At 41.8% G+C, this 144,179-nt stretch overlaps 1 protein-coding gene across 2 annotated transcripts; it reads right to left on the bottom strand.

Moving 5' to 3' along the window:
* Positions 1–69,658: 69,658 nt before the first annotated feature.
* On the bottom strand, positions 69,659–131,228 carry KCNA3 (potassium voltage-gated channel subfamily A member 3). Of its 2 annotated transcripts, none has more exons than XM_063450470.1 (2): positions 128,158–131,228; positions 69,659–71,923 (listed from the first exon to the last, which is right to left on the bottom strand). In XM_063450470.1, exon 1 carries the CDS (start codon positions 131,157–131,159, stop codon positions 129,573–129,575), a length of 1,587 nt encoding a protein of 528 aa, XP_063306540.1. In that variant the 5' UTR covers positions 131,160–131,228; the 3' UTR covers positions 69,659–71,923; positions 128,158–129,572. The 2 variants fall into 2 exon arrangements, with proteins under 2 accessions (XP_063306540.1, XP_063306547.1); XM_063450477.1 differs by lacking the exon at positions 69,659–71,923 and adding an exon at positions 84,701–84,772.
* Between the last annotated feature and the right edge of the window lie 12,951 nt (positions 131,229–144,179).

The following is a 144,179-nucleotide window of genomic DNA, read 5'->3' as shown; positions in this document are numbered from 1 at the left end:
CATCTTGAACTCACATATTTACAAATGTACGAATACAGTAAATATTAAACAATTAATTTATTAGCAAGCAGGAAGTATGATGGTGCCCAGGCTTCATCTTTACTTTGAGGCTACATATTGACTTTCAGAGAGACCTCTCGTCTCCCTTGTAAAAACATCCTTGTGCAATCCATGTCCAAAATTAACAAGGTGTCTAAAGGCAGTGAGAAAGATAACAATTTCTTTGTATTATTTAATGATTATCAAGAGATAAATAGAGGCTTTTTAAATATGTAAAACTCACTGCAGAATATATTTAAATTCACCACTGGCATCTATTTAGCATGTGATTGTTGTTACCGTAGAGCTGACTAATCATTCAGTTGAAGACACTGTGGCTGAAATCAGTACCTTACGTTTTAAATTAACAGTCTGTCTGGCTACACTAATTAGCTTTAAGTGGTGTTCTTGCATAAAAGATTTGCTGTAAGTGACTGTACATTAAAGAAAAAGTTGCAGTTGAGTACTCTGAAAACATGTTGGACTAGAACTGATTTGTCACATGTTCTTTGTCTTTGCCAACGTATGCATTTCATTGTGGATGGCAGGCCATAGAGTATTACTGCTTGACAGTCGAAAAGCATTTGTTTAGAGACAGAATGCCAATAAATGTTTTGTTTTTTAAGTAATGGTTTGTAGTTTCCTTCTATAGGCTCAGCATATACAGTTTATACGGTTACTACAGAAAGCATTAAGGAAAATGTACATGTACGGCTAAGAATATATATAGGACTAATATGTGATCATGTACATGTACGGCTAAGAATATATATAGGACTAATATGTTATCGGTGGGAAAACTAAGGAATTGGTCAAAAGGTGGACAGTTAGTGTTTGTATATTACATTGTTAGTGTTTGTATATTTTAACATTGAACAGTTTCATTCATTTTTATAAGCATCTGTGGGATTTGGTGTGTAAACACACCTTTGGAGTTTTTGTAATTCTGCCCACTCCCCCATTTTAAAGTGTATTAACTGTTTTATTATTATTATTTTTTTATATGCCAATTTGGTCTACACTTTTATGACACCTTCTCCTCTTGGACACCTTGCTTGAACTTTGCCTATTTATTTATTTATTATTTAATTAATAAAGCCAATGTGCCCACACAGATCTTGTAGGATCCTCTTCTAGGCCTGTCTCACTGCTATTGGGTTCCAGCTCTGTGGTGGAATCTCGGTAAAAATAAATTTAGTAGGCCGAGATTACCACGTGGCATGTGTACGTGCATATGCTGACGTATCGATCAGTTAGTTGCACGTGGCAAGATACGATCAGTAGTGTACGGAGCATGTGCAAGAATACAGGATATAGTATTCCCCCTCCTCCATTGTGCTGGACAAGCCATGCGGTCAAACAGGAAGTTAATTCTTATTTGTGTTGATTGGTTAAGAGAATGTGCGGGTGGAGCTTAATATGGGAGGAGTTATATGCCTATATAAGGAGCCTGCACTATTGTCCGGGGCTCAGAACTTGCTGTATTTTGGTGACGCTAGTCCCTCTGAGTCCCGATCGGTGATCCAATAAAGAATCTCTTCCTTCCTGAAGAAACCTGTGTCCATCTCTCTGTGCTTGGCTTCCGTCAGTTTCTCCGGTATCAGCTCCTGCCTACCAGATAAGTGGCATTGCTCTAATAAAATACATCCTGTTTTAGCAGTGTCTGGCCCCAATCTGGCACATTCCATTTCCAACACCTAACATCAATCTGTATACCATTCTTTTAAGACTCTAAGTTTATGTCTGCATTACGGTAAACTCGCTGTAACCCTTCCTTCATGTACAGTAGATGCTCTGAATATAAGGTACAATGCCCAGAGCCCATTATGTCTTTCAAACCACCCCTGTAGCCTTATTTACTAATTACTCTTCTATTTGGCATTGGTTCAAGTGCTAACCCTGTTCAAAGTTTTGCTCTTTAAGCCTCCTACATTTAACCCCTTAAGGACACATGACATGAGTGACATGTCATGATTCCCTTTTATTCCAGAAGTTTGGTCCTTAAGGGGTTAAATACATTTTCTATAGCTTGACATTCTTCAGGTTTCACGTACATATATTATACACAGATTAACAGGAGTCTCAGAAAAGAAATGTTAACAGGATTATGATCCAACAGGATTTTAATATAGTTGTCACCACTGTTATAATAATTGTCATAAAATATGCCAGCCACCTTTGCTGTAACATGTTTTCAGTTAGTACATTGTGCAAAGCAATGTTCTATTAAAGTGACTCCTGCACCAACCAACACAATAGAATTTCATACTATCTCTACGTTGGCACAATCAGTCAGTGGCATTTTCACTGTGTTTGAGACAAACATCTCTAAAGTTATCTTTAAATTGTTGCTTGTTGGTGGAACAGGACAGTTTTGTAGAAAAGTGATGTTCTTCAGACAAAAATTCCTGAGGGGAGGCAAACACTTGAAGGTTTGGGGATGTACCCATCCTTTGGCAACATCAATTTAAAGGGACAATCTAAACACCATAACCACTGCAGATTATTGAAGTGGTTATAATGCTAGGATATCATCCCTGCTTCTTCAGTGTTCAACTATTAAAATTCATGTCAAGTCAAGAGACTCACAAATAGTATTTTCCATCTTTCACACTCATAACATGCTGACATAAGAGTCTTGGAGGTGAATGAACTTCGTGCTAATGACTGATGCTCCATGGGGTCCATGGGGTCCAGTGACAAAGTGACTTCTGGGAAGCAGTGTCTGCATGTCCCTCTCAGGCCATTTCTGATGTTCTAACTCATTGATGTCAGTTGGTATGAGCACCTGGGTGTGTTCCTTTAAGTACCAGAAGGGTAACTAAAACAGAGGGCATCTTACCATTGTCCTTTACTGTGTAAAATATAATACATTTATAATTGATGCAAATAAATAAATAATTGTAAATTCACTTATGGTTGCATAATACAGAATTAAAAAGAAGAATAACAATGTAATTAATTTACATGTAAAAAAATAAGGTATCATATTAAGAAATTCTATACTGGTTATGACATTGAGGATGGTGTCTGTGTGACCAGTTGATGTCCAGCAGATTACTGATAGGATTGTATTTTGCAGCTTCAGCAACTGAAGACAAATGGAACAGGAGGTTGCTTAGCAACATGGACATTGCATCCTGCATAAAACATCTTTAAGGTACTCACATATTTTACAGTAGTATAAACTACACTTACCAGGTTATGTAAGAAAAAAAAACTTTGGGTCATATACTAAGTTTGAAATGTGCCCTAGAATTGCTGAATTCCAGAATAATCTTCAAATGTGATTTTATACTATTTTCTATAATTGTTAAAGGTAATTTAGATGCACATTTGAAAATGGACCCTGGATATTCAAATTTAATTTAGAGTAACTTAATGCCACTAAACCCACTCCCACCCAAAACAAAACACAGCACCCCCTATCCCCAAAAAACAATAAAATGTCTCAAAGGAATGCCCAAAGACTAAAGCAATTCAGTCTGCTACAGTGCTTTAAGGTTAAAAGTATGTCCTATTTCTCTTCTTTTCTAAAAGTGCTGATTTTAAGACATATGAAGCTAATTTAATTTCCTTTACGTGGAACCTATGTGGGTGGAGGGTGGTCATGACACTTTATAGTGATTCCACCAATTATATTAGGTGTAGGAGGAGAATGATAACACACCTAAGGTGAAGATTCCCGGGACTCCCAACTAATCAAGAGTTTTTTTGCATCAATATTATTCTTTATATGATTGAGGTTTTCACTCCTAGTATTAACCTACCTCATGTGTAACAGTGCTAATGTAATAGAAACTGCAGACTTGAACATTGACTCTTCACATCTAAAAGGTTAATCAAAGCCAAGGCTTGAACCAAATTAGAGGATAAGAGGGTCAGGTAGAGGAGGTAAAATTTTGGTGTGGTGAAGGACATGGGAAAAAAATGAGGGGGTTTGGATGGCTTACGCCCCCGGTGACCACCCCAAGTAACCTGCACCCTTGGGGTCTTATCTCATCTCTATCCTTTCTGGTCCCGGCTGGTCCCGACATGCTTGCATTTAGGCTGGGTTTAGAAGGTGCGTGATGTCCCTGGAGATCATGTGTTGCAGCCAGTAAAACCATATCTGTGTGTATTTCTCTCTTTCTGTCATTGTTGTAGCCCTCAAATGATAAATTTTTCTTGTGTCTTCCACCCAAGGCAGGTGCAAGCATTGTTGCCGCCCTAGGTAAAAGTAAAGTTTGCCGCCCCCTCGCCCCATGTGACATCACAATGCCCCACCCATATGATCTGCCATTTTAACTAACGCCAGTGCTGCAGTGCCGCTATGTTTACATTAAAAGGCCTGCAGGGACAGGCTATAGACACCAGAACCACTACATTAAGCTGCAGTGGTTCTAGGGACTATAGTGTTTCTTTAATGTGAGGTAAATTAGAGATTAGTGCCACGAATAATATACTAGATTGCCTACTTACAACCAGATGAGGATGATGATGGGCTCTAGCTGCAGTCTGGCTCCACTGGTCTGGTGTAGAACAGGCTCGCTGGAGGCTGTATGTAACTGTGGTCACAAAAATCAATGTTCTGGGAGAACGGGAATCAGCTCCATTTTTTGGGGGCCCTTTACACAGCTCAAGGTCTGGGTCCCAGGGTCCACCTTCATGTTCCACCAATGAGTTTGTTCACAGGGGTTGGAGTGTGTAGGGGATGTCCTGATATGTGTGTAAGGAATGCATTGTGTGAATCTGTGTTTGTATGTGTAAGGGCTGCAAGGTGTGTTTTGTGTATGTACGCGATGCAGTGTGTGCATCTGTAAGGGGTGCATTGAGTGTGTGTAAGGGGTGCATTGAGTGTGTGTAAGGAATGCATTGTGTTTCTGTGTGTGTAAGGGATGCATGGCTTGTGTGTGTGTCTGTGTGTGTAATGCATTGTGTATTTTTCTGTGTGCAAGGGGTACATTGTCTTTGTGTGTAAGGGGTGCATTGTGTGTGATTGTGTGTGTGATGGATGGATGTCAATCTCTCCCCCCCTTGTCACTCTCTTCTCCCCCACTTCCCCCCTTGTCCCTCTCTTCTCCCCCCTCCCTTGTCACTCTCTTCTCCCCCCCTCCATTGTCACTCTCTTCTCCCCTTCACCTCCCCACTGTCATTCTCCCTCCCTACCCTGTCACTCTCACCCCCTGTCAATTTCTTTCTCTCCCCTGTCAATTTCTCTCTCCCCCCTCACTTGTCACTCTCTTCTCCCCTCTACCTCCCCACTCTCATTCACCCTCCCTACCCTGTCACTCTCACCCCCTGTCAATTTCTTTCTCTCCCCCTCTCCCTGTCAATTCTTCCCCCCCTTCACTGTCAAATAATCCCCCCACTGTCAATTCCTCCCCCCTCACTGTCAATTCCCCCCCACTGTCAAATCATCCCCCCTCACTGTCCATTCCTCTCCCCCCACTGTCAATTCCTCCCCCTCACTGTCAATTCCTCCCCCCTCACTGTCAATTCCTCTCCCCCACTGTCAATTCCTCCCCCCACTGTCAATTCCTCCCCCCTCACTGTCAATTCCCCCCCTCACTGTCAAATCATCCCCCCACTGTCAAATCATCCCCCCCTCACTGTCAATTCCTCCCCCCACTGTCAATTCCTCCCCCCCTCGCTGTCAATTCCTCCCCCCTCACTGTCAAATCATTCCCCCCTCACTGTCAAATCATGCCCCCCTCACTGTCAATTCCTCCCCCCCACTGTCAATTCCTCCCCCCTCACTGTCAATTCCCCCCCCCACTGTCAATTCCTCCCCCCCCTACCTCTATTGTAGCGTGGCCGAGCTCTGTATGGTCCGCGGGTACAGGTCTGTATGGTCCGCGGGTATTGTCACTCTCTTCTCCCCTTCACCTCCCCACTGTCATTCTCCCTCCCTACCCTGTCACTCTCACCCCCTGTCAATTTCTTTCTCTCCCCTGTCAATTTCTCTCTCCCCCCTCACTTGTCACTCTCTTCTCCCCTCTACCTCCCCACTCTCATTCACCCTCCCTACCCTGTCACTCTCACCCCCTGTCAATTTCTTTCTCTCCCCCTCTCCCTGTCAATTCTTCCCCCCCTTCACTGTCAAATAATCCCCCCACTGTCAATTCCTCCCCCCTCACTGTCAATTCCCCCCCACTGTCAAATCATCCCCCCTCACTGTCCATTCCTCTCCCCCCACTGTCAATTCCTCCCCCTCACTGTCAATTCCTCCCCCCTCACTGTCAATTCCTCTCCCCCACTGTCAATTCCTTCCCCCACTGTCAATTCCTCCCCCCTCACTGTCAATTCCCCCCCTCACTGTCAAATCATCCCCCCACTGTCAAATCATCCCCCCCTCACTGTCAATTCCTCCCCCCACTGTCAATTCCTCCCCCCCTCGCTGTCAATTCCTCCCCCCTCACTGTCAAATCATTCCCCCCTCACTGTCAAATCATGCCCCCCTCACTGTCAATTCCTCCCCCCCACTGTCAATTCCTCCCCCCTCACTGTCAATTCCCCCCCCCCCACTGTCAATTCCTCCCCCCCCTACCTCTATTGTAGCGTGGCCGAGCTCTGTATGGTCCGCGGGTACAGGGAGCTTTTGTTTCCTGTACCCGGCCGGACTAAAAGGAAGTGAACACTCAGTGTTCACTTCCTGTTAGTCCGGCCGGGTACAGGAGACAGATGCTCCCTGTACCCGCGGACCATACAGTGCTCGGCCACGCTACAGTGAGGGAGTGACAGGAGGGAGCGCTGAGCGCTTCCCTCCTGTCAGCCCCTCTCCTCATGCTGCGCCCGGGCGGTGCGCCCTCATGGACGCACCAGCCCGGGCAAAGCTGCAGCCGCCTGAGGCTCTCTGCAGAGCGCTCGGGCGGCTGCAGCATGAGGGGGGCCGGCGCTCCTGGGCGCCCAAGGGGCGCCCTAGGCGGCTGCCAAGTCCGCCTAACAGGGAGCGCCGGCCCTGCTTCCACCTCCCCACCCATCGCCTGAGTGGGGGCATGCATGACCAGAGCATGGGGATTACCATTTTTACCACATTAAATAGCCTGGGCACCACCAACCTATTATACGCAGGTGTATAAAATGCTGACAAAAGCCTCTGTGTAGGCTGAAACTTTACTTTTTCTGTTATAATAAAAATTGCTTTTCAGAGATCCTGAGTGCCTGGATTTACCAACCAGGGCCTGGAGTACCTGGATTCTCATGCGAGAGTGTGGATGCAAGGAACTACAATAGGGCAAGGAACAAGACAAAAGGCGCCCCTTTTATAAGGTAGCATCTTTTGCTTTAAGACCATGACCCCAAAACGTTCTGGTCAGGTATTGATGATGCGGGGTCAAGGTAAGAGATTGTGACAGTACTTCCCCTTCCAGAACTGCCCAGTCGATCAGGGAATCGAGAATGGAAGGAACGGACCGGCAATCGAGGGGCATGAACATCCAGAGCATCGTAACTGTAACCTCTCCAATCAATAAGATATTGGAGTTTACCACAAGATATCCTGAAATCCTGGGTATCCTCATACTCTTCTTGCCCATTCACATGTCTCACAGTAAGGCTGCTGAGATAGATTGAGAGGTGTGTCATGGTATTTTTTTACTAAGAGGCGATTTTATTAGAAACATAGATGTGATGGCAGGTAAGAATTATTCGGCCCATCTAATCTGCCTAATTTTATTATTCCCTGACCATATCTTATATCTAAGGTAGCCTTATGCCTATCCCATGCATGCTTAATCTCCCTCACTGTGTTAACCTCTACCCCTGCAACTGGAAGGCTATGCCATGCATCCACTACCCTCTCAGTAAAGTAATACTTTCTGAGATTATGTTAAAACCTTTGCCCCTCCAAGTTAAGACTATGTGCTCTTGTTGTGGTAGTTTTTCATCTTTTAAATATAGTCTCCTTCTTTACTGTGTTGATTCCCGTTATGTATTTAAATATTTCTATCATATCCCCCCTGTCTCGTCTTCCCTCCAAACTATACATGTTAAGATCCTTTAACCTTTCCTTGTAAGTTTTATCCTGCAATCCATGAACCAGTTTAGTCGCCCTTCTCTGAACTCTCTCTAAAGTATCAATATCCTTCTGGAGATACGGTCTCCAGTACTGCGTACAATACTCCAAGTGAGGTCTCACCAGTGTTCTGTACAATGGCTGGAGCACTTCCCTCTTTCTACTGATAATACCTCTCCCTGTACAACAAAGCATTCTGCTAGCATTTTCTGCTGCTCTATTATATTGTCTGCCCATCTGAAATAATTACCCCAAAATCTCTTTTCTCAGGTGTTGGAGTTAGGACTAAATCAAATATTCTATACTCTGTCCTTGGGTTTTTACACCCACAATGCATTATCCTGCACATATCCATATTAAATGTCAGTTGCCGCAGCTCTGACCATTTTTCAAGTTTACATAAATCATTTGCCATTTTACTTATCCCTCCTGGAACATTGACCATGTTGCAAATCTCTGTAATATAAACAAAACGATCTTCTGCAATATCACTAATAAAAAATATTAAATAGAATGGGTCCAAGTACAGATGCTTGAGAAACCCCACTGGTAACAAGACCTTGCTTCAAATATACTCAATTGACTACAACCCTCTGTTGCCTAATCCATTCAACAATGTTGGAATCCAAACTCAAAGATTATTTATTGATAAACCTTCTATGTGCTACAGTGTCAAAAGCCTTACTGAAATCTAGGTAAGCAATGTCTACTGCCCCACCTTTATCTATTATTATACATGTGCAATTCGTTTCATTCCAAATGTATATTTGGACGAATTTTGTGCAAATCAGACATTCGGATGCTTACAAATGTCCAAAGTTCGAATTGCCAAATTTCCAAATTGCCTAAGTGCCGAACCAAACCGCCAAAGTTCCAAATTGCAGATGTTGCAAAGTGTGGCATGATCTTCTTGAAGTAAGCCCAAATCTCTGATCTTGAAGTCCATGTGACTCTAGATGTTCAAAAATCCTATCCTTTAACATAGTTTCCATTAAGTTCCCCAGTACTGAAGTAAGGTTTACTAGCCTGCCTCCTCCCTATTACTTTTGGCACAACATTTGCTAATTTCCAATCTTAAGGAACTACTCCCATTTACAATGATTGGTTAAATAAATCAGTTACCAGCATTGCTAGTAGACCACTAAGTTATTTTATTAATTTTGGGTGTATCTCATGAGGCTCCATCAACTTATTTGTCCTTACTATAGACCCCTGAAATATAACCTCTTCCTCTGTAAATTCACATGTAACAATTGTAGTATTTTTTCTTAACTGAGGTTGCTTTCCTTCATTTTCATCTGTGATTACTGAACAAAAATATTCATTGAGGCAGTCAACTATACCATTATCCTTTTCTACATACATTCCTTCTTTAGTTTTTAGTATAACTAATTTTTGTTTTTTTTTCCTTTTCTCATTTATGTATCTAAAAGTAGAATTAAGTAGAATCAGCTTTTCCCAAATACTGTTTGAATCTGCTAGTTGAAACCAAATTTTGTTAAACTTTGTCAAATACTGCTTGTGAGCCATGAAACAACTGTATTGTTTCTGGGGAATCACCCCTCTTGTTCTTTATTTAGATAAGCTGTCAACTATACAATAAGCATAGTAAGTGCCCTAAGCTGTCATGAGTTATATCAGCTGTGCCATACGTAGTCAATGCATTTCAGATTTACCAGAAATAATTTGTCATGATCAATTTAAGGAAACATGGTACTGCACCTAATTAGAGATTACTCCTACTTCAACTAGCACACCTCAGTAGGTTTCCTACTTTAGTCATTAAGTATATTACAAAGCATAGTTACATACTTATATACAGGGAGTGCAGAATTATTAGGCAAGTTGTATTTTTGAGGATTAATTTTATTATTGAACAACAACCATGTTCTCAATGAACCCAAAAAACTAATTAATATCAAAGCTGAATATTTTTGCAAGTAGTTTTTAGTTTGTTTTTAGTTATAGCTATTTTAGGGGGATATCTGTGTGTGCAGGTGACTATTACTGTGCATAATTATTAGGCAACTTAACAAAAAACAAATATATACCCATTTCAATTATTTATTTTTACCAGTGAAACCAATATAACATCTCAACATTCACAAATATACATTTCTGACATTCAAAAACATAACAAAAACAAATCAGTGACCAACATAGCCACCTTTCTTTGCAAGGACACTCAAAAGCCTTCCATCCATGGATTCTGTCAGTGTTTTGATCTGTTCACCATCAACCTTGCGTGCAGCAGCAACCACAGCCTCCCAGACACTGTTCAGAGAGGTGTACTGTTTTCCCTCCTTGTAAATCTCACATTTGATGATGGACCACAGGTTCTCAATGGGGTTCAGATCAGGTGAACAAGGAGGCCATGTCATTAGATTTTTCCTTTTATACCCTTTCTTGCCAGCCACGCTGTGGAGTACTTGGACGCGTGTGATGGAGCATTGTCCTGCATGAAAATCATGTTTTTCTTGAAGGATGCAGACTTCTTCCTGTACCACTGCTTGAAGAAGGTGTCTTCCAGAAACTGGCAGTAGGACTGGGAGTTGAGCTTGACTCCATCCTCAACCCGAAAAGGCCCCACAAGCTCATCTTTGATGATACCAGCCCAAACCAGTATTCCACCTCCACCTTGCTGGCGTCTGAGTCGGACTGGAGCTCTCTGCCCTTTACCAATCTAGCCACGGGCCCATCCATCTGGCCCATCAAGATTCACTCTCATTTCATCAGTCCATAAAACCTTAGAAAAATCAGTCTTGAGATATTTCTTTGCCCAGTCTTGACGTTTCGGCTTGTGTGTCTTGTTCAGTGGTGGTCGTCTTTCAGCCTTTCTTACCTTGGCCATGTCTCTGAGTATTGCACACCTTGTGCTTTTGGGCACTCCAGTGATGTTGCAGCTCTGAAATATGGCCAAACTGGTGGCAAGTGGCATCTTGGCAGCTGCACGCTTGACTTTTCTCAGTTCATGGGCAGTTATTTTGTGCCTTGGTTTCTCCACACGCTTCTTGCGACCCTGTTGACTATTTTGAATGAAACGCTTGATTGTTCGATGATCACGCTTCAGAAGCTTTGCAATTTTAAGAGTGCTGCATCCCTCTGCAAGATATCTCACTATTTTTTACTTTTCTGAGCCTGTCAAGTCCTTCTTTTGACCCATTTTGCCAAAGGAAAGGAAGTTGCCTAATAATTATGCACACCTGATATAGGGTGTTGATGTCATTAGACCACACCCCTTCTCATTACAGAGATGCACATCACCTAATATGCTTAATTGGTAGTAGGCTTTCGAGCCTATACAGCTTGGAGTAAGACAACATGCATAAAGAGGATGATGTGGTCAAAATACTCATTTGCCTAATAATTCTGCACTCCCTGTAGGCTGGATAAAAAAAAATTCCATCTATCATATTCTGCATTTTTTTACATTGTTTTTTTTTTTGTTTTTTTTTTTTTAAACCATAGTTTGAGGCACTTTCCAAGGTTGCAACAAACTAGGAAAACAATCCTTCTTTACTACAGAATGGCAGTCAGATCTCATATTGGATCAAGAGGTGGTTATCCCACAATATTAAAAGTTATATCCATGAATTTTATGTTTTTGTAAGTATTCAACCAGTTGCTGTTTAAACCTCTGTACAGACTCTGATAAAACTACTCCATCAGGCAGATAATTCCACATCCTTATTGTTCTTACTAAAGAACCTTTTCCTTTGCCTTACACTAAATTTCCTCCTTTTCCAATCTAAATGGGTGACCTCGTGTCCTACATATAGTCCTGTTTATGAATAGATCTCCAGACAATAGCTTTTAAAATGCGGTTATTCTAAACTAAAGATATTTAAATGTGTTAACCTTTCTTCATAACTACGATCTTCCATTTCTCTTATTAATTTTACAGCTCACCTCTATACTTTTTCTAGAACAGGTTTAGAACCAAAAAACAAGAATTTTAAGCTAGACCACTTTATTTTAGTGTGTGGAATCTTATCAAACACCTTGGCTAAATCAAAGAAGATCACATCCACTGCAACATCCTGATCTATACTTCTACTCATTTGTTCATAGAATGCAATTAAACTAGTTTGACATGCATGAGTTATGTTTCATAAAACCATGCTAATTTTTGCCAATGACAATGTTCTTCCCTATTAACTTTTCAAATACTTTCCCAGCACAGAAGTTAAGCGCGTAGGTCTATATATCCAGGTAAAGATTGTAAACGCTTTTTGATTATATGAACCATATGTGCCTTTCTCCAAAGGTTTGCTTGTTTCTACACTTAACCTCTTAAGGGTGGATACAATTGTCCACATTCTGTACCAAATCAAAACTTTGAATTTAATCTACAGGTTTGTTCCAGCGTAATGTAAGGGTTTCTCTTAAAGGGCAGAAAGGACTTGTTGATAAGGACTGGTGCCACTCATTAGCAAGAGCCACGACTGGGCTGCAGGAGGAGAAATGTGAAGGAGCGCAATGCCATGCTGTTAACATGCTCTGCCCTCATGGTGTTCTGAGTAGAAGTGCTCTGACACTCTGTGCGGGTGTTGCCTGGAGTCCGGTTTTATTTTTTTGTTTAAAATAGTTTTTTTGTGTGCAGGGGTTGTAGAGGGAGGGAGGAGGGGGCAGGATTTTTTGTGAATGGGGGTGCAGGGGGCTTGTAGGGGGTGCAGGGACGTTTGTAGGATGTGCATGGCGTCTTGTAGATGGGATGGGCAGGGGTTATTATAGAGAGAGGGGCAGGGGTTTTCGTGAATGGAAGTTGTAGGGAGGTTGTAGGGGGGCAGGGGTCTTGTAGTGGGGGGGGAAGGGTCTTGAAGAGGTGGGGTGCATGAGTTTTTGTAGGGGGTGCATTGGTCTTGCAGAGGCAGTTAGGCAGGGGTCTTGAAGAGAGGGGGCAGATATTTTTTTAGAGGTTCAGGTGTCTTGTTTTGGGGATAGGCAGGGGTTTTTGTATGAGGGCAGGGGTTTTGTGAATTGGGGACAGAGTGTTTTGTAATTGAGGTGCAGGAGTTTGTAGGGGGGAGCAAGGGTTTTTGTAGAGGGTGCAGTTTTTTTAGAGGGGATAGGGTTTTTTATTTTAGAGGGGGCAGAGGTTTTTATACAGGGGGCTGCAGGGATTTTGTAGAGGTGGCAGGGGATTTGTAGAAGGGGGACTGGACAGGGGTTTTGTAGAAGGGGAAGTTTTTTAAAAGGGGAATTGGGCAGGTTTTTTTAGGAGGACTGGGCAGAGTTTTTGTGGGGGGTGCAGGGTTTTTGTAGAGGGGCAGGGGTTTTGTAGAAAGTGGGGTTTTGTAGAAGTGGGACTGGACAGGTGTTTTGAAGAGGGTAGGGTTTGTAGAAGAGGGAGCGGGCAGGGTTACGTAGAAGACAATTTTAAAAAAAATGCATTTTTGTGTCAAGCATAGGATCCGCCCTGGGTGCCAAATGCTGTAGCTACCCCCCTGCTCTGGGGTGAGCCGGAATCTAGCCAGCACACCAAATACGCAGGACATTATATGCTGCCATACAGGCATTGAAGCCCACTTTCTGTAGAATGATATAGAACGCCTAAACGGGGTTAAGCAGTTGTGCGTGAATATCTCTAGCTATAGATTCCCCCTTCATATATACTGATATATACTAAACAAAAATAATTATATTAAATGTATGCCTTTTCCTGATCTTGATTTACTAACAAAACCATCTCTGATTTCAGTGTATCTACATTTTTTTTTAGAATGTACTTAGAAAACCTATTGGGGTTAGTCTTGTCCTATTTGGCTATTACTTTCTCATTTTCTATTTTAGCCATCTAATTGCCTTTTTCTGAGCATTATTGGCTCTCCTATATTTTATATAGGATGCCTCTAACTTGTCTAATTTAAGGGAACACTATACTGTTAGAAATACAAACCTGTATTGCTAACATTATAGGAGTCTTCTGCCTCCTCCCTCGCAATGCATCTTTCGGCAATGTAAAGAGTAAAAATACCCTCAGTGATGAGTCAGGCTTCTCCTTCGTCAATGTCAGCCCACAGGGGGAACCTAATGCATATGCATGGTAGGCTCTGCATGCACATTAGGCTTTCCCTAAAGTGTTTCTTCAATGTTTTTCTATGGGGTTTTTAAACACGCTGGATGTCCTCATGTGAAGTGTGAGGACATCCAGCATCATTTTTGCAGAGTCAAACTCTGTGAAACTGAAGGTAGTACCTCTAATGATGGTCTTGTAGACAGCTACTAGTGGCAATCTTAACACTGCAATGTAAACAGGAAACAGGGAAAGCATTGGATTGGCTGAAATCGTCAATTCTGATTATCTCAGCCAAGGAGGCAGGGCGGGAGATGGGGCCAAAAGCCGCTCTAGCCTATCAGCATCTCCTTATAGCGATGCATTAATTCAATGCATCTCTATGGGGAGAGTTCAGCCTCTCCATGCAGAGGGTGGAGACGATGAATGGCAGTGCTGTACACTGTGCCACACTGACCAGGAAGCACCTCTAGCTGCCGTCTCAGGAGGTGTTCCTAGGCTGTAAAGGCACTATTTATGTTAAAAAGCATCCAGGAATTGACTATACTCACCAGAACAAGTACATTAGGCAGTTATTGTTCTGGTGACTGTAGTGTCCCTTTGAGGTGTTTTTTTTTTTAACACTTTTTTAACGCTTTTTGTTGTTGAAATTAGTTTACCCTATTGCCTATGTCTTTTGTAACATGACTATTATTATTTTTTTATTATTCCTTTTTTGCCCCTCAATGTACAATATTGGGTTTGTTTACCACTATGTACACCGCTCAAAAAAATAAAGGGAACACTTAAACAACACAATGTAACTCAAAGTCAATCACACATCTGTGAAATCAAACTGTCCACTTAGGAAGCAACACTGAGTGACAATCTGAAGTGCAAATGGGATAGACAACAGGTGGAAATTATAGGTAATTAGCAAGACACCCCCAATAAAGGAGTGGTTCTGCAGGTGGTGACCACAGACCACTTCTCAGTTCCTATGCTTCCTGGATGATGCTTTGGTCACTTTTGAATGCTGGTGGTGCTTTCACTCTAGTGGTAGCATGAGATGGAGTCTACAACCCACACAAGTGGCTCAGGTAGTGCAGCTCATCCAGGATGGCACATCAAGGCGAGCTGTGGCAAGAAGGTTTGCTGTGTCTGTCAGCGTAGTGTCCAGAGTATGGAGGTGCTACCAGGAGACAGGCCAGTACATCAGGAGACGTGGAGGAGGCAGTTGGAGGGCAACAACCCAGCAGAAGGACCGCTACCTCCACCTTTGTGCAAGGAGGAACAGGAGGAGCACTGCCAAAGCCCTGCAAAATGACCTCCAGCAGGCCACAAATGTGCATGTGTCTGCTCAAACAGTCAGAAACAGACTCCATGAGGGTGGTATGAGGGCCCGACGTCCACAGGTGGGGGTTATGCTTACAGCCCAACACCGTGCAGGACATTTGGCATTTGCCAGAGAACACCAAGATTTGCAAATTCGCCACTGGCACCCTGTGCTCTTCACAGATGAAAGCAGGTTCACAGTGAGCACATGTGACAGACGTGACAGAGTCTGGAGACGCCGTGGAGAACGTTCTGCTGCCTGCAACATCCTCCAGCATGACCAGTTTGGCAGTGGGTCAGTAATGGTGTGGGGTTGTATTTCTTTGGGGGGGCCGCACAGCCCTCCATGTACTCGCCAGAGGTAGCCTGACTGCCATTAGGTACCGAGATGAGCTCCTCAGATCCCTTGTGAGACCATATGCTGGTGCGGTTGGCCCTGGGTTCCTCGAAATGCAAGACAATGCTAGACCTCATGTGGCTGGAGTGTGTCAGCAGTTCCTGCAAGACGAAGGCATTGATGCTATGGACTGGCCCGCCTGTTCCCCAGACCTGAATCCAATTGAGCACATCTGGGACATCATGTCTCGCTCCATCCACCAACATCACGTTGCACCACAGACTGTCCAGAAGTTGGCAGATGCTTTAGTCCAGGTCTGGGAGAAGATCCCTCAGGAGACCATCCGCCACCTCATCAGGAGCATGCACAGGCACTGGAGGTCATACAGGCACGTGGAGGCCTAACACACTACTGAGCCTCATTTTGACTTGCTTTAAGGACATTACATCAAAGTTGGATCAGCCTGTAGTCAGTTTTTCCACTTTATTTTTTAGTGTGACTCCAAATCCAGAACTCCATGTGTTGAAAAATTAGATTTCCATTTTTACATTTTTGTGTGATTTTGTTGTCAGCACATTCAACAATGTAAAGAACAAAGTATTTCAGAAGAATATATCATTCATTCAGATCTAGGATGCGTTATTTTTGTGTTGCCTTTATTTTTTTGAGCAGTGTATTTCAAATCTACATTGTCTTTAACATATACCAATTTTTATTTAAAACATGTTTAACGTGGTTTGCATTCTCATGAAAATCCATAATAATAGGAATTTCCTTGTCTTTATAGTATTGACCACTAGAGCTTCTGTAGTCCTTTGTAGCAAGTCTTATTTATTACATTTTTTTTTAAAATATAAGATTTTTATTTTTTTCACAAAAGATACTTGGGGGATACAGAAAGGAAAAAGGGAGAGGGTATACAGTCAAGTCAGATTATTTGACAATGTTCTGACTATCTAGAAGCATACAAGTACACATACACGTATAAACACACCAACATGAATAAACACGAATCAATACACACGGGCCCATCTCAATATCTGCAATGTATTAAACACCTTACTATACGTTGTTATCCGGCTTTATTTATCATTATCCATTTAATCACTTTCCAAAAATTATTAATTAGCTTCCTACAACCTCTCATGTGCAAACAACTTCAATTATTAGAGCTATATCATATGTGATCTAAGTTGGTCATAAGCCGTGTCTTATAACAAACCGTGTCAACCCCCGTGTGTCTTTTGCTTCGCTTTTTCTACCCTTTTCTACCGTTTTATATATGTGGGGGGAAAAAGATATCTATCGGTTCTATCTGAGTTGTGAAATTCACTAGTGGCGGTTCGGTTGATAGACTTTGTAAGTTGGTTGGTGCCAGCTTTAAGCTGAGGTGTCGGTCAAGATAGCCAAGCCAATGCTATGTTTTAAAGGGCGAGGCAGGGGAACGTATAGAACTGGGAGGGGGGGAACAAGAATATTTGTACTAAACTGAACGGTAAGAGTGTCTTCCAACTGTATATGTATTGAATCAAGTCTGATCTATGTGTGTAAGCCATATATCTGTTCCATAAAGTATTTCTCTGAGCAAATTTGCGCTTTCAATGGTCCCTAATTATTCTGATGAAAGCGTGACATCTGGGAGGGTAGAATCGAACTGTAGTATAGGTAATTTCACTACGTATTGATCTCATTACTTATATTAGTCGGCTTCTCACCTCCAAGATATTTATTGGGGTAGTGTCTCTTCAACCATGGGGTCCAAAGGGCCCTTATCGTCTGTGACTGGTCGTGAGAGTCTGAAGAGAGAGCTTCATACCTATAATATTGGTATATTTTGTCAGTGAGATCTTTTTTAGACGGACAATATTTGGACTTCCAGTGTAATGTTAAAAGACTTCTGGCTGCCAATATAATCAGAGTAGCGATTTTCTTAAGATTCTTTCCCCACGAAAGAGGGAATAGCAGGAAGATGCCCATCATCAATGTTAAAGGGTGGGTTGATGCGGTTTCTTCTTGTAGTAACGTTTGCACTTGCAACCAAAGGGGTCTAATCCCTTCACATTCCCACCATATGTGGGTCATGTGTCCCTCCTCAGTACCACATCTCCAGCATTTGGGGTCTACATTTGGGTACATTTTATGTAACTTGTGTGGTGTGAGATAAGATCGGAAGATTACTTTCTTGTGGGCCTCCACATGGGAGAAGCAAGATGTGGTGCCTCGTAGCGCAGTTAATGCTGTGAGCCATTGTTCATCAGTGAGCTTGGGGATTCCTTCCTTCTCCCACTGTGTCACATAGTTAAAAGAGCTAGGTGGAGTTTTGTTTAAGAGGGTCTGGTAACAAAGGGATAAGGCCTTGGGTTTAGTTGGGGCCGAGAGGCACCTGTTGTGGAATAGTATGACTGGGTCCTTCCCTGGTGTATACTCGTCTGACGGGAACGTGACTTTGGTATGTATAATGCTCTTCAATTGAAGGTATGGAAACACAAATGAGTTGGGTAGGTTGTATTTCTGTTGTATTTCAGGGAAGGGTAGGATCTTTGATCGAGAGCAGAGGTCATTAATCTTTTGTACTCCCAAAGCAGTCCATGTTTTTAAAGAGAGCTATGGAGATATAATTTCTAAGGTGTCCAGAGGAGCCTGGGCACAAAAGTTGTTCTCCATTAATCGACTGGATCGGGTGGCATCCCATACTTTCAAGGTAAGCGCAGAAGTAGGGTATAGTATGTTTGTGTTTGGTCGATATACTTTTGGTGACCATAGAATATTCGTTAGACTATGTGGGTATGTAATGGTTTGCTCCATGTCCACCCATTGAAAGGTGTTTGTCGGAGCATGTAGTCTGATGGCTGACTCAAGGATAGCTGCTTTGTAATAAGACAGCACTTTCGGAAAACCTAATCCCCCTTCAGCCGTGGGCAAATGTAGGAGTGATACCGGCAATCTTGGTTTCATGCCACCCCATACGAATTTGTTTAGTGTGGATTGTATGGTTTTGAGCAATTGTAAAGGAACTTGTAAATGTAGCATCCTGAAGACATATAGAAGTTTTGGTAATACTACCATTTTGATTGTATTCAATCTCCCTAACCAAGACAAGCGCACCTCTCGACATTTCTGGAAGATGGAATTACATATGTTCGGCATGGTGGCATAGTTAAGAGTTATCATTCTTTGTTTGTGTAGAGCTAGCTTTACTCCCAGATATGTAATGTAGTGTTGCCTCCAGTCAAACTGATAAGAGGTTCGTAGTGTTTTAGCTCTGTGCGACGAAATGTTGAATGCAAGCGCTTGTGTTTTAGTTTTATTAAGTCTGTAATAAGATACTCGCCCATATGAGTCTAGGATGTTTAAAAGTTTCGGTAGTGACTTCTCCGGGTTGCTAAGAGATAACAAGATGTCATCTGCGAACATCGTTAGTCGGTATTCATTTCAGTGGATCTGTATACCTGTGATCAAGGGATCATGCCTTATTTTATGGGCTAGAGGTTCTAAGGAGAGTATGAATAAGATTGGAGATAACGGGCATCCTTGCCACGTTCCATTGGTAAGATTAAAAGGATGTGAGATAAAGCCTGAGTTAGAGACTTGCGCAACTGGAGTACCATATAGTGCAAAGATACCTTGTATTAGTTCAGGTGGAAAGCCGTACTTGGAGAGGACTGTCGACATGTAGGCCCAGTTAAGTCGATCAAAGGCCTTTTCAGCATCTAAGGCCAGAAACAGACTCTCTGAACCGTGTTTTTCTATATGGGATAGTATGTTTAGGATCTTTCTAGTGTTGTCACAGCCTTGTCTGCCTTGAACAAAACCTGACTGATCATTATGCACAATACGAGGTATTATCTTTGCTAGCCTATTCGCTATAAGTTTGGCATATAGCTTGGTATCGCAATTCAGGAGAGATATGGGCCGAAAATTAGGGCAGCGTGTGGGGGGTTTGCCCGGCTTCGGTAACGTAGAAATGTGAGCTTTCAACATGTCTTTGGGCATGTTGCCTGTAGTAAAGCAGTGATTGAATAAGTCTGTCAAATAAGGAGCTAATATATATCGGAACGTGTAATAATATAGGTTAGTGAACCCATCTGGACCGGATGATTTATGCTTCGGTAATTGTGTTATGGTTTGTAAAACCTCTGGAATCGTGAAGGGTTCAATCAGTTGTTGTCTTTCTGTCAGTGTAAGGGCCGGTAACTGAACATCTCGTAAAAAGTCATCAATGTCAGTTTGTTGTGGCATGTGGAGGTCCCTATCTTCAGCTAGGTTGTATAGTTTGCTATAATATGTGCCTAACTCTTCCACTATTTCCTGCGGGTTAGTAATCTTGTGTCCCTTTTCTGATTGGAGAAAGGCAATCTTAGACGTTGACGTCCGAGCTTTGAGTTGGGATGCCAAGATTTTGCCAGCTCTGTTCCCATCTTTGAAAAATGTATGTTTCATTCTGGTAAGGAAATATGTAGTCTTAGCTAGGTCCATATCCTTCAAACGTGACTGGAGTTGGAGTATTTTTGTTGTGGTGTCATATGAGGGAGATCTCTTGTTGGCGTGCGTGAGCGTGGCTAAGTCAGTCAGAATCTTTGTGTACTTGGCAAGGCATTGTTTTTTATTATAACTAGCGTGTTTGATGAGTTGGCCTCTAAGTACTGCCTTGTGTGCTTGCCATAGGGTTTCTATTCCCACCTCCCCTGTATTATTGAGAGAGAAATATGCTTCCAATTCTGCCGTGAGTTGTGGTATTAAAGTATAGTCTGTCAAAAGAGTATCATTAAGCCTCCAAGTGTGTTTGCCAGTTACCGGGTGTTGCATCTTGGTCGTCAGCGAAATTGGGGCATGATCCGACCACGTAATGTCTCCTATACCCACTTTCATTATTTGTAGAGTCTGTGATTTGGGGATTAAAAATCGGTCTATACGCGAGTATGATGTATGGCTAAGAGAGTGGTACGTATAGTCCTTGTCTAATGGGTTGAGTGCCCTCCATATGTCCAGGAAACCATGCTCTAAAAGCGTATCTCTTATAATTTTTGCAGAGCGTACCCTTTGTGTGGCTGTAGATTTTTTGACTTTGTCAGTAGAAGTGGTGTCTAAAGTTGGGTCAAGGAGAAAGTTTGTATCTCCTCCTATGATAAGCTCGCCAAACTTATGTGCAATGGATAAGGTGAGAATTTTCTCTAAGAAGACCCGTTGGTCTGTGTGAGGACCATATATATTAACCAGGGTGAATTGTGCATTATTAATTACACATTGCAATATGAGAAACCTCCCTTCCCTATCACCTATTTTCTTTACTAATTGGAAGGATAAGTCCTTGCTTATCAAGATTGTCACTCCTCTCTTCTTTGATTTGTAAGTACTGTGGAAACCTACTGAGAAAAATTTAGGTTGGTTGTTTCTTTGGAAGTGGGTTTCTTGATAAAACGCTATATGTGCGTTATGTTTTTTTGCTTCCAGGAGTGCCATTCTACGTTTGTGAGGCGAGTTTAAGCCTTTGGTGTTCAAGGAAAAAATGTTAATAGACATCAGAGTTATACAAAAGATTCCTAAGACGTTTACCAAATTGTAAAATACCTAGATTTATAAAATAAAGATAGAGGCTGCCTAGGTGTTGGCATCTTGTCAGACATTTGCATGGATGGTACTGTATTTTGCAGGAAATAGTTTGTGAATGCGGTACTGCGATGCGGTTAGTGTGAGCATTCGACTTCAGACCAGTATTAAAGCTAGAATAAGCACTCTTATTACGTTCCTTCAAAAGCACCAGGGGGGGATTAAATAACAGGGGGAAACAGAAATTAAACAACCAAATATATGCAAGAAAAGTGTCTCCAAATTGAGACTTAACCATGACTTGGTTAATAGGCAAAAAAAAAAGCCCATTTGGGGGGGAGAGAGCCCCTATTTTACCTCTAGGGAGTGATACTGAAAGGTTACATATACTTTGCTTTTATGGCATATGAAAGACATTTGCATTTGTCCACCCTATGAGGTTTGTGAGACTCGTGACTTGATGGTGGGGCCCGAGATTAGGAGCCCCCCCAGCAAGCCAACCTGTCTGTCCACCATAAGCATACCAATCCTGTCATCAATAGGAATAATTAGGTATTGGGTGGAGGTTGAAAATCGGCTTTATACGGGTTACCAGTATACCCTGACTATAGCCAGGTTAAAAGAAACCTAGAGAGGGTGAGCATTGCAGTCACTTAGCTGTGGCGACAGTTTGCCAGTTCTGGGTCAGTTTCATCGGTGATCTGGTAAAGTAGCGTTGGGAGGCCGGTTCGCTGTTATTCGCTTCCACGGGCAGACCCCATCCAGACAGTAGCTTGTCCCCGTCTTCTGGTGAGGGTAAGTGATGTTCTGTGCCGTTCCGTCGGATTATAAGCTTCGTGGGGAAACCCCACTTATACGGAATGTCCGCTGCTCGTAGTGCTTTAGTAATGCGACTGAAGGACCTCCGTGTAGCCAAAGTAGCCGCCGACAGATCAGTGAATATTTGAAGTTTGCTATATATCCCAGGCAGCGTTTGCATTTTCTTTGCTGTTTGCATGAGATTTTCCTTCGTCGTATAGTAATGAAGCCTAGTGATGACGTCTCGTGGGATGGATACTGGTAGATGCTTAGGCTTAGGCAGTCTATGAATCCTGTCCAGCAAGAGTTCAGATATCGGGACCTCCGGGAGTATTTCCTGAAAGAGTTCTGTCGCATATTTCCCCAGATCCGCAGGGGCGATCTCCTCAGGGATGCCGCGAATTCGAACATTATTCCGTCGGTCTCTGTCTTCGTGGTCAGCCAATTTCACAAGCACAGAGGTCAGTTTAGTTTCTAGCGTTTCACAGGCGGAGGCCACAGTATTATGTGCAGTAATTATCTCCTCTGTTTTTGATTCCAAACACTCTGTGCGTTCGCCGAGGGCTTTCACCTCCATTCTGATCTCTTTGGCCAAATTCGCAAAATCGGAACGCAGAGAAGCTTGTAATTCCGCAAGCATTTTCTTAATTGAGGAGTCGGTAGCCGGTGCTGTTGTGAGCGATATAGTGGTTTCATCACTTCTCCCAGAACTCGAGGCCGGTGATGTGGGCCTACCAGTGCCATCTTGTGCGCGGCGTGTCGGCGGTTATAAGGCCGTGACTTGTAATTCTGCTTGTTTCAGCTTTGTTTTTTTTGCCGTGCGTTGTGCCATCTTCCTCTCCGTGATATCCAGTAATGTATTTGTTGGTTAATTTTCGTTATGTGCTCGTCTAATAGCTATATTATGCGGGCTCTCTCCGGGAGCTGATCGCCTACACGTCCGTCTCCTCAAGCGGTCAGGCCACGCCCCCATTTATTACATTTTTTAACCTTCTGTTATCTATTTTAGTGGAATTATATTTATTTTCCTCAAAAAATGTGCTTTCAATTTACAGGCTTGTGTTTCAAATTGTTGAGGATCACTGCAAAATCTCAATAGTCTGATAAAGTGTTTTTTTGGCAAATTATCTAACCAAGGGCCGTGGCGGCAGCTAGTTGTGTCAATATAACTATTGACATCAACTTTTAAAAAATATGTTCTTGTTTACAGGAGGTGGTTCTAAGCATATATACCCAAATCCAGAAAGTGAACTTGGGAGTGACCATATTCAATCGTTATAACGATCCCTCTCTTGCTATTATTTAACTAAGTCAGAAATAGTTTTAGTGAGTCCTCTTCACCCCTCCAAATAAAGAAAATATCTATGTATTTGCAATAGAGAACCAGATTTGAATCCCAGCTAGTTTCTTGGAAAGGAATGATTTGTCCTAAGAAGAAATAAATAAGTTAGCATAGCTGGGTGCAAATCTGGTTCCCATTGCATTCCCTACTAGTTGAAGAAAGAAGGAGCCATCGACCCCCCCAAAAAAAGTTATTCAATATTAATTTGATGCTATCTAATAATTTGTATTTCTTTCATTTCCTTATTTTTCCTTAAAAAATATTCAACCACTTCATAACCTAAGTTGTGGGAAATAATAGTGTATAAACTACCTCCATCACAGGTCACCAGAAAAAAAAGTTATCTTTCCATTCTAAATCTTTTAAAATGTTAAGAAGTTGTGTTGAATCTTTTAGAAATTTATGGCTGGCTGTAATTGCGTATCTATATATTCTGATAACCGCCTGAGGAGAGACCCAGTACCCAACACTATGGGTCGAGGGGGGTTGACAGAGTCCTTATGAATTTTAGGAATAATATAGAAAACTGGAATTTTACAGGCTTGCACATCTAAATAATAGCACTAATCTTTAATAAGGATACCAAGAGGTTTTTCTTTTATCAATTAATTTGCCATATTCTTTCTTTATTGTTCCAGTTGGGTCTCTTTCCAAGAAGATGTGTAATTTCACTGTCCATAAATTTCTTGTCTATCTTAGTCTTTATTTAGAAGAACAATTCCTTCCCCTTTATCAGCAGGTTTTATAATATTAGTATAATTTTATAAACTCCTTTAGAACTTTCTGATGATGATACTTAGTTATGTTTATTTTTAGAAATTCGTTTTTCATTTGATTCAGAAACTTCCATAGCTCCACGTATATATTGTTTAGAGAAAAAAAGGGGATTTAGATCTTAAAAATGCATGTGTAAAAATATTGGCTTCTTTAATTTCCTTTTTGTTTATTGACATTGTTTTAACTTTAAGGATAATGTTTTAAAAAATGTTTTTTAATACTCATATTTCGAATTAATTTATGCATATCAATACAAATGTTAAGAGGTATATTGAAACAAGTGGGGGCTAATTTTAGAGCTTTGTTTAAAACTTCTCTTTGATGTTTTTTTTTTAAATGTATTTGTTAAATTTAGAAAATAGCTTTTGGTTTAATTTCTCTTTCTTCCTCTCTTTTAAAAATTTTTCCAGCTATAATTTCCCTTCTTCTCAAGACCAAATTTTTTTTTGTGATCTTGTATTCTTGATCCATAAGGATGAGTTTGGTTCTAAATAAGAGAAATTTTGTGAGATTGGGTTATGAGACAGCTTCTCTTTTGATGGAAAAACTATACCTTTTTCCTAATAAGGTCTCCAATTATAGTCTTTATTTTTATGTCATTTGAGTCACTACTGTCTCTTGTTCTGCTTGTTCAACATTCTGTTTACTAATTTTAGCAAATTTTTAACCTCACATCTTGGAGTTTGCTTTGTTGAGTTTGTGTCATAGTGCAATTAATGAACTTATTAAAATCCCATACTCAGAACTGATCTAAATAATTTTATAAAATACTGTAGATGTGGTCAGTAGTAATCAATATCCTTTGTGTGATAAAGCAGGGTATTTCTATAAAATAAAATCATCAGTGAAATTATACTCGCCTTCAGAGTTCATACTCATTTTCTGAGTTTAATCGTCCGTATTATGCACATAGAAACCATGTGATATTTATTTTTCACTGCTCCTAAAACTTTAACCAGATCAGCTTTGGTGTAATTAAATTAATTATACAAATTGAATCTAATACAATTTTTTTTTTTTTTTACATTTGTGAAACAAAATATTTTTTGTTGTTAATTTTACAGAAATCTTGTAGTAGCCAAGTATCGGAGTATTGATCTATATATTTAACTTTCTATTTTAAGTGGATCACTTGTCTAATCAAAGTAAATACTAATCAATGGCAAGACAAAACAACAAATTCCAAGCATTAAAAATCAGTATAATCAGCAAAAACATTCCACAGAAATCAATAGAATGTTCATGTAATTGCTCTGAATATAGCACTCTGCCCCGGAATTCTTTTCCAATTCTGTCTTAGGTTCATTATGTTAACAATTACTTTAAATTAATTTATCAATACATTTAACCTTAACTATTCTTACTTGTCTAAAGTAAAAAAAGCTGTGTATGCTTCTCTAGTCCATAATAAACAATAACATTTAAGTTCATCATGACAACTAACTCAAAAAAAATTGCCCATTTTGGATATTTTGATTGAGAAAGTAGGTAACACATTTGAAACTTATCTTTTCAGGAAACCTTTGGACAGGAATACAGTATTACATTATACTACCATCCATTATTCCTTGGTTTTAAGGCCTTTCCTAAGAGCCAATACAAGAGGGTGAAGACCTAGTTTTTCAAGTCAGGGGTAGGAGTGCCAAGGGCAGAGCTATTCCAAGAGGTAGGCAGTTGATCACCTAAATGTGTCCACCAAGAGGCCAGCTGGGAAATAATGGAACCATAATCTTTATGATCCCCTAGCACTGCTCCCATATGCTCCTTGCAGTAATGTTGGAAACGTGTTATGACGTCACTCCAACCCCGGCATCACTAAACAGTGCACAAGGGAACAATGCTTGAAAAGTACCAAGATTTCACTAGCCCCCACTGGACCACAATGAAAGGATCCCCAATGAACCCCAGGGAAAGAATTCACTCCAGCACTCTTAAAGGTAGGGAGGTTGGATGGACTTAAATAAAAACATTTATAATTTTTGAGTGTGTGAGAGAATGTGTGTGTGTGTCTGTCAGTGAATGTGTGTGTCGTCAGTGAGTTTGTGCCTGTCATTAAATGTGTGTGTGTATGTCAGTGTGTGTAAAAACAGGGAGGATGTGTGTCAGTGAGTGTGTCTATCGGTGTGTGTCAAATCAGTAAGAATGGATGTTAGTGTGTGTTAAATCAATGAGTGTTTGTGTCAGTGTCCACTGTATTTAAATGTGTGTGTATGTGCATCAATGTACTCTGTGAGTAAATGTGTGTGTCTGTGTCCATGTCTTCTGTGTGTGAGGGTGTGTCAGTGTCCTCTGTGTGAGTCTCAGTGCCCTCTATGTGTAACTAAGTGTGTCAGTGTCCTATGGTTGTAAAGGTGTGTGTGTCAGTGTCCTGTGTGTAAATGTGTGCATGTGTGTCGGTGTCCTCTGTGAGTAGCTGTGTGTATCTGTGTCCTCTGTTATTAAATGTGTCTGTGTCAGTATACTTTTTGTGTACGTATGTCAGTGTCCTCTGTGTAGAAGTGTGTGTGTCAGTATCCTCAGTGTAAAAGTGAGCCAGTGTCCTCTGGGTGTAAATGTTTGTGTGTTTGTCAGTGTCACTTGTGTGTAAATGTGTGTGAGTGTTAGTGTCCACTGTGTGTAACTTTGTGTGTCAGTGTACACTGGGTGTATGTGTGTCAGTCTCCTCTGTGTGTAAATGTGTGTGTGTGTCAGTATCCCCTGTGTAAATGTATGTGTGTGTGTCTGTTAGTGTCCTATGTGTAAATGTGTGTGTGTCAGTATCCTCTGTGTGTAAATGTATATGCGTCAATATCCTCTGTGTGTATCGGTGTCCTCTGTGTGTAAATGTGTTCTGTGTCAGTGTACCTTGAGTGTATGTGTGTCATTGTCCTCTGTGTGTAAATATGTGTTCGTCTGTGTCCGCTGTGTGTAAATGTGTGTGTGTCAGTGTCCTTTGTGCAGATGTGTGTGTCAGTGCTCTCTATGTGTGTCAGTGTAAATGTGTAAATATGTATATATAATATAAGAATTCAAACCAGTATATGTTGAGGTTTGCCTTCCCCCACAATATGGACACCATATTCAGTCACTGCAACCCATCTTTCCTCAGCCATGAGTAAAGTACCAGAGGTTTTTCATCTGGGACATGGTGGGTACATTAGTCATGCAGGTCTGGAAAGCTGTAGTTACCCTTTTCAAATCTGTTATGTCTGCCATCTCTCCTACTGTACTTATATCCACATCTTAGATCCAGATAGTAAAGAATTAACATTGGCTATAGGGTAATGACTGTTGTCACGTTTAAAAGTAGAGATAGTTTAGTGTTTTTAGCGTCACCATGTTTTACTGGACACATCTTATTTATACATGCTGTGGGCCAGCACATGGAAATGATTGCCCTGTGGTATGAACAATTCAATCGATGAGCAAAGTAACGGTACAAATAGCAGGGTAACAATTTCCGTGTATTACCTGCATAACATGGTGGATATGGCAATTCTGGCATGGTTATTTAATAAAGTGAAAATCCTAAAAGGATTTCAAATTTAAGGCCAGGGCAGCCAAATTACAATTTCCTGGACGGACCTTTCTATGCTTTTACTCCTCTCTTTCTCTATTAGTTGCTCTCTCTCTTTCACTGTGAAGGCTTGGTGATATAATAAATGTGGTTTGGTCTAATGACTGCAGTGTTACAAAGTGCATTAGAACAGATTATTTGAACATAAGTCTTTGCTGGCCAATGTAGGCTATAAAACATAGCTTGTTGCTGGTACTATATTACATTGAAAAATACTTTATAGAACAAGAATATAAGTCGGAAGTTTTAAGCAATATTGATTTACTGACAGTCAAGATTAACAGTTCTAATACCCACAAATTCTCAGTAAAACTATCAATTCACTCAAATTCAGGAATGCATTGGATTTATTTAAATATAAACAATTTTAATATAAAAAAAAATCAATACAACTAAGTGTTCATTATAATGCATTCATTTGTATAGATTTATGTTAAAACATTCATATAGAAACACACCAAATACATATAATTAATTAAAATAAAAAATATAGGTGAGAGTGCACAACATATGAATAAGATATTACCACCAATTAATATTTTGATATAGCCTGAAATAAATAAATATAAAAACAGACCAATGTTGTATGTTACATATTCATAATCAATATTGTGTAATCATATGATTATCCAACTCACACGTTGCTGAGCCAAATATAGTAGACTCAGACTTTTAAAGCTCCAATCAGATATCCTGAAGTTCTCTTGATTGTCCCCCAGCAGATATGTGCACAAAATCTCCTCAGTGTTTCATGTTTAAAAAAAAATTAACATAATGGGAATAAATAACACTGCTTTTATTGGCTAACAAAATGAAATCCAGGTCGAGCAAAGAAGCAGAATACTTTTGGACCAATAAAGGTCTTCAAAGTGCATAGTTTGTTAATCGGCAAGTTCCTCACATTTATAGAGAGGTTTGGTTGCTTTTCTGTGCCTGTTGTGTGCTTCTTTTGGACGTCTGTTTCCTCATATGCCACTTCCGGTATTTCCCATTGGCGTCTGGCTTTGATTCGCATTGACGTAATTTCACACTTAGGTATCTTTGCGTTCCAGTCCTGGCGCCATTTTTCTTTAGGTTCTTGCCATACCTTTCCTCACACTCGTGAACACATAATCTTTGTACAATATTTAGTCCTAACACAAGTATCTTTAGACAGTCTGGGACCAGGTAAGTATATATTAATCCTAAAATTCCAATAAACATTTCATAAAAAACTATATTTTTGCAATATTCAGTCAAAATCATCCGTACAGAAGCCTTTAAAAAAACAATTTAGGGGGCGGAGCTTGACCGCCATGCGGAGAAGTCGCATGCAAACGGAGCTCCCGCTAAATGGCTGATTAGAAGCCTCTCAGGTCGCAACCCAAACAAGCTAACTGGGTTCCCCACTTACCCACCCCCACGGAACCCTTGGTGGGACCAGACTGGGGCACCATGGACTCTCTGGACGCGCTAGCCGAGGCAGGTCCGACTTGCGGCCTAGCAGTTGATGCGGGGTGGGAGACGCAGCCGGTCACCCAGTCCCGAAGTCCTGCAGACGCAGACCCTCCCCCCCCCTTTGGACCGTCAGGGGTCATCACGGTCCACCACGGCACCTGTACAAGCTTGTTGCTGTACATGCAGGCCCCACTGGGTGAATGCAGGCAGGAGGAAGCAACAACACGTTGCATACCTAAAATGGCGGCAGTCCATACCACGAAGCCTCATGCAGACAATGCTGCCTCGCAAGCCAGAGCAGCAGGCAGCTAACGGGCCGGGACCGGCTCTGTGAAGCGACAGAATGGCGGAGGCTGAAAAGGACGGTGTCAACAAACTCACAGCGGCAAGCAGGGCGGAGTTCCTCAGGACAAGCGGCAGTAAGAAACATTACTCACCTCCTCCAGCACCAAGGCACCAGCACAAAGAACGCAGCGGCTGTTGCATAACAGTGAAGCATACTGCCCCGGTCCCTTCCCAGCCTCGACCCAGGACTAAAGATCCGGCCACGAGTAGTGGTGAGGGTTTGCATGGCATGGACTAACCATGGGACTAAACCTACCAGAAGAGCTCTAGTCGCTCCTTACCCAGTCGCAACCTTTCCGACACACATCCCCTCTGCTCACACCACCAGAGGTTACCTGCAGTGAAGCTAATCCTGCCTAACAACGCCGTGGCTTCACACAAAGCTAGCATTCCAGACTTGAACATTTCTGATTAAGATGCTGTACCATGTTTGTTGGTCAGTTTGGTTTAAGCTTGCGAAACACTTACACACTCAACCACAGTGCACTGCGATCTAACCTAATGAGTTGTGTATATTTTAATCCTTAGTTCTCCTAATCTTGAAAGCCTAGTATGCTCCGTATGCTCATGTATTAATATGAAGCATTGAAGAGATTTTGTGCACATATCTGCTGGGGAGAATCCAGAGAACTCCCAAAGGGATATTTGATTGGAGCCTTAAAAGTCTGAGTCTACTATACTATACTATTGGCTCAGTAACATATGATTACATGATTTTGATTATGAATATGTAATATACTACACTATAGTCTGGTTTTATATTTATTTTAGGCTACATGGAAATCTTAATTGGTGGTAATATTTTATCTATATGTTGTCGGCTCTCACGTATATTTTTTAAATTTAAGTTTAAATAGTTTTTGAGTTGTGTGGAGTGATGTAATATGTGATGGTAGTAGTAGCACTTTTTCTACAGTCAGCATTAGTCCTTGCACTTTCTTGTAATTATTTTGTACATATAATTAATTAAACAAATACCAGTAGAAATACTCACTGCCACAAAGATCCAGACACACCTTACATATATAACAAAACACAACACCTATTTAAAACGGCACTGTCATGCCGAACTTACCTTTCCCTAATTGATTCCTCTTCTCCCCCTCTCTTGGGATCTGTTCATTTCTTCTTGTCTGCTCTAGTTTTCTTTAAAACTTAAGACAAAGTAGAGACTATTTCTCTTCTAATGGTTTTCTACGCCTTGACCATCTATGATCACCGGAGGAGCAAAGTGTGCTTCGTCTCTGGTGGTCAGAGACATTTTCCCACAATCCTTAGCTTTCCTACCTGTTCCCGCGATGCTTCCTGTCAGTATTGCCGAACGTCCTGTCACTTAGAAAGAACGCCGGCAAAACTGCAGAATTGCGTCCTAACAGAATGAGAACAGTTTCTCCATTCGTGTTAGAACGCAATTCGGGACTTTGTTCATATGATTGAAACTCCGATCCTATTCGTGCTGTGGCTGCATCTTGCAGCCGCTATGTAGATAACTCCCTAATTCCCACGGTATTAGGGAGCAATCTACCAAAAGGCTGAAAGACCTAAATTGGTCTTTCAGACACATTTACTAGTACTAAGTAAAAATTCTATGAAAAGGCAGTGTTTACAATGGAATGCCTGCAGGAACAGCGAGCAGACACCAGAAAAACTACATTAAGCTGTAGTTGTTCTGGTAACTATGTCTGCCTATCACTAAGTTACATAGGTCAGTGTTATCCCCAGTTGATCCTCTTGAGTCTCCTCATTAATATAAGCTGATCCTGGTTCTTTGGATTCTTGTAATTGGCTCTTTCTTTGTCTTTAATATATCCAATATTTCTATCTTTTATCAACAAAATTGGAAAAAAGCACCCTGAAGATGATGGATAAGTTCCAGGGAAAATTATTCAGGTTGCAGTAAAACCATTCACTGTATTTAAAATGGCATCTGAAAAATATTGACATTGGAGAGACGTCAGATCATCATTATTGTTTTTAAGGAAGCATTTTAATTTTCCCCTAACTTATTTATTCATGAAGCATTTTACGGGAAGAATACATTGAAATGTCTTTTGCTATTAAGTATGTAATAGAGATGAATGCAATACAACAGTGGAGCTACAAGTTCTGCACTTAGATACAAAACTCTCCAGCAGTCGTACAATGCATTATGCCATAATAGGTTTAATAATTTTGAAGACTCTATGTCGGTTGAAGAGGTAATTTTTTTTTTAATGTGGCTTCTATCTAGACTGGGATTAGGAACACAGTTAAAGTCTCCTCCCATTATTACAATACCCGCCATCTGGTTTTAGGTCTTAGAGATTAAGTTGTTTAGAAATTTATCAGGAAAGGAGTTTGAGGCATAAACATTTATTAAGGTGTACAGGATGTCATTTATTTTAACTATTATAATTTGATACTGCCCATTAACATCCTTATCCTAAAAAATAAGATAGATTTTTAGTCTACTAGAAAACATTAGAGCAACACCACTTTTTTTTTTTTTTTTTAAAACAATAAGGGAAATCTTAGGAATTTCCAAAGTTTAGTAGGATCTTCTGACCAGTGTGATTCCTGTATAAACACTGCATCTGCATTTTGATCTTTGTAGATTATATATATAGCCTCCCTTTTGTTGCAAATTAAGGCCTTATTTAGATTATATAGATATCCTCTCTTTTGTGGTGAATTAAAGGACCACTATAGTGCCAGGAAAACATACTCGTTTTCCTGACACTATAGTGCCCTGAGGGTGCCCCCACCCTCAGGGTCCCCCGCCCGCAGGGCTCTAGGGGGACGAAGGGGTTAAACTTACCTCTTTCTCCAGCGCCGGGCGGGGAGCTCTCCGCTTTCCTATTTTCAAAGTGAGAAGCACGCAAGCGCCTCTAGCGGCTGTCAATGAGACAGCCAATAGAAGCTGGATTAACCCTATTATAAACATAGCAGTTTCTCTGAAACTGCCATGTTAATAGAAAAAAGGGTTAATCCTAGATGGGCCAGGCACCCAGACCACTTCATTAAGCTGAAGTGGTCTGGGTGCCTATAGTGGTCCTTTAAGGCCTTATATAGATTATATAGATATCCTCTCTTTTGTGGCGAATTAAGGCCTTTGAGAGAAATTTCAAAGACCTGAAAATCCAATTAGAAGTTTAAGATTAATCTTCCCTTGCTCCCAACTCAGCCCCTCCAAGTCACCCTTAGTCGAACGTTTCCCATCTTCCTCCCCTGCGACGTACTCCGTTTCATTCCGTATTCCACCTCCCAAACATATCTTTCTGGAACGTAAAGAATTCTCAACTTTCACACTACATATTCAGTACAGAAATCTTTATTATCCTGTATTGAGCCTCCCTGAGTGGAGATACCGGGATGGGGGGAAGCTAGCTTGTTTCTTTAAGTTCTAACACATTCAGAGCTTCTCCTTAATGTTAATGAAGAGGAAAAATTATACGGGATAAAGTATCTTTCTTTATATAGTATGTCTCGTTAATAGGGAGGGGAAGAAAACTTGTTTCTGTATTTCCATCACGACCAAAGCTTCTCCTTAATGTTAAAATTAATAAAGAGGAAAAACTTAAGTAAAAACTGTGAGGAAAGAAAGAGGAAAAGAAAAAAATAAATAATAATTCTTATAGAATGTGCTTTTTTTGTTGTTAGATACTATTATTTTATACTTTTATATTCTTAAGTTTATAGCTATATATTTTTAGTAAGGGACAATTTTTCCATTTCTCTTAGTGACACTAGGCAATATACTCCATATCTTCTCCCTGTGACCAAAAAAAAAATATACTACCCCTTTTATGTTTCCCCTTATTTACTTTTCGTCATTTCCTCAAGTGTACTTCTTCTTTAAATAGTGTATCTAATTACTATTTTCTTGAATATTCTTAATTTAATAAAATTCTAAATTTAGCCCAGCTTCTTATTTACTTACCAATTATGTATATAGTGTATATAGTGTCTCTATAGCCTCATTCATTAAGTGTTAATTTCTACCTCGTGTTGTGTTGTGTATTGTGTTACTTCTCCCTTCCCTTCCACATTTTCCCTCTCTTTTTTTTCTCTTTTCCTCTTCCCTTTTCCCCTCTCCCTCCCCTCTCTCTCTCTTTTTCTTCCCTATTCTTTTCACTTCTTCTCCTTCTATGATTGATCTTCAATTAGGTCGCGATTACCTTTGCTTAACCCCTTCAGGACACAACTTCTGGAATAAAAGGGAATCATGACGGAATATTTCCGTCATGTTCCTTGAGGGGTTAAACTCCAGATTTTTAATTTCTGGTACACCTGGGAGGGCTCTTTAAACATCAAAGAGGAGTTATCGTAGTGAATGATCAGAGATGCTGGAAAGCCCAGTTTGTATGGTATATGATTCACTCTCAAAACTTTTGTACATTCTTGAAAACTTCTTCTTGCTTGTCTGGTTGCATATGAGATGTTGGGAAATAATTTCAGCTCCCTATAGACTTCCAGTTTTTCTAGATCCTTCCTAGCAGCTTGCATAATTAGATTTTTAATGTAGTATGATGAGAAACGTACTATCCCTTCTCTGGGTAGGTGGTCTGGAACATTTTTGTTCTTTGGCAGGCAATGGCAACGTTCGAAAGTGTATTGGCCAAGCTTATGTGGGGGAATTAGTGAGGAATATAGATCTAACTTACATTTTTCTAATTTGTCTCCAGTAATTTCCCCTGATATCCCCCTGATTCTAATATTCATCCTTCTTGCTCTGTCTTCCATATCTGATGTTTTAGCCTCTAAATATTTTACTTTTTAGTTTTGAAGATTCTCTTGTTTAATTTGTAAAGGTCTATAGTTTTCTTGTAGATTTTTTATTGTGTCTGCCTGGTCATACAAGGTTTGAAGGATTAGAGGTGTATCCTCTTTAAAAGTATTCACAAGAGTCATCATATCTTGTTTAATTTTTATGTGTAAATTGTCCATTAATTCCATTACACATTCCTTAGTTAGAAGTGGTTGTTGTGGTTCCACCTAATCTTGTTCAAAATTATTTGGATTTAACTGATGTGTTTTCGTGTTCCCAAGTGAGCTTCTAGGTTCGCTTGTTCTTACTGGATTTTTGGGTGAGTAGTAGGTGTTCATAGATTTATTTTTATCAGTAATCTAAATCTTCTCTTCTCAAAAAAAAAAACATTTCTCTCTTTTTCTTCCTTATTTTAAAGGGGCAGGGAGGACTCTTATCGTTATCACTTATTTTCCCCTTTTCCTTTTTTTTCCCCTCCTTATCTTTTCCCTTTTCTCTGTTTCTTCTGTATTGTATAAAATTAAGTTTTTCTTTCCATTACACTTTTTTTTTTCATTTTGATTCTCCCCTACTTTTCCTTTTTCTTTTTTCTCCTTTACCTCTTCCCCTTTCCTCCCCCCTTCTTCCCTTCCCTTCCTTTTCTCTTTTAAAAAAAAAAAGGATTTTTCTTCCCTTTTTCGCTTTTATTATTTAATCCTTTTAGGAGGTGTATATTTTGCGCCTCCTTATCTGTTTATTATAAGTAAAACAGTTATAGTCTAGGGCACACTTTCCCCCAGCAACGCAATCTACCTGTACTCCAATAGTTTCTGAACTCCTCACTCATCAAGCGTCAAACACTAATCAACACTTATAGGTTTTCCAAATGCCATTTGCCGCTATTATTTCCTTATGGTTCAGTTTCAAATACATTTTCCCTTCTTAATTTTCCTACCTCTGTCCTTCCGAATCCCTAAGAGGGCTTATCTCCTTCCTCCTGCACTTACTGTGTGTCGTACTCCTTATGCTCCTTGGATGCTCTCTCGTCCATTGATTCGGTTCCTCTCTACAAGCTTCTCCATAACAGCGAGGTTCATGCCACAAGTCTCTTACGTTCCCCCCTCCAGATCTCCCGCTGCAACATTGTGCATAGTGTCCTACATCGTCAGGGTGTCTATTAGCCCCTCTCAGAGAACATGCAAAATATAATCCACACAAAGACTTAGACACAAACTACAATAGCACATTGGCCTGACCAGCATGGCAGCCAGACATGCTGAATGTGAGCTCCTCAAAAAAAGCCTGCAAAATCAACTTTTGAAGTGGGAATCACTTTTCAATCAACTCCTAAATACTTTCTAACCTATTCCTGTTTGCAAACGAGCTTTGATGTCCCTGTTTGGAACCTCACTTCCAGATATATATGGCTCGAAAATGACTGATCTCCCCACGAACGACTGGGTAGCCAGATTCCAAGCAAGGTTTGATGCGGTTTGCGCAGCTTTCTGAAACCGATTGGAGTCCCGTCGGGAAGCACAGTTACTCACCTTACCTTCATCAGAGAAGGCCGACGCCCCAGTGTAACCCATAGATCTTCTGGGCTTAGAGCCACAATGGATAAAACACCCACCAGCCGTCCACACTGGGGGAACTACCTGCAAAATGGAGAACCCTTGGGGAGCCAACCCTGCCACAGGAGCTGGAGGCTTCAGTGGCTAACAGGCGTTGGCTCATCAGTCGGCCTGTGCATGGGAAGCAGAGAGGCTGGAACACCGCTTTATAGATCTCCATGGTCTGACAGGTCTCTTAAATCCTCCTCTGGGAGAACTGCAGTACCGGTTCCCAGTTGAAGCATGCTTGTGGCAACAGATGAACGGTTGATGTTATTTACCATTAAGCATGTACCTGGCGTTGGTTCTATGCTAGAGTGATGCTAGTTTTCTTTTAACGTTTGCTATCAGTTGCCTACCTATTTGTTTTTATCACTTCGCTAACACACCAGATTTTTGTGGTCTCACAGTGGCCTGCCATTTAACACTGGCATATATTTTAGATGTCTACCTGGTGAATTCCGTCATGTTGTTTAGAGATGTCATATTTTATGTTGCACCTTTCTAATATATCGTTAACCAGCTTTGATAACACACTTGACAGTGCAGTGCTTATGTACTAACACATTGGGACTATAATATGCAGTACAACATCCATTTACCATTTTCTACAATTGTGCAGTATTCTACCCTGAATTTTAATGTTTCTTTAAAAAAAAAAATGGTGCTGTTATTTTAATGCCATGCTAATGTCTTGCTCTGTTGATCTTCTTGTGCTTGCTCCTGCTGTCGTGGCAACGCAAACATTTCTGTTATTTTATGCACAACAAAAATAAAAAAAATAATGAAAGAGAGAAAAAAAACTACAATAGTACATATACAATGTTCACATATAAATTGTATAATTTTCAACAGTTAAAAGGCCTGTCAAACTAAAAACTGTTCTGTAGATACCACCTGTTTCAATAGTGATGGTCGTCTATAGATACATAGCAATGATATTATTACATTTTGAGGAACCTCCAGGCCAGCTGGTATGTTTCACTGTATTAGTTTTTTTTTTTTTTTTGTATAATCCTGCAGTATTTTTTTCCCCTCTATCTCACTATCTACAAAAAGTGATATGAAACTGTCTTTCATGCCTCTGGAGAGGCCCGTCATGATGATGATCAGGATTCATTTGAGGGTTGCCGTTATCATTAAAGGGCTACAGATATGTGTAGGTGAGTGTGAATGGGTCAGCTTCTGTGAATATGTGTGCATGGGTCAGCATTTCTGTGTCTGTGTGTGTTTATGGATCTGTATCTTTGTGTAAAGGTCAATGTGAGTAAGTTTACATGGGTCAGTATCTGTGTGTGTGTGTTTTTGTGTGTATGCGTATGCATAGGTCAGTAGAGATGTTATGGATACCACACTCACCAAATAACCCAGGTGCTCTGAAACCAGGGCTGGCCAGACATCTCTTCCAAGATATGCAGAATAAATAACAGTTCAGGCACTCCGGGATAATAAGAATAGCAGCTTTATTGGGGCAAAAGCAGTAACGTTTTGACCCTACCGGGTCTTTATCAAAGTCCGTATAGGTCAAAGTCTCTATTGTGAGTGCGTGTGTGTGTGTATATGGGTGAGTGTAGGTCAGTGTCTCTACTGTGAGTGTGTGTATGGGTCAGTATATGTGTGTATAAGCCGGTTACTCTATTATGAGTGTGTGTGTGTGTGTGTGTGTCAGTGTATATGTGTGTGTGTGTGTGCCACAGTGAGTATTGATCAGAAAGAGCATTGCTCACCTATGACCAGTAGTAATAGTTTTCCCCTAAGATGGTGACTGTCGTGGAACCTTGACTTATCTTGACTACTCCCCTATCCCTAATTTTCCCTAAATTACCGAACACCACCTGTTTCCCCTTTGGTTCGGTACTTTCCAACTCCCCGGCTCGTTAACTTCACAGAAACACTTAACTCAAGTGCTCTCTCTGGGTGGACGCCATTTGTATAACCGAAAACACATGCTCTAGTAAATGGTGGCCATTTTGTCTTTCGAACGCAGGCAGCGGTACATGGTCGTCCAGTTTTGGGAATGCTTTGCCTCACGAATCGCGGGAAAATCATACCGTTGCATTCTCCATCCCCAGACAAGCCAGGAGAGCTCTTTTTGGGGAAAAGACCTTCCTGAACAGAAGACCATTTGCTCCCTACTAGCCAACGGCAGCCTTCGGTTATATTCATATAGGAACTCCCGAAAGTTGATCGCATGCTACCCCTTTTCTTATGAAAATATTTTGGGCAACAACCACGTGGGCGGTCAGTCAAAACTTTATCCGGGTGGCAATTTGGCTTTACTACATGGATATGAGCACTATTTGGACAACTTGGGTGCTCTGATCCAGGCTATCCGGGGATATAATAATTGTGGGGGTTCCTGTCTGTCTTGTATGTATCTTGGGGTGTTTTATGTTGCAATATACTGTACCTCTAGTGCCTGGGAGATAAGTGAGTTTGTCTTTGCTTAAACTAATTATCTCTTAGATACAGAGACACCTGGGTGGGGTTACTGTTGTATTGTATGGAGACCCCATGCTGCGGGTCATCTATATAAGCAGGAAACTTGGCCCTAATAAAATCGTTCATCTTTAACCCAATACGACTGGTTGTGTCCATTATATTGGGAAAACTCTACACTGAGCGAGAGAACTAGCACACTATTCAGCACATCTGGAACTCAAACTAGTGGAGGATTGAAGGAATGGCGACAATACCCTAGGGAACCCGTGACAGTGACAGTTCCATTAAAAAAGTAAGAATTGTTTATCCTTGACCTGTAGTATTAGATTTCTCCATAATAGGTTGCATTATATTGTAGTCTGGGAACCAGGTCCCAATCAGGTGAAATTAATCATGCACATTTTGGTGTCACATTCATGGCTTTGAGTGCTATGGAAAACTAAATTTTTAACTGCCAATGTGAATGGGTCTTACACTCCCCAGGCAGAGGAGAAGCATTGCACGTGATAGCAATGTTTTGTCAAGCCTAATAAAAAAGTTGTCACTTTAGAGGCAGGAGTGTGTGGTGTGAGTGAATTGAGTGCATACCAAGAGTAAAGGGGGAATCTAAAATGGTAATCTGTCTAGAGCCCCATGGGATCTTAATCAGGCTCTGCATACGGATAATCAGCAGGTGTGTGATGAAAATTATGTAGGTCCTTAAGGCACTATATAATAAATTTTACCTGACACGGCAAACCTCCTCTTGTAACATAACCGCTGTGAACAGATAGGGAAGAAGCACACTCAGCCACCCTGTCCTAAACAAAAGAAGTATCTGATATTTCCTAGCATGTGATAATTTCTTGCATGTGATAATTTTTTAGCACTCTAGGAGTTGTAGGATACCAATGGTTGAGACTCTGTTACAATAAGCTGCATCTTTCAGACAGCACCGAGTGTTCTCCATTCGTCAGGGTTCAATATTCACCTGCCAATAGTGGGTGGGCAATTGAAAATTTAGAACTCTGCAAAATATAATGGTATACTAACTGCGGAGGGTGATTCTCTCCAGGAGATGACACCTTTTTGATGGTATGGTTTACACATGTATTATTTAGGAGCAACTGATATATTTAGTACTGTAATTAGGCTTGAAGCAGATACCTCACCTCATGAACTATGTGTCATATTTTTTTATTATTTTTTATTTTTTACAACCATATTTTAGTAGAGTGGACAAGAGAGATCTAAACGTGTGTAATAGTAAAAAAAAAAAAAAAGACATCATTAAGCTTTTTCCTTTTTATTTCTCTATGTTCCTTTATAATTATTCTCAAGTGACAGTCTCCTCTGAATAAAAGTTTGAATATTGGATATATAATTGAGTATTTTTTTATAATTTGTTGAACATTATTTTAGAAGGGAAAAAGCATTAGGGATAATGTTAGTGTTAGGACTAGTGTGTTAAGTGAAGATGTTTGCTGTTACGGAGCCCCAGTTTCTGCAGGATCTGTGTATGGATAATGAACAAAACGCTGTTTTGTCCTTCCTCTGATAATGTATACTTTTGAGAAAGAAAATCTTTATCTAATCAATAGGTGATAAGATACATTGTAGAGGATTTACTGTAACTCACCTACATCATCAGACTACACTTGAGAAATAAACTAGTAATATATATATATATATATATATATACATATATTTATATATATATATATATATATATATATATATATATGTGTGTGTGTATGAGATGACCTCTGAGGAGAACACACTTCTGATTCTCCGGCCTCCTCTGTGCTACGTTACCCTGTTAATTTAATGGCTCCATAGTGCATGGCGGGAGACTACAGCTCCCACAATACAGCAGGTGGTGTGAGGACATGCTGTATTCCCTCTGCTCCCCGATCCCTATTTCCTCCCCCATAAATATATATTAGGAAGCAAGACCTACCTGTGGTGGAGCATACCTGAATATGGCTGCTCCATTTATGGTGTGGCATGTCGCTGGAGCTCTGTTGGTTGTAAGTGCTGATATATGCTGCAGCTCCCACACATACAGGGACCTCTTCCTCCTGGCCACAGCATTCAGAAGTGGATCGGCAGGACGGAGACCAGGTATGTGTGTAGGCTGTGGTACATTAAAACGTGTCAAGCGCCATCTGCGCACAAGTGTTTTTTGTTTGTTTAACCCCTGCAGTGACATTCCATGTATAAGACGACCCCCAATTTTGGATTAAAAAAATTTAGAAAAAATACAATACGAGGTGAACAAAGCTATATTAGTGTGTATTTTTCTCACCCTAATCTAGCTTATTATGTCTTTTTTATTTTTTTATTTTATGCATTTACTATTTGTGTATGACTATAAACCACTGATAATTTAATAATTTTCAAATTATTTTTGCAATAATTTGTGTGAAAAAAATCTGTAAAGTAAGAATGCTTTCAAAAACTGAAATGCTAATGTTATATTTTTATTAATTAACAAAATTTAATAAAATATAAATAAAAGCAATAGTTGGTTTGCCTTCAAAAAAAGTATAACTTCTTCTGGGTACTCTTTCTCACAGTTTTGTAAGAAACTCTGCAGGTAGGTTATTCCAAACATCTTGGAGAACTAACCACATGTCTATGGATTAAGTCCGCTTCAGTTGCTTCTGTATATTCATGTAATCCCATATAGACTTGATGTTTAGATCAGGGCTTCTTTATGCTGAAGATAGTGATCGATTTAATTATTTTGCTGTATGTGTGCGGTTGTTGTCATGCTGCATAATAAATGTGGGGCTAATCGGATGCCTTCTATTACATGATGGATATGTTACATATTTATACAATAATCAATGTAGAAAAAAAGACTCCATCTTTTTTTAAAGTCTCCAACGATTAACGCTTGGAACACTTTTGACCCATAAGAAGGCAACCCCCTCTGCCACTATTTGATGATATGGTCAATGAGGCAACAAAAAGGGGGTAAATCATTCTTGACTCATGATGGAAACTGGATTCCTCTTTGGATCAACAACCTTGGATCAACAATCCATATACATGTCATTATATCCTTGAATATTCTAGTTTCTAAAAAAACAACATCCACGCCTTTTTTTTAAATATATACAGAATTTGATAAGACAACCTCTTCGGATAGAGGAACGTATTCTTACTTTACAACAGCTTTAAGACCTGACTAAAATGTTTGTACTTTTTATAGTAATTTTGCAGTATCTTAGCAATTCCTAGTACTGCACTCTTCTGGACAGAGATCTCAGATGTCCAACCTGAAATCTGCTGAAGCCACTCTATAGCCACTGCTGTTATAAAAATAGGACTACTTTCTACACTTTTCACATCCTTTCAAGCTCCTCTTTCAGTCGTTTTGTTTTATATACTTTCTCCTGTTGCTTATTCTTGATATCGGGGTCATTCACCACCACCACTACAGTCTTCTATGTTTGGCTGCAAACACAATATCAGGTTTGCTGTCCATTACTTGCATGTCTTTCTGGGTCTGGATCTTAGCCCTGTTATTTTCAACTTCCATTTGCAGTATCTCCCATTTGCAGATGCAGTCCATATTCTGTACAGATGTATTGGTAAACAATTCAGGCAACTTAGTTGTGCCTCAGTGTATGATATCCCTGTTAACATATTACACCCAGCTACTATGTGCTGGATTGTCTCATAGGCCTCTTTGCACAGTCTTCACCATGAGCAGGCCCGGACTGGCAATCGGGCACACCGGGCAAATGCCCGGTGGGCCGTGGTGGCCATGGACCGAGGCCGGCAGGGAGGTCACAGGATCTCCCCTGCCAGCCCCTGCTGGGCCAGCGCTACCCGAGCGCCGGCCCTGCAGTAGTCCACGGCGGGCCCTCACCGGCCCACATATAGTATACTGCGGCCGGCGGGGGAGAGAGGGAGGGAGCCAGGAGAGGACCCGGCGGAGCTCCTACTTACAGCTCCGCCAGGTTCCTCTCGCGAGATTCGGAGCGTTGCCATGGCAACGTTCCGGATCTCGCGAGAGTGAACTCTAGCCTCACAGGCTAGAGTTCACTCACCACTAACACCTCCAGGGATGGATGCCAGAAACAGGCTAAAGGAAAGCAGGGAGGGGGGAAATAATCACATCAGTCACATCAGCCTCACTTGCTCACGCACATCCTGCACACTTGGCACTCACAGCACCCTCACTCACTTACACACTGCACCCCTGACACTGACAGCACCCTCACGCACACAAAAACACACACTGCACCCCTGACACTGACAGCACCCTCACACACACACTGCACCCCTGACACTCACAGCACCCTGACTCACACACACACTGCACCCCTAACACTCACAGCACCCTCACTCACACACCCACTGCACCCCTGACACTGACAGCACCCTCACACACACACACACACACACACACACTGCACCCCTGACACTCACAGCACCCTCACACACACACTGCACCCCTGACACTCACAGCACCCTCACTCACACACACTGCACCCCTGACACTCACAGCACCCTCACTCACACACACACTGCAACCCTGACACTCACAGCACCCTCACTCACTCACTCACACACTACACACGCACTGCACCCCTGACACTCACAGCACCCTCACTCTCACACACACACTGCACCCCTGACACTGACAGCACCCTCACACACACTGCACCCCCGACACCTACAGCACTATCACTCACACACACCCTGCACACCTGACACTCACAGCACACTCATTCACACATGACACACTGCACCCCTGACATTCACAGCACCCCTGACACTGACAGCACCCACACACACACTGCACCCCTGACACTGACAGCACCCACACACACACTGCACCCCTGACACTGACAGCACCCACACACACTGCACCCCTGACACTCACAGCACCATCACTCACACACACTGTACCCCTGACACTCACAGCACCCTCACACACAGTTTCCTCACACGCACATAGCACCCTCACGAAAACACAGCACCCATCACATACAGCACACACACACACACTGCACCCTTACCCACATAGCACCCTCACGCAAACACAGCACCCATCACGCACACACACACACACACACTACACCCCTTACACACACTGCACAATACGCTTTCCTAGCATTTTTGTCTCCTGGTATCCCATCTATAGAGACACCAGAGACAAATGTCAAGCAAACACAGTGCAAACATGTTATTAAAGTCGCTTGCACTGTGCAGAACAAATACGGGGTCTTTTTGTCATGCTAGAGCTCTTCAGCAGAGCTCTGCGCATGATCTACCCTGGAAGAGCATTGAACCAACATGCTCACTTTGTGATGGGGTGTGCTTGTCATTGGTGATGACAAAACACACCCTATTGGCCCCGCCCCCTTTTTAGTGTGCCTCTGTAATAAAAAAATGCCCGGGCCGAATTTTCTTCCCAGTCCGGCCCTGACCATGAGTGCTATTTTGTCTGGTAGAGTACCACTTCTATTGATCTGGTGCTGAGTGTCTGGGTCTTAATATCTATTATTTCTTGCTCTACTCTTGATTATTCCAGCTGGGTACCTGATGTCAGGTATATCATATATGTTGATGGTGTGGATCATGGTCTTGTCATTGAGCTAGGACTTCAAGACCTGTCTGACTCTCTGAGGATACTTAAATGTTGCTATCGTTCTTGCCTCTTCTCCATATGATTGCCAGGTGTTTGTGATATCAACAGTTATTTGTAGCTGTTCACTATGTCTCCTGTTTGGCCGTCTGACACTACTAACCCTTCATTCCTGATCATCTTTCTTATTTTTTATATCATCCATCAACACTTTTCTAGTCCAAACAACATTACGATGTCATTATTGTAGGTTGATCAGTGAGTCAATGTCCCACTCACACTTGACATGCATCCATGTAGAGGAGGAGGCTGATGGCAGATCCACTCTTTTACCTGTACCCCTATATCTGTACCTACTCTTTATGATGACCTGGCTGAAGTCATGCCTCATTTAATGTTCACTTGTGTAATTGTCCCGAAATATGCTTTTAAAGTTGTTGTTCTTTTTGCCCATCAGGTTCTTAATGCAGGCTCTTAGTGTATTGTTGACCTTGTATCGAGCCAAGCTTTCCAGTATCCATGTGTGTGGCATTGTGTCATAAGCTTTCTTGTAGTCAATACAGACTGTTCACAGATTGGTCTGTCTAGTCTTGCAATCACACGTGACTGTGTGGTCTACCAGCAGCTGGTGTTTTAAACCTCTGGTGCAGTTTCTAATCCACTTCTAAGTATTGCTCATGTATTGACTTATATGACCATCAATCTAGGAGGCTATAATGCCTGACAAGATCTTTTCAGGGTTGTTAGTTTCTTCATCCAGTAGATGTGGATCATTTCAGATCCTGGTGCTGACAAACTCTTAATTTGGGCTATTCGTTGTTGGATGTTTTTTTTAAAGTGATTGTGATTGGTTTCTGTTCTGGGAGCATGCAGCAGTAGTCTGTTTCAGGTCTAGTAGCCACTATGCCTTGGTGTTATGTGATGCTTTTTTCCCAGATGGTCTTCCAGCAGGCCCGGACTGGCCATCGGGCACACCGGGCAAATGCCTGGTGGGCCGCGATGGCCGTGGGGCCGAGGCTGGCAGGGGAAGGTCCCAGGACTTCCCCTGCCGGTTTATGCAGGGCCGGCACTATCCGAGCGCCGGCCCCGCTGTATTCCATGACGGGCCGGTGGGGAGAGAGGGAGGGAGCCGGCGGGGAGAGAGGGAGGGAGCCAGCCCTCCCGGAGAGAGGACCCGGCGGAGCTCTAACTTGCAGCTCCGCCGGGTTCCTCTCGCGAGATCCGGAGCGTTGCCATGGCAACGACCGGATCTCGCGAGAGTGAGCTCTAGCCCGCAGGCTAGAGTTCACTCACCACGAGGACCACCAGGGAACACTGCCATTCTGCCTCCCAGCCCCAGGTACCAGTCCCCCCCTCCCAGGCTAAAGGTAAGAAGGGAGGGGGGGACATAATGCCTGTTATTTTATTTGTTTACCCCCCCCCCCCCCCTACACACAAAATCCATTCTAACATTTATACAGCAGTCACACCCATCACACTCAGCACTCTCACACCCATCACTCTCACCCATCACACCATCACTCTCACCCATCACACTCAGCACTCTCACACCCATCACTATCACACCCATCACTATCACACCCATCACTATCACACCCATCACACTCAGCACTCACACCCATCACACTCAGCACTCACACCCATCACACTCAGCACTCTCTAACCCATCACACTCAGCACTCTCTAACCCATCACACACAGCACTCACACCCATCACACACAGCACTCACACCCATCACACTCAGCACTCACACCCATCACACTCAGCACTCTCACACTCAGCACTCAGCACTCTCACCCATCACTCTCACCCATCACACCCATCACACCTATCACTCTCACGCCCATCACACCCATCACTCTCACCCATCACACCCATCACTCTCACCCATCACACCATCACTCTCACCCATCACACTCAGCACTCTCACACCCATCACTATCACACCCATCACTATCACACCCATCACACTCAGCACTCACACCCCTCACACCCATCACACTCAGCACTCTCTAACCCATCACACTCAGCACTCTCTAACCCATCACACACAGCACTCACACCCATCACACACAGCACTCACACCCATCACACTCAGCACTCACACCCATCACACTCAGCACTCTCACACTCAGCACTCAGCACTCTCACCCATCACTCTCACCCATCACACCCATCACTCTCACCCCTCACACCCATCACTCTCACCCATCACACCCATCACTCTCACGCCCATCACACCCATCACTCTCACACCCATCACTCTCACCCATCACACCCATCACTCTCACGCCTCTCACACTCAGCACTCTCACACTCAGCACTCTCACACCCATCACTATCACACCCATCACACCCAGCACTCTCACACCCATCACACTCAGCACTCTCACACCCATCACACTCAGCACTCTCACACCAATCACACTCAGCACTCACACCCATCACACTCAGCACTCACACCCATCACACTGAGCACTCTCACCCATCACACTGAGCACTCTCACCCATCACACTCAGCACTCTCACACTCAGCACTCTCACACTCAGCACTCTCACACTCAGCACTCTCACCCACATAACACACAGCACTCTCACAACTATCACACACAGCATTCTCACACACAGCACACACACACAGCACTCTCTAACCCATCACACACAGCACTCTCTAACCCATCACACACAGCAATCTCACACACACACAGCACTCTCACACACATCGTACACAGTACTCTTACACACATCACACTCAGCACTCTCACATTCAGCACTCTCACACACAGCACATTCAGCACTCACACACAGCACTCTCACACACAGCACTCTCACACCCATCATACACAGCACTGTCACACACATTACAAACAGCACTGTCACACACATTACAAACAGCACTGTCACACACATCACACACAGCACTCTCACACACCACATTCTCACACACACCACACCCACAGCACTTTCACACACATCACACACCGCACCCTCACATACCGCACCCTCACACACAGCACCCCTCACACACAGCATCCATCACGCACACATACTGCACCCCTCACATACACACAGAACCCCCCCCCCAACACACTGCACCACACACATACACAATAGTTCCAAACACACATATATATATATATATATATATATATATATATATATATACATACATACACACACAGCACCCCTCACACACATACTGCACCCCTAAACACATTACATTCCAGACACACACTAGATCCCTTACCCAACTTTGGATCATCTACACACATATACACACTAGATCACTATATACAATCTGAATCCGTTATAAACACACACTCACTAGATCTCCTACACATTCTGGGTCCTTCAAACACACACTAGACTCCTATACACATACACACACACACACTACACTCTTAACATACACACTCTGAATCACACACACACACTAGATTCCTTGTAAGCAAACACATACTACACCCCTAAACACACACTTTCTACAAACACTACATCACCTATACACACACTCTATAGCCTGTTTGCACACACTCGAGACAAGGTGCTACAGCAGTTAAAGAAAATTAATGTAAATAAAGCTCTGGGGCCTGATGGTATTCACCCACAAGTACTTAAGATGCTAAGTGGGGAAATAAGTAAACCTCTGTATTTAATCTTTCAAGATTCTTTTGTTTCAGGTATTGTACCGGAGGATTGGAGGAAGGCAGATGTCGCTCCTATATTTCAAAAGGGTTAAAAACCCTTGCCTGGAAATGATACACCTATGAGCTTAACTTCTGTGACTGGGAAAATATTTGAAGGTCTATTAAGGGATAATATTCAGGAATTCATTGGGAAGAACTTTATTAGCAATAATCAGAGTGGTTTTATGAAACATAGGTCATGTCAAACTAACCTAATTGCATTCTATGAAGAAGTAAGTAGAAGTATAGATCAGGGTGTTGCAGTGGATGTGATCTACTTGGATTTTGCCAAGGCATTCGATACATTGCCTCACAAAAGGTTAGTCTTCAAACTAAAAGAAATTGGTCTAGATGAATATTCTTGTTCTTGGCTAGAACATTGGCTTAAGGATAGAGTAAATTGAGTTGTCATTAATAGTAAATTTTTAAGCTGGACAAAAGTGGTGTTTCTCAGGGTTCTGTTTTGGGACCGCTTCTATTTAACATATTTATAAATGATCTTGAAATAGGCATTGGAAGCCATGTTTTAATGTTTGCAGATGACACAAGACTTGGAAAGTAATAAAATGTGAGCAGGATATTGCTTTGCTGCAGAGGGCTTTATATAGATTGGGGGACTGGGCACTAAGATGGCAGATGTGTCACGACACTCCTTAGTTAGCAGAGAATAATGTCTAGGATCACGATGGATAACAGTGTTGGTATTCACGCTGATTCACAGCAAGAGTATGCTCTCATTAAGACTTGTTGTAATCAGTTAAGACAAATTCAGCGGCAGATTGGAAAGGCCTCTAATTTATGCATGTCTACTATAGACGTCTCCTGTAAAATCCAGAAATCTGTATTATGTGGATTTATCAATGAACTTCAAACTTTTCACAAAAATATATGTGACTTGTTGCTTTCTCAGTTACCTGATTGCGATAAATGGTTGAGAAAGTCTCATGTGATAAGTAGGGTGTATACACTTATCCGTATGTCTCTAAAAGAAATATCACATAAAAAATCTCTGTCGTATTTGCAGAAACAAGTAAGAGTAATGCACAATAATTTTGTTGCCTTATTACCCGAAGTTCAATTTCTTATTGATCTTGTACAAGAAAGAATGACTGTCTTCATGCCTGTTAATAATGATGGTATTCCCTTTTCTGATGTACATAGCATAACTAATTATCCTGACTCTGACTTGGGCAAATGGCTTGTTGGTCCTCCCGCCTGCAAAACCGAAGTTCCTCACGAATTAAAAGCTGAAAACTTTTCATCCCAAACTGCAGAAGACGATATGGAGCGGTTGCATAGCACGGGCGATCCCCTCATGGACAAGATCTTCGATGATATTGGTGCTCGCTGTATAGCAGCTCTGGATGACGAGCAGCCTGAACATGAACGCTGTACCAGTACGCAGTTTTAAAATTTTGTCTTGGTACCAGAGACCCACAGTGCCCTTATGCCACCGTCTCTCTTCTGCAAGATCCACTCGCCTATTCCCAGAGTGAGAATACCGACTACCAAGATGAGCGATCTCGACACCATTCAGGAGGGTACTAGTCTGGTCAGAATGTGTCTCAAGCAAAGTCTGCCCAGCCACGAAGCAGAAACAGACTAACCTGAGACAACAACCAGAGAAACTAATTCCTCCATCACCGTGATAATTGAGGAGACCACCAGTAACCTTGACCAGGTAACTGGATCTGATCTGGATATCAGTCCCGCAAAGGACAATGCAGTTCATGCTCTGAGGGACAATACTGAATCCATAGAAACAGAAGTTCCAATTTCTACACCTCTTCCTGAGTCATCTAATACTGGAGACTCGAAACTGGGAGAGTCACCTATAAAAGTTGCTTCGGGCGATGCAATTGACGACAAGGCTGGGTCACTGAAGTTGGAAGCTAATCTCATAGAAGATGATCCTCCTGTCAAAAGGCCACCACGTAGGAAACGTGGCAAACAACATACTTCTTCAAAAACACTGTCTGAGAAGGCTGAGAAACTTAAGGTGGAAGCTTCAGAGCAATCAGTGGAAGAGGAAGTTATCTTCCCAAAGGCAGCTCACGACTTTGATATGGAGAGGTTGGATGATACCAACCTCTGGGGGCTCGAGGATTGGCACCTCTCTTGCAACCACAACTGTAAAAGATGAGTTGACACCAAGTAAAGAAGACTGTCATCCTCAAGTGGAATTCAAAGAGTCAAACTTGGTGCAACGTGACAAACACGGAAAGGATCTGAATGAGACAAGGCTTGTTCAGAACCCACAGTCTGAAGAAGAATCTACAGTTATAGAATTTAATCAGTTTGAGAGAGAGTCGTCCCTGCTTCGGCTGGCCTCATGCTCCGAGAGCTTGGGGGAGCCGTCCCTTGATGCATTTCTGCGGTCTGAGGACGAGGGTTCGCAGAGTGCTCCTGATCCTGTACTCATTAATCAAGGGGATTCTTCTCAATTGATTCCAGTGGCACCTACCCAAGCTGACTCTGAGACTGTTCTCCCTTCTACAAGAGTTGCACCGCGGCCTTTATTCCGAGGAACTAGCAAGCCAGAAACCAAGTCAGACCCAGGACCTCTGAGTTATGCTCCTGTTTCTAGCGATAGCCCCAGGTCTAGTAGGATGACACGTTTGTCAATCACTGGTAATGTGAGTTCCTTATCGTATGAAACCTTGATTTCTGTTTACGTGTCTGCCCTCCTGGTGTATCTTGATTCTCTATGGTTCTTATTTTTCTATGCTCCTATCCTGCCTCGTTGGTTTCTTCCTTGGGACTTTCCATTTGTCATTCCTCCTAAGCCTCCTCCTTGTTTTCCTCACTTGGTTGGGTGACCCAGGTTCACTTCTGTCACCTGTAGGGGGCCTTGGAGGTTTGGAGCGCCAGGAGTCGCTCCTAAGGGGGGGTACTGTCACGACACTCCTTATTTAATATGCCCTCGTGCAGTACTCACACTCACCACTGTTTCTGTTTGGCACTGTTTCTCATTTCTTTTCGTTAAGCACTACACCTGGCCCTTGTTTAGCACCGATATATTCTGGTTTCTCCCCTCACTCCCTGTCAGATCATTATCCTTTATCCTTCATCCTGTACCTGCTGTTTCCTGGTTCCTGTGATTCTGACTCCTTGCTCCTGTGTCTTGTATCTTGTATCCTGTGTATCCTGATCCTGTGTTCCTGTTCCGATATCCTTATGGTCCTGTGTTCTCGTCTCTGCCTGGTCCTGTGTCCTGTGCCTCCCGTTCCAGTGTTCGCTTGCAGTGTTCCTGCCTATACTACATTTCCAGTGATTCTGACCTTGCTGCCTTATTTACGTGTGACCTGCTTTGGGCTTTGCTGCTTGGTGGCTTAGGATCTGTGCCCCACTTATATTCTGTGGTGGCTGCACTATCCTGCCTAAGGCCTTTACTTTTGCCTAGGACTATCACGTGTACTCTGCCTGCTCTATTGTATTTATGTTGACTTCTTGTAAATATTTGTGGCATTGTACATATTTTGTTTTGTATGTTATATCCTTTGGTTTTCTTTAATACATATTTTCTTGATTGCTTTATTCATCGTGTCCTTGCATTATTTCTCTGCTAAGTTGGTTCCTACATTTAAAGGGACAGTGCTGTCGCAGGACCCCTTCAGCACCCCTTCATGTCATTACAAGATGAAACTTAATGTAGAGAAATGCAAAGTTATGCACTTCGGGGTCAAGAATGCACAAGCAACTTGCACCCTAAATGGTAGTGAATTAGGGATAACCACACACGAGAAGAATTTGGGAATTGTTATAGACAACAAATTAGTCAGCAATTTGCAATGTCAATCTGCAGTTGCTAAGGCCAGTAAGGTTTTGTCAAGCATAAATAGGGGCCCAAATTCTCGGGATGAAAATATAATTTTGCCTCTTTATAAATCGCTGGTAAGACCACACCTTGAATATGCTGTGCAGTTTTGGGCACCTGTTCTAAAGAAGGATATCATGGCACTAGAAAAAGTGCAGAGACAAGCTACAAAATTGATCAAAGGAATGGAGCATTTTAGTTATGAAGAAAGGTTAAAACATTTTAACATCTTTAGTTTGGAAAAACGGCGCCTCACAGGGGATATGATAACTTTATACAAATATATTTGGGGACAGTGCAAACCATTATCTGGAAATCTATTCATAAAAAGGGCTATACAGAGGACACGAGGCATTTAGGCTGGAAGACAGAAAATGTAATCTAAGGCAAAGAAAAGTTTTTTTTTTACAGTAAGAACTATAAGAATGTGGATTCTCTGTCTGAAGAGGTCCATACAGATGTTTAAACAGCAATTGGATACATACTTGCAAAAACATAACATATAGGGATATAATTTCTTATTAGTAGGGTAATAGCTGCTTGATCCAAGGTGATATCTGACTGCCATTTTGGCATCAAGAAGGAATATTTCCCTAGTTTGTTGCAAAATCGGAAGCGCTTCATACTGAATTTTTTGTCTTCTTTTGGATCATCAGCAGAAACATATGTGAGGAAGGCTGAACTTGATGGACGCAAGTCTCTTTTTGGCTATGTAACTATGTAACACAACAAATGCTTTGGTTTTCCCAAATTCAACTGAAAATGCAACTTGTAATGACTTTTCCAGTCTCAAAATTATTTAAGCCCCTGAATAGAATCCCGCACAACAGTACTAATATGCAAAACAGGTATTGTCTCAAGCACACCTGATGCAACTAATCAAGGACTTCCTTACTTGCACCAGGTGTGCTTGAGCTACACATTTGAAATACCTGAACTGGCTAGGGGTTTGTTGAGTGTCACATTTGACTGCATGTTAAAAATGAGCCAAAATAATGGTCCACAAATTTTAAGAGAAGAGATAATAGCCCTTCAAAAACAAGAAACAGGATACAAAAAGATAGCGAAGGCACTGAATGTTCCTAGAGACAACTTTGGAAGCATAGTTTGTTTCAAGTTCAAGAAACCGTCATAACACTACCTGTACGGGAGAAAAAACAGAAGCCAGCAATGGTTACAACCAAATTTCTGAGAAGGCAGGTTGTGAAAAACCCTTAAGTAACTGCAAAAGACCTGCAGCAAGACTTGATGGCAACAGGCACTGAGTTTTCAGTGAGCACAGTAAGGTCCGTAGTAAATGCAGAAGGTTTCCATGCCAGAACTTCTAGACGTTCAACACTACTGACTGAAAAGCACAAGAAAAGTCGGCTACAATATGCTCAATATCATATCAATAAGACACAGAACTTTTGGGATTCTGGTTTGTGGAGCGATGAAACAAAACTGGAACTTTTCGATCTAATGGATTAGAAGTATGTCTGGAGGAAGAAGAATGAAGCATATGCTGAAAAGAACACTCCACCTACAACTAAGCATGGTGATGGCTCAGTGATTCTCTCGGGCTGCTTTGCATCCTCTGATGTGTTGAAGGCAAAATGGATTAATTGAAGCATCAGGAAATTCTAGAAGAAAACATCATGCCATCTGCGAGAAAGCTGAAGCTTGGGCATCATTAGACCTTCCACCAAGACAATGATCCAAAGCATACCTAAAATTCCACCAAGACTTGGTTGCAGAAGAAGTCATGTAAAATTCTACAGTGGCCATCAGTCACCTGACTTGAACCTCATAGAAAATCTCTGGTGAGGTTTGAAAGGGGTGGTTGCATCAGGCAAACCCAAGAATATTACTGAACTGCAGGCCATTGTTCATGACCAATGGGATAAGATTTCTCAGAAACGTTGCCAAAAGCTGGTGTCTGGCTATGCATCTTGTTTTTGGCAGGTCATAACAACAAAAGGGTGCTCTACTAAGTACTATAGATGCTTGGATTGAAAGGGTTGAATAATTTGGAGACCAGATAAGTCATTATAAGTTGCATTGTCAGCTGAACTTGGGGAAGCCACTTGAAGCATTTGTTGTGTTACGCTATTTCAATTGCTTTTGTTTGATTAGCTCATTGCAAACAGCTGTCTGTAAATGTTGACAATAAACCTAATTTTCAGTGGGGCTTGAATACTTTTGATTGCAACTGTATCTGCTCTGTATGGTGCTGTCAGCCTTTGGTTAGATGTTTGGAGCCTCTCATATTCCTGTATTTCTTCAGAAGCCAGGTTCTATCCTTGATCTTTCCACCTATGGGAAGGTGACCTAGCTTATTTACTTCCTGACCTTTATCTTGGCTTCTAGTCTTATCCTCCATGAAGCACATTACAGGGAGTGCAGAATGATTAGGCAAATGAGTATTTTGACCACATAATCCTCTTTATGCATGTTGTCTTACTCCAAGCTGTATAGGCTCGAAAGCCTACTACCAATTAAGCATATTAGGTGATGTGCATCTCTGTAATGAGAAGGGGTCTGGTCTAATGACATCAACACCCTATATCAGGTGTGCATAATTATTAGGCAACTTCCTTTCCTTTGGCAAAATGGGCCAAAAGAATGACTTGACAGGCTCAGAAAAGTCAAAAATAGTGAGATATCTTGCAGAGGGATGCAGCACTCTTAAAATTGCAAAGCTTCTGAAGCGTGATCATCGAACAATCAAGCGTTTCATTCAAAACAGTCAACAGGGTCGCAAGAAGCGTGTGGAGAAACCAAGGCGCAAAATAACTGCCCATGAACTGAGAAAAGTCAAGCGTGCAGCTGCCAAGATGCCACTTGCCACCAGTTTGGCCATATTTCAGAGCTGCAACATCACTGGAGTGCCCAAAAGCACAAGGTGTGCAATACTCAGAGACATGGCCAAGGTAAGAAAGGCTGAAAGACGACCACCACTGAACAAGACACACAAGCTGAAACGTCAAGACTGGGCCAAGAAATATCTCAAGACTGATTTTTCTAAGGTTTTATGGACTGATGAAATGAGAGTGAGTCTTGATGGGCCAGATGGATGGGCCCGTGGCTGGATTGGTAAAGGGCAGAGAGCTCCAGCAAGGTGGAGGTGGAGTACTGGTTTGGGCTGGTATCATCAAAGATGAGCTTGTGGGGCCTTTTTGGGTTGAGGATGGAGTCAAGCTCAACTCCCAGTCCTACTGCCAGTTTCTGGAAGACACCTTCTTCAAGCAGTGGTACAGGAAGAAGTCTGCATCCTTCAAGAAAAACATGATTTTCATGCAGGACAATGCTCCATCACACGCGTCCAAGTACTCCACAGCGTGGCTGGCAAGAAAGGGTATAAAAGAAGAAAATCTAATGACATGGCCTCCTTGTTCACCTGATCTGAACCCCATTGAGAACCTGTGGTCCATCATCAAATGTGAGATTTACAAGGAGGGAAAACAGTACACCTCTCTGAACAGTGTCTGGGAGGCTGTGGTTGCTTCTGCACGCAGTGTTGATGGTGAACAGATCAAAACACTGACAGAATCCACGGATGGCAGGCTTTTGAGTGTCCTTGCAAAGAAAGGTGGCTATATTGGTCACTGATTTGTTTTTGTTATGTTTTTGAATGTCACAAATGTATATTTGTGAATATAGAGATGTTATATTGGTTTCACTGGTAAAAATAAATAATTGAAATGGGTATATATTTGTTTTTGTTAAGTTGCCTAATAATTATGCACAGTAATAGTCACCTGCACACACAGATATCCCCCTAAAATAGCTATAACTAAAAACAAACTAAAAACTACTTCCAAAAATATTCAGCTTTGATATTAATGAGTTTTTTGGGTTCATTGAGAACATGGTTGTTGTTCAATAATAAAATTATTCCTCAAAAATACAACTTGCCTAATAATTCTGCACTCCCTGTATTTCTCTTTTCAGCCTGATCTTATAGTCAAATTGTTGGAGGACCACTAATGTTGTGGCATATGTGAACTTGTTCTCTGTGATGGTGTTGGTTAAGATTGTAGGTAGCGCCTCATTAAGTGCAGCTTGCATATGTCACAGTTCTCACCGCGACATCCAGTCTGCCAGACGAGGTCACCCCAGGAGTTGAACCCTGGACTTTGGCTTCTTGAATCCTGCTCTTTTGCCACTGTGCTATCCAACCATTCATAGTATTGCCTTAATAGGTGTCCTTGCCTTGTTTCCAGCACTGGGAGCTGAACTTACCTGTGGCTGCTCTAGCACACCTGTATCCCATATTATTGGCTGGATATAAAAGCCTGCCTCACCCTGGGAAGGGAGTCAGTTCATTGACTCTGGTTCCCTTGTTTGGTTCCTGTCTCTCCGTATCAGCGGTCCAATATTTCCTGACTGATTCTGGCTTCTGACCTTGACTTTCCTCCTGGACTACTCTGATCTCTGGCTTCCCTGATTTTGGCTTTCCTTGACTACGCTTCTGCTAATCCCTGCTGTACTGCGACTTTGAGCACTTTTCCTGGAAAGCCCCTGTGCACAGACTCACAGGTCAGTTGGCGTCTTACCTGGTCACCCTGGTCTGTGTCTACTTTGCAAGGGTGAGCGTATAACTCTGCTAGCTGGACTCCCCATCAGGTAAGACTCCTTACAGCATACTGTCTAGTGGCAGCTTTACAGGGATCTTTATCAGTCTTGTCCAGTGGTCAAGAACTGCTAACTTTTCAATGATCAAAGTTGGTAAGAACTGCTAGCTTTTTAATGACCATCTGTCTTAATGTTGAAAAAGACTCAGGTTCATCTAGTTAAACCTTTAAAACATATATCTTTCAACACTTTTGACCCAAAATAAGGCAACCCCCCAACTATTTAATGTAATGTTCAATGAGTCAACAAAAAGGGGAGTTTTATCTTATTCAGTTATAGTTCTCACATACATTTCATGTAGCCCCTCTTATTTGTCTGCAGTTGTAGTAGCTGTCAAACAGGTCTAGGGTCTCACTTCATCTGCAGGACTTATCTAAACATGTTCCTAGTTTCCAGCAATGTCCAAGCTGGCATGAATCGCTTGGTTTGTGCTACTCTGATATTATTGAGGTTGTGGCATATATCATTCGGTGTCTTGCCCAGGGACACCTACTAGTAAGGAAGTCTAACTGTGATTTGAAGGCAGGAGACATAAATAGAACACTGTAAAATGAATTTACTAACAGCAGTCTGGGGTTATTTAAGAATTAGCTTACAAAATTCAACCCGCCAAACTGGAAAAACATATAACCTATTCATGATTGTTATCTTACTAGAAAGACAAATCACTCATAGAATAAATATCTTCTCAAAATAATCAAATGCTAGATCAAGATGTAGTAATTTATCACATCGCAAACACTGAGATTTTTATTCCCAGAATTTGTATCATATATGTCTGCATCCGACTAGGCAGATCAAAAAATAGCGAATAGAAATTTAATGAATTTCTTCAAATGCTTGTTGAATGTTCTAATCTTCTTAAGCTACATGGAATCTTTGCCAGCAAATGTCATTACCTTAAAACAGAGCTATGGGCATTCAGATTAAGTAACATGAAAGAATGATGTTAAGAAAAATTGAATTCTGCATGTTTCTACTGTAGGAATGCAATAATGTGAGAATATAGTCAGTGCAGAAATGTCATGGTTTCTTTCCCATTAATTTTACCATACACTTACTTTGATCTACTCCAGCAGCAAAAATAAATGAATGAATAAATTGTTAAACATAGGAACCTCTTGTTGTTCAACTCATCTAAGGAAGGTTTGCGAGATCAGGATGGCACATGGCTGAGCATGATAGGAATTGACAGTGATATAGTGCGGGTATAAGTCAATGTTAAAGGGACACTACAGGCACTTCATCTCATTGAAGTGGTCTGGGTGCAGTGTCCCTGTCCCCTTTACTTTGCAATGTAAAACATTGCAGGTAAAGAGAAACTGCAATGCTTATTTTGCAGGGTTAAGACTAACAGACAGTCACTAGAGGTGTTAGTTTTAGACTCTGTTTGACTCTGTGAAAAAAAAGTTGAATGTCCTCACGTTTTGCATGAGGCCGTCCAGCGTTTAAAAAAACAAAAACAAAAAACCTATAGTAAGTCATGGATTCTCACCACGAATGTGGTTCCCTGACCACACAGACGTCGGAGGAAAAGCCTAACCCAGTACCGAGGGACAAATGTTTTTTTTAACCCTTTACAGGGCTGGGGGGGTGGGCTTGGAAGCAAAGGGACACAAGAGTGTTAGGAATGCAGCTTTAACTAAAAGAAGTTTATTTATTAAACTCGGAATTGTAGGAGATTGACAAGGGATGGTAAAGTTTAGGCCAGATTCACTAAATTCCAACTCTGCAATTTTTGCATCACTATAATCATGGCAAAAGATTCATAATTCTTAATAATTTTTTACAGTTTTTCAAATAACCCACCATCTAAAGGTAAGAGTCAGTCCTATCTCCCGAAATCTGTTTCGCTCCACAGAAGACCATTCCTTATCGTGGATGCATAGGTTCTCTTATTATGTTTATGTTACTGTGATTTTTGCCTTCTTTTGCATCAACAGCAAAAACAAATGTGAGAGGCTGAACCTGATGGACCCATGTCTCTTTTCAGCTATGTAACTATATAAAGATTATTAATGTTGATTTTATATATATATATATATATATATATATATATATATGGAAATAGAGAGTGCATGTTATTCCTTTAAATCCTGTTTACTAGATGCTGTATATGAAAGAGAATGGTTTGCAAAGAGCACACTAATTTTGAGGATCTTTTATCTGCAATAAAATACACAGTGAAATCATTTCTCCCATTTCAAAGTGTGCAAGTATGAATACGTATCTAAAACTGACTAACATGCAACTTGTTGAACAATGTAAATCGTACACAATCCTATCAGTTTATACTTCATGGCGTGGAAAAAAAAAAAGTTCTAATCATTCCATCAAATATATTTTAATAACTGAAAAATATAAGTAAATATTTTTCTGCCAGATAAATTTACTCAGAAAGATTTTTATTTTATGGACTTTAAGTATACATTTTTTCTGAATAATCTGGACTATTGTGTTTTTCTAATATTTCATTTGAAAGTAAATTCCAAGCACCCCTTTGACTTTTAAACTGAGGTCCACATGGCACCTCTCCCTGCTTCTATTACAGCTACGGGAGATCCGTATTGTAGTGGTTATAGTGCTTGGAGAGTTCCTTTTAAACAAAATAATTAAATTGTTGGCTATATTTGTTAAGTAGTATAAATACATAAATTAAATGTTAATAATCTCGTCAAATCTTAGCAAATATTTTTAGGGTACTGAGTTCATAGGTAAAACTACAAATTGCATGAAGTGTGTGTTGGCACTTTTCCATGTAAAGGGCTGTTCGTTTAATTGCAGGAGGACTAGCACCTGGGTCATCAAGTTGATGTTGGAAGTGACTTTTCCCTGAATTGTCTGCAATAATTATGCCAAATTCCTGGTAATGGTGCTGGATAGCGGAGAATGAGTATGCCTTCATGCTTTGACATACATCAGTTGACTTAACTTGGAAGCTAATAGATGGACAGAAATACAATCCATCAAAGCCATTAAGCAGAGTCATTGAAACGTTCACTTATATAATAGAAAAGCTGATAGTCTGAAGATTTGTCCGATGTATAAAACTGTATATTGAGGGTTATATTGATGATTCACACAATGATTCTACCCATTGTGGTCTTCATGAGTTTTTATCATGATTGACTAAACAGATGAACTTACAAAAACAGTCAGTGAAAATCCAATGGGCATCAAGCTAGTGATCAAAGAACAGAAATGGGCTTACAATATTACAATAACCTTAGTAGCAGGACCAGCACCACCGAAAGGCAGCCTTAGGGTGCACCAACCCAGGACAAGCGGGAGGAGGCTGCACAGAGCTCCACCCTCCTGCTGTCCAATCTGTGCAGGGACAAACTAAGAAATTCCCCTTCTTCTTGTCTGTAGCTGGTGGGAGTTTGCTTGAAAAGTCTTCAAAGTCCACCTTATCTTCATTAATGATATATATATATATATATATATATATATATATATATAATATAAGTATACTGTGTATATATAGATATTTATGTATTTAAAATATATACACGAATAATAAAATATGTACATATACTGACCTCGCAAGACCTCTGAATGAGTCCTGTGGTAACTGGCACATAGACATGAGCTGCAGATCCTTTAAGTCCTGCATGTTGTGAGGTGGGGCCTTCATGGATATGATTTGTTGTTCCAGCACATCCCACAGATGCTTAATTGGGATTAACATCTGGGGAAATTGGAGGCCAAGACAACACCCTGAACACTTTGTCATGTTGCTCAAACTGTTACTGATTATTTTTTTTTTTGCAGGGTGGACACTGAAAAGATGCCACTGCCATTGGGGAACACCCTTGCCATGAAGGGGTATACAACACCTGCAACAATCTCTAGGTAGGTATCATGTGTTAAAGTAACATCAACATGAATGCCAGAATCAAAGGTTTACCAATAGAACATTGACCAGAGCATAACACTACCTTTGCCAGCCTGCTGTCTTCCCAAAACGCATCCTGCTGCCATCTCTTCCCCAGATAAACAACGCACATTAACCTGGCCATTCACCTGATCTATGCAGCAAATTGCAATACACTCTGTGTGACAAACTCCCCTTCCCACGTGAGTTTGTCACGAGCTCCTGGAGGAGCCTGCTTGCCAGCCTCCTGCCCACAGACTATGGGGAAACTTGTAAAAGACTGTTTAATTGGCTTGGTTTGTGTAATTTCTCTATACCGTTCGGGAACTGAACAACCGCATGAACCAGGGACCACCCGGAAGCTTGTTAACCCCTTTTAACACCTTGGAACGTTTCTCACCTCAGTGTTCTAATTGTTCGTCTCTGTGGCCACAATTCGTATGAACGACCACGAGGTGGCGGCCATCTTGTTCGTATGAAGGAAGGCAGCTGTGTTTGGTCGTCAAGTTCATGAAACTAAAATTGGACACTCAAACTCACGAACACCGCTGGACTTCCATCATCGCCTGCGTTTGGTTCTGTAGATCCTAGAAGAACACTGTTCAGTGGAATCATTTTTTTTTTTATTCCTTTTTATGTTATCGAAGTTGACCAACCGCTAGCACTAATTTCATGGAACTATTTTGGGCTTAAGCTATATGTGCAGTCGGTCAAAAACAGGACTTCCATGGAAAACCCGAACCCCTGAACTGATCTGGGTGATTTTTGGATCGGGGATATCAGGATGTGTGACTTTTGTGGTTTTTTTTTATGTATTTTATGTGTATTTTGGGGTGTTTTGTAAATTGTTATATTTTCTGTCCCTGATATATAATTAACTTATAAGTGTTTGCTCAGGTAATTATCTCTCAGGGGACTAGAGGATCCTGGGAGGGAGTTCCCTGTTTTGTGTGGGAGACCCCTTTTTGGGGCTATTGTATAAAAGCAGGCCATCTGGCTAGATTAATGCATTCCAGCTTGTACTCCAAGAACTATGTCTCATCTGGTTACTGGGAGGGAAGAGGGCTAACCACTTTTCCAGCTTGTTTCAGTGTGGAGGATACAGTGGGGAAAGTCCTTGTAAGGACTCAAGCTACCTGGACTGAGTGTCTTCCAGTCCCCCGGGAGTGAATAGAGGTAGTCCCCTGTTCAGCTCCAGGATGGAGAGGTTCCAGGACCCCAGTCAAGCCACGGCAACTAGGAGTAGAAGTGTTTTTTTTGCCATGTTCCAGCTAGGAAGCGGTCCTTGGCAGAGGTACCCAGCTGGATACAGGGAGCTCCGTTACACTCTGCATTCTATTACCTTTCTATCATGGCCAGCATTACATTTTTCAAATATTTGAGCTACAGTAGCTTTTCTGTGTGATCGGACCTGACGGGTTAGACTTTGCTCCCTACGTGTATCAGTGAGCCTTGTGCACCCATGAACCTAATGCTGCTGGTTCCCAGGTTGTCCATCCTTGCACCACTCTTAGTGGTATTCAGTGGTTAGTACCTACCAACACAGTTATGGAGATGCAATGTATGGAGATATGGAATGAAACAGGATTAGCAGCTGGCACTAAAATGAGAGAAGTTACATAAAATTCAAGGTCTAGCTAACACGCAATGTTAAAGAACCACAGACTGGCTGGAATGTGAAATAAGGGCTAAGTATGGCATGACTGAATAAAAGAAGTGTTTCATAAATGGTGGTTGAAAGCTGGTATGGAGTAAGAACTGAAATGGTGGAAGGATTTGAAAGCAGATGGGGTGCTGGTGTGATGGTAATGAATTTAAAATTAAATTCTAGGGTGGGATAAAGGAAGGATAGATATTAAATGATGGGAGAATTACTTTTAACCATGCAAGCTAAACTGGATGTGATGTAATATCACAAGTCTCTGAAAGTATATTTTGCAATGGATATGACAGAATTACAGCATTGGATGTGTAGATATAATACTAAAAAACTTCTTTCTCTACATAAGTGAAATAGCTCAGTGGGCTCAGCTCAGTCTGTTCTAACCCTTGGGTCGCAGGTTCAAATCCCAGCAGGGTTGACTCAGCCCTTCATCCTTCTGAGGTAGATAAAATGAGTACCATTAAATTGGGTGATAGTAACAACCCCTGGATGTTGGGCTAAGGTAACATCCCCAGGATGTACTTGGAAACCAGAGTAATCTGAATGTACCTTTCCTGGTTAAATACTTTGTTATTATTATATATGTATAACATAAGCAATGGATTCCAAAGTGCCTTAAGTATAACACAATCCAATTGCCCATAATTAACTTCCTGATCTAAATGAATAGAGAAATATATTATTCTAACAATTCATGTAATATTAACCCTGAATTGTTCTTTATGCCAGCCCTTATAATCCTGAAACCTAACCATGAATTCAAATGTAAACAAGGAAGACTAATTTTGCAACTCTAACCCAAATGTGAAATCTAACCCTATTTAATCCTAACCTTAACCACAACTAACTCAACCCCTAACTGTAGCTTTAATCCTTTAGAGCAGGCTTCCCCAAACTCTGGCCCTCCAGATGTTGCTGAACTACAACTCCCATGATTCTCAGCCTTTCTATTTCATTCATAGAATCATGGGAGTTGTAGTTCAGCAACAGGGCCGGAGTTCGGGGAAGCCTGTTTTATAACAAAAATACTTACCATAAACATGAATTCTAACATAGTTAAATTTCAAACCATAGCTAATCTTATATAATTCTAGCCCTAACTCTGATCCTATTTTTTTTCTGTGTTAATCATAACCCTAATTAATGTAGCTATCCATAGCCTTAATATAACTTCCTAAATGACTTTTTATTTTTGCTTTTTATCACTAAATACAAAAGAGAAATCAGCCCTAACTGGTATTTTAATCTTTATGCTAACTTTTATTTGAACCTTACCACTGATTTCAATATACTAAACACTGAAACCCTAATTCTAACTCTTCTAAATTACCCTAGACATAACCCAATCCAATTGATGCTCTAAACTTAGTTTACCATAGCCTTAACCCTAACCTATAGTGCTAACCCCAGCGATGCTTGTTTCTTTCAGTTTAAAGTAAAGATCTCTAATAAGGCAGAATAGGGTATATTTATCAATTCCTGTACAAAAGTATCCCTAAATCAGGAAATTAGCCCTAGAAATTTCCAATTTTAAATAGGGAAACTAGTCCTGTACTCAAACACCAACTCCTTTTTTAGCGTCAGTCTAACAGTATTAAACTCCTATGTATAATTAAAACCAAAATGTTACAGTCACACTACCACAAATCCCAATGTACATGTAATGAGCAACCGTTTTAAGTACCACCACAATGGCCATTAAACTTTAAGCTCATTTGTTAACTTTAAGGCAAACATGATACTAAAACCTGGCTTCCAAAAACTCTAACTAAGACTAACTCTACCCCTAACCCTAGATTACTTTGATCATGACCCTATTTCTTGCTAGTCATAACCTTAATAACTGTTGCCTAAGGTTGTACATTGACAGCAAAATAAATACATGTATTGCATAACTACAGTCAGGCCTGGACATGCCGGTGGCCATGGGTCGAGGCCGTCAGGGGAGATCACAGGATCTCCCCGGCCGGTCCATGCAGGGCCGGCACTATCTCGAACACCGGCTCTGCTGCATTCCATGACGGGCCAGTGGGGAGATCAAAGATCTCCCTCACCAGCCCACATGCAGTATATTAAGGCCACCGGCAGGGGAGAGAGGGAGGAAGACAGGAGAGGAACCCAGAGGAGCTCTTAATTACAGTTCCGCCAGGTTCCTCTCGCGAGAATCGGAGTGTTGCCATGGCAACGATCTGGTTCTCGTGAGAGTGAACTATAGCCTCTCACTCATTTTTGGTGGTATCATTTCAACATCTGATAGCCTGTGGAGGTATTTAGCTAGTAACTGTCAGCAATTATAAATGATTTCGTAAGCTTTCTAATGGTTTTGAATGTAAATCAGCCTCACTATGGTGCCTTTATTTCCATATATACCTTAAAGAGAGGAAAGTGATTATGTTAAATTCAGTTTTTAAAATGTGCACTAATCGGTAAACAGAAAACATTTGTGTTTTATCACCCAAGAAGAAGCAAATCTACTGACAAAATTATCTACGGCTTTAATCACACTGCATTGGTAATGGAATAAATTGACTAGTTATAGCATAGATTTGCAAGCTCAGGGTCCTCATTAATCTACTGTTCCTATCAGTTTGTCTAATTTGTTTAATGCCCCACTTTATAGGATTGTGAAGCGCTGTGAAATGCGTTAGCACTACATAAATATCAATAATAATAGCAAAGGCTAGGTAATAAATTTACTTTAAAAATTGCTCAGTTTTATCATTTCATATGTTTGTCTTTATCAGTGGGCCCACTTGTAATAACTTATAGAAGACCAAAGGAATTACGTTTGGAATTTGTGGTTGTAAGATCTTGAAAATCCTAAAATACACACTGCAAGTATTAAAATTGTGTGTTTGGAACCTGTATCCTTTCTTAAGTCCAAATGAGATAATAAACGCTGGCAGCGTAAATAATATTTGTCTCCAGATGAGCAGGATATTGTGAATTATGGACTCTGTACGTTATTAAGTGATACATTTAGCGAGAGGACAGAAGAAATTATTTTTCTATATTTGGGTAGCAGTTAGGTGCACTGACATTATTTTTGCTTTTACCTGTTCCTTTTTAGAATCAGAACAAGATGTTATTAATATTGTTTGTATTAAATATTATAGCTATGTATATTCTGTTTTTCAAAAACAGCATTAGGTCTATCTAGAAAAAAACATTCCTTGGACTTGATAGAACATAATTCTTAGTCAGTGAATTAAAATGCTTTAAAGTTCTTACACACACACAAAAAAACTTTTAGTTTTGTAGGTAAAATCTAGTTGATTATGGTACTACTATCTTAAAGGTAGTTCATTAGACTCAATGGACAACCTTTAAGATATTAGTCCCATAGTCAACTAGCCCATGTCATCAAGGAGCGAGAAATTCCTATTCCGTAATCCATCTATTAACCAGAAGGTCAATAACATAGTAGCACAACCTCTAAACAAAACCAGGGATGCACAGTCCTCTTGTATAAAGGTTAAATTATGCTAGTCATACAATGTTTGCCTAGTCTTATTCTATACATAAGTATATTGTACAGACCTACACAATTGCTAGCATATTTTACAGGAAAATGTCTTTCTGAATTAAATTCTGAGAGTAATCCAAGCCACTCAACACATACAAAGAAATGGGACATTAAGGGATTGGAACGTAACATCAGTCCTTATCAAGAGGATATAGAATACAGACAAGGCCGTATTTGGAACTACATAACTGCCTATAAGCACCTGCCTACTCAAACCACCTAGCATTAGAATGTTTATTATATAGTAATAATTCTACTTAATTTTTTTTTTTTTAAACCACTTAGTACATACCGGTATATTCCCAAAGAAAACATGCATATCTTTTTCCTGAATGTTTTCTTTGGCGGGATATAAAAATAAAAAAGATGTTTGCAACAGCTGCAGACCTGCTATATGCAGCCTTGCAAGTCCTCCTCACTTTCCCAAGCACAAAAATGAAACAATGTCTATATTTCTCTTTTTTATTTGCAGTTCTTGCCGTGGATTTGCCATGTCTGAACCCGAATTAAGATGTAATTTGCTGAATCTTTAATATAAATTTAAAATGAAGTATTTCATGATAAAAAGGTCAATGTTACAGGTGGTTATCAATGTTTTATCCAAAAGTTTAATTTTCTGAAAAATGACTCCTCCCTTTCTTATTTCAGCTCAGATTCCTGCCAGGTACAGCCTTTTGTTGACTGCACTTTTGTAACCGGTTATTATTAGAGAGTCTGTCATGCCTTGAACTGTGCACTCCGTTCTGTGCACTCATATAGAGCTGTGATTAGTGTGGTCAAAATTATGCACCCTCCTGCTCTGCAATTAGCTTGTGTTAGCTACACTAAAAGTATGCAAGGATCATTCTGGGCAGGACAAACATTATGTTTTGCGGGTTTGAGCATGCTAAAATAATACAGGAAAATAAAATTATTACAGTTTCATTCCAACTAGTTTCCCTTGTTGCATTTCAATGAATAACAATAAACCATCATCCAGAGTTTTAACATAACACCACCAAAATCTGAGCACTCTAGTGTATTGACCTTTTTTTTAGTGTTTCAATTCAGCTGTTTTTCATAATCAACATTATTTGGTTAATCAGATATGACCAATGTGTGACAAATATATTTTGTTTTTTATTTAAATGAACACTAAAGCGTAAGTGTCTTGGAGGGGTATCTGAAGATCCCCGAAGTCTTATTTTTTAAAGTGCTGATTCTAAGACAAATTGAGACTTTTACAAAACCCGTAATTTACAAACTCTGAGATGTTACCATCTTAACCCCTTAAGGACCAAACTTCTGGAATAAAAGGGAATCATGACATGTCACACATGTCATGTGTCCTTAAGGGGTTAAAGGACCACTATAGGCACCCAGACCACTTCAGCTTAATGAAGTGGTCTGGGTGCCGAGTCCATCTAGGGTTAACCCTGCCTGGTGTAAATATAGCAGTTTCAGAGAAACTGCTATGTTTACATATGGGTTAATCTAGCCTCTAGTGGCTGTCTCATTGACAGCCGCTAGAGGCGCTTCCGCGCCTCTCACTGTGATTTTCACAGTGAGAAGACGCCAGCGTCCATAGGAAAGCATTGAGAATGCTTTCCTATGGACTGACTGTGCGCATGGCTCTTGACGCGCATGCGCATTCAGCCGATGACGTCAGAAGGAGGAAGAGAGTCCCCAGCGCCGAGGGAGCCCGGCGCTGGAGAAAGGTAAGTGATTTAAAACCCCTTCCTCTCCCTTCAGCCCAGCGGGTGGGGCCAAGAGGGTGGGGGGACCTATTAATACTATAGTGCCAGGAAAACGCGTTTGTTTTCCTGGCACTATAGTGGTCCTTTAATGTTTGTCAGTTAAGGGTTTCCTGCCTCACTAGTTTCAATTAATTGGGTATTCTCTATGATAAGCATTGGACAGGACTGGATATTATCTATCACAATGATTTTGCCGAGCATGGAGCAGGCTGCAGAGAGGAAATTGTCCCTGTGCTAGAAAAAGTTTATTTTAGGAGCCTAAATCTAAAACAAAAAAGCAACACCCCAATATTATAAATCAATATATGAATATATTTAACTTTAGAGTGTTCATGTAAGTACTTTCAGATCCATTAAGTAGAAACATTTTAAATGTAATGGAATTGAAAAATAAAACAAACAAAAAAGAGCAGGATTTTTTAAAATTTTATTTAGATATCATCAGTATTTTAAATAGACATGTAACATAAGTTATCTAATGTAGCTTTCCAATATATTCCTGCATATTTTCCCCCCACAATTCATGAGTGGTGATATAAAAATTAAATGTAGAAAAAATGTATAAGAATACTAATAGATCTTAAATCTAAATACCATCTGCAGAACAGAAAGATCAACCAAAGCATGTTTTTGGTCAACATAGGAATCAGGTGTCAGTTTAACAAAGTGCTTTTTCTAAACAACCAGGTTATGCAAAAAAATTATCTAAATTTACCTGTTCACTTACATCACAATACATGTTATTTTGTCCATTTCTATTGATTTTCTGAAATGGAAAATATATCTTAACTCGTTAAGGATGGAGGCAATTGTACAAGTGTTGGTCAAAACAAAACCTGGAATTTGACAATATGTCTGTGTGACCATAATTTAACTCTCATATTAAATGCACCCACACTTATTATATATCATTTTGTTCAGGAGAAACAGGGCTTTCGTTTCCCATGAAATATTTATATATGGAATATAATTTAATATGAAGAAAATCTAAAAATGTAAGTTCTGTGTGGCATTTTAACTGTGAATGTTCTAATACTGTTCGATTTTAAAGCAATAAAATACACATATTTGTGTTCAGAAATGTCTCACAAGTACAACAGTACCCCGTGTGTACAGGTATTAGGTGTTTTGGAAAGTTATAGAGCCAAATGTAAGGCTTACTCCTTTTTTCGTTTTTAGACATTGAAATTTGCCAGATTGGTTTGCTGGGTCTGTTGCCTTTGAGACCATATGGCAGCCCAGGAATGAAAATATACCCCATCATGGCATACCATTTGAAAAAGTAGGCAACCCAGAGTATTCAAAATAGGGTATGTCCAGTCTTTTTTAGTAGTCACAAAATCTGGCCAAACTTTGTGTTAATTTTTTTTTTTTTTTACATAAAACTGCACTTTTATTGAATATATCATCGTCATTATAGGTTTAACTGTTTCAAAACACTCACATTTGTATTCAGTGAAGGTTTTGCAGTGTTTTGGAAAGGTACACGGTTAAATATAGGTCTTGCAAATTAAATTCTCTGGACTTTCTGCCTGGGTTGTCAGATAATAGAATCACTTAATTATGTAAAAAAAAAACTCCCTAAAGCGTTATAGCCCACATTTTTCAGGATGGCGTAGCACGCCCGGCAGTGTTAAGCAGTTAAATCAGCTGGCATAAAAATAAGTAAACCGTTATTAAAGAGTCACTCTAGGCACCATAACCACTTCATCTTAGTGAAGAGGTTATTGTCTAAAGACCATATCCAACAGCATTTCTTTTTTAAATAGTTTAATTCTGGAGATGAATACCTTTTTGTGTGTATGGCTTGTCATTCAGCCAGCTGGTATATGATCTTTCTGGCTGGCAATATTAGTTTTGAGCAACTTTTAAATTTTCTGTCAGCTCACGTAGCACACTAACCCTAGACACCTTGAACAGACTACCCAGTGCAGTGCTAGCTGAGTTAAAACACACTGTATCCAAGTTCCTGCTGCTAAGCTGCAGTTTACCACTTTAATACTATGATAAAGAAAAAGCATAAATCGGTTCTGTTTTTTTTTTTTTCTTTCTCAAATCTGTCCTTCCTATTTGCAGAAGAAAAAACAAACAAAAACATTTGCCATTCTACTGGTAATGTATACCCCATAAATAAGTGCAAGACATTGCCTGTCTCTGCTGCACTACAGCTTATCCCATGCGTAATGTAAGATTCTAGCTGAGGCTTGTTAAAAATAAAAATAAATCTGATGAAATTGGATAGTGAGGCCACCTTCTAAATAGTTTGTAAACTGGTTTATGTGGAATATAACAACAAACTCATCTAGTGCTTGGCTGAGCCTGATAGGAATATTAGTTCACAAAATACCGGTAGTTATATAGCGTTTCACAAATTTAATGCACATAAAAAAGCAATACTTATGATTGCACTTGAATTAATACAGCCTTAAAGTATTTTTTTTCATATGAATCTCTAAATCTCATTAAAACCACCCATCTCTATGGGCAGTGTGAAATTTAAAATTTTCTATTCAATGCTTCTCTGTGAGAAGCATCTGACTGCACTAACAAGGGCAAAAAGGGTTATAAATATAGCTGCAGAAGCCATTTGTGCAGCTAATAAATATTTTTAGGGCTTCTGAAATTTATTTGCAATATTTAAAAGAGTTTCCATTTAATAACGATTTACATTTATGGACTTGCAGCTTGGATCCAGCTTTAGATTGTTCGCTTTATCATATTCCTTATCTAAAAACTGCACATATCTATATAAAAGTTTGATAACAAAAAAATCCAATAATGTAACTTCCAAGAGACCAAGCAGGTAGAAACATTTATTTATTTACTTTTTTTTTGGGGGGGGGGGGGGGGGGGGGGGGAAGGGGAGAGAAGGGGTGGTATTAGTGTAATGTTCTATTTTTTTATAGTATTTGGTAGAAAATGTTAGAAGTTAAATGTAGAGGTTAATAGAGGTACTTGTTTATAAAAGGTTGTGCTATAAAGATTTACTACTGGTACTTTCTTGGATAACACCAAGCAACAGTTTTATAAATCAGAAAAAAAATATGATTAACTTATTAATTTTCTAAAAAGAGCACCCAACTATTTCAAAGTATTTTAAAACAAATTGCAGCATTTTAAATCATCAAAATTAATTTTAAGCGATCGATGCAGCACATAAACAAACAAAAATCCATTTGTAAGGATGATTCAAAGTGAAGTGAATCAATAATGATGGTGACGGCATGTTTTATGTCATGGTGGGGTTAAAAAACATCCTTATTTTACCCTTACTCATAAGTATCTAAAATAATTTCATACTGGACAGATACTGGTAACAACAGATACTACTTGTCAAATGTGTACATTCACAGCCTTTCTTGTGCGTTTGCAGCAAGGAAAAAATCTGGAACTTCAGAAAAAGTACCTGTGGCTTTATTGTAGTGATAGATACCTCCAAACAAACTTCTCTTTCACCACACCACTTTGAATTTTCTGTGACACATTTCAAGATCACTTACAACAAGGTTATACAGATGCATCCATATTAAGTGTAGCTATTCACCAGGACATGTTGACTATATTTCTGTGCCAAGTAAACAAAGTTCTAATCAAGCCAGTATTTTCATTAACCCATTAATAAACAAACATGGACTGTTGGACACAAAGTATGGTTACATCTGTACAAGAAGGAGTTTATATAGTTGAGAGCCAGGAAGAAGTGCTGCACTTTGCACTTTGTTACTTATCCTTCTGACTTAGAACATACATGGCAAGTCGGACAAAGTGTAAAACAATATTAATATAGAATAATAATTTCCCTTAAAAATGTCACTCTAAGCACCATGGACACTACAGGTTATTACAGTGGTTATGAGACAAAGAGTCTTCGGTGTGATCTTTTGTCCAAGTACCTTTGAGCAGTTTCCCAAATAAATGAGTCTTTTTCAACCCCCAAAAACAAGACCTTGTATACTGCTCAGATAATATGTAAATTTCCTTTTTGCATCATCTATTCAAAGCTGTTTAATCTGGGATTGCTCGCCTAAACAGTCACAACTCTTGCCGTCCACTGGATGACTTAGGCTGGATAATGACAAAATGAAGCAGAGGGCCAAGCTTGGTGTGCAGGGAGATCCCCAGTTTTGTCAATTTGCTTGAAAATGTTTGACAAAAAAATGGAAAAGATGCGACCAAAAGCTCCTTACACCATAACTACACAATAAGCTGTGGTGTTTATGGTATTTAGAGTGTTCCTTTAAGCACTTTGTATGCAACTGGAACATTCTAAATGTATTGAAGATTTGCATTTGTAAATTCATAAGCTACATTGCCATAATAATACTGTTTTTTCAAAGGGCAGAATAGTTTAATAAAAATGAAAGGAAACTTTCATTTCAGACTGAAAAGACAAGTCATTCCTACATGAATGGACACGTTGGTGGAATTACAATAGTTCATATATGCACAATGGTGACAAGGTCATCATATAAAAAGACAAAACAGACATTAAAGCCTTTGGTACAGTACACTTAAATTAATGCAGCACATAAGTTGACAAATCACCTCAGTAACCCGAAGAAACATGACGCTCATAGTGAAATCTGAGACAGGACAATGGTACATCAATAAATGCTGAGCTTTTAACTTTTACAAACTAACACTTAATTCACATTTTCTCAGAGCTATCACAAAACCAATTAGCAGCGTTCAGACTAGTAATCAATTTTACTTTTCACAAATGGAAACGATCACAAAAAATATTTTTGCATCTAGGTTTTGTCTTTTTCAACTAAGATGTATTGCACTGAGTCTGGGTATGCTTCAGTTCCAAAACAGAATTCCTTGAACATAATGCACTTGTGTAGAACAAAAAGTAAAACCTAATAAAATAAAATTGTATAAAAATAGAAAAAATATTACTAAGAGACCAAAACTTCCATTGGTCAGCAGTCAACATACTGCAATATATCTTGATGCAGATTTTTCACTCCATACAACGGTGTAGCTCTACCATTTTTGAGGCTTCTTCTTTTATGTGGATTTCATTGTAGAGTAACAAATTCCCTGCATTTTCCGAACCGACACAGACTAAGGCAAAAACAATCTTGATGAACTACACAAAATGCAGGCCTTTAGAAATCTTCTTTTCCTGAAAAAAAAAAAAAGAAATAAGACACTTAAGATAAATATATAATCGGATGTTGTAAATATAAAATCACAGCAAATATTAAACTAGCCACAAAAAAAAAAAAAAAAAAAAGTTTAATGTCTACTGCAGGTGTAAGCAACCTTCGGCACTCAAGATATTGTGGACTTTTACCATGCGGCTTTGCCAGCCGGCGGGTACAGAAAAAAGAACTCCTGTATGCGGTTCGCACCGACCGACCACGCTACACTGAGGTAGGAAACACACAAGGGGAGAGGGGGGGGGGGAGAGAGACCACCAGGGGTGGGTGGGGGGAGCGTCCACCAAGAGAGGAAGAGACACCACCCCAGGGGAGGGAGAGAGGAAAGACCACTAAGGTTCAGGGGAGGGGGGGAGATCACTAAGAAACAGGGAGGCAGGGGAGAGCAATAAGGGACAGGAGGGGAAAGAAGATTTCCAAGGGACACACAGAGGGGCTCAGGAGGGAGACGCACAGAGGGACTTGACCTAAAACATACAATGCATCCCTACTCACACACCAAAACATACACTGAATCCTACACACACACAGAAACAAACCATGCATCCTTTACACACACAATGCATACCTCACAAACACACACAATGCAGCCCTTGCACACATACACAGAAGCACACAATGCATCCCTTACACACACACACACACACACACACTGCTTTTCTTATTGTATCTTACACACACTCAATGCACCCATTACAGACACACACACCGCATTACATACACAGAAATACACCACATCCCCTATACAAACACAGTACATCCCTTACACAAACAGGTATCCCTATACACTACATTTCATAAGAACACACACACATTACATCATCTACAATAACACATAACACATCCCCTACACACATACACTCCACTCCCTGTGAGCAAACTCATGGGTATGCGTTGTAGGCATAAGGCTTATGGGCGGGCCTTGAAGGCATACTCACGTTCAGGCCCTGGGGGCCCAGACCATGATCTGTGTTAAGGGACCCAAATGAAGCTGCTACCTGTTCGTTGATTTTTGTGAGCACTGCCTCCAGAGAGCCTGTTTTAACACCAGACCAGTGGAGCCAGACTGCAGCCGGAGCCCATAATCATCCTCTTGTCCTCATCTGGTGGTAAGTAGGCAATCCAGTATATTATTAGTAGCACCAACCTCTAATTTACCTCACATTAAAGAGACACTATAGTCACCAGAACCACTACAGCTTAATGTAGTGTTTCTGGTGTCTATAGCCTGTCCCTGCAGGCTTTTCAATGTAAACACACTGCCTTTTCAGAGAAAAGACACTGTGTGGAGCACTGGTGTTGGCTCATATGGCAGATCAAATGAGTGGGGTATTGTGATGTCACATGGTGGGCAGAGCATATGGGGTGGCAGCAAAAATCCTTGCACCGGCCCTGGTCATGTGTTTGACCTGAATTTAGGAGTACTCCATATGATTTCAGAATATTTTCGCATAACTATCTCAAAGCTAAAAATTAAGGGCTAAACCTCACCAGACTTCATTGTTAATTCTTTCCAAACACTGCAGTAAAAATCCTCAACTTGTATTTAATTAGAGTAAAAATCAATAGTTTGGTTAAGCTAAATTCCCCCACACAACCCATGTGAAATCAATGCTGTGCATATATAAATTTTACAGTTTTTTTTTTTTTTTAAGAAATATCAAGAGAGAAATATTAAAAAAGATGTGCTCTAGCAATTTCAGATTGCTTTGCCTGCCCATTTATCATTTAGGGGCAGGTTAGCTAGCATTCTATAAATTCAAACTTAAGTCAGCAATCCGTGCTTGGCAGGTATGCACAGGTATAAAAACACAGTGTGCCCAACAAAATAAATAGAAAATCCTCCAAAGGGTATTGCTAGCGTTGGACGCCGAAAAGGCATTCAACCGAATCAGCTGGACATGCATGCAGGCTACCCTACGCAAGTTTGGTTTCTTTGGCTACCCTTGTACAATAAGCCTTGAACAAAAATCTCGAATTCAGGCTTTACCTGTAAGTCATTCAAGATTACCAATAATTTCTGCCAGGGCTGCCCTCTCTCACCCCTAATTCTATCCTGGCATTGGAACCAATTCACCAGAACAAGGCTCACACTGGCATCCAGGCCTTTTTTCTCCAGTGGGAGGGCAATCTATTAGTCTCTTTGCGGATAACATCTTGTTATTCATGGTGAGCCCTGAGAATTCACTACCTAATCAAATTGACCTGTTGTCAAGTTACTGCAAAGTCTTATACTATAAAAACAACATGTGGAAAATACAAGCACGTATTGCATTTCGCACAATAAGATTGAAGGTTGAGAGGGGTGGAGGGCCAGGATATCAGGACATACTACAAAGCCACTATAATCTCACAGGTGCGGGCAACTCTATCCAACTCGTTAAGACTGGAGGACTCTATGCTCTTAATTTTAACCACCTAACAACTCTAAGCATCTCCATCCCCCTTTGACTATGATACTCCAAACAACTAAACTCTCTTTATCTGTATAGCATAGGTAGATAGACAGACTGGTGGCACCTGAACCTAAGCTACTATCAATCCTGTTGATTACTCTCTAACTGTATTCTCCAGACCTATACTTCAAAGCGTGGTTAGGGCAGGGAGTAGGCAGATCCAGATTGTAAGTCATTCCAAGATCAAGATGTTCCTGGATATGCATGCAGAATATACTTTACCTCCTAGGGAACTATTCACCTACCTGAGAAGGTACAGCCAATTTATAAACTTTCTTTAGGCTCATCATGCAAAGTCAAACCCTTAGCTCTCTATTACTCCTTTTGGCAAAAATATTAGCACTGCATACATTACCCTATATGAAAAAATAGGAACAGGAATTAGGGAAAAACATCCCGTCTGAATAGTGGTATAGAGTAATTTTTCACATAAGGAGAGTATCCCGGAATAGCAATCGCTAGGTGATCCGCAGTAAGGAACTAAAAGAGGTGGTATATGATGCTGCAAATGCTTGCACACATGTTCCCCAATTCATTGCCACAGAATTGGAGATGCTGTTCTAGTGCAGGGACCCTATCTCATGTTTTCTGGTACTATGCCCCCTGTCCCACTCAATCAGTTTTGGCTACAGATCCAGTCTCTTATCAGAGAGCTGACCAACATATCTCTACCATTTGAACCTGATGCATTCCTCTTAGACCTGTTCACAAATGGGGTGCATGGATCACATAGAATTCTGACAATGCATGTTTTGGGTAAAGCAAAACTATGCATTGCATGCCATTGGAAGTCCCCTACCCCTCCAATTATCTCCGAGGCACTGATGACCTTAAATACAACAAAACTGTATGAAGCTATATCACACAAAATAGCCAGCACATTCGAGAAATATGAGAAGGTTTAAGGGTGGTATTTGATGCATGGAGTTTTCTTTTAAGCTGGAGGCAGGACTTATGCTTTTATGCTTAAAAAATGTATTTTACGGTTAATTACAACAATATTTTGTAATGGTGCTATAAAACACATGTAATTCATTCTTTACCTCTCCCACTTTAAGGTATAATTAACAACCATAGACTACAACACTGCAGAGCCTGATAAAGCATTTGAATGAGACAGTTGCCTCAAAGTGTACCTATAGGAGAGCAGGAGATAAAAAGCTTTAAAGTAAACACACTGTGCTGATATCAGACTGAAAATAAATCAAATCGATTTTTGCATGTTGCCTGTGTGTCACTGCAAGGGGAGGTGTGGCTAAAGCTGTATAAACTGTTTGTTCTATATAACAACTGTATGAGGGTAATATCTAGAGTGAAGCATTTAAAGCTAGCACTGATTTTTGGTTCAAACTGAACTTTAGTGTGTGAACCAAAATAATAAGTAAAAGTGTGTATGTTTGGTATAATGAGATAGAATAACTGATTATATTTTGCTTATAGGTGTGCATTTTATTGATCTGTAAGACTGTATAGGATGACTGATTTCCCTTCATAGTTTCGGCTTGGAGTGGTGGTTAAATGTTTGATTTTGTTACCAGTTTCTACTTTTTTTTTAATTCACATTTAGTATACAAGTGTAACATATAAGAAAAGGTAGTTACATCTACAGTCAGGAGATTTGGAAGATCCGTTTTATACTTATGTCCCATTAATAGTCTACATAGCATATGACAAAATTAATAAAGATTTATATAAAAAAAATAATCGACATAGTAATAGTTTTTACTACTATGTGAAAGGTTCATTCTTTGAGTGTTATCCAAGATGTTTAAAAATGGTCAGCTATCTGCTTTATGGTGTGTGTGCTACATAAAGGGTATATTACATTTTACCTGTTCAATTAATTTTGGCAAGTTTGCATTTAGGGGTTTTATTGTCTAATCGCATATATAGGATGTTTTTTTTTTTAATTATTTTTAGTGAAGGTTTTCTACGTATTGACTTTATGTTTAAACAATAAGCTGTCCCTAATACGGATATAGAAGGTGCTGTCCGTTTAGCGTTTATTCTGTTGTCCGGGTCTTCAGTGTTCAGAGAACCAGGTTTTGGTATCTGTTCTGTGAACCTGTGGGTGGATTTAGTGGTTAACTCAGTGGTTCCCAAACTTTTTAGGTTCAAGGCGCCCTTAATATTTCAGTATTTTTCCAAGGCACCCCATGTCAAAATTTCTAGGTTGTATATCTGTACAGCGTTGCAGCATTTACTGGTGCTATAGTGTAATGTATAATGTTGGTGTTTGAAGGTGCTTGTATATAGTTATTGTGTTTTAATACAGGGGTGTGTTTGTATGTAATGTTTGTGTTTGATTGCAGGGTTGTGTCTGAATGTAATGTTCACTCTTAAATGCGGATGTACATTTGTGTGAAGTATTTGTGTTTGAGTGAAGGGTGTGTTTGTATTTTTTTTTTTTTTTTTTAATGGAGGGGTGTGTGTATGTAATATTTGAGTTAGATTGCAGGAGTGTGCTTGTATGTTGTGCTGGTGTTTGACTGCTTGGAAGTATGCACATACACTACCACATACATACATACTTACACAGATATTCATGCAGTGTAATATTTGATTGCAGGAGTGTGCTTGTATGCTGTTCATTAACACACAGATGCATATAAATACACCGACAGATACACACAAATTCATATAGACACCAACACATACATAGATACACACCCAAACATTGATACATGCCACACTCATACTCACACACATAAGGGATTTTTTTTTTTTTTTTTTTTATAATATCTCCAGCCACCCTCTTGTCCGCTTACTTTATGTGCCAGGAGGGTGGTTTGGAGTCCTGTTACTGGTGGGAGTGAGGGGTCTGGAGCTCTTCGTGCTCCTCTCCCCTCATGCTGGGCTTGCCTCCTCCCGCGCTGTCTCTCTGCATTACGCTGGGAGGAAGTGACAGGCTTTCATTTCCTCCCAGCCGTCCAACATTACAGGGGTCCGGTCGCAATCTTAAAGGATCTGTCCACTCGACCGGGTCCTTGTTCAGCAGTAATGTTCCCACGTCGCGGCACTCCAGGGTGCCATGGCACACAGATTGGGAACCGCTGGGTTAACCCACAGCTGTATGGCATCAGTATAACTATATTCATAGAAAAGAAAAAGTTACCTGCGCTCTCTCCTTAATCCCTATGTATATTTAGACAAACGGAGGTCATTTAGTTGCTCCAATGGCCATTGGAGGGAATGCCCGTCTGCCAACGTCAAGGCAGACCCCCCTAATTATTAGACCCCCCTCATTAGAGATATCTTTGGGGCTAGTTACACCCTGGCATATGTGACTCTGTTATGGACTCCCTAATGTCAATTCTGTGCATATTTTACGTCTGTCATCAGCACACACTGCTTCTCCCCTTGCAGGAAAAGTGAGTCCCATTTTCCTTTCTCTTCAATGAAAACATTTTTCAGGCACCCTCCCTCTCCATTTCCATACTACCTCATTTCATACTACCTGAACCGCGTGACTCAGTGGTGTACATACCGCGGTCGCGGCTGCGGCTGGGCCCGACCACCCCGCGACCCGGAATGTACGCCAGTGTGGCCCCCGAGGCCCAGCGCAGTGATGCAGTGACATCATATTCCGGCTCCGGCATCAGTAAGCGGCATGCGAGGGAGCTGAACATGAGGATCTCAGTGCTCACTCGTGCGCCCGCAGGACCGGCCACCCAGCAGCACCACTAGACTCCAGGGAATCCCCTCAGCACTCCCAAAGGTAGGAAGGCTGGGGGAGAACATTATAAAAAAAAAAAACACGTGTGTATGTGTGTTCGTATTAGAGTGTGTGTGTGTTAGTGTTAGTTTTTGTGTCTGCTAGTGAGTGTGTTTGTGTGTCAGTGTGTGTGTCTGTTAGTGAGTCTGTTTGATGTCTGTTAGTGAGTGTGTGTTTGTCAGTGAGTGTATGTTTTGTATGTGTGTCTGTATGTCAGTGAGTGTATCTCTGTCAGTAAATGTGTGTGTCTGTTAGCTAATGTGTGTATGTGTGTGTGTGTGTTTAAAACCCCTTCAGCACTTACCTTTCTCCAGCGCCGGACTCCCTTGGCGCTGGGGATCCCTCCGCCTCTCAGCTCCGAATGCGCATGCATGGCAAGAGCCTCGCGCGCTTTCAAACCGCCCATAGGAAAGCATTACTCAATGCTTTCCTATGGACGTCCAGCGTCTTCTCCCTGTGATTTTCACAGTGAGAATCACAGAAGCGCCTCTAGTGGCTTTCAATGAGACAGTCACTAGAGGCTGGATTAACCCTCAGTGAAACATAGCAGTTTCTCTGAAAATGCTATGTTTTCAGCTGCAGGGTTAAAACTAGAGGGACCTGGCACCCAGACCACTTTATTGAGCTGATGTGATCTGGGTGTCTGTAGCGGTCCTTTAAGTGTGTGTATCTGTATGCACTGGCGTACATACCGCGGTCGCAGCCCTGTGAACCAACGTCAAGGCAGACCCCCCTAATTATTAGACCCCCCTCATTAGAGATATCTTTGGGGCTAGTTACACCCTGGCATATGTGACTCTGTTATGGACTCCCTAATGTCAATTCTGTGCATATTTTACGTCTGTCATCAGCACACACTGCTTCTCCCCTTGCAGGAAAAGTGAGTCCCATTTTCCTTTCTCTTCAATGAAAACATTTTTCAGGCACCCTCCCTCTCCATTTCCATACTACCTCATTTCATACTACCTGAACCGCGTGACTCAGTGGTGTACATACCGCGGTCGCGGCTGCGGCTGGGCCCGGCCACCCCGCAACCCGGAATTTACGCCAGTGTGGCCCCCGAGGCCCAGCGCAGTGATGCAGTGATATCATATTCCGGCTCCGGCATCAGTAAGCGGCATGCGAGGGAGCTGAACATGAGGATCTCAGTGCTCACTCGTGCGCCCGCAGGACCGGCCACCCAGCAGCACCACTAGACTCCAGGGAATCCCCTCAGCACTCCCAAAGGTAGGAAGGCTGGGGGAGAACATTATAAAAAAAAAAAAACACGTGTGTATGTGTGTTCGTATTAGAGTGTGTGTGTGTTAGTGTTAGTTTTTGTGTCTGCTAGTGAGTGTGTTTGTGTGTCAGTGTGTGTGTCTGTTAGTGAGTCTGTTTGATGTCTGTTAGTGAGTGTGTGTTTGTCAGTGAGTGTATGTTTTGTATGTGTGTCTGTATGTCAGTGAGTGTATCTCTGTCAGTAAATGTGTGTGTCTGTTAGCTAATGTGTGTATGTGTGTGTGTGTGTTTAAAACCCCTTCAGCACTTACCTTTCTCCAGCGCCGGACTCCCTTGGCACTGGGGATCCCTCCGCCTCTCAGCTCCGAATGCGCATGCATGGCAAGAGCCTTGCGCGCTTTCAAACCGCCCATAGGAAAGCATTACTCAATGCTTTCCTATGGACGTCCAGCGTCTTCTCCCTGTGATTTTCACAGTGAGAATCACAGAAGCGCCTCTAGTGGCTTTCAATGAGACAGTCACTAGAGGCTGGATTAACCCTCAGTGAAACATAGCAGTTTCTCTGAAAATGCTATGTTTTCAGCTGCAGGGTTAAAACTAGAGGGACCTGGCACCCAGACCACTTTATTGAGCTGATGTGATCTGGGTGTCTGTAGTGGTCCTTTAAGTGTGTGTATCTGCATGCACTGGCGTACATACCGCGGTCGCAGCCCTGTGAACCCTTGCGACCAGGTGCCTGCTGCCATGTGTTGCAGCCCCGGCCCGCGCAGAGTAAGCGCGGAGGGGGGGCCCACGGATCAATTTTCGCACCGGGGCCCCATGGGTCATGTGTACGCCACTGGAGTGACTGACACACTTTCATCCAGACTGACTGAACTACACTCACCATTCAAGTCCTTCACCTGAATCCACCTCTAGACCCAGGTCTGCCTTTACATAGAAATCCTCAATACATCTAGCCAGCAAAGTGATTGAAAGATTTTAAGTGGATGTCTCTCTTACTACTGGGCCATATACTTCAATTTCTCATTTTTTACCTTTTCACTTTTATTCTAAAACTTAGGAGTGTAATTGTTATTTGCTTTGTTTATCTTTGGTAATTCAACATAATTAACCCTGGCCCTACTCCCCTTTATTCTACTAACCCTAGGAACCCTACTTTGTTCACATTCCCTCTGGCTTCATATCTGCTGTCTGTAGCATTGCCAAATTAACTTTCAATCACTGCTAGTCTATTTCTAACTCCCTCCATCTTCTCGCCCTTACTGAAACTTGTCTCTCCCCCTCTGACTAGACTGCCCCTGCTTCCCTATCTTATGGCCGCCTAGAACTCACAAACCTGGTGACCCTTAGGGTGGTGGTGCTTCTCCTCTCTCTGATCTCTGCTAACACATACTCTTCTGTAACAACTACCCTCTAACCTCTCCAGTACCCTAGATAAACTATGTCCTAACATCAACCCTGGCATACTATATCCACACAATACCAGTAAAAGCTGGTATGACACAAAACATTGCCTCCTCATAATAATAGCATGGCTATTGTCTTTAAGACAATATTGTGATTTTCCACGCAGCAATGCAACAGTGAAAAATGATTACGTAAAATACAAAACATACTAGTGCAAAACTCCAATGCGTATGTAGGATTATATTCATGTGCAAAGTATTATGTGCAATATTTGAAAGTGCACATAATTAATACTTTGAAAGTGAAAAAAGTTGGACCACTTATAGATTATGTTTAAATATAGATGGTGTTTAGGCAGAACCTATACCACACAAGCATGCTGCCTTGGTGTGCTCTTTGACTCCAACCTTTCCTCCCCCCTTCATATAAATCATGTAAAACATTTCTGATATTTGCCCCTTTCTTATTTAGGATGCAACTAAGAGGCTTGTCCAAGATTGTTATCTTGTTATTTTCTGACATAACTATTGAAACGTTCTGCTTGTCTGCCTAAAAAGTGCCCAGATTGCCCTCTACAGTCTGTAATGAACACCTGCCAGACTCATCTACCTTACATCTGGCAATTCTCAAACCTCATAACTGTCAGTCTTTACACTGGCTTTCTGTTACATTTAGGATGTGGTTCAAAATTCTTGTGCTTACTTACAAAGCCTTAACCATGCCCTTGCTTAAATCTCCACACTTATTAGCAGATATGCTCCAGCCCAGCTCTTTACAGCGCCTCCAACTTTAAATGAATATACAAAAATAGCTATTACTATTGTATTTCTATTATTTTGTACCAGCTATGGTGAGTTGGAATTCCATATACTGTTTGGCAATGCTGCCATCTAGTGGTATTTTCCATGGTAGAAAAATAAGGCATGCAGGTAAGATTTTCCCTTAACATAGGTCCTAACGCGTCAGTTAAGTTCTCATTATGGGTTTATTAACCCCTTAACCCCTTAAGGACACATGACATGTGTGACATGTCATGATTCCCTTTTATTCCAGAAGTTTGGTCCTTAAGGGGTTAAGGACGGCGGGCGTACTATGCCGTCCTTAGGGACACGATCCTAAATGCAGGCGGGCAGCATAGTCCCCCTGCTACTGATCTTGCAGCAGAGTTCCCTTGCTACTGATCTGGCCCTCCCGGGCCACATGATCGCGATCACATGGACGGAGCAGCCGTCCACAGCAGTGGCCTGCCTGGAATAAAAACTGTGTAAAAGTAAATTATAGATACTTGACATTTTTTGCATTTTTCACACACAAACGCCACTTTCACTGATGATATCATTGAAACACTAATATTTCTGTTCAACGAAGTCTCCCGAGTATAACAGTGCCCCCGATACAGAGTCAAATGTAAGGCTTTTTCAAATTGGTTATGTTGCCTTTAAGATCGTATGGTAGCCCAGGAATGAAAATTACCCCCCCGATACCCTTTACAAAGGTAGGCAACCCAAGGTATTGCAAATAGGGTATGTCCAGTCTTTTTTAGTAGCCACTTAGTCACAAATTTCTCACATTTCTTTTTTAGATGTTATTAATATTAAATTATGTTTCATATATAAATATTTGATATGACATGAAAGACCTATTTCTCCTGAACAAAATGACCTATTCTGATGACCTATTCTGATGAACAGAGAAAAGGCAGTGTTTATTTTAATGCCTAGGTACAGGTGTGAATCCCAGCATCCACGGATCCCATATTCTATGGAAAGATTTTGAGATGTCATGGACCAGGGCCGACAGTTTTTCCATCTCTATAGCCTCCTCAATTTTCCGAAGTACTTCCGGTGTGGAAGGGAGTTTGTTACTTCCCCAGTGCATAGCTGTGGTTCTCCGGGTGGCCAGCGCGACCCTTGCAGTGAGTTTGTTTTGAGCCCTGGTTAAGGAATTGGATAGGAGCCAGATCCATGGGTCCATTGGGAGATTGCTGTGTAACGTCCTATTGACGGTTTGGACCATGTCGCTCCAGAGTTGGGCGAAATGGGGGCAGTTCTACCATGTAGGTTCCCTGTTCCCCACAACCCTTCCAGCAGTGATCAGAGGCAGTTTGGAGCATTTGCTTTAGCCTGAGGGGCGGTAATGTACCAGTGGAACATTGTATTGTACGCCTGTTCCTTGTGGGTGACACAGATAGAGATTGATGCAGTGGCCTCCCAGATTTCCCTCCAGTTGGAAGGGTCCTCAGGAGAGCCTATGCCCCTCCCCAAAAGCCGACACATATGAGAGGGCGTCAGGGGAGTTAGTGGAGTGTATGATACTGCATATAGTGGAGATTTGTCCCCATTGTATGGGTGTGTGTATGAACATCCTCTCGAAGGCTATTTATAACCTAAATACGCAGCTAAGAGTTTAACCGTATTTTCAAAAAATTAAATCAAATGTCAACTGTGCTAATTAAAAGTAATAACTATACAAGACCTTCCTCTTTCATGAAGGACGATTGCTTTAAATAAACAAACTCAACAATTATGTTTATAGCAACCTATCTTCCACTATACGAATTTTAATTTACTGTAAAAAATAAAACAGAGGTTAGCGTGCCTTGATAATTACATCTCTGACCATTGGCTATCATTAGTTGCTTTCTGAGATTGGAAGTAAAGTAGGTGACAGTCACATGAGATTTAATTTCCTATTAATGCTCACTATATATTCCCAATAGAAAATAAACCTTAGGGAGACCGAACATGCAATGGAAGAGCATCTGCAAACAATTAAAAAATTATGTACATCAACAAATAAGACAAACAAAAAACTTATTTGTGTCTCTAGTACCTGAAATTGCTAGTTGCCTTCTCAGTTAACACAACACAACACAAAGATAACTAAAATACCAAAGATCATTGCTATAATTATATGTAGCTTCGATTTCTGCATAAAATTAGAGTAAATACATTTTGGTAATGCTAATATGAAATGCCTCATTTTTATAGAAGTTTGTGCATCTGATAATAAAGGAATACCTCTTATTCTTTCTGCGTTTGGTGGGACAGCCCTGATCTATGGATCCTGACCCACCATTCAGCTTTTGGTCTCCAGACCCCAAAACAATGTTAGCTTGCTAAAAAGCTTTATGAGTGAAGAGTGTGTCCTCTTTTTCATTTTGGAAATAGCGCAGATTTCAGTAGAAATTGACACTTTTATAAATTAACCTGGTAACACCCCTCTGGCTTTCACGCAGACTATCAGTTCTGTTAGTTACTGGCTTTGTTAGCTTAATGCAGCTGACCTCAAGAGGCAGCAATTGCCCAGAGCACCTGTTTTGCAAAGAGTTCTTATTGAGCTGTATTGGGACGTCTGTGATTGGACAGCCACAGAAAGTCTGGGTGGGGTAGGTGAGATCCATTGCCTGCTCTGCACATAGACAAGTCAGAAGAGCGCTGTTGGGAGGAATATGCTACCGACTGGGAGGAGCCTTTGTCGGTGTTCGCACAGCAAAGCCCGAAAGTTGACCAGCAGCTGCCTCTCTTTCCCTGGAATTGTTTTGGGCTACCACCTCATGGCAGGCCGATCAGAACTTTACCCGAATGGCCATTCCATTCCACTGAATGGATCAGAGTGCTATTTGGACAACTTGGGAACTCAGATCCAGGCTATTTAGGGATATAAGACTTGTGTGGTTCCTGTGTAGTTTGAATGTATTTTGGGGGTGTTTTCAATACTTATGTTGGTTCCCGGTAACTGAGAGATTATTTAGTTAACAGTCTTTGAGACAATTTATCTCCCAGACACACAGTCACTGTAGGGGTTTGTGTTGTTTTGTATGGAGACCCCATGCTGGAGGTTTATGCATAAAAAGCAGAGTGTGGCACAATAAACCTCAATTGTACTCCCAGAACTGTGTGTAGTCCAGTTATTGGGAAGGAATAGAGCTATTCACTTCACAGCGCCTTGTTCCATAATTCCAGATACCAAGGATCCAGCTGAGAAAAGTCCTTGTCAGGACTACAGCTTCGCTACAATGCCCAATGAAAAAATACATAATTAAATGCATTCAAGTTTTCATCTGGGGTATATCTAATAAAAAGTATTTATTTATTTTGTATTTGGCCAGTGTGCTTTTAACACCAGAGGAGGATCTAATTAATCTGAGAATCACACTGACGGGTACTATCATTCAACAACTGCAGAACCACAGAATCTCTCTGACTGAGAAATACAGCAACTCTACACTCTTACACCTCAAAATACATTATTCATAGAGTGTATCACTGTTATTGAAGGATAAAGTTGGGTGGGGTTGAAAGACAGCAATAATACTGGATGATATTCGACACGGTAAGGGGGTTATATAAACAGCATGTTTTACAATTTTTACGATGTTGGTATCTGAGAATGTTGCTCTTATCCCCATGTTGCCCTCCCTCTTGTGTTGTTATACCTCATCTCCTCTATGCTCTCAACTGACTCAAGCAGGGTCTTTAATAAACTGTTGTTTACTGTTACCAATATAATATGTAATAGTTTGTTCCATATTTGCTGATATTTTCCTATATTAAAATTGTAAAGCGCTGAAGTATACATTGGAGCTATATAAACTATTGAGCAGGGTCCTCAATTGTTCCTGAAACATTTTGTAACTGCCTCCTTTGATTTTAAATTTCCCCTCTTTCAAACATTAAAAAGCGCTGTAGAATAAGTTGGCGCTATATAAATGCTAAAAATATATAAATGCCAATTAAAATAATAATGAGTCAATGTGTTAAAGAAATATCTAAATAATCTGAACTGAAACATTAGCACCCTCTAGAGAATTTCTAGCAGACTACAAGCAAAATACCAAAGGAAAAGCAGCAATGAAACAACACACTGAACAAAAACCTAGACAGTAACCAAACAGGAAGTCAGTGTGTATAATTTTTTTTCTTTTTTTTTATATATTTTTATCTCTTCAAAAGTTTTTTTCCATTTTAGAATTTCAAAAACATACATACACTGCGTGCAGAATTATTAGGCAAATGAGTATTTTGACCACATCATCCTCTTTATGCATGTTGTCTTACTCCAAGCTGTATAGGCTCGAAAACCTACTACCAATTAAGCATATTAGGTGATGTGCATCTCTGTAATGAGAAGGGGTGTGGTCTAATGACATCAACACCCTATATCAGGTGTGCATAATTATTAGGCAACCTCCTTTCCTTTGGCAAAATGGGTCAAAAGAAGGACTTGACAGGCTCAGAAAAGTTAAAAATAGTGAGATATCTTGCAGAGGGATGCAGCACTCTTAAAATTGCAAAGCTTCTGAAGCGTGATCATCGAACAATCAAGCGTTTCATTCAAAATAGTCAACAGGGTCGCAAGAAGCGTGTGGAGAAACCAAGGCGCAAAATAACTGCCCATGAACTGAGAAAAGTCAAGCGTGCAGCTGCCAAGATGCCACTTGCCACCAGTTTGGCCATATTTCAGAGCTGCAACATCACTGGAGTGCCCGAAAGCACAAGGTGTGCAATACTCAGAGACATGGCCAAGGTAAGAAAGGCTGAAAGACGACCACCACTGAACAAGACACACAAGCTGAAACGTCAAGACTGGGCCAAGAAATATCTCAAGACTGATTTTTCTAAGGTTTTATGGACTGATGAAATGAGAGTGAGTCTTGATGGGCCAGATGGATGGATTGGTAAAGGGCAGAGAGCTCCAGTCCGACTCAGACGCCAGCAAGGTGGAGGTGGAGTACTGGTTTGGGCTGGTATCATCAAAGATGAGCTTGTGGGGCCTTTTCGGGTTGAGGATGGAGTCAAGCTCAACTCCCAGTTTCTGGAAGACACCTTCTTCAAGCAGTGGTACAGGAAGAAGTCTGCATCCTTCAAGAAAAACATGATTTTCATGCAGGACAATGCTCCATCACACGCGTCCAAGTACTCCACAGCGTGGCTGGTAAGAAAGGGTATAAAAGAAGAAAATCTAATGACATGGCCTCCTTGTTCACCTGATCTGAACCCCATTGAGAACCTGTGGTCCATCATCAAATGTGAGATTTACAAGGAGGGAAAACAGTACACCTCTCTGAACAGTGTCTGGGAGGCTGTGGTTGCTGCTGCACGCAATGTTGATGGTGAACAGATCAAAACACTGACAGAATCCATGGATGGCAGGCCTTGCAAAGAAAGGTGGCTATATTGGTCACTGATTTGTTTTTGTTATGTTTTTGAATGTCAGAAATGTATATTTGTGAATGTTGAGATGTTATATTGGTTTCACTGGTAAAAATAAATAATTGAAATGGGTATATATTTGTTTTTTGTTAAGTTGCCTAATAATTATGCACAGTAATAGTCACCTGCACACACAGATATCCCCCTAAAATAGCTATAACTAAAAACAAACTAAAAACTACTTCCAAAAATATTCAGCTTTGATATTAATGAGTTTTTTGGGTTCATTGAGAACATGGTTGTTGTTCAATAATAGAATTAATCCTCAAAAATACAACTTGCCTAATAATTCTGCACTCCCTGTACAGTACCTCTATAAACATTACAACAAGAATTACAACTAGGAATGTTTCCAATTAGGACAAAATGCAAAAAATAAAAGCATTAATACAATCGATGCATGTATATCTTAAATACAAATACACATAGATATACATAGATAGCATTGCTAGAGTGCCCCAGTATAGAATAACCATATCTATGGAAAACATAAATATCAAAATAGAGGAATCATTAAAAGCAAAATTCATACCATACACACATACCATCCCGTGGAACTAGCATAATTCTATCCCCTTATTACTTTCTTACATTGATAGGTACATTTTTGCTAGTATCTCTCCAGGATCAAACACACAGCAGGGGCTGCACCGACCTTCTATATTATAAACTATAATTATTAGCGATGAACTTATCCACCATTTTTTCCCAAATACAGGATTTCCTCAAACCAATAGAGTTTCCTTGGATTATTCCAATTTCCATTTTACATTGATATATTGCTTGTTTTTTAATTTCAATCCAGTCTGGAGCTTTATTGCTTTTCCAATATCTGGCTAGAACTATCTTGGTTGCCATTAAAATGTGTTATCAACATACTTTTCTCAGTAGGCATAGGGGGCCATCCCTGATGTAACAGAAAGCTCTGAGGTGTGAAAGGTATATATATATGGCAAATATTGTAAATCTGTTGGTATATAAACTTCCATATTTTACTTAGAGATTTACACTGCCACCATATATGGAGATAATCTCCTTTCCCATCGTCACATCGCCAGCAGAGATGATTCTGATCTTTGTACATTTTAGCCAGCTTTTCTGGGACCATATACCATCTGTTCATGAGTTTATAAAAGTTCTCTACTATATTCAAACAATGTACCGATTTATTGACCTTAACAATCGCACCTATCATATCTTGCTCAGGGATTACAATATGTAGATCTTTTTCACACTTAATCTTAGATTTCCAGACAGAAAGCTTCTGAGAATCCTTTAAAAACTCATAACGTCTAGAAATATGGCCTTTAATTCTACGAGTTTCCAGAATCTTTTTTAAATTACTGATGTTTTTATTAAGCTGGAAATCCAAGAATTTCGCCAAATAAAACTTAATTCTTAAATATGTGAATATCTCCTTACTATCAATCCCAAACTCTGATTGTAACTGATTGAATTACTTAATTTCCTTTCTGTCTATAATCTCTTGTATATTTGTAATTCCCTTCTGTGTCCATCCCCTAATATTAATATCCTCAATATTCCCCTTAATTACCTCTAAGGGTAAAAAAGGAAACGGTCTATATTCTATTTTGAAATTTTTCTTAATGTTATACCAATATCTCAGAATGTTATCTATAATAGTCAAATTTTCTGGATGTACTGAGTTATTCTTATTTTCCTGCTTCCTTGTTGTCCAAAATAAGGCAGGTAAGTTATTTGTCGCTACTAAAGATTTCTCTATTTGATACCATGCTTGGTCTTTTTGATCAGTACTTAAGGTGTTAGCAGCATGTGCCAGCATACAGGCATCATGATATTCTATTATATTAGGGGCAGCAAGTCTTTTCTTTTCTTAGATAATAGCTGTAAGCTTATTCTCGGTTTTTTCCCCTTCCAAATGAATTTGGAAAGCTGACTGTATCATTTTTAACCATGGAATTGGGACTTGTATTGGTATCATTCTAAAAAGATAATTCCATTTAGGCAGAATATATGAGCGAATGGTGTTTATACAACCCATTCTTATAAGATCTACAAATAAGATCTTAAAAGTGGAAGAAAGTTAACCTCTACAATTTTATTTATGTTTCTTGGAATTTTAATACCAAGAAAGATAGTATTATCCTTTACCCAAACAAAGTCGTAAGACATTTTAATAAAATACTTTTCTTCACTAGATAAGTTAGTTGTCATTATTGTAGTCTTATTAGTATTTAATTTGTAATTTGAGTATTCACTATATTGGGCCAATATTTTTATCAATTCCGGTAGCGAGGATCTAGGATTCTGGATCATAAGCATAAAATCATCCGCGTATAGGTTAATCTTATGTTCTACGTTATTAAGCCTGAGTCCCTTAATCTTCTAATTTTTCCTTATATCTTCTGCCAGAGGCTCTATGGTTAAAACATAGAGTAACGAGGACAAAGGGCAGCCCTGCCTGGTACCATTCTTGATATTAAACCAGTCTGCCTCTATTCCTGGACCTATGGTCCTAGCAGAGGGCCTAGTGTATAATGCCATAATAGCATCATAAACTGCTCCCACAATGCCATACGACTTGAGTGCATTCCCCAAAAAGTCCCATCTGACCCTGTCAAACGCTTTCTCAGCATCCAATGACAGGGTCAGAAGGGGAACATTCTTCCTTATCGCAACATCATGAACATCCAATATCCTTCTAAGACCACCAGAGGCTGCTCTGCCAGGTATAAATCCGGCTTGGTCTTGATGTATTAGAGCGTGAATACAGATTTTTAAGCGATCTGCTAAAATCAAAGCATAGATCTTTACGTCTCCATTAAGGAGAGATATTGTGCATCTCTGTAATGAGAAGGGGTGTGGTCTAATGACATCAACACCCTATATCAGGTGTGCATAATTATTAGGCAACCTCCTTTCCTTTGGCAAAATGGGTCAAAAGAAGGACTTGACAGGCTCAGAAAAGTTAAAAATAGTGAGATATCTTGCAGAGGGATGCAGCACTCTTAAAATTGCAAAGCTTCTGAAGCGTGATCATCGAACAATCAAGCGTTTCATTCAAAATAGTCAACAGGGTCGCAAGAAGCGTGTGGAGAAACCAAGGCGCAAAATAACTGCCCATGAACTGAGAAAAGTCAAGCGTGCAGCTGCCAAGATGCCACTTGCCACCAGTTTGGCCATATTTCAGAGCTGCAACATCACTGGAGTGCCCGAAAGCACAAGGTGTGCAATACTCAGAGACATGGCCAAGGTAAGAAAGGCTGAAAGACGACCACCACTGAACAAGACACACAAGCTGAAACGTCAAGACTGGGCCAAGAAATATCTCAAGACTGATTTTTCTAAGGTTTTATGGACTGATGAAATGAGAGTGAGTCTTGATGGGCCAGATGGATGGATTGGTAAAGGGCAGAGAGCTCCAGTCCGACTCAGACGCCAGCAAGGTGGAGGTGGAGTACTGGTTTGGGCTGGTATCATCAAAGATGAGCTTGTGGGGCCTTTTCGGGTTGAGGATGGAGTCAAGCTCAACTACCAGTTTCTGGAAGACACCTTCTTCAAGCAGTGGTACAGGAAGAAGTCTGCATCCTTCAAGAAAAACATGATTTTCATGCAGGACAATGCTCCATCACACGCGTCCAAGTACTCCACAGCGTGGCTGGTAAGAAAGGGTATAAAAGAAGAAAATCTAATGACATGGCCTCCTTGTTCACCTGATCTGAACCCCATTGAGAACCTGTGGTCCATCATCAAATGTGAGATTTACAAGGAGGGAAAACAGTACACCTCTCTGAACAGTGTCTGGGAGGCTGTGGTTGCTGCTGCACGCAATGTTGATGGTGAACAGATCAAAACACTGACAGAATCCATGGATGGCAGGCCTTGCAAAGAAAGGTGGCTATATTGGTCACTGATTTGTTTTTGTTATGTTTTTGAATGTCAGAAATGTATATTTGTGAATGTTGAGATGTTATATTGGTTTCACTGGTAAAAATAAATAATTGAAATGGGTATATATTTGTTTTTTGTTAAGTTGCCTAATAATTATGCACAGTAATAGTCACCTGCACACACAGATATCCCCCTAAAATAGCTATAACTAAAAACAAACTAAAAACTACTTCCAAAAATATTCAGCTTTGATATTAATGAGTTTTTTGGGTTCATTGAGAACATGGTTGTTGTTCAATAATAGAATTAATCCTCAAAAATACAACTTGCCTAATAATTCTGCACTCCCTGTACAGTACCTCTATAAACATTACAACAAGAATTACAACTAGGAATGTTTCCAATTAGGACAAAATGCAAAAAATAAAAGCATTAATACAATCGATGCATGTATATCTTAAATACATATACACATAGATATACATAGATAGCATTGCTAGAGTGCCCCAGTATAGAATAACCATATCTATGGAAAACATAAATATCAAAATAGAGGAATCATTAAAAGCAAAATTCATACCATACACACATACCATCCCGTGGAACTAGCATAATTCTATCCCCTTATTACTTTCTTACATTGATAGGTACATTTTTGCTAGTATCTCTCCAGGATCAAACACACAGCAGGGGCTGCACCGACCTTCTATATTATAAACTATAATTATTAGCGATGAACTTATCCACCATTTTTTCCCAAATACAGGATTTCCTCAAACCAATAGAGTTTCCTTGGATTATTCCAATTTCCATTTTACATTGATATATTGCTTGTTTTTTAATTTCAATCCAGTCTGGAGCTTTATTGCTTTTCCAATATCTGGCTAGAACTATCTTGGTTGCCATTAAAATGTGTTATCAACATACTTTTCTCAGTAGGCATAGGGGGCCATCCCTGATGTAACAGAAAGCTCTGAGGTGTGAAAGGTATATATATATGGCAAATATTGTAAATCTGTTGGTATATAAACTTCCATATTTTACTTAGAGATTTACACTGCCACCATATATGGAGATAATCTCCTTTCCCATCGTCACATCGCCAGCAGAGATTATTCTGATCTTTGTACATTTTAGCCAGCTTTTCTGGGACCATATACCATCTGTTCATGAGTTTATAAAAGTTCTCTACTATATTCAAACAATGTACCGATTTATTGACCTTAACAATCGCACCTATCATATCTTGCTCAGGGATTACAATATGTAGATCTTTTTCACACTTAATCTTAGATTTCCAGACAGAAAGCTTCTGAGAATCCTTTAAAAACTCATAACGTCTAGAAATATGGCCTTTAATTCTACGAGTTTCCAGAATCTTTTTTAAATTACTGATGTTTTTATTAAGCTGGAAATCCAAGAATTTCGCCAAATAAAACTTAATTCTTAAATATGTGAATATCTCCTTACTATCAATCCCAAACTCTGATTGTAACTGATTGAATTACTTAATTTCCTTTCTGTCTATAATCTCTTGTATATTTGTAATTCCCTTCTGTGTCCATCCCCTAATATTAATATCCTCAATATTCCCCTTAATTACCTCTAAGGGTAAAAAAGGAAACGGTCTATATTCTATTTTGAAATTTTTCTTAATGTTATACCAATATCTCAGAATGTTATCTATAATAGTCAAATTTTATGGATGTACTGAGTTATTCTTATTTTCCTGCTTCCTTGTTGTCCAAAATAAGGCAGGTAAGTTATTTGTCGCTACTAAAGATTTCTCTATTTGATACCATGCTTGGTCTTTTTGATCAGTACTTAAGGTGTTAGCAGCATGTGCCAGCATACAGGCATCATGATATTCTATTATATTAGGGGCAGCAAGTCTTTTCTTTTCTTAGATAATAGCTGTAAGCTTATTCTCGGTTTTTTCCCCTTCCAAATGAATTTGGAAAGCTGACTGTATCATTTTTAACCATGGAATTGGGACTTGTATTGGTATCATTCTAAAAAGATAATTCCATTTAGGCAGAATATATGAGCGAATGGTGTTTATACAACCCATTCTTATAAGATCTACAAATAAGATCTTAAAAGTGGAAGAAAGTTAACCTCTACAATTTTATTTATGTTTCTTGGAATTTTAATACCAAGAAAGATAGTATTATCCTTTACCCAAACAAAGTCGTAAGACATTTTAATAAAATACTTTTCTTCACTAGATAAGTTAGTTGTCATTATTGTAGTCTTATTAGTATTTAATTTGTAATTTGAGTATTCACTATATTGGGCCAATATTTTTATCAATTCCGGTAGCGAGGATCTAGGATTCTGGATCATAAGCATAAAATCATCCGCGTATAGGTTAATCTTATGTTCTACGTTATTAAGCCTGAGTCCCTTAATCTTCTAATTTTTCCTTATATCTTCTGCCAGAGGCTCTATGGTTAAAACATAGAGTAACGAGGACAAAGGGCAGCCCTGCCTGGTACCATTCTTGATATTAAACCAGTCTGCCTCTATTCCTGGACCTATGGTCCTAGCAGAGGGCCTAGTGTATAATGCCATAATAGCATCATAAACTGCTCCCACAATGCCATACGACTTGAGTGCATTCCCCAAAAAGTCCCATCTGACCCTGTCAAACGCTTTCTCAGCATCCAATGACAGGGTCAGAAGGGGAACATTCTTCCTTATCGCAACATCATGAACATCCAATATCCTTCTAAGACCACCAGAGGCTGCTCTGCCAGGTATAAATCCGGCTTGGTCTTGATGTATTAGAGCGGGAATACAGATTTTTAAGCGATCTGCTAAAATCAAAGCATAGATCTTTACGTCTCCATTAAGGAGAGATATTGGGCGATAATTAGCCAATTTAGCTGGATCTTTGTCCGGTTTCAAGATTGGGACAATGTTTGCTTGAAGCATCTCTTTAGGAAATGTACGATTCTCCACTATCTCATTAAATATCCTGGCGAGACGCACAGAAAGAGTATCCCTAAATATCTTATAACATTTATTTGAGTAACCGTCTGGGCCAGGGGCTTTACTTAAAGGGACACTATAGTCACCTGAACAACTTCAGCTTAATGAGGTTGTTTAGGTGAGTGCTACAGCTACCCGGAGCCTTTTTCTTGTAAGCACTGTATTTTCTGAGAAAATGCAGTGTTTACATTGGAAGCTTGGAACACCTCTTGTTGCAGTCAATCAGACGGCCACCAGAGGGACTTCCGAGTTCAGAAGCCCTAAAAAGGCCTCTCGTCCGATGCATTCTGGGTGAATGCATCAGACGGGCTATCAGCACACAAAGCACTGTGAACGCGCTTTGTGTGCTGACAGCCTGTCAGCACTGCTGTGGGCGTGGCTTCAGCTGACAGCTGAAGCCCGAACCCACAGGGATGCTGTCTGGCCACAATAGTGGTTGAAGGGGGGGGGGGGGGGGGGACGGACCTACTCTCCTCCCCCCCCCCCGGCCCCCACCCCTGAGCGGTGAGTGGGGGCCCTAAAAATAAGGGTGGCACATACTGCCCCCCCGGCCCCCACCCCTGTGCGGCGGGTGGGGGCACTAAAATTATCAATAAGGGGGGACCTATTGTCCCCCCCCCGGCCCCCACCCCTGTGCGGTGGGTGGGGGCCTTAAAATAAAAAATAAGGGGGGGACATACTGCCCCCCCCGGCCCCCACCCCTGTGCGGCGGGTGGGGGCCCTAAAATTCACAATAAGGGGGGGGGGCCTACTGCCCCCCCCCCCGGCCCCCACCCCTGAGCGGTGGGTGGGGGCCCTAAAATTCACAATAGGGGGGGGACCTACTGTCCCCCCCCGGCCCCCACCCCTGTGCGGCGGGTGGGGGCCCTAAAATTCACAATAAGGGGGGGGACCTACTGCACCCCCCCACGGCCCCCACCGCTGAGCGGTGGGTGGGGGCCCTAAAATTCACAATAGGGGGGGGACCTACTGTCCCCCCCCGGCCCCCACCCCTGTGCGGCGGGTGGGGGCCCTAAAATTCACAATAAGGGGGGGGACCTACTGCCCCCCCCCCCGGCCCCCACCCCTGAGCGGTGGGTGGGGGCCCTAAAATTCACAATAGGGGGGGGACCTACTGTCCCCCCCCGGCCCCCACCCCTGTGCGGCGGGTGGGGGCCCTAAAATTCACAATAAGGGGGGGGACCTACTGCCCCCCCCCCCGGCCCCCACCCCTGAGCGGTGGGTGGGGGCCCTAAAATTATCAATAGGGGGGGACCTATTGTCCCCCCCCGGCCCCCACCCCTGAGCGGTGGGTGGGGGCCCTAAATACAAAGGGGGTGGGGACCCTAGTTAACCCTCTCCCCCCCCCCCCCCCCCCAAAAAAAAAAAACTTATCTCCCTACCTACCCCCCTCACCCTAAAAATAATGAGGGGGGACCCTTTAACTAAAAACCTGTAAAGAAAAAAAAAATAAGATAAAAACAACTTACCATTCGATGTTTTCTTTCTTCTAAAATCTTCTTTCTTCAGCCCCAAAAAAGGCCAAATAAAAATCCATAATAACCGACGCAATAAAAAAAAAAAAAAAAAAACCGAGCGCAAAAAAAATAATCCATCTTCACCCATGGAGGGCTCCGCGCAGACTGAGCTCCGCAGGGCGGGGGAAGGCTTATAAAGCCTTGCCCCGCCCTGCAATTAGGCTAAGAACACTCTGATTGGTGGGTTTAAGCCAATCAGAGTGCTCTTTGTCATTTTACAAGCGTGGGAAAGTTCTTTGGAATTTTCCCACGCTTGTAAAATGACACAGAGCAATGTGATTGGATGGCTTGAAATCCATCCAATCACAGTGCTCTTTGTCATTTTACAAGCGTGGGAAAGTTCTTTGGAATTTTCCCACGCTTGTAAAATGACACAGAGCACTGTGATTGGATGGATTTCAAGCCATCCAATCACATTGCTCTGTGTCATTTTACAAGCGTGGGAAAATTCCAAAGAACTTTCCCACGCTTGTAAAATGACAAAGAGCACTGTGATTGGATGGCTTGAAATCCATCCAATCACAGTGCTCTTTGTCATTTTACAAGCGTGGGAAAATTCCAAAGAACTTTCCCACGCTTGTAAAATGACACAGAGCACTGTGATTGGATGGCTTGAAATCCATCCAATCACAGTGCTCTTTGTCATTTTACAAGCGTGGGAAAATTCCAAAGAACTTTCCCACGCTTGTAAAATGACACAGAGCACTGTGATTGGATGGCTTGAAATCCATCCAATCACAGTGCTCTGTGTCATTTTACAAGCGTGGGAAAATTCCAAAGAACTTTCCCACGCTTGTAAAATGACAAAGAGCACTCTGATTGGCTTAAACCCACCAATCAGAGTGTTCTTAGCCTAATTGCAGGGCGGGGCAAGGCTTTATAAGCCTTCCCCCGCCCTGCGGAGCTCAGTCTGCGCGGAGCCCTCCATGGGTGAAGATGGATTATTTTTTTTTGCGCTCGTTTTTTTTTTTTTTTTTTTTTAATTGCGTCGGTTATTATGGATTTTTATTTGGCCTTTTTTGGGGCTGAAGAAAGAAGATTTTAGAAGAAAGAAAACATCGAATGGTAAGTTGATTTTATCTCATTTTTTTACAGGTTTTTAGTTAATGGTCCCCCCTCATTATTTTTAGGGTGAGGGGGGTAGGTAGGGAGATATTTTTTTTTGGGGGGGGAGGGTTAACTAGGGTCCCCCCCCCCCTTTGTATTTAGGGCCCCCACCCACCGCTCAGGGGTGGGGGCCGGGGGGGGACAATAGGTCCCCCCCCTTATTGATAATTTTAGGGCCCCCACCCGCCGCTCAGGGGTGGGGGCCGGGGGGGGGGACAGTAGGTCCCCCCCCTTATTGATCATTTTAGGGCCCCCACCCGCCGCACAGGGGTGGGGGCCGGGGGGGACAGTAGGTCCCCCCCCTTACTGATCATTTTAGGGCCCCCACCCGCCGCTCAGGGGTGGGGGCCGGGGGGGGGCAGTAGGTCCCCCCCCTCATTGATAATTTTAGGGCCCCCACCCGCCGCACAGGGGTGGGGGCCGGGGGGGGACAGTAGGTCCCCCCCCTTATTGATAATTGTAGGGCCCCCACCCGCCGCACAGGGGTGGGGGCCGGGGGGGGGACAGTAGGTCCCCCCCCTCATTGATAATTTTAGGGCCCCCACCCGCCGCACAGGGGTGGGGGCCGGGGGGGGGACAGTAGGTCCCCCCCTCATTGATAATTTTAGGGCCCCCACCCGCCGCACAGGGCGGGTGGGGGCCCTAAATTATTATTGATAATTTTAGAAAGCGAGCTGAGCTGTCAGTCAGACAGCTCAGCTCGCGAACGCGCATTCCGCGCACATGCGCGGTAAAGCGCTCAGGTTCTTCATAGGGCGGCATTCAATGCCGCTCTATGAAGAACGCGATTGGTCCAGCGCGAAGCCGTCCCATTGGGCCCCGCGATTTCGTCATTTTGACGAAAAAGGGGGCGCGGCCTAGCGGGGAGCTCGGCGCTGGAACGGAGGTAAGTTTTTAATATAAAACCACCGATTTTTTTTTTTTTTATGAATGAAAGTTCATATAAAAGCAAGAAGGAAGGCTGGGGGACCTGTCTTTCTTGCTTTTATATGGTGACTATAGAGTCCCTTTAACTGTAACTTATTTATTGCTACTTTAATATCGTCAGAGGTTATTGGTTTATTTATCTCTGTAAGTTGTTCTCTAGTTATTTTTGGTATTTTTTTATTTTTAAAATATTCTGATGAGGGAAGTTGTTGTCCTACAGATTCCAAATTATATAATCGACCTTAATAATCATTAAAGGCTGACCCAATTTTCTTTGGGCACAGCAGCCTTTCCTTTTCGGTCTCAATTTTATGAATCCTCCTCAGTTGTTTTTTATTTTTCAATTTATTTGTAAGCAGCCTATCTTCCCTATTGCTCTTGTAATACCAATTTATATTTAATTGGTATTGTACAGATTGTAAATTTCTGTTTTTCTCCTCCATTAATAATTCATTTATACGGTTTTGTGTTAATAGAATTTATTACTTATATCCTGAGTTGGTGAGGCTTTATTTTTGTTACAAAGTTTATAATAATCTACATAAAGATCCCAAAGGGATTTCCCCTTTTTTTTTTTTATCTATTGTACCCAATTTAATTAAATAGCCTCTTGTAACGCATTTGTATGCATTCCATACTATTGGAAGTGAAACTTCTCCCCCCTCATTTTCTTGAAAAAAACCTGTCATCTCCTCAATATATTCTCTATTTTCTTTATTGGAAAGAATATTATCATTTAATCTCCAGTTTGTTCTTCTAGCACTATTATTCTCTATGTCCAACTCCAGAATTATAGCGTTATGCTGTCAACTGACTCAAGCAGGGTCTTTAATAAACTGTTGTTTACTGTTACCAAATGTAATAGTTTGGGGGGCGGGGCCGGACCGCCATGCTGACTGGTCGCATGCTGGAGAGGCTCCTGAGGGAATCAGCCCCATAAGCTGACAAAAATGCGGCTACTAAGCCTAAATTAATCTAAAATAACAGCAAAAACACTGCTTGGCTGTCGGTGATGCAGCAGACCCCGAGATCGGGAGTTTTTGGAGCCCGGGAGGGCGAAAAAAGACTTTGGTGTCTGCGGCCTAATCGAGGAAGAGGCGGGGTGGACGGCCGCCATCCTGCTTTCTCCCTCGGCTATCACATACCGGCTCTCTGATGTGGTCCTGGTCCCGTTCCCCCCCTTTGGACCGGTGGGGGTTATCCCGGTCCCCACTGGAGGGCCCGCGGCAGCGGGGAAGGGAACGCTACAATTTAATCTCCCGCACTCTGAAGCTAAAATGGCCGCCATCTATGCCATCACGAAAAAGACAGTTTTGAGCAGCCTGCATGAGGAACCCCTAATGAGGCTATGGAAGAACCTCTGCCCTCACTCATGGGCTCCAAGGAGCATAAAGACCTACCGTTGCAGACATACTATCGTCAGCACCCACTCGCACCCCAGCACAGACTCTCCAACGACCACTCACCTAAACCGAGAGCCTCAAGGAGGGAAAAACCTCATATCGCTGCCAGACTTCTGGGTGGACACACCTGCGGACTCTGATGCCGACTCCAGATAGAGCTCGATCGGAGGAAGCCAGAAACTAACTTGTGCTGCGACCTGAGACAGACAGAGCCGAACTAGCTGGGCTTACCACTATACTGGGACACCTCACCTATCACACTTAGCCAAGTCGATGGAGGGAGGGGGCAGAGGGGTAACCCAGATCAGCTACCATGTAGCATTAACCTTTATCTCACTGTGCAGTGGGTCCCCAGAGGCATACTCACTACTTAGCTGTCTAACTGTCACGGTAATATACCCCAACACGCAGGAATAGTTCACAGTCAAGAGACAAGAAACAGTGTTCGTCTTACCGGACCTTAGAATGGCCGGACTAGGACGAGAGAAAGACAGAGTCAGAACAAGCCGAGGTCAAGGGAACTGAGAGACAGCGTAACGTAGAACAAGCCGAGGACTGGTACACAGAGGACAAAACAGCGGATAAGCAAGCAAGGATAAGGAGAGAGCGGAGTCAGGAACAAAGCCAAGGTCAAGCACCAAAAAACCAACTGAACGATACAAGCACTAAAGGGAACTGGACAGAAACCACGATAGGGCAAGGAGCAAGGGGAAACAGGTGAGTATAAAAACCCTAAGGTTCACTTTGATTGGCTCCTGTCATATCCACGCCCCCAAAACGTGAGTGAACGGGGAATGTGGCCTGACAGAGGCCAATGGGAGACTGATTCTAATTTAGTCTCCCACTGTCCCTTTAAGAGCGCGCCCGAGACGCGCGGCGCGCTCCTAGTGTCGGGCGGGACATGTGACCGCTTCTCGCGGTCACTGCCCGCATGACTGATCCCATCGTTGGCTGAGCCGCGCGCGGCTCGTGCAGGAGCAGGACCGCGCGCGGCGAGAAGGGAGGACCCCGGCCGGCCCCTGGAGAGGGTAAGTACCGCTACAGTACCCCCCCTGAAGACACGCCCACCGGGCGGGGAGGAGCAGGCCTGGCAGGAAAACGAGCGTGGAAAGAACGCACAAGGCGAGGAGCGTGAACAGCGTCAGCGGAAATCCAACTGCGTTCCTCAGGCCCATAGCCCTTCCAATGTACCAGATATTGGAGGCGACCCCGAAGCAAGCGAGAGTCAATTACAGCCGCCACTTCAAACTCCTCATGGCCCTCCACCGAAACCGGAGGAGGAGGGGGGACATGCCGAGTAAAACGGTTGCACAGGAGGGGTTTTAACAAGGAGGTATGAAACACGTTAGGAATGCGTAGATTTTTTGGAAGATCCAATGCATACGAGACAGGATTAACCACATGCAAGATACGAAAAGGACCAATAAAACGAGGGGCCAACTTCATAGAAGGCACACGAAGACGAATATTGCGAGTAGAAAGCCAAACCCGGTCTCCCACCGCATAGGATGGAGCCGCCCTGCGATGCTTGTCAGCGTGAACCTTCTGGCGAGCAGCTGAGGCCACCAAAGAACACTGAACCTGCTCCCAAGTATTACGTAGACTAGCCAAATGTTCGTCCAGAGCTGGCATGCCCTGTAAGGAGAATGCAGCTGGAAGAACCACGGGATGCCGGCCATAAACAACGTAAAAAGGGCTGTTACCGGAGGATTCATGAGCAGCATTATTACGAGCAAACTCAGCCCAAGGAAGCAGGTCAGCCCAATTGTTCTGATGGTGGGACACGAAACAGCGAAGATACTGCTCCAGAGATTGGTTGGCACGTTCAGCAGCTCCATTAGACTGGGGGTGGTAGGCTGAAGAAAACGAGAGGGAGATACCCATCTCTGCACAAAACGCTCTCCAGAATCTGGAAATAAACTGGCTACCCCTATCGGACACGATCGAAGTGGGAATACCATGCAACCGAAACACCTCCCCGGCAAAGATAGAGGCAAGTTCCTTGGATGATGGCAATTTGACAAGAGACACAAAATGAGCCATCTTAGAAAAACGATCCACAATCATCAGGATGACAGTTTTACCATTAGAGGGAGGTAATTCAACAATAAAATCCATGGATATATTGGACCATGGCCTCTCGGGTATGGGCAACGGATGCAACAACCCACAAGGAACTCTGTGGGAGGACTTCATACTGGCACAAGTGCTACAGGCATTAACGTAATCGGTGACGTCCTTGCGCAAGGAAGCCCACCAGAAATATCTAGAAACTGCTGAGACTGTCTTAGAAATACCAGGGTGTCCAGCAGTTCTAGTGTCATGATATAATGACAAGATGTCTCGTCTCTCTGGTATATCAACGAATAGCTTATCAGCAGGCCTCTCCTCAGGAGCCAAGTTTTGTTTAGCCTGAATAGTCTGTAAGAGAGAAGACGAAATAGAAAGAACAGTAGTCGCTATTATTCTGTCAGGCGGAATGACAGGGGTAACATCGACCTCGAGTTTGTCAGTAGTCTCGAATTGTCTGGACAGAGCGTCAGCTTTAGTATTACGATCACCCGGTCTGTAAGTGATTATGTAATTAAAACGAGACAAAAACAGAGACCACCTGGCCTGCCTAGAAGACAATCTTTTAGCTTCACTAAGGTATGAGAGGTTTTTGTGATCCGTTAAAATGAGGATAGGATCCCTGGTACCCTCTAGCAGATGTCTCCATTCCTTGAGCGCCAAAATGATAGCAAGGAGTTCACGATTGCCTACATCATAATTCCTCTCTGCTTTGGATATCTGTCTGGAAAAGAAGCCACAAGGGTGTAACGGCTTTTCAGGTGAATCTCTTTGAGACAAGATAGCACCTACCCCTATCTCAGAAGCATCAACCTCAAGAATAAAGGGCAGTGAAGGGACAGGATGCTGTAAAACAGGAGCAGAGGCAAATGTAGCTTTCAAGAATTCAAAGGCCTCGAGTGCTTCTGGTTTCCAGACATGAGTATTACCATCCTTCTTGGTCATTCTGGTTATAGGCGCTACAATGGCAGAAAACCCTTTAATAAAACGCCTATAATAATTAGAGAACCCCAGAAAACGCTGAATGGCTTTCAAACCCTGGGGCAGAGGCCATTCCATAATGGCAGACAGTTTCTTGGGATCCATACGAAAACCCTTGGCAGAGATTATATAACCCAAGAATTGGACTTCAGATTGATCAAATGAACATTTTTCGAGTTTGCAATAGAGACCGTTAACCAGAAGAGTTCTCAACACTAATTTAACATGCATGTGATGAGTCTGTAAATCATTAGAATAAATTAATATGTCGTCCAAGTATACTATAACGAATGTATGTATAAATTGACGTAGGACATCATTAATAAATTCTTGAAAAACTGCTGGGGCGTTACAAAGACCAAAGGGCATCACAGTGTACTCGTAGTGGCCACTCCTGGTATTGAAAGCAGTCTTCCACTCGTGATCCTTTTTGATACGTATGAGGTTGTAAGCACCCCTAAGGTCCAATTTAGTAAAAACTGTGGCCTGTTTAAGCCTATCAAAAAGTTCTGTGATCAAAGGTATGGGGTACGCATTTTTGACGGTGATTTTATTAAGGCCCCTATAGTCAATACAAGGCCTTAATTCGCCATCTTTCTTAGACACAAAGAAGAACCCAGCCCCTGCCGGGGAAGAGGATCTTCTTATAAATCCCTTCTCTAGAGATTCCTTGATATATTCCTCCATAACCAGATTCTCCTGAGGAGATAAAGGATATATTCTCCCTTTGGGAGGCATCGTACCAGGTAATAAATTAATTGCACAATCGTAAGGCCTGTGAGGTGGCAATCTTTCAGCCTCCCTTTTATCAAAAACAGATTTAAGAGACAGGTACTGAGAGGGTATGACCGTAGGCACGGGAGGAATATGAGTAGAATTCAAAGGGGTGACTTTAACAACACAAGACTCTTGGCAAGAATCACTCCAAGAAACTATTTGTCCAGACTCCCAATCAATGGTGGGATTATGAGTACGTAACCAAGGATACCCTAACACGAGGTGAGAGGAAGGAGAAGTAATGATCTGAAACCGAATGGTCTCAGAGTGTAACACCCCTGTAGACATATGTAGGGGAACAGTCTCATGTGTGATAATAGGAGAGCATAATGGTCTACCATCTATGGCCTCAACGGCCAAGGGTGTCTCCTTCTCTCTGGTGGGTATGTTATTCTCCTTGACAAAACTGGAATCAATAAAGTTTTCGGCCGCTCCGGAATCAACCAGGGCTAGTATATTCCCTGCTATGCAGTTACTATCAAGGTGCAGGGAAACAGGAAGAAGTAACTTATTAAGAGGCAAATGTGAGGACTGTGATGTCACACCCAAGGCCAGTCCTCTATACGGTCTTAGGTGCGATAGTTTCCCGGACGCACGGGACATTCTTGTCTCATATGACCCCTCCTACCACAATAAAGACAAAGTCCCTCCTTTCTCCTATAAAGCTTTTCAGCGTCGGTAAGTTTAGCAACCCCTAACTGCATAGGTTCCTCCTCAGAACCTTTAGATCCCTCGGGAGTCTCAGCTCTAGGGGAGTGAAAGGGAACAAAATGTCTATTTCTAGACCTGGTATATAACCTGTCACGGATCCTGTTATCTATATCGATAAGATAGTCAATCAGGTCCTCCAGGGGTACAGGGAGGTCCTTAGCTGCTACCTCATCTAAGATAGTATCAGACAGACCTTCCATAAAGGCAGTAGTAAGGCCATTATTAGTCCAATCTACCTGTGAGGCAAGGGTCCGGAACTGAATAGCATAATCGGCTACAGATTTAGATCCTTGCTTTATTCTCATTAATGCCCTGGCGGCATTTTTTCACCTTTTAGTCGTGTCAAATGTTCTACGGAACGCTGTGAGGAAGCTATTAAAGTCGTGTACCATAGGCCCATTAGCCTCCCAAATAGGATTTGCCCATTCTAGTGCCTTATCCGTAAGCTGGTGCATAAGAAAACCCACCTTAGATCTGTCAGTGGGAAATGAACGTGGGTACATTTCGAAGTGGAATTCCACTTGATTAAGGAATCCCCTACATGTCTTAGCGTCCCCTCCATACCTAGGTGGCGGGGTTAGATGTGCAGAAGCATTAGACATATTAGCTGTGTCCGGTATAGGGTTTACAGGAGGCGTAGGTACAGGTACCGGAACAGATCTGGATAACAGTGTCTGGATGGCTTGAGCCATTTGATCCATACGGTGATCCTGTTCTGCGAATCTAGCCTCATGAGTGGCCATCTGTTGACCTAAACCTGCGGGGTCCATGGCCCTATCGTAATGTCACGGTAATATACCCCAACACGCAGGAATAGTTCACAGTCAAGAGACAAGAAACAGTGTTCGTCTTACCGGACCTTAGAATGGCCGGACTAGGACGAGAGAAAGACAGAGTCAGAACAAGCCGAGGTCAAGGGAACTGAGAGACAGCGTAACGTAGAACAAGCCGAGGACTGGTACACAGAGGACAAAACAGCGGATAAGCAAGCAAGGATAAGGAGAGAGCGGAGTCAGGAACAAAGCCAAGGTCAAGCACCAAAAAACCAACTGAACGATACAAGCACTAAAGGGAACTGGACAGAAACCACGATAGGGCAAGGAGCAAGGGGAAACAGGTGAGTATAAAAACCCTAAGGTTCACTTTGATTGGCTCCTGTCATATCCACGCCCCCAAAACGTGAGTGAATGGGGAATGTGGCCTGACAGAGGCCAATGGGAGACTGATTCTAATTTAGTCTCCCACTGTCCCTTTAAGAGCGCGCCCGAGACGCGCGGCGCGCTCTTAGTGTCGGGCGGGACATGTGACCGCTTCTCGCGGTCACTGCCCGCCTGACTGATCCCATCGTTGGCTGAGCCGCGCGCGGCTCGTGCAGGAGCAGGACCGCGCGCGGCGAGAAGGGAGGACCCCGGCCGGCCCCTGGAGAGGGTAAGTACCGCTACACTAACCTAGTTGCTACTCGTACATTACTCTATCACTTAAAACAGGCTTAGGCTCTTACACATGTTTGAGTTTATAGTATGCTAGATTGAACCTACAAGGCATTACAAACAAGCATAAAGTATGCAAAATATACAAATTAGCATGTTACACAACACGACTATAACTACTTCTTTATCTTGTAATTCTTCTTGTTTAATTCTTGTTCCTACTCGACAAAAAAAAAAATGCAGCACCTCTTGACTATATATTGTTTGCAATACTATTGTATACTAAACATGTCACCGATTAAGCTTGTAATCATCTCTGCACTCAAAAATAAAGAATTAAAAAAAAAATAAAAAAAATGTAATAGTTTGTTCCATATTTGCTGATATTTTCCTATATTAAAATTGTAAAGCGCTGAAGTATACATTGGAGCTATATAAACTATTGAGCAGGGTCCTCAATTGTTCCTGAAACATTTTGTAACTGCCTCCTTTGATTTTAAATTTCCCCTCTTTAAAACATTAAAAAGCGCTGTAGAATAAGTTGGCGCTATATAAATGCTAATAATATATAAATGCCAATTAAAATAATAATGAGTCAATGTGTTAAAGAAATATCTAAATAATCTGAACTGAAACATTAGCACCCTCTAGAGAATTTCTAGCAGACTACAAGCAAAATACCAAAGGAAAAGCAGCAATGAAACAACACACTGAACAAAAACCTAGACAGTAACCAAACAGGAAGTCAGTGTGTATAAGTTTAATGACAAACATATACATTTGAGGAAAGAACTACTAGTTAAAATTAATCATAACAAAGTCCATCGTAACATGCCACCCAAGCAAAATTAAAAACTGTATGTGTCCAAAAGGGTGATTTGTTTTATAGAGCCAATTACCTGAAAACTGATTCAATATGCAAAATTAGGATTTTGCTGATTAAAGGGACACTGTATCTGTACTTTGCAATTGTCAATAACCCATGACTGCTTTTAAGTTGTTGATATATTTTGTATCTCACATTCAAAATAAAATTTACAAAAAACATGCAATGTATGTAAAATATGCAACATGCCTAAAATAATGCTGCATATTTGTTGTATCCTGTGTATACCGATCATTCTGTGTTGGTGAGTGCTTGTACACTTTGCTTATTAAATAAAAAAAATCCTCACTATCAACAGTTAATTTTGTTTGTAAAAATAAATCATGCTGCACACCTTTCAACTCTAAAACCGCACAATACTAATTTGGGAACTGTGCTAATTAGCAAGATAGATGATTAAGACCAAGACACAGAGCACCTGTGCAAGCAAAATTCACTTGAAAACTACTTATTTATAGGGACTCTCCAGTGCCAGGAAAACAAACCGTTTTCATGGCACTGCAGGTCCCCACTCCCTCCCACCCCACATCCCAGATTGCTGAAGGGGTGAAAACCCCTTCAGTGACTTACCAGTACCCAGCACCGATGTCCCTGGGCGCTGGTTCAGGGTCCGCCTATGCTCCTCACCCGCCGGCTGAGTGTGGGAGACCTAATGCGCATGCGCGGCCGCCGGGGGAGACCTAATGCGCATGCGCGGCAATGCCGCACACGCGACCTCCCCATAGGAAGGCATTGAAAATGCTTTCAATGCTTTCCTATGGGGATTTTAGCGACGCTGGAGGTCCTCACATAGCGTGAGGACGTCCAGCGACGCTATAGCACAGAAAATCTATGCTAGAAACCCAAAAGTGCCCTCTAGTGGCTGTCTAGTAGACAGCCACTACAGGAGGAGTTAACCCTGCAAAACAGTTGCAGGATTAAGGGTAGTGGGAGTTGGCACCCAGACCACTCCAATGGGCAGAAGTGGTCTGGGTGCCTGGAGTGTCTCTTTAGCAAGCTATGCAATTTCAATCAAACATCCTTTAGGGTACTGTCAAAGCTTTGTAGAGAGCAAGATGGCGTTTGTGACGGATAATTAGCACTGCCAGGATAAGATGGGTAGTGAAGATCAGTGTGAGGACACCAAAGCACCCCAGACCCACATCTTATTTTTCTACACTGCAAATTCACCCACCCTCATCTTATGAAACGTGTGTGTTAAACATTTCATAATGAAAATAGTGTTTGACAGTTGCCATTCCCACCCCTGCTTGACTTCTTATGAAACTCCTGTGGCACCAGCTCATGCTACTGATGGTTGCATGGGGTACTCTAGACCTCTCCCTTTCTCCTCTGCAGGGTAAAGACTACTGCTCACATGTGGCTTGTCTGCACCTCAATAACTCTATATGGAGTCAGGAGGCATTAATGCATGCCGGTTTAAAATACACATAGTATGCATAAGTCGTATTATATGCTGACAGTAACATCGTGTATGCCAAGTCCAACCTCTTGTGGCAGACCAGGAACAACACTGCCATCTATGCAGTACCACAAGAGAAAGAAAATACATATTCTCTTTTTTTGCACAACTAAACTATGGCTCTAATTATTTAATTTCCTTTATAGCAGAAATTCTCTGATCTTTCCACTAATTTAGATTATGCAGTCTCATGTGCCCTGAATGGCACACATGTCAATGTTTGCTGACCTCTGGCCTAATTTATATTTCTTCCCAACAAACAGAAAACTGATAGCATGGTGAGCTTTGTCAAGAAGAAAATCTGCAGTGGCATGGTTAATGTTCCCTGTGATTATATCACATTGCACACTTTTAGGAAGACCATTGGACAAAAGTTTGAATGCAATGTCACCAACATGCACTGTATTGCACGTATGGTACTGCAAATGTACCATAGCTTATGGATTTGTCCATCAATCATTTTTACTTGCACATAAGGATGTTTCTATGAGTGGAAGCAGTTGTCTGAAATGAGATCAGCAGATGCCACTGTGATAATGAGTAAGATTTCATTTCTATTTGTTTAAGCCAGTGTTGTCAAACTCCGAAAACTCTTTAAATGCAATAGATGGGTAGATTATTATGGGAGGTATAGTCCAACAGAAGCTGGGAGCGGGAGTCTAACAATCCTCTTTTAAGCGGTTTTAATAGCTTCAGCTGGGTGAGAGACCAGCAGAAATAGCAAAAATTAGCTGTTAGGAGTCCAAGGGAAACTATTCTCTCCCGTGGTAATATAATGAAGTGTGGGCAGCATCCCAAAAATCCTAGAACTCAATGGTATAAAGGTGGAAGTGATCTTAAAGAGGCACTGTCACCCACCCTGAAAAATTTGTATTTCATAAAGGTAAAACCTTGAGGTACTCATATGACATACTCATATGGACTGTTGGAATTTCACTGACCTTCCAACCCAGCCAAGAGACATACTGAGACAAAGTAGGGACTGGTTTCATCTATGGAGGATCCCACGGTCTTGCAGGATTCTCCATAAACTTGAATGCTGTACTCTAGCGAATGCAAGCTGAATAGGATCTTCCAGGTGAAGATAGTTGCACCTGTGAGGGACAGGTTCAGGTAAGTAAATCTCACTATTGCATGCCTCCACCCGGCCACACAACCCCCTGCAAATTCTGCAAAGTCCCCAGACCATGACAGTGACGCTTTAACGTAACAACCCAGTTCTCTAAGCTTTCTTATATCATCCTGCTCATTTCCAGCAAAATAAAAAGATTTATTCACCAAGTGAGAATTGCTGGGAATGCATAGTAAATTTAAAATTTAAGGACAAAGTAGCCCAACTAAAAATTAACAGAATTTTATTAATTTAGCTATTTTGAGTGTCCGTGTATCTATGTGTGTAAGTGTTAATGTGTGAATCCTTGTGTGTTTAACCGTGTATCGTGTGTGTTACATGTGTCAGTGTCTGAGTATCTGTGTGTCCGTGTGTATCTGTGTGTGTGTATTTGCATGTTTGTCAGTTTGTATGTCTGTGTATGCGTTTGAGTGTCTGTGGAATTGTACACCCTACACACAAATGTACCCCAGCATTCAAACACCAACATTCACACACTTACTCAATACAAAAACAAGCTTACATTCAAACACACATTGTGTGTATATATGTATGTGTAGATATAGATATACATACACACACACACACACACTGCATCCACTACACAGACACACTACATCCACTACAAATGCACTAACACACACTCTGTATCCATTCTACACAAATTGCATCCTTGTAAGCGGGGCCTGTGGGCAGGCTTAAAAGCCTGTGTAATGGGGGCCCAAAAATTTCTGATTGCAGCCCTGACCACAAATTTAGTTTTATGCCACACTTTTTAACCTGTTTTATTACATGTGCTATTTTAACACAAAAAAATATCATCCCATATTTCATGTTTATTTTAATTTTAACCCTTAAAATACCACATGCTTGACATTGCCATTGTGATATATCCATTTCCTTTTATTATGGATTATATCAATCATTTTTTTTAATCAATATTTGCCAAATATTGTTCTTCCACTTTGTGGAGAAAGTCTGTGCAAAGTCTAAAGGAACATTTCAGTGTGTTCACTGAATACATTAGAATGATTATTTGCTCAATTACACTTTGCCCCTCCCCCTAAATCTAAAAAAACAAAAACGGTTACTTACCAGTAATCCATGAACCAGAAGGTTTTCTTCTTGCAGCTCTGCTTCACCTCCATGAGATTATCACTAGTGACGACCTCCTGGCCAATCCAATGCTTCTCCGTGAAAAGCAATCTGTCACATACCTGAGTCCAATGCCCATATCCCTCCCCCGCACTCTCATTAGAGTTTCCCTCATAGGAAAGCATGTATAATGCTTTTCTATGGGGTTTACCATGATGCTAGATGTCCTCATGTATAGCGTGGTGATGTCCAGCATCACTTAGGCGCCCAAAAGTCGCCTAATGATCCTGAAGTCCCTCTAGTGACTGTCTGGTAGGCAGCCACTAGAGGTGGAGTTAACCCTCAAATGTAAATATTGCAGTTTATGTTTTAAAAAAAACTGCAATATTTAGCTTTGCAGGGTTAAGGGACATAGGACTATGCACCTAGATCACTTCCCTTTAAATCCATATTAAGAAAACACCTTGGGGTTTGGAGTTTTCCTTTAATAAAGCAAAAGTGGAATCTTTTTCTACTGTCTTACATTTAACAAATTATGCAAAACTGCACTTTAGCAAGTTGCAGGTATTTTATTTTGGTCACATCAAACAAATGAAAACAAATAAATAAAGGAGAGTGGAGAAGAACCTAAGAACCTATTAGTTTAGAAGCATCCTCTTTACTTCGTCCATTACGAAACATAATATCAACATGAATAAAATGGGCCAAACTACACTTCACACCATCCCAATGCAAATTCTTAAAGGGAGCCTATAGTTAAAGGGATATGAAAAAAAATCCTTAAAGCAGGTATATTGGAAATGAGAACCCAAGTTTCCAATATACTTAGGTTCTCATTTCCAATATACCTGCTTTAAGGAATTTGTTTTCATATACGATTTAGCTGGGTTATGCCCTAATCTTTACCCATCAAGTCCAACCCTTGACTTCAGGGTTAGTTTATTCTGACCTTTTAGTCATCCCCCTTTTTTTTGACTATAGTAAAGAGACCCTGTAGGCACCACAGCTGCTTCAGCTCATTAAAGAGTTTATAGTGTTTGGAGTTCCCTGGCACTGTCCTTCCATTCAGCGTTAAACAGCTTTTAATGTTTTAATGCTAAACAAGAGTGTTGAGCATCTCATCCTCTCTGCTTGGGCTGATGACAAAGCATTAGCCTGAGCAGCAATGGGCAGCTGTGATTGGATAAGAATGTCAGCTAAATTAGTAAGGCTACAAGGAAGTGTGTAGACTCTGCCTTAGCAATACCTTCAGTGGGAGTGGGGCTTTGGGAAGCCAGAGACCCTCCTTCAGTCTTAAACGTTTACAATTGAATGGAGGGACAGAACCAGGGGTTCGTAGTGCCTACAGTGTCACTTAATGTAAACATTATCGTTACAAGACTCTTATGTTTTAAAATTAAGGGTTAAAACCACATGCTCACTGCACCCAGACCTCAAAAAAATTCAAAGGTCATGGCATAGCCAATGCACCCAGACCACTTCATTAAAGTTTAAGTGGTATGAGTAACTATAGTATGCCTTTTTCATGACAGGTTTACTGAAGTTCTAAAGTAAACTTTAGTCAACTTAAGTCATTTGACTCTTAATGGTACTCTGATAGGCCAATTAATGCTGATTGACTGGTAATTAATGCTCCTTGACAGTGAACATCTGTAGGTTAAAGGAACACTATAGGCACCCAGACCACCTTATCTCAATGAAGTGGCGTGTATGCCATGTCCCCTGCAGCTGAAAACATTGCTGTTCTGCAGATTTAACCTGTCTAGTGGCTATTATACTGGCAACCACTAGAGGTACTTCTGTCGAAACAGTGGACTAAAACTTCACTTTTTTTAATCAGATGATCTCATAGAGACCATTTGTTTGGTGCACGGGGCTCCAGACACTATACCCAGTTCCATCAAATTAAGCAGGTATAGTGCCTACAGTGTTGCTTTGATAGATTAAAGCAGGGATGACATATTTGCTTAGAATCTAGGAGCCAGCTACAAAACGTTAAGAGCAAGATTTTTATTTTTATTAGAACCATTCAGCCCATTTAGTCTGCCCAAGTGTCTAAATACTTTAATTAGTTAGCCTTATACCTAACAAGTGTACTGTAATGGCATGTGAACCTAAAGTCCACATGACACAATAAAGACCCTGCAGGTTTGTATGAAGAAAGAAAAAAAAAAGAAAAAAAAAAAATCAGTTTAAAAGTATATTCAGAGAAACAAACATAAGTAACGCACACACAAACACACCACATATAATTCCATACAAGGGCTATTAAGCTCTGCAATCCTAAATGGGTAGTAAGGGTTGCATAAAATAGAGTGTAGGCGACTATATCCCAAGTGTGTGAAGCTAACCAATGCACATGAACACAGACTCAAAATACTGTAGCAAAAAATATTGAAACAGTTGCCACTTATTGCTGTGCTAAGTGTTAGGAAAGCTAACAGGAAAAATAACACGTTGCCAATCCTTCACTGAGCTAGCTAGAGATAAATCCATCGACTTCAAGGTCGCTATCTAGAAAAACTGGAATGAGTGAAGGCTTAAAGGTTTCAAAGTTCCCTTTACACACTACAGATCCCACCAGGGGACATTGTTTACTTTTGTAGCTTTATACCTATCCCACGCATGCTTAGACCTCTGACTGTGTTAACTCAGCTGGAAGGTTATTCCATGTGTCCACTACCCTCTCTGTAAAGTAATACTTCCTGAAAATATTTTTAAACCTCTGCTCCTTTAATTTAAGAATATGTCCTCTTGTTGTAGTAGTTTTTCTTCTTTTAAATACTATGTTGATTCCATGTATGTATTTAAATGTTTCTATCATATCCCCCCTGTCTTATCTTTACTCCAAGCTATACATGTTAAGATCCTTTGACCTTTCCTGGTAAATTTTATCCTGCAATCCATGAACCAGTTTAGTAGCCCTTCTCTGAACTCTCTCTAAGGTATCAATATCCTTCTGAAGATACGGTCTCCAGTACTGCGTACAGTACTCCAAGTGAGGTTTCACCAGTGTTCTGTACAATGGCATGAGCACTTCCCTCTTTCTACTGATAATACCTCTCCCTATATAACCAAGCATTCTGCTAGCACTTCTTGCTGCTCTATTACATTGTCTGCCTACCTTTAAGTCATCAGAAATAATTACCCCCAAAATGTTATGTTCCGGCTCCCAGCATCACAGCAGGGCACATGACGAAGGAGAGCAAGACCTTAAAGAAGATTTCTGTTCCCTCGTCGCCCAGCTCCATGCTCCCTCGGCCTGCCACCTACCCGCTCCTTCTGACTGACAAACACCCAAAATTCCTAGTCGCCACGGCGACCTGGGATTTGTTCAGCCCTTGGTTCAAGGGACACTATAGTCACCCAGACCACTTCATCTTAATTTTTTATATTATTAATTTTTGTAGTGCATAGAAAACACAGACTGGTTAAAACACATTTCAAAAATAAATATATATTTTTTTTAAAACATAGGTGTTAGATCAGTAGATATATGTGGAACATTCACCAATACTGCACATTTCTAATTATTTGTAGTAACAAATTAAGGATTTTTTTTTGGCATAGAATAGAGTGTAATATATCATATAGCAAAATTTACATTAGTTGCATAATACCACATTTGTAAAGTAAGAAAAAAGTTAAAAGAACTAAAAGTTTTGTGTGCTCTCCTGTCCTGCTGATGCGTGTTACAAAGTAGGTGGATTTGGCTGTGGAGCCTGTACAGCGCCACCCACCTGTTGGTTGCAAGGATCTAACAATAGTTGTATGCACTACCTGAATACTGTAGCAAGGATTGCTAACTTGCATATTGAAGTAGATTTGCATATTGCTAATTCTGCAGGCAGGAGACATATTTTGTGTTTATTATTGCCTTTCCCACCCCTTTATAAATATGTGGTTATGTTATTATAAGTTCCTGTATGTGTTCTTATATGATTTGGTTAATTGTATTTTATTTAGTTTGTCACCGCAACAAACATATGGGCTAGTTCCAAGTAAAATAAAGTATTGTATGTTAGTTCCTTTTGGAACTTGTGTCCTGTGTGGACTTTTAGGGACCCCAGTGATAGAGTCTTCCGATCTGTTTGCTGGTTGCATAAGCTCTCTAACCCAGGGATAAAGCAAGAAAGCTGGGCCTAAGAGCCGCAAGTGCCTTTGGCTTAGCTCGTTTAATTTATCCCTGGGCTAGAGGGATCCAGCAACTAAAAGCAGAGCTGAAGCGGAATAGGCAGAGTGGTTGGTACCTGCCTGAAATGAGAGCTGCAGACTGGTCAGATGGAATAGCTCCAGAGAGACCCCTAGTCAAGCTTCAGTGACTGGGTCGGAAGCGTTCGAGGGTTCCCTGCAAGCAGATTGGGCGGAGATACTTGGTTGGAGTAGAGGAGCTCCATCACAAGGCTTCTGTTGATCCTCTCTATGAAATCGTTCATCCCTACTTCATATAGTAGGTAATGAGATTTGTCAATAGGAGGCTCTCAGATTTCATAGGTTGGGTCTGCCTGCAGAAATCTACCTGTTGTGGGTGTGAGATTGGTTCTGTCAGCTTGGGCGGAGATCTGCATATGCTAGCATTAAGCAACCACGGTCACACCTCTGCCATCTGCTGCATTGTCAGATTAGATTTCTAGACAGCGAGCTTCGCCCAGAACTGCTGGCGCAGGGCATCAAAGGCCTAATGGAATGATCCTTCTTTCTGAGCAATGGAATACACCTCTGCTATCTTAGGACAAATTTAAGTCCAGAACAATAAAAACCCTGAGTAAAGATCAAGTGACCTACCCTACCAGTGATAACCTTCACCGGTCAAGGGGGCTGATTAAATGACCATATGGGCTCGAGCAGAGAATTGGCTGCCTCCTCCGCCTTCTTTGTACAAGCAGAATGAACGGTTAAATGCGAGAAAAATCACGGTCAAACTATGGAAAAGGTGAGTATGACTTTGCAAAGGTGCGGCAATCACGGGTTATAAGCCCATGGTAAAAGCATTAAATACAATCTTTTCCTATGGTGAAGCTTGAATTCGAGCGCAGTGCTTCATAGATCCCCAATGTTCCTCTAAGAGGAGCATTGGATTGGACCATTTGGACACTCATGCAGAAGGCCATGCCTCCTCCATTTCGTTGCAGGAGTGGAAAGATGAGCAGTGCCAAACGTGTCTCTGTGTTGGAAAAAGGTAAGTAAATTATTGATTTAAATTATTATTATTTTTTTTAAATATATATATTTTTTATATAACTAGGGACACAATGTTAGGAATACAGGTTTGTGTTAATAACACTGTAGTGTTCCTTTAATTCAGAAGTGGTTTTATTTGTTACTGGAAAAAAGCTTCACATAAACTTTCAAAGCTGCACTCACAAAGGATGAGAACATGACTGACTAGATTTTAAAAAGGTCAAGGACAAACAATAGAAGGCACTGATCTGCCCAGTGACTGTTCTCTGGGAATTTACACTACAATAACAACTGCTATATATATATATATATATATGTGTATATATATATATATATATATATATATATATATATATATATATATATGAGCAATTATTTTTCCATGAATAAGTGTAAAGAAAAGGAAGATTATTTATAATGTTTTATAATGTCTAATAAGCATAATGTTATACTCTTAATTCCTCAATACTAAAGCAATTAATATAATAAAACAATATGTTTGTGGTTCTTTGCTATTAGTCTAGTACCGAATTGTGTTAAGAATGAAGAAACTAAAAACCTGCTCACTTTGAAAGAATCTTTTAACCCCTTAAGGACGAAGGAAAAGGATGCTATCATTGGTTGAAACCAGATTTCTGAGGAGGCAGGTTGTGAAAAACTCTCGTGACTGCAAAAGACCTACAACAAGACTTGGTGGCAACAGGCACGGAGGTTTCACTGAGCACAGTAATTCGCATACTAAACAAAGAAGATTTCCATGCCAGAACTCCAGAACTACTGAAACAAAAGCACAAGAAAAGTCTGCTCCAAAATAATACAAATAAGCCACAGAAGTTTTGGTTTTCTGTTCTGTAGTGCGATTAAACAAAACTGGAACTTTTCGGCCCTATGGATCAGCGGTATGTCTGGAAGAAAAAGAATGAAGCATACGCTGAAAAGAACACTCTGCCTACAGTTAAGCATGGTGATGACTCTGTGATGCTCTGGGGCTGCTTTGCAACCTCTGGCACTGGAAACCTGCAGCTTGTAGAGGGACAGATTGATTCTCAAATTTTAAGAAATCCTAGGCGAAATCGTCATGCCGTATGTGAGGAAGCTGAAGCTTGGAGCGTCACTGGACTTTCCAACAAGACAATGATCCCAAGCATACCTCAAATTCCACCAAGGCTTGTTTTCAGGAGAAGTCCTGGAAAATTCTACTGTGGCGATCAGTTACCGGTCTTGAATCCCATAGAAAGTCTCTGGTGGGATTTTTAAAAAGGCAGTTGTAGCATGCAAACCCAAGAATATCACTGAACTGGAGGCCATTGCTCATAACCAATGGGCTAAGATTCCTCAGAAACGCTGCCAGAAGCTGGTGTCTGGCTAGGCATCGTGTTTGCAGCAGGTCTTAATCGCAAAAGGGTGCTACTAAAGGGTACTAAAGATACTTACCACCAAGGGGTTTAATACTTTTGACACTGGATAAGTCTTTAGAAGTTGCATTTTTAGTTGAATTTGGGTAAAACCACATGAAGCATTCATTGTGTTGAGCTATTTTAATTGATTTTGTTGGATTTGTTCATTGGAAACAGCTGAAAGTCTGATACACCGGATTTTCTACAGCAAGCTTTTCAATGTAAACATTGCCATTTCATGGTGCACAATCGCAAAATTGGTTGATCTCTGCCACAGAGGTGGGGCCAGCCATGGCGCGATTGGCGTGGCTTGGGATAAAAGGTGAGTGAAATCACCTTTTCATTGCTCTGACAGGGGGGCAAGAACCTTAATAGCCACACAGGCATTATAGTATCAGGAATCCATGTTTTTATTCTTGACACTATAATTCTACTGCTGTTTGAAAAGTAACTCATCAATATATACTAGATGTCCTGATACCAATAATCTGCATCCACACATACTGAAACAATGTGCACATTTTAAAATCATTGCTTTAGTATAATCTTAGTAAAATTCCTTTCTTTTGGGTTTTTCTTTACTCTATGAAATATACTTGTGCTCTCATATAGTATTGCACATTTAGGTAAGAAATGTAGGATGCTACATGCAAAGTCATGATTATACATGTACCAATATGTTATGAATTATAGACATCTGGCTATATGCCATGTTAAAGGGTGACTCTAAGCACCAGAACAACTACAGTTTAATTTAGTGGTTCTGGGGCAAAGATATTGTACCTGTAGTTTCTCTAATGTAAACATTGCTTTTTCCTGAGGGCCTCTACTGGCTGTCACTCATATAGCCAGGGCCGTCTTTACCACGGGGAAAACGGGGCAGATGCTCCTGGCCCAGTTACTCCTGGGGGGCCCGAATCAGCTGCACCGTGGGCCCCGCTGCATTTCACCCACCCGCCGATGCAGCCGCACACTAAGGAGGTCCACTGGGGCCCAGTCATGCACTTTAAGAGCGCGACAGGGCCTTCTTGCTTTTCGGCAGCCGGCTGGGAGGAAGTGACGGTCGCAAGTCACTTCCTCCCATAAAGAGAGGAGCTGCGCGGGAGGAGGAAGAGGCAGACCGGAGGGAGTCTGGGCCAGAGCTAGCCAGACCCCAACTCCCAACAGCTTCAGCCACCAGGTAGGAAACTGGAGGGTGAGTTTAATAGTGTAAATTTTGTATATGTGTCAGTATGTCTGCCAGTGTGTCAATGTGTGTGTGTGTGTGTGTGTGTATGCATCTGTGAATGTCTCAGTATATGTCTATATGTCAGTATGCCTGTCAGTGTGTCAGTATATCTGTCAGTGTGTGTGTGTCAGTATGCCTGTAAATGTATGTCAGTATGTATATGTCTGTCAGTGTATATGTCAGCATGCTTGATCCAAGGAGACATCTGACTGCTATTTTGGGGTCAAGAAGGAATATTTTCCTAGTTTGTTGCAAAATTGGAAGCGCTTCAGACTGGGTTTTTTGCCTTCTTTTGGATCAACAGCAAAAGCATATGTGAGGAAGGCTGAACTTGATGGACGCAAGTCTCTTTTCAGCTATGTAACTATGTAACTATGTCTGTTAGTGTGTCTGTGTGTGACCATATGTATGTCAGTGTGTGCATGTCTGTATCAGTATGGCTCTTTGTGTCATTATGTTGGTGTGTGTATGTTGATGAATGTGTCAGCATGTCTGTGTGTCTCTCAGTATATATCTGTCTGTGTGTCAGTATGTCTGTCAGTTTATGTGTCTGTAAGTATGTCTATCAGTGTATGTTTGTGTGTCAGTCTCAAAGTGTGTGTATCTATATGTTGACATTGTGTGTATTTGTGTGTGTGTCAGTGTGTATATCTGTGTATCTGCAAGTGTGTATGTGTGTGTGTCAGTGTCTGTATCTTTGTGTATGTCTGGATGTGTATCAGTGTGTCTGGATGTGTGTCAGTATATATCTGTATGATGTCTTTGTGTGTATCTGTATTTTGTCAGTATGTGTATCTGTATGTTATTAGTATGTGTATCTATGTGTCAGGTTGTGTATTTGTGTGTCAGTGTGTGTGTGTATATCTGTGTGTCTGCATGTGTTTCAGTGTGTGTATATCTACATGTGTACATGTGTACATATATCTCAACATTCACACGCTAACACTACACGCAAATACACCCCTGCATTCAAGCTTAAGCACTACATACAAATACACGTCTGTGTTAAACAACATTATATGTATACACACCCATGCATTAAAAAACTAACACTACACATAAATACATGCTTACATTCAAACGCCAACACCACATACAAACATATTCCATACATAAACCTGTTTACATTGAAACACACAAAAACTGCTTAGTGCTAAATGCAAGCCTGCAAACATGGGTAAATGGTAGAGACCCAGCTGTCAAAGCATTGCTGGAGTTGCACGACAGATGATCTACCTTTTAAACATCCTAGCAATAGGGAGGCCCAAAAAAAATATTTTTGCAACTCTATACTTTAGGTTGCCACTGCGTTAAGGGTGATAACGTGACTGCACGCCTGGGGAGGGTGTACAGGGTCCAGCGGGCCCAAGCAAATGCTTTGCCCAGGGTCTAATCAATATTAAAGACGGCCCTGCATATAGCCACATGGAACTTCATATAGCCTTCCTGTAATCTTTAAGGGGACCAATGGTTATGTATGAAGACCCAAATGCTCCTATAGAGATGCATTGAGCTGATGCATCTCTATGAGGGGATGCGGATTATCACAGTGTTGGAATTGCCTCACATGCACAGTAACCCCCACAATGCACCCCTACACAGAAGTATGGAATTGGCTGCGATTGTCACTGATGGCAGCTGATAATTCAAACTTTAAGCTCAGATCGGCAAACAGGGCAGTAAAACCATTCTGGTTTGCAACCTCAACAGATTTTAAAATGTTCCAATTTTAAAGGATCACTATAGGGTCAGGAACATAAACATGTATTCCTGACCCTAAAGTGAAAACCCACCATTTAGGTGGCTTGCCCCCCTCTCAGCCCACTCAGAAGGGGTTAAAACTCACCTTATTTTCAGCTCTCCACGGGTCCACTGGCGCTGGCCCCGCCTCCTTGGTGACCATCAAAATTGCTGATTTTTAGCCAATCCAATGCTTTCCCATGGTGAAAGCATTGGCTAAAATTGGCAAGGGGGTGGGGCCAAACACTATTTTGGCCAATCAGCACCTCCTCATAGAGATGCATTGAAACAATGCATCTCTATGAGGAAAATTCAGCGTCCCCATGCAGAGCATGAGGACACTGAACGGCAGGGCTGCTTACTGTGCAGTCCTGAACCAGGAAACCAGAAAGCCCCTCCAGTAGCCATCTGAGGAGTGGCCACTTGGAGGTGTCCCTAGGGGCAATTTGAACACTGCCTTTTATCTGAAAAGGCAGTGTTACATGAAAATGCATGAAGTGAGCTATTATACTCACCAGACCAACTACATTAAGCTGTAGTTCTGGTGACTATAGTGTCCCTTTAACACCTTAGTGTAGCGCACTGCACTTTCTGGTGGGGGAGGTTGAAGAAATTCAGAAAGAATAAAGCTACCCTAGTATTGTAGATTGCACATCAAATGATACAATCAATGTCACATGGGCCTTCAAAAAAAGTCACTGAAATCATCTTCAGCCGACAGGATGAAAGTGTTCATTTTACTTCAGGGTTTTACTTATTTATTTTTAGAGGATGTAGGAATGGTGGATTACACACAGGATGAATGTTTCAACTTTGTTTTTGATATATCAGTCATGACAGTCAGACAGGTCAAGTGCATGTTGTGATCTTTTAAATAAAATTTCTTGTTGCCGTTTGTCATGGACAGAAATCCTTCAAATTGCATGCTTGTGGAAAGCTGACGACATGTAAACTTCCTTCTTATCTTTGTATTTTAGGGTTATCAGTTCTTCTTGGAGTACAGACTAGGTTTCTACTTTTTATGTTTTAGTTTAGCAGCAGCTGTGAGACATCTGCATTACTTCTAATGCCAAAGTCTCCATTGAAAATATTTTAAAAAGTGGTAAATTGTGTGATAAAAGTCTGTGTACATGTGGTAAACCTCTAACAAGGAAATGACGAGTTATTACAATTTCTTCTCACTTCTGCCTCAAACCTACAGATAACCTGGAGGATCAAGGTGATGGTTCTTACCATCTTATATGCAGAAATCATAAATATATGCAGTGTTACTTTCACACATCTTATAAAACTTTATACCATATCTGGATCACTTTGTCATATATTACCTGAATACCAGACATTCCCTACATTTTATTAAAGGGACACTATAGTCACCTGAACAACTTCAGCTTAATGAGGTTGTTCAGGTGAGTGCTACAGCTACCCGGAGCCTTTTTCTTGTAAGCACTGTATTTTCTGAGAAAATGCAGTGTTTACATTGGAAGCTTGGAACACCTCTTGTTGCAGTCAATCAGACGGCCACCAGAGGGACTTCCGAGTTCAGAGGCCCTAAAAAGGCCTCTCGTCCGATGCATTCTGGGTGAATGCATCAGACGGGCTATCAGCACACAAAGCACTGTGAACGCGCTTTGTGTGCTGATAGCCTGTCAGCACTGCTGTGGGCGTGGCTTCAGCTGACAGCTTCAGCTTCAGCTGACAGCTGAAGCCCGAACCCACAGGGACGCTTACTGTCCACAATAGTGGTTGAAGGGGGGGGGGGGGGAGAGACCTACTCTCCTTCCCCCCCCCCCGGCCCCCACCGCTGTGCGGCGGGTGGGGGCCCTAAAATTATCAATAAGGGGGGGACCTATTGTCCCCCCCCGGCCCCCACCCCTGAGCGGGGGCCCTAAAATTATCTATAAGGGGGGGACCTACTGTCCCCCCCCCCCGGCCCCCACCCCTGTGCGGCGGGTGGGGGCCCTAAAATTATCAATAAGGGGGGGGACCTACTGTCCCCCCCCGGCCCCCACCCCTGTGCGGCGGGTGGGGGCCCTAAAATTATCAATAAGGGGGGGACCTATTGTTTCCCCCCCGGCCCCCACCCCTGAGCGGTGGGTGGGGGCCCTAAAATTATCGATAAGGGGGGGGACCTACTGTCCCCCCCCGGCCCCCACCCCTGTGCGGCGGGTGGGGGCCCTAAAATTATCAATAAGGGGGGGACCTATTGTCCCCCCCCGGCCCCCACCCCTGAGCGGTGGGTGGGGGCCCTAAAATGATCAATAAGGGGGGGACCTATTGTCCCCCCCGGCCCCCACCCCTGTGCGGCAGGTGGGGGCCCTAAAATTATCAATAAGGGGGGGACCTATTGTCCCCCCCCGGCCCCCACCCCTGAGCGGTGGGTGGGGGCCTTAAAATGATCAATAAGGGGGGGACCTATTGTCCCCCCCGGCCCCCACCCCTGAGCGGTGGGTGGGGGCCCTAAATACAAAGGGGGGGGGGACCCTAGTTAACCCTCCCCCCACCCCAAAAAAAAAAATATCTCCCTACCTACCCCCCTCACCCTAAAAATAATGAGGGGGGGAACATTAACTAAAAACCTGTAAAAAAAAAAAAAAAAAAAGAGAAAAAAAACTTACCATTCGATGTTTTCTTTCTTCTAAAATCTTCTTTCTTCAGCCCAAAAAAGGCCAAATAAAAATCCATAATAACCGACGCAATTAAAAAAAAAAAAAAAAAAAAACCCGAGCGCAAAAAAAATAATCCATCTTCACCCATGGAGGGCTCCGCGCAGACTGAGCTCCGCAGGGTGGGGAAGGCTTATAAAGCCTTGCCCCGCCCTGCAATTAGGCTAAGAACACTCTGATTGGTGGGTTTAAACCAATCAGAGTGCTCTTTGTCAATTTACAAGCGTGGGAAAGTTCTTTGGAATTTTCCCACGCTTGTAAAATGACACAGAGCACTGTGATTGGATGGATTTCAAGCCATCCAATCACAGTGCTCTGTGTCATTTTACAAGCGTGGGAAAGTTCTTTGGAATTTTCCCACGCTTGTAAAATGACACAGAGCACTGTGATTGGATGGCTTGAAACCCATCCAATCACAGTGCTCTGTGTCATTTTACAAGCGTGGGAAAGTTCTTTGGAATTTTCCCACGCTTGTAAAATGACAAAGAGCACTGTGATTGGATGGATTTCAAGCCATCCAATCACAGTGCTCTGTGTCATTTTACAAGCGTGGGAAAGTTCTTTGGAATTTTCCCACGCTTGTAAAATGACAAAGAGCACTGTGATTGGATGGCTTGAAATCCAATCACAGTGCTCTGTGTCATTTTACAAGCGTGGGAAAATTCCAAAGAACTTTCCCACGCTTGTAAAATGACAAAGAGCACTCTGATTGGCTCAAACCCACCAATCAGAGTGTTCTTAGCCTAATTGCAGGGCGGGGCAAGGCTTTATAAGCCTTCCCCCGCCCTGCGGAGCTCAGTCTGCGCGGAGCCCTCCATGGGTGAAGATGGATTATTTTTTTTTGCGCTCGGTTTTTTTTTTTTTTTAATTGCGTCGGTTATTATGGATTTTTATTTGGCCTTTTTTTGGGGCTGAAGAAAGAAGATTTTAGAAGAAAGAAAACATCGAATGGTAAGTTGATTTTATCTCATTTTTTCTTTTTTACAGGTTTTTAGTTAATGGTCCCCCCTCATTATTTTTAGGGTGAGGGGGGTAGGTAGGGAGATATTTTTTTTTGGGGGGGGGAGGGTTAACTAGGGTCCCCCCCCCCTTTGTATTTAGGGCCCCCACCCACCGCTCAGGGGTGGGGGCCGGGGGGGACAATAGGTCCCCCCCCTTATTGATAATTTTAGGGCCCCCACCCGCCGCACAGGGGTGGGGGCCGGGGGGGGACAGTAGGTCCCCCCCTTATTGATAATTGTAGGGCCCCCACCCGCCGCTCAGGGGTGGGGGCCGGGGGGGGGACAGTAGGTCCCCCCCCTTATTGATCATTTTAGGGCCCCCACCCGCCGCTCAGGGGTGGGGGCCGGGGGGGGCAGTAGGTCCCCCCCCTCATTGATAATTTTAGGGCCCCCACCCGCCGCACAGGGGTGGGGGCCGGGGGGGGGCAGTAGGTCCCCCCCTTATTGATAATTGTAGGGCCCCCACCCGCCGCTCAGGGGTGGGGGCCGGGGGGGGACAGTAGGTCCCCCCTCATTGATAATTTTAGGGCCCCCACCCGCCGCACAGGGGTGGGGGCCGGGGGGGGGCAGTAGGTCCCCCCCTTATTGATCATTGTAGGGCCCCCACCCGCCGCTCAGGGGTGGGGGCCGGGGGGGGACAGTAGGTCCCCCCCTCATTGATAATTTTAGGGCCCCCACCCGCCGCACAGGGGTGGGGGCCGGGGGGGACAGTAGGTCCCCCCCTTATTGATAATTTTAGAAAGCGAGCTGAGCTGTCAGTCAGACAGCTCAGCTCGCAAACGCGCATTCCGCGCACATGCGCGGTAAAGCGCTCAGGCTCTTCATAGGGCGGCATTCAATGCCGCTCTATGAAGAACGCGATTGGTGCAGCGCGAAGCCGTCCCATTGGGCCCCGCGATTTCGTCATTTTGACGAAAAAGGGGGCGCGGCCTAGCGGGGAGCTCGGCGCTGGAACGGAGGTAAGTTTTTAATATAAAAACACCGATTTTTTTTTTTCATTAATGAAAGTTCATATAAAAGCAAGAAGGAAGGCTGGGGGACCTGTCTTTCTTGCTTTTATATGGTGACTATAGAGTCCCTTTAATCACTCATCTATACTAATATTTTTCTCAGGGTTTAAAGCATTGGAATCGTTATGTGTTTAAGTGCAATATCAGGGGTAGAATTTTAGACAGATGATCATACATGCGACGTACGATCACTGAAGAGGGTAAACAGCACCAGCATTTCATACCAGTTTACATTCTTTGTTTTAGGTGAGATAAAGGTGGAACTGGATAAACTGATATGGTGTTAAAAACACCTGACGGATATTACAATACAAGTATGGTTTAGTTACTGGCCAAGCTGAACTGTATCTGAATCAGGTCCACAGTCAGTCCTTTGTGAAACAATAATCCAAGGTGGGTCAGAAGTAGGGTTTGCGGGGGAACCTCCATGAATAGTTTATAATAGAAGCCTTATTTACATAATACAGTAAAATGTCAATGGTTCGGCTACCTGGTAAATGAGCCACAATATTATATTATATTATTTCAGTTTGCAATCAGTACAGATCTCAAATTATTTTCCTTTGTTGGTTAAAATGTTATTGACCAGCAGTTGAGGTGCATTGTTCTCAAATCAGAATCAAGTATTTTGTTTTCAGCCAGTGATCACTTTAGTTTTTATTTTATTATATGCACTTGTTTAATGCATTATGCATCATTTGTATATGAAAGTGCTTGTTAACAGTGTTCCTTTAATAATTAATTATCATTAAAGGAATACTATAGTGATGGGAATACAAAACTGAATTAATAACACTAGTCTCCCCTCCCCCTCCTCCCCCCCCCCCCTTTGCCAGCAAATAAAGGGTTATAAACCCCATTTACATTTACATGGTTCCAGCAACGATGTCCTGGGTCAGGTTCCTCCTACTCAGATGGCAGCTGATCAGGGGAACCTAATGCACATGCGCTGCGAGAGCCACGTGTACAATAGTAAAACACAGTGAAACAAAAGACTCTAGTGGCTGTCTTTAACTCTGTAATGTAAACATTGCAGTTTGCAGCTGCAGGGCTAAAATGACAGGGACATTGCACCCAGACCACTTCAATGAGATGAGGTCTTGGTGGTTAGTGTCCATTTAAAAAAAAAAACATGCACACACTACATATAAATATATATATATATTTATTTTTTTTATTGTTATTGTGTTTGTGTATTAGATGCAGCCTTTTGGCCATTAAAAAAAAGAAAAAAAACTATTCTGAGTTTAGTAAAAAAAAAAAAAAAATTGAAAATAGCACCTCAACTCTTCTACTACAGGTTCAAAAAATGTCTCTCTCTTTTGTTTCTAGTTTTTATTTCTGGTTAGTAGCCTAATTCACTTAGATGTGAAGTGGGTAATAAATAAGTCTCCACTGTATTTGAACCACATGGAAAGTAGCAATGGAGATTGTAATGTGACATTACATGAATATGGCTCCTATTGAACCAGGATTTTCTACATGTCAAGAATATTTAGAGACATCAAATGGATTGCTTCATGAAGAATTTACACTTTGCAATCAAAAATATAGTTGCAACAACGTTGCCAGTGGCATGCAATGAATACACGTTAGATTGTAATTAGGAAAAAACAAGAAATATGTGATTGGCCGCAACATTCAATTAATCTCACTGGCTCCTATGTTAATGATTACTAGTTTGGAAAACTATTCATGGTATCATGATGTTTATTATTCTCACATCTGTCAGAGTATGCTGATCTTTTCAATTTGTTGTTTTTGCTTGTTGCTGACAAGACTTTTTTTGGCTGCTTTTTTATTTTGTGTTGAGGTCTATTTTAACCAACAGAAGATAGGCATTGTTGATTCATTTGGATTAACTTTTTTTTCAGATCATTATTTTTTTTTTTTTTTAAGAAATGTCAGTTTAGACACCTCCATGTCTAGATTATATTTGGGGAATCATACACGATACCAAAAACTACTCATGCACATATACAATATAATCGCTCATATACGCACAAATACAATGATACCAGGCAACTGCAGTATAAATAACAAGCAGAATACGGCAACATACACACCTAAATGTAAAGAAAAAATAGGACCGGCATGCTACGGGACATCACAATCCTATTTCGGCACAGGGCTGGTAAAAGGTTGCCTACCCCTGCTCTAGACAATCTTTGGACACTAATAGGAATTGAAGAATTATGCACCAACAGGCACTGTAAACAGGGGTTTTGGAGGTCTTGTGAAGGTAGTTTGTTATCCCTAGCTCAGTTACCAATGCACTGCTCCACCCCACAACCCAGGCAATCAAGGAAGGAACAGACTTTGAACTTTCCATTTCATAAGTAGGTGAAGTACCAGCATGCATTGTCTTATCCTTGATTTATATATAGATTTTGTACTGGCTCCACTGCTGAATTTTGACATGCCATGTTAAGGAACAGCAGCACTTAGGAAGTCAATGTGATAGGTACTGTAAAGGTCAGTTCAAGTCAGCATGTTAAAGTTGTTTCAGTTTGTTTATTTTTTCTAAAGTGGCTGTTGGTGAACAGCTTGAGTATTGACCAACATGAATCAACTATTCTCAACCAATGTTCCTTAAATTCATGCAGAGATAATCCAAACCTGCCTACTACTTTACTAATGTAAGCAACACACACACACAATGTATGATCCAAGATCACCAATGCAAAGATAACAGAGACCAGAAGACAGAGGGTGCACTAAGTTAGATAGGACATATAGTCGCACTGTAATTGCACTAAGCACAGCTCTATACAAGATTAAAATGTTTTCAAAAAATTACAGGAAAAAGAAAAGATCTCCCACAAAAAGATTCTATAAATGTTAGAGCAGAGCTACTATTATAATTGCATCATGAAAACTTTAAAAAAAATAAGAAGTGGAATAAATTAAATATGTTATGGTATGCATCTATGAGGGTTACTTACTACAGTAAGAATTGTCAAGACTTCAAACTATACTTTATATTAACGATAAAGCAGCTGAAATTGAACTGCAAGTATAGTGAATTTGTTTTAGCTACTTTGGTCTTAACTTGCTTTGAATTCCAGACACTTCTCACTTTAGTTAATAACCCTGTATATGTGGCAGTACAAGTATACGGTAGTGCCTAAATTCTTACCTCTAAGGTCCAGCATATTGTTTAATTAAGCATGCAGGTGTGGTAGAAAAGATGAGCCCTAAGTCAACCACACATGTTTAAGATACATTTCACGTACGTTAATATCTGCCAATGTGGAAAAGCTCATTAAGTCCTAGGTGGCCAGCTGAACAATACTCACACAATTAATGAACCTCATTTTTTTTTTTACAAGCCCTTAATTGTGGACCTTCCAATCAAGTTCTCTACCACATTATCAGCAGCAAGGCCTCACACCATGCAGGTTTTGCTGCAACTCATCATACATTTTTACCATTTACATTATCCAGTTAGTTACTAAATGTTTTTGTTCCTCCTATTCCAGAGACAACAAAAAGGTGACAGGCCTGTACCTGTACGACATTGCCTATAAAAGGTATTATTCGCAAATATATCCTTTTTGGGGGAAGAATTGCTTATTTTAGGATGTAAGTTTCACTAAGCCACCTCCTGCAAAATGAAAGTCTTCTCCTACATTTATAATTACTTAAAGGACCACTCTAGTGCCAGGAAAACCATACTCGTTTTCCTGGCACTAGAGTGCCCTGAGGGTGCCCCCACCCTCAGGGACCCACTCCCGCCGGGCTCTGGGGGGAGGAAGGGGTTAAACTTACCTCTTTCTCCAGCGCCGGGCGGGGAGCTTTCCTCCTCCTCTCCTTCTTCCTTGCGATGTCATCGGCTGAATGCGCATGCGCGGCAGGAGCCGCGCTCGCATTCAGCCGGTCGCATAGGAAAGCATTTACAATGCTTTCCTATGGATGCTTGCGTGCTCTCACTGTGATTTTCACAGTGAGAAGCACGCAAGCGCCTCTAGTGGCTGTCAATGAGACAGCCACTAGAGATTTTGGAGGCTGGATTAACCCTCAGTAGTATAAACATAGCAGTTTCTCTGAAACTGCTATGTTTATACAAAAAAAAAAAGGGTTAATCCTAGAGGGACCAGGCACCCAGATCACTTCATTAAGCTGAAGTGGTCTGGGTGCCTAGAGTGGTCCTTTAATTGTGCTTAACATAGCTCAAAAGTTCAAGTTCTATAACACTAGCTAGGATTAAAAGTGACTCACTCACTGGATGATCTATGGCCAACTTACCAAAGATGAATTTCTACTGGCCAGGGGAGAATTTTCATTCACCAATGGCTAGTATGCAAGTTGAAATGTTGAGCCCCAGTAAATATAGTAATTTACTGTATAAATATAAATAATAATATTAATGAAAAGATATAACAATTGTATTAAAATGTGGACTACTTAGGAAAATATAAGTCACAAATAGCATTTCTGTTTCATGTAGCAATATTTTGAAATATGTTGTATCTAGCCTATATATATATATATATATATATATATATATATATATATATACACACACACACACATTTATTTGAAAACAGGTAGGTACAGTACATGAGGCTAATTATTAAATAAGCAGTGCACATCAGTGTTACACAAATGCTTACCTTGCTTTAAGATTCACCACTGCCTTTGGCAAAAGGGTTAGACGGGTCCAAGTTGGTATTTTCTAGTGCTGGATGCCTTATAGCCTCTCATTATCTACCATGGACTTTATTTCCTCATAAGGCAGATTTACTTGGATAGTCACATAAGTGCTGATGTGTAATTTATAAAGTGCTTTCTGGATGCTACAGTTTATTTGTAGATTGACTTTGCTCCTCAAAAATCACGATATTACTGAGCTTCATAATTTCCTGTTTGCATCAAACTCCTGATCTGGTTACTGTACTTAAAGTGTGTTAATAAGCTGCACCAACTGCAGTGTTTTGGAAGAATGACTTAATTTATCATGAGGTTATGAATGGCTCCATACTCCCTTGATCGCAGGTGATGTTCAAATTGTCATACCTACTTTGCAAATCTCGGTGGGATTAACTTTCTCAGAGCATTCTCATGGCAGCAGCAGCAGCAGCGTGTCTGTAACTTGGAACCATCTGGATGGTTACTATGGGAACAAGGATGCCATGGCAACCAGTGGAGTTTCCCAGGAAACCCATGTTACCATAGAAACTGCATCACTCGGGTCAGAATTAGTAACTTCCGAAGAAAAGCAAGTCCAACCATTTAATCTTCTTTTACAGCATGTAGGCTGTCACGAACAGCATCATGATTCATAGCAGAAAATAGACCTACAGCATCCACCTGCTTCTTGCTGCATGCCAATGTAGCTTTCTTGGCACGAACTGGGGGACTTACTAAACGTTTTGCAGTTTCAAATACCTGTTTAAAAATAATTCAAAGGACTAAGTGCCAATCTACTCTTTTTTTTTCATACAATCAGAGACACTTTAGCTGCTCCGTCAAAGCAGATTGTCCCGATATGTACTCAGAACTGATGCTTGTCCCAGTGTTCTCCCGCCTTTGTTCACGAGTGAGAATGAGGATATGACAATCCAAGTATAAAATTAACAAAAAATGTGCGCTCACATTGAGGCTCGAGAGGTAAATCATAAGACCTTTGCTTTTAGTTTTGCCTGGTGTGCTTCTGATAACTATATACCTCCATTCCCATGTGCTTTAGCTAATGAGGTGAACTCCAGCAAAACTAAGAAGCAGCTCTTGAATATAAGAGAGAGAGAGAGAACTAAAAATAAAAACCCAGCGACTTGTCCTCATTTTTGCAAAACGACAACCAAAAATAAGAGACAGCCTCACAGCCTTCCGGAGCAGCTGACACTACATAGCATTGCCTATAGCACTAGCACCACTTCATCCATGGTATATAGGACGTGGGTAAAGCTATGTCCATTCTAGAGGGAGCGCTCAGAAATAAACATTGTTGAGAAGTGGGACACGCTGATGTCGATGACATGTCACATTGCTGTTTTGAAACCCACCCAACATTCCAATCGAACACACATTACACGTCGGTAAACATCTTCTTGATATTGACACAATTTGGGTTGTTGGTGGTCGTACAGTTGCCAGTCTTGAAGCTGGGCTGCTTGAAAGGTCCTGGGCTCACCCCTTCCTCTATCACCATGTACTCTGACTTGCTCAGTGACGAGTTGCTCCGTGTTTTCTTCAGGTCCTCGCTGGAGGACAGGTGCTGGCAGCTGCCAACATGGAGGTACTGGGCTTGCTCCTCTCCCTCGGTCTCCCTATGATAGAAATAGTTAAAGTTGGAGACAATGACAGGTACAGGCAAGGCTATAGTCAGCACGCCAGCTATTGCACACAGGGAGCCCACGATCTTACCCCCTATGGTCACCGGGTGCATGTCCCCGTATCCCACGGTGGTCATGGTCACCACTGCCCACCAGAAGGCATCAGGGATGCTGTTGAATCCAGAGTTGGGGTCGTCGGCTTCGGCAAAGTACACAGCGCTGGAGAACAAGATGACCCCGATGAAGAGGAAGAAAATAAGTAGCCCCAGCTCCCTCATGCTGGCTTTCAATGTCTGCCCCAGGATCTGCAGCCCCTTGGAGTGCCTGGACAGCTTGAATATCCTGAACACCCTCACCAGCCGGATCACTCTCAGGATGGCCAGGGACATAGCCTGTTGCCCATTGCCCTGTCTCTCGGCCAGCTCGGTGCCCAGGGTGATGAAGTAAGGGATGATGGCCACGATGTCTATGATGTTCATGATGTTCTTGGAGAAAGTGGCTTTGCTCGGGCAGGCGAAGAAGCGGACGAGGAGCTCGAAGGAGAACCAGATGATGCACAGGGTCTCCACCACGAAGAAGGGGTCGGTGAAGGAGCTGCTCAGGTATGGACCGGTCCCGTTGACCGGGGGCAGCACGGGGGGCCCGTTGTACTCCTTGTCATCCCTGAACTCGGGCAGGGTCTCCAGGCAGAAGATAACGATGGAGATGAGGATGACCAGCACCGACACGATGGCGATCCCCCTGGCCGGCCCCGAGCTCTCCGGGTACTCGAAGAGCAGCCAGACCTGGCGCTGGAACTCGTTGGCGGGCAGCGGGCGCTCCTCTTCCTTGATGAAGCCCTCGTCCTCCCGGAACTTCTCCATGGCCTCCTCGCCCAGCTCGTAGAAGCGGATCTCCTCGGAGAAGATGTCTATGGGCACGTTGACCGGCCGGCGGATGCGGCCCCCGGACTGGTAGTAGTAGAGGATGGCGTCGAAGCTCGGCCGGTTGCGGTCGAAGAAGTACTCGTTCCTCAGGGGGTCGAAGTAGCGCATCCTCTTCTTGGGGTCCCCGAGCAGGGTATCCGGGAACTGGGCCAGGGTCTTCAGCTGGGTCTCGAAGCGCAGGCCGGAGATGTTGATGACCACCCGCTCGCAGCACTCGTGGTCCTGCCCGTATTCCTCCTCCGAGGAGCGGCGCTGGGCCCCGGGCAGGGCGGCCGCCTCCTCCAGCATGTTGTCGCAGGCGGCCACGGTCATGGTGTCGGTGTCCGTGTAGCCCGGGTTGACGAGGTTGGTGTCGGCGCGGTGCCGGGCGGAGGAGGGCGGGGGTGAGTGCAGGAGGCTGAGGTGCTCGTCCATAAAGGTGAGGAGAGGTGAGGGCGGGCAGGGAGAGCGGGCGGCCGCCTCCTCCCTCAGCCCAACATGAGAGCCGCCACCGCCGGGTCTCCCCCCAGCCACCCCCCGCACTGCCCCCGCACTCCGCACTGCCCTCAGCCCGGCCGCTGCTGCTCTAACTCTCCGTGTCCCTCCAGCTCGGGATTCCGGCTCACTGCGCCCTCACTGACTTAATATAGCGCTGCTGGCCGCCCGCCCCTCCTGTCTGTCTCTGGCACCATCACCACTAACACCACCTCGCTCCCACTCCCTCCTTTCCCGCCACTTTGTTTCCCGCCCATAGAGAGCGCGCGGCGCCGAGCCAGGAGAACCACCTGAAGGATGGAGGGTCTGAGAGAGGGGGCGCGCGCCGCGCTGGGCTGTACGCGGGCGGGAGCACTCTGGTCCAGACATCACACGGGCGGGAGCACTCTGTCATAAAAAAAATAAATAAGTTAACTGTTTGACAATCAGCTGAGACTGTCGCTGTGAGCTTCATTCCTTGATACACACGGGAGGTGGGGGCTGGCTGTGAGGAGGCAGTGGGGGGCAGTGGCTGGTTGTGGAGGCAGTGGTTGGCTGTGGGGAGGTAGTGGCTGGGTATGGGGGCAGTGGCTGGCTATGGGGGGTTGTGGAGGCAGTGGCTGGCTGTGGGGGTAGTGGCTGGCTGTGGGGGTTTGTGGAGGCAGTGGCTGGTTGTGGGGGGTAGTGGCTGGCTGAGAAATCACACAGTAGCTCATGTGTTATGTAGTGCACATGTGTTGCAGAACTACCTTTCCCATGACGCTGTGCCAAATTTAATGGTCCAGATTTTTCCCGACCATGAAACATAACTAGTCACAATGTTGCTCTCCAACTGTTGCAGAACTACAACTCCTCTATTGTTTTACCAGTTGTAAGACGTGGCAAAGAATCATGGGTGTTGTAGTTCTGCAACAGTTGGGGTTGGGGACCTGCTTGTAAAACATTCTCCATACGTGGAAGGCTCTAGATATAACCAAGGGAGGATCTCTCTGTAAAATGTCAAAATAAATCCCTAACCCAATATCCCCCACCATCACTTACACTGAGCTTCAGCACATGGGTCTGACTCACAGGCAAAGCTGTTTGCTTTCTCTTTGACACAGACACACTTTGTTAAAGCTTAAATGACACCTGTGACATACCAAAGGAAAACAAAATGTGCCCTGAGTTTTCTCACTCTACCACCATGCCAAGTATATTTTTAACTTAATCATAAAAATGCAAAAGAAATATAAATGTCATGACTGTGGCAGTGTTCACTGTAGCACCCCTGTCTCAAAATAACTAGGCTGTTAAGAGAACAGACACAGATGGATGATTTGCCAAGGTGTTATCATCTTTGCGGGTTTTATTCCTGTGAGAAAACCCTCTTCGTTTTCCCATGTCACTCATTATCAAGTATCAGGTTTGGGTGATCTAGAAATAACAATGATTTTCTTGCATATCTCCCTTGTATGCTGGGGTGTTTTTAGTGCAATTCACAGATGCTTGTCCTTCCATTTTTAAATATAAAGTGTTGAAATCTGGATGAATAAAATGTGTAGTTATCTGGGTATGTAATGACATGTAATTGTTGCAGTGCTTGTTTTCCACGCGGCCTCTTTATTCATTTAAAGCAACATTGCATTATTTATTGAATGTTGTCCCCGGAAGGTCCTTCAGTGTGATGCTCAGTTGAAAGAAGGATATGCAATCAATTAGCAACGTTTTACCGACTGTAGACAGATCTCTGCAGAGTGGTAATTAAAGAATTAAAAGAGGAATTAAAGAAGGATCACCATTCAAGGAACAACTCATCTTGTTTTTCATTGTCTTCTCTGTTGACTGCAGAATTAGACGTGATACATTTTTACTATTGTGGCAAACCAGTGTGATTGTTTCTGATCCCATGGAAACAATAGAACACTGCGGGCTATCTTTGACAACCCAGATACTAGCTGGCTGAGCCTCATGGGAACTGTAGTTCAGAAACATGTGATGTGGCAGGGATAGACATCATTTCTATAGAGGAAGATTGTCATGAGCCACATTTAGCATTAGATGTTTTCACTAGTCTGTCTGAAATTAATCAATCTAGAGGTTACTTCTGCCTTGACGACACAGTGCATGTTACAAGCTGTCACTTTCATTCTGAGCAATTCTTCCTGTGTGACAGCAAAGGATTGTGATTCAATTTAGTAAAGAGATGCATATACATACTCCTGCAGGCATTTACAATAAATTCTGTGAAATTATTTAACAGATCTCCCAAAGCACACACAATATACTAATTCATCTAACGAATGTGATTGAGCCCTTTACCGACTGGCATACTTTGATAGTGATCACATTCTCTTCCAATTCCATTTTTAAGTATGGTCACCAGATATACACTCTGCATCTGATAGCTGTAGATCCAACCCCTTAATTACATAAGTACCTTTTATGGAGAGCTGGTCAAATAAATATCAAACTATTAGATACAGTAATGTAAAATGTAATTGTGAAAACCAGTGAAATACGAATGCCAGAAAGGTTATTTTCCTTTCATCAAGGTGTAATCTACAGATTGGTGTTTTTGTTCTTTAATATTATTACAGTTAATAATTACAGTTAATAATAACAATACTAGAATGTTCGGATTCATTATTTAGAAATCACTGTATACAACACGAGATTCTTGCTAAAGCACTGTTGCTGAAGACATGCTTTTCAGCACCTTGGCCAGCACACATCAGCATTCCGCACTTTACTCTTGATATTTAGATCTTGGATGGAACATGCAGCGTTCTGAATCAATCAGTGACATCTTGTCTTGAAGCTGTGTGCTGTCTGCCTCTGCCTGTCATGTGCTAGTGGCAGTGAGTAATCCCTGGTAACACTGTAATCAAGTGAAATATTACATTCGGAATATCAGATTGCCATTTTGTGCTTCTATTTTACACATTTATCTGCTTTAAAATATCTTCATGCCTTAAATTAAAATATTCCATATAAATTTATCTTGTGATTTCTGAAGCAAAATTAAACAACTAAAAAAAAAAAAACCTTCATATGTTTCTTATTTACAATGGAACATGTTGATTTTTTTTTAAGTAAGAACTCTTAGTAGTGATGTTTTGGGATTTCACGATTTTATGTTAATTCTACAAACTGTTTAATTTGCACTGGATTACTTTTTGTGACATTAGATTTATATTCTAAAATGTTGGCTTATGCTTTTTGATCACATTCCATGACATTATCAATACTTATTTATTAAGCATGTTAGCTCATTGAGCAGGGTCCTCAACCCCTCTGTTCCTGTACGTCCAACTTGTCTGGTCACAAATACTTGTTTGTTAGTTCACCCATTGTACAGTGCTGGGGAATGTGTTGGCGCTTTATAAATAATAATAATATTAATAATAATAATAAACACTTTCCTATTACACAATGTCTAGGTTAAGAATCTGATATTCAACAAAATATTTGTATTAGACAAAGATAAAATCTCTAGACTTGAATTTAAACTCTAGGGAATTTATATAAAATGCACGTACTACTTGAAAATATTCCAACTTAGTTCTGGAACATTCAGTTGTAACCATAAGCATTCATCGCTAGAATCCATTGCCACAAGAGCCCTAAGGACAATAATGTGAATATTGGAGTAGTGAAGAGAGATATGTCTGATATGAACCTTTAAATGGATGAAGGAACTTAACAGTTCAGCCAAAAGCGTATTAGACCAAATGAAATTCTAGAAACACAAGTCATGTTAGAAATAAGAAGTATAGAAGATTTATGAGTACTATTAGTAATTAGAATGGTGTGGGGATAAAGCAGAATTGCGGGGGGGGGGGGGAGAGGGGGGAGGGATGGGAGGAACTGGGTGTGTTGAGACATGAAACCCTTAAGTATAAATCATGTGCCCAGTATTTTGTAATATCATGGGATTTACTGAAGCTTTGGACACAAAAAGGTTAATATTCAATTTTTGCAAGCAACTGTAAAAAATAGTTTATTTTATTTTAATTATCAGAATTAACACAACTGGTGACTTACAAATGATTATCCCATTAATTACAGTAACATGTTTACTTACTAAAATAAATCTGCTACATGATTTTATATTGAGGTAACTAACATATGATAATCCCATTAATTACATTAATAGGTTTAATTGTTGGAAATTCTAGTAGCTAGGGTGGCTACTTTGAAATTCACTTTCATGTTTATGAAATACTGATCCTGTCTGAGCTGGAATTGTACTGAAATTCCAAAAAGATTCAAAGATATCATAAGACAGTGTAGGTAAATCTAAGGTTGACAAAGGTTCACAAAAGACAGAGCTCCACCATCAACTTTTGTCCAATCCCAGAAGAAACTGATGGCTGTGGGAATCAGATTCACAAAAGACAGAGCTCCACCATCAACTTTTGTCCAATCCCAGAAGAAATTGATGGCTGTGGGAATCAGACATTGATCTATAGATGGATTTGCAGGATCCTCTATAGAACTCAGTGCTGTATTTTCATGAGTACAGCCATTACACAGCTCCTGGCAAATGAAACGCCAGTAACCAAAGAGGAAAATGAAGGCATCCGTGAGGTAAAACTTACCTTAAAAATAAGGCTGCTTCAAAAAGATTATCAAATCATGATTATCAAATCATGATTATCAATCATAATAATAAGCAGACCATAAGATATGACTCGAATCGCCTAAACTGTGCTATGTATACCAGTTGCCTCCCTTTTGATCTATATCGAGTTTCATCCACTCCAGGAGTACCACATTTTTGTGTACCACATTTAGTTAATGCAGCTAGTTACCAATTGCACAGCTTAGGTAATTTAAAGGGATACTATATTTTCAGGAATACCAAGCTGTGTTCATGGGATTATAGCTTCCTCTGCCTCCTCCCTTACTCGCATGCCCCCTCTGTGGTAAATAAAGGGTTAAAAACCCTTTATTTACTTACCTGATCTTAGTGCTGATGTCATTCGGTGCTGGGTTGAAGCTCCTCCTCCTCCATCACACGACAAGAGGGCTCTAATGCACATGTGCGGCAAATGCTATACGCGCATTCGACCTTCCCATAGGAAATCTCTGAATCAATGCTTTCCTGGGGGGGGGGGGGGGGAATCTGATGCTGGATGTCCTCCAGCTGCAATGTAAAGTGCTGCAATTTAATGTTTAACATTGCAGCACTAAGGGCAATAGGGACACTGTACCCAGACCATTTCAATGAGCTGAAGTGGCCTGGGTGCCTACAGTGTCCCTTTAAACCAGGGGTTCTCAACCCAGTCAATCTAGCTTCAATATTATCATATATATATATTGATAATCTTTTTGGTGCACCCTTATTTTTATTTTTATGATGTTTCATTATTTATTCACTCTTTTTGGGTTGCTCCCTGTTTAATTTAAACTAATATTTTATAACCCACATTTTCAGTAAGTAATAATGTCCTCCCCTGCAACTTGCGCCCATGAGACCCACACCAGATCAATCACTTTTAGGGATCTTTGTAAAACAAAAAAGTGATAGATCCGCTTTGAATTCACTTTAAATTTCCAACAATTATCACTGTACCAAATTACTCTATAAGGGTTCCTTTTACAAATCCAGTCAGCAAAATCAATGTTTTAACTTGGGACTCCAGAGGGTTAACATCCACAGGGTTGAATGATTATACCTGACTTTTTGGTTTTATGAACGGATTCATCAATATTTGGTTCCTCTCCCAGCATTTACATTAGAAAGTGTTGTTTATGGTGTAAGATCAGAAAATAAATACTTTCTTCCTGTAGCAATCACTTAGTGGTTTATTCACTGAATCATGAAATTTAGAGATTTAAAAACCAAATTACAAAATGTAGGCAAATGTGCTGATTTGGAAACAATTTTCTAGCTCGGCTAAAGCCACAACTTTAGGTTGTTTTAGCCTACATTTTGCGATTTGTTTTTTAATTCACTCAAAATTGTTAGGTAGTCAATAAACCTCTAAAGTGAAAATTATCAGAGAAACAAAGCAAGTTCAAAGTGATAAGTGAAGTGAAAGTGAAGATCTGGGGGGTTAAATAGCCAAAAACATAACTGACTTGGAAAAAAAATTCGAATTCAGCTATTTTGGCGTGAAATTTGAAATTCACCTTGAATTGCTGATAATTGTAGATTATGCTAGCTTTAGTGTACCTATAATCTTAATTTTATTAATGACAGGAGGCGAGTATTTTGCTTAAGTCTTTCTTTACTTAAGCTTCACAGCAGCACTTTTTAACATAGTAACAGGATAACCAATCAGAAAAAAGTAACAGGGTATAAAACTCCCTCCCCGTGATGTCACTTCCTCTTTCTGGCTGCGAAATGAACAGGAACAGGGCAACCGTAGGTGAACCGGATGAGAATCTCAGCATACCAGACGAGGAGAGTTCATACTTGAGAGGGACAGGAACTAGGCTTGTCCTCTTGAGGGAGCTTTATGCAGACGAGGAGAGTTCATGCTTGAGAGGGACAGGAACTAGGCTTGTCCTTTTTAGGAAGCTTTACGCTGAAACGAGAGAGCAGAGTCGAAACAGAGGATTAATCCACGAAATGGACTTCTAAAATCAATGCCATCAATTCGTATAAATTCATATATTAAAGTATTCATGGGACATCATATCTAGCCTCCCACCCCGTAAAGTACAACCCCTTATAATATACTCAAGTAAGTCAAAATGTACTTACCCTTCTCTTCAATAAACTTACCTAAAGAGGCGACAAACTAGGGGGGGAAGAAAATAAAGGGTGGGAAAATACTCGCCTCCTGTCATTAATAAAATTAAGATTATAGGTACACTAAAGCTAGCATAATCTACAATTTTATAACATGACAGGAGGCTTCGTATTTTGCTGTTTTAACGCTCCCCAAGTAGGATTAAGGAAGCTTGTACAGCTTGACGAAAGTAGAAATCGCGAAACGTCTCTTCCCGGGACCTGTCTGCCGATTGAAGAATGTCCCGAAGAGATGCTCCAGCGTTGAACGCTCCTGATGCCGCCGCACCTCTGAAGGAGTGGGCTCTGAAGGAGGCTTCTATCCCTGCCAGGAAAAGTAACCATCTATCCCAACGGGCCAGAGTCATGGTTGACACTGGGTTATGTGGTCGAACATATGAGACCAATAGCTGACTGGAGGAAGATGAACGAAGAGTGGAGGTGAGCGATAGATAGCGAGAGAGAACCGAGACTATACACAATTTAGGATGGTTAGGGAAATAAGGATATAATATAGTAGAGGTGTTTGATTTTGTCCGTCTGGATAAGATAAAAGTGACACCTTCTGTGAAGGCGTCATGGTCGAATGCCCGAACATCAGACACTCAGCGGAAAGAAACTAAGTAAAGTAATAGGGTGAACCTTGCTGAGAGTTGGCGGAGAGAAAGGTCTTCGTTGCTCGGCCAAGCGTATAGGAACTGATCATGATGTTAACATCCCATAGGTGTGAGTACTTCCGTGCTGGAAGGCGAGTCCGTTTAACACCCCGTAAAAGTCTACCGATCAACGGGTCCTGGCCAACTAGTTCCATGAGCCCAAGAATTGCAGAGGAATTCCTTAGATCTCTGCGATAAACATCTGAAGTTCCAGGCTTCCCGGAAAGAGTCCAAGCCACTAATTCGAGGTGGTCTGTTATACTATCGGATGAGGTAGTCCCTGAGGGTCCTCCAGGGGATTGGGCAATGACGGTAGAAGGAGAGTATGTCGGCAGGAGAGGTCTAGAAGGTCTGGAAACCATACTTGGCCCTGCCAGAGTGGGGAGAAGTACAAGCGTGACTAGTTGACTGCGAAACTGGAGAAGGAATCCTTGCAAATGGAGGGAAGGCATAGGTCCCCGTCATCGTCCATCTCTGTAGGAAGGCATTCAATGCCAAGTACACTGGGTCTGGTAGCCAGCTGAAGAACTGTGGGATTGAAAGTTCGTTTGGGAGGCTAACCGGTCCAGCACAAATGGGCCCCTGTGTTTTGAGATGTGAATGAAAACTTATCTGTGAAGGCGCCAATTGCTGTCGTCTCTCCAATGTCGGGAGAACCAATCCGCTGTGATGTTCGTCTCTCCCGGAGGGTATTCCGCTCGAAGCGTGATGTTGTGTTGAAAACAGACATAGTAGATGTCTTTCGTCACTTCTGAAAGTGAGCGAGACCTGGCCATGCCCCATCTGTTGATGTATTGGACGGCTGAGATATTGTCCATTCAAAAGAGAATGCAGCTGTCCGAGAGGTAAATGGCCAGACTGCGGATTACGAAGGAGCCTGCGAATAATTCCAGACAATTGATGTGGAATGAGTGTTCTGCGGTTGTCAGGGTCCCCCAGTGGAGGTCGTATGACAGGTTGTACCCTAGCCTCGAAGGCTCGCGTCTGATCCTACTACGAAGTCCGGAGTGGGGTCAAAATTGGTTTGCCATTCCAAGCAGACATGTGGAGGAGCCACCAAAGGAGTTCCTCCCTTACTTCGGTGGTAGTCGGGACCCCCTGGTCGTACGACGAGTTGGCTCGGAGAAAATGAGCTTTCAGGCGTTGCATGGCCCGATAGTGTAGGGGGGCCCGGGTAGATTGCTTGGATGGGAGCGGAAAGGAGGCCCACAATCCAAGCTAAACCTCTGAGAGGTATATCCACCTGTCGAAGAGTCTTGCGTAGTTCTTTCCGGATCGCCGATAGTTTGTATTGAGGCAGGCGAAGAATGCAGGTCGAAGAGTCGATCTCGAAGCCGAGGAACTGGACCATGTGGGATGGGGAAAGTGACGGCTTCTCCTGGTTGATAATGAACCCTAAAGATTCGAGCAATGAGGATGTGTAGTTTGTCTGAAATCGCAGTGTGGATATGTCTTCGCAAAGTAGTGAGAGATCGTCGGGGTAGATTAGGCAGCGTATGCTCCTGGCTCGAAGATGTGCAGTAACCAGCTTGAGCAGTTTGGTGAAGCACCCCGGTGCGGAACGGAGGACAAATGGTAGGCCGGTGAACTGGAAGGTCTGGTGGTTCCAAAGGAAGCAGAGGAAGCGTCGATTGGCTGGGTGTACTGACACAGAGAGGTATGCGTCCTTGAGGTCGAGTCGGGTGAACCAATCGCCTGGCCGAAGTATGTCTTGGAGGAGATGTATGCCTTCGATTTTGAAATGCTTGTACACCACGAAGGTTTTCAGAAGGCAGAGGTTGATGACCGGGCAGAGTTCCCCTAACTTCTTCTTGATCAGGAAGATAGAACTGAGAAAGCCCTCATCGTTTTGGGCGAGTTGGATTGCTCCTTTTTTGAGTAGGGATCGTAGTTCTGAATCGAGCAGAGAAGTGTGACAGCTCTGTTTCCTCTTCCCCTATCCGACCTTTGGTTGTAAGTTCGGGAAGAATGGTGATGTGTGGGATCGCTGCCGTTGGCCTGTGGCCCATAAACGGCTGGCTGCACGACCCCTTGTACAGCCCTGCCCAAAAAACCCGAGAGGGTTGTTGATGAAACACTCTTTTTATGAGTGACTGTACCTTGATCGGAGTGGCGTATAGATTTACATGTTTGTGTAATTCTTTAATGTATAGGGTTCTCCAAATAGCAGACCCTTGGCTTTGGGGCCTAATTCTTTGGCTCCCAAGTCAGACAGTTTGGTGTCCATGTGCAGCAGCACTGCTTTCCTACGCTCTGTACAGAGGGATGTATTTGCATTGCCCAGCAGGCATATGGAGCGTAGTGCCCATTCTCCGAATACGGATGGGTCCAATGGTCACTCTAGAGAGGGCGTCATCAGCCAGTAAAATAATTTTTAGAATGATAACCCTCATTTTGCCCTGGGTGAGGCGTAAGCTGCGTTCAATGCCCTTTTAGGGTCATGGCCAGTTCTGGCTAGGTATGTGTAAAGCAGCGTGTCAATTCTGGGGTCATAGCGACCTTGTCCGGTAGGGTAGGCCTTGACCATTCTGCTTAGGCTTTTGCGGACCTCCTGATCCCGGGTTCTCATAAACCGTATGCTCTAGTGTGGGGTCACCAATAGTATCTTGGGGAAAAGGTGCTCCCCTGAAGGATGTCTCGGGCCAGTCCCTTACATCATCCAACGAGTGGTCGGCTTGCCATTTATCTAGAATGGCTAAGGGATGTAGGGCAAAAGCGTCTTCCTCCTCTTTCGGCAGAGTAGGCTGGACAGAGTGTTTCTCTTTAGTGTCCGCCTGTCTGGGGCATTCACCCTTGCATTTCTGGCCCATCCCCTTTCCAATAGCATTTATGGGATTCTGAGAGATTCCGTCTTGAGGAATCGGAATCCTCTGATTCTTTGGCAGAAAGCGGGGGATAATAGATTTTGTGTTCCTTGGGCTCTAAGGGCAGCACCCGAGCCAGGGCCTTTTCAAGTGAAGCGGCGACAGCCGCGTTTATGAGAGCTTGCAGATTTTTAGCCTGGTATGTGGCCTCCATAGTAATAGTATTGGCACCTGTGGGGTAGAACAGGCCAGTAATAGAATGTACATCCAGGCCGTATTATATATATATATATATATAGAATAATATATTTTAAATCCAAAGAGCAAGCTTAAGCTGGGGTTCATCCAGCATAAATAACCTCCGGGTGTGTATGTATATAGTAGTTTATACCCGTGAAGAGTTATGGTGGCACAGACAAAGCGGGCCAATCATGGGCTGTATATCATAACAGCAATCATAAATAATACTTAGGGGTTTACCCTTTATAAATTCACAGTGGAATGTGATTAATATGATAGGCTGATAAATATATGCGATGAGGGGGAGATACCCCAATGCAACTATAGATAGGAATTGGGTGTTGTGCTCACCCCATCAATAACAGTTTTGATAGTAGTTTTAAATTAATTCAATGGCATAAAAAATGTGTATGTAGTATCTTTAAATCACCACCAGGGGAGTCAGCACAGCACAACAATGACAGTAATAGGCATTACAGTATATAAATCCCCTTAGGTGAGGAAGGAGTGGAACCCACTTAGGAAGTGTGGGATCCACTGGTCGGCATAAATAGTGTCCGAAATGCAATAGGGAATAGTTAGTAGAATCTTATTTATTTAGAATCAATTTATAATTGGTGCCGCGACGAGGAGCGGTACACCAAGATGGCCGCCGTACGGCCAGTATGAGCGCAGGTCGCGGCTCCAAGAAAATGGCCGCCGCAACCTCGCGCATGCGCAGGAGAGGATGAAATGGCCGTTTGGATCTCGCGTCAGTGCGCGAGGTCCAAGATGGCCGCCGTGCGCACTAAGGGTCGTCGGAGGCGTACTCCACGGCCCAGAAAGCCCGGGAAACACGGGGCAGAGACTGCCGACTGCAACCCGAGCTAAATGAGGCAAAAGAAAGTAAAGTAAAAAACAGAGAATAAAAGAATAAAGAATAAAAACGATTTAAAAAGGTTTATATTAAGTAGCAGGAGATATAGGAAAAATAAGCTGAAGAGAAATGTTGTACATTTTACAATTAAAATAGTTAAATCCCAGCAGACATATGCCACAATAATAATATCAAAAGGATGGGAGAAATATGTAAAAGAAATAAAGAATAAAACTATATAAAAAGGGATATATTAAGTAGCAGGAGATATAGGAAAAATAAGCTGAAGAGAAATTTTGTAAACTATTTAATTAAAATAGTTAAATCCCAGCAGACATATGCCACAACAATAATATCAAAAGGATGGGAGAAATAAAGAATAAAACTATATAAAAAGGGATATATTAAGTAGCAGGAGATATAGGAAAAATAAGCTGAAGAGAAATTTTGTACATTTTTCAATTAAAATAGTTAAATCCCAGCAGACATATGCCACAATAATAATATCAAAAGGATGTGAGAAACAGATCAAAGAAATAAATGAATAAACCACAGAAACCCACAGAGAGTAGGAGACAGTGGCACTCTGACCTGTACTGGTGTGAAGCAGCAAAGAAAGAGGAAGTGACATCACGGGGAGGGAGTTTTATACCCTGTTACTTTTTTCTGATTGGTTATCCTGTTACTATGTTAAAAAGTGCTGCTGTGAAGCTTAAGTAAAGAAAGACTTAAGCAAAATACGAAGCCTCCTGTCATGTTATAAAATTCTTACCCTTCGATAAATATTCAGCTGTTTTTAGCACAAATTAAAAATGAAGATGCCTGATGACAGAAACTGTTAGTGATAATGGTGTATTTTTTAAAGGGCATTAACGCTTTTTTTGTTTTGTTTTAATCAATTAAAGTTATGAGGTAGAAATAATCTTAATTTCTTATTGTATTCTAAATATAATTTCATTAAAAATAATTAGATTCAGTTTTGATTGTTGTCCTTTCTTTTCCATTAAATAAAGTGTTGGTTCACCTGTAATCCAGCAGCAAGACTGTCCTATGTTGTAGCTCTGCTCCATCCAATACTGATAATCTTGCAGTGGACACATTGCTTCTCATAGGGCAGCAATGGCAGGCAAGGCACACAAGCAGCAATTGCAGTATTTCACCTGCAGTGCTTTTTATAGAGAAACATTGCAAATTAATGCTTCTCATGAGAAACATTGCCTTCCCCTGTGTTAGGGCATAATACCATCAGGAAGAGCACCCTACTGGCTACTGGCTGACTATTGGGAGTGTGCAACCTTCTCACTTTTTAAAAGTTTCGATTTCTCTTGAAATCTCTACTTTTATGAAAGGACAAATAAGGGATACACTGTAACCCCTAAAGTACCTCAGCAAGCTGAAGTGCTTTAAGGGTGTGGAAAGTTCCATTAATTTTGCTTCTTTGATAGAAGCAAACTTGTAAGGTCGCTTTAATTATAACATTTTATTTATCGGTGCTGTAACGGATAAAAAATGGTAAGACGCCGGTTTACCAGTTGTCCTTCCTTGCACCACTTTGGGTAGGTACTAACCACTACATACAAGAACACCCCACAAGACTTGCTGTTTTGGAGATCCTCTGACCATGTCATCTAGTCATTACTATTTGGCCTTAGTGATGTCCCAAACGGTTCGCTGGCAAATAGTTCCTGGCGAACATAGCGT

This window comes from Pelobates fuscus, chromosome 1 (assembly GCF_036172605.1).
Source record: "Pelobates fuscus isolate aPelFus1 chromosome 1, aPelFus1.pri, whole genome shotgun sequence".
NCBI classification, from domain to species: Eukaryota; Metazoa; Chordata; class Amphibia; order Anura; family Pelobatidae; genus Pelobates; species Pelobates fuscus.
This window is presented reverse-complemented; position numbering and strand designations above follow the sequence as displayed.

Coding starts and splice junctions, on each gene's coding strand:
- KCNA3 (XM_063450470.1), bottom strand. CDS start 131,159: ATGGACGAGCACCTCAGCCTCCTGCACTCACCCCCGCCCTCCTCCGCC.